General features: G+C 39.5%; 2 protein-coding genes and 1 long non-coding RNA gene across 4 annotated transcripts; 1 reads left to right on the top strand and 2 right to left on the bottom strand.

Moving 5' to 3' along the window:
* Positions 1 to 5,464: 5,464 nt before the first annotated feature.
* On the bottom strand, positions 5,465 to 23,610 carry LOC146545589 (uncharacterized). Its single transcript, XR_014880100.1, has 3 exons — positions 23,446 to 23,610; positions 10,953 to 11,085; positions 5,465 to 6,537 (listed from the first exon to the last, which is right to left on the bottom strand). It is a non-coding gene; the product is annotated as an uncharacterized LOC146545589 (long non-coding RNA).
* A 25-nt stretch (positions 23,611 to 23,635) lies between these two features.
* On the top strand, positions 23,636 to 35,448 carry PDHA1 (pyruvate dehydrogenase E1 subunit alpha 1). 2 transcript variants are annotated; one of them, XM_085211192.1, is made up of 12 exons: positions 23,636 to 23,849; positions 25,755 to 25,769; positions 27,080 to 27,148; positions 27,747 to 27,920; positions 28,626 to 28,752; positions 30,749 to 30,840; positions 31,197 to 31,289; positions 31,907 to 32,062; positions 32,260 to 32,331; positions 33,256 to 33,323; positions 34,171 to 34,279; positions 35,007 to 35,448. In XM_085211192.1, the coding sequence occupies exons 1-12, from the start codon at positions 23,781 to 23,783 to the stop codon at positions 35,175 to 35,177; spliced, it is 1,215 nt and encodes a 404-aa protein (XP_085067318.1). In that variant the 5' UTR covers positions 23,636 to 23,780; the 3' UTR covers positions 35,178 to 35,448. The 2 variants fall into 2 exon arrangements, with proteins under 2 accessions (XP_085067318.1, XP_085067323.1); XM_085211197.1 differs by lacking the exon at positions 25,755 to 25,769.
* MAP3K15 (mitogen-activated protein kinase kinase kinase 15) lies at positions 35,204 to 113,618 on the bottom strand. Its single transcript, XM_085211183.1, is given in 30 exon segments — positions 35,204 to 36,184; positions 36,186 to 36,255; positions 37,846 to 37,922; positions 38,038 to 38,135; positions 38,316 to 38,428; positions 39,266 to 39,476; positions 40,307 to 40,412; positions 40,938 to 41,123; positions 42,560 to 42,734; positions 43,436 to 43,613; positions 45,765 to 45,948; positions 48,396 to 48,553; positions 52,038 to 52,143; positions 52,424 to 52,554; positions 54,324 to 54,451; positions 55,115 to 55,248; positions 58,697 to 58,784; positions 60,331 to 60,426; positions 62,798 to 62,847; positions 63,842 to 63,949; positions 64,371 to 64,521; positions 65,126 to 65,285; positions 66,239 to 66,351; positions 67,124 to 67,294; positions 76,196 to 76,302; positions 79,712 to 79,880; positions 82,245 to 82,438; positions 90,583 to 90,606; positions 93,881 to 94,020; positions 112,922 to 113,618. Coding segments are annotated over 30 exon segments (3,996 nt in total). The 5' UTR covers positions 113,241 to 113,618; the 3' UTR covers positions 35,204 to 36,133.
* Between the last annotated feature and the right edge of the window lie 2,052 nt (positions 113,619 to 115,670).

Below are 115,670 nucleotides of genomic sequence, written 5' to 3'. Positions count from 1 at the left end.
AATTAACCTGAGTACAATCCACACTGACACAGTGCTGCCTCTGAGGCTGGCTGGACTTGAAAATGTCCAATGTCTGTGTTCTTTTACATAGTTTATATGGATCTGTGTGTAGATATTTTCAAATGCAGTCAAGATTTTGACCCAGTGCCAGCATTACTTAACCAGTGGACTGGGAGACAGAGAAGGAAGGCTCCCATCAGGTTGGGGTAGGTGTAGCCTGGGATACCAGATGAAGGCAAGTACTTGCAGCTGTGTGCAATCACTAAAGAAGTAATGGCTGCCTTTAGGCTAGTAAGTTTTTTCCTTCCTTTAATCCTATATTGCTCTTAGAGCATTCAGGAGAAATGATGCTGGCCAGTGCGTTCCTGTGGGTTATACCTTCCTTGTCTGTTAAGTTGTGTATATGTAAGAGCACAGCTAAAGGAAAAATAGGTATGGTACCCCTGAAAGAGAAATTCAAATATTTTATATAGTGAACGTGATCTGACAGATTTCACTAGTGAACAGAATTTTCAGTAACAGGTAAGCTTCCAATTAAGTATAATTCAAGTCTCTTATTTATTAAACAGCATGTGGTTTTTACAATAATGGTTTTTGTCCTAAAATATCTTACAGTTTGCTTTCAGAAAAAGAACAAAATCTGTGAATATTTTGCTTCCCTACAGAATTAAGGAACTAGCAAAGATTGAAACAGAAATGTCTGTGGGAATGCAGAATGATATACTACAAAATTCCTAGTCCAGGGTATTACCAACTCTCACAATTATTTAATATCTGAAAGCCCAATACTTGGCATCTTTTAGATTTGAATTTTAAAATAAAATAATAAAGTAGTTGGAAGAGAAGATGAATAGAAATTGTTGTAATGGAATTTGCTGTTTACAGAGAAATATTTGCCTAACTACCTGAACAAACAGCTTGGAAGTACCAGTATATCCAACAGTGAGTACTGAATAAAGAGCATATTCATGAATAATATGTTTGAGAAATTGACAGGCTCATTAAGTCAATAGATTGCATGAGAGAAACTGTCATAATGGATTCCAGTGGTTTCTACAACAACAGAAACTGGAATCATAATTCACGCACATAAAACATTTCACACATTTCTTATGGAAGGTTAATGGTTGTCATGCATGTAAAATGCATACCACATAGTCAGATACCTCCATCTCATGCATCTTTCTCCTCCAACAAATACGCATACTGTCTTTGTATCTCATCATTACAGATTATGTTTTTCAATTGCAGATGTCTGGTTTGTAAACAGAGCACTGTATTATGTTAGAAAACTGAAATTTACAGACACACCTTTCAGAGCATTGATAAACAGGGAACAAAGTATAATTGGAGTTTGACTACATGATACCTGGCCGTCAATTTTTTAGAAGCCAGCAGTGAAAAACTTGTCTGAGTTCGGAGAACTTCTGCTGAGGATGAGATACAAAACAAAGTAATTTAGCACATGGTATAACAAAGGGCCAGCACTGTATCTTCAGAGGCCACTATCTGACAGATGAGGAACAGTCAGTGATAGCTAGATTTTCGTTTATGAGTATTGTGCTCATAATTACTCATGGCTGCAATATTAAAGCATCCACAACTCTGTTTTAAGCAGGGGGGAAGGGAAGGGGGGAGGAGAAATCACTGTGTACATTCATATTTGTATCTGTGTATGTGTATACTTGGTTTCATATTAACAGAAACATAGTGAACAACTTAGGGTATGTTCAAAAAAAAAAAATAGTGGATTCAGGCAAAGAAGCTCAGGATACTGATGCTTATTCAGCACTAAATTACTGAGTGGTACCAAGAAAGCATATACTAGCAGCTGTGGAAAACTAGAAATGAGAATCAAAATGGTGAATGGCTCTGACAGGGTGCACTTCACGTACATATGTCAAATGTGCCAAAAACCACCAATTTTACATTCATTTAGTGTTCAATTTACAGTCCAGACTTTGTAATTGATAAAAGAATCCCTAAAGCTATGGGTTGCAGAGACAGTCCTGTACAATGTTTGATGGGAAGGAGGATAAGGTTTGAGTTCTTTGCTAAGTTCTTTATCATATAACACTGTAGGAGAATGGATACAGGATGCCATCTACCCAGTATTTAACAAGAAACTGGATCAGTCGGTAAAAAAACAGCACTTGTAACACTCTCTACGTTTCAGATTTTAGAGCAGATTTTCCAGAATAACCCTGGAAACTGATAGTGAGCTTGTTTCTATCAGAGTAAGCTGGATTGTCAAGAAGAATCATCTTTCAGGCATCCTCAGTGTTATAGCAGGAAGTTGCCTTGAGAACTTAAATTCAAAAGTAGAAAGAAAAGATTTTAAAAAGTTACCTAAACCCTGCTGGAAATGTTAACAGAGCTCTAGCTGACTTCACTACGTATTCAACACAAAGTTATTTGTCCCTTAGCGGTACTAAATCTTTTAATAGAACTTTTTTGGGCTTAGAGCAGTCCAGGAAAATTCCAGACTTCTCTTTTGCAAAGAAAGCCAAGAAGAAAAAGAATCCGTAAAGCAGAAGTATGTTAGTAGGCAAAGCCTGAAGCATTCAGGTGCAAGGGAAGGTTGGGCTGATTTTCTCAGTTCTACGCGGATGCCTCTGGCCAGCGTTTATCTGAAGATTATACTGGCTATTCTCAATTTTGAGGTTTGCCTAATATTCATTTGAGCACCATCCAGGAAGAATGCAAAGGCCGCACTACTTTTCTAGAGCACGTACAGGAAAAGGAAAATATTGAAAAGGATACAGTTATTTTGTTCTAGCTATGAATTATGTGAAGTATTACACATCTGTATTTTTGGTTTAAATGTTTATCTTTTTGTAGAGTAGAGGCAGAGATCAAATACTATTCAAATAATAAAAAGATGTACACAAAATCTGATTCTTAAGTATCAAAACTTTTCTTTCAATTCTCCATAAGAGTCTTCACTTCCATAATTGATTTCACATGAAAAGTCCTGCTTGGAAGTAGAACCACAGTATCATAGAATAACCTGAGTTGGAAGGGACCCACAAGGATCATGGAGTCCAACCCCTGGCTCCACGCAGCACCACCCAAAATCAAACCCTATGTCTGACAGCGTTGAACTCCGGTACTCAGGGCCGTGCCCACAGCCCTGTGAATGCTGTTCCACGCCCACCGCCCTGTGGTGCAGACCCTTTCCCTGACCCCCAGCTGCCCCTCCCCTGACACAGCTCCATGCTGTTCCTTCGGGCCCTGTTGCTGTCACACAGAGCAGAGCTCAATGCTGCCCTCCACTCCCTGTGAGGAGCTGCAGCCGCCATCAGGCCTCCCTCAGCTCCTCTGCGCTGAGCAAACACGGGGCTCTCAGCTGCTCTTCATATGTCTTGTCCTCTGTATCCTATTGTGGTGCCCCAAAGTGCACACAGAGCTCAAGTTGCTCTTGTAATCATTCAAGTAAATTTTTACAAAGAGAGGTGTGTTTATTGGTTGCTGTCATGAAAATAATATCTCCAGTCCACTAGATAATATTTTGCCTTCATGAGTCTGCAGACTCTGAAAAATGTACCTGCATTACAAAGATGACCGCAAGGGAAATAGCTAATGGAAGCTTTTATCATGTTATTATCTCAAACCCTCAACGTTTACTACATCATTTCCATTACATCAGTTTTCATCATTGGGATGCACTAAAAAGAGTGTGGCCAGCAGGTTGAGGGAGGTGATCCTCCTGCTGTAATCTGCCCTCATGAAGCGACATGCGCAGTGCTGTGTCCAGTTCTGGGCTCCTCTATTGAAGAAAGACAGAACTTTTGAAGAGAGCCCAGCAGAGGGCCACAGAGATGATGAGGGGCCTGAAGCATCTCCTGTATGAAGAAAGGCTAGGAGACCTGGGGCTGTTCAGCCTGGAGAAGAGAAGGCTGAGAGGGGATATTATCCATGCTTATAAATATCTGAAGGGTAGAAGACAAGAGGATGAGGCTGGGCTCTTTTCAGTGGTGTGCAGCAAAAGGATAAGGGGCAAAGGACAAAAACTGCAGCACAGGAAATGCCATACAAATGCGAGGAAGAACAGCTTTACTGTGAATATGACACATGAGCCATGGATGAAAATGTCTGCCCAGAGAAGTGGAGTCTCCTTCTCTGGAGATACTGAAGATCCATATGGACACCTTCCTATGCAACCCGCTGTAGGGAACCTGCTTTAGCTGGGGGTTGGCTGGTTGAACTCCAGAGGTCCCTTCCAGCCCCTACAATTCCGTAATTCTGTGAATCAGGCAGAAAATGTGATTAGTGACTTTAGATTAATTGGCTACAAAAACATTCAGACCTTTCATTTTCTTTTGCATTCTTTTCCTCATTTCAAGTGTTTAAAAACTATCTGACATATATATAGTTAGCCAGGCATGTGTTCTGAGAATTTAGATGGAAAATTGGAGAATTCAGTGTCTTTGATAAAGACATGGGTACAGTTTGCCCTAGTATCCATAGACATTATGAACAATCTTGTGTTCAGTTGTGATTGCAGATTCATTAATGGCTTTGTTTTGGATTACATGCATTTGGTGGTTTGCTTACATACAATGTAGCTTCTAACTTCACAATCAAGTCCTGAGAAAGCAGATTATTTTAACCCCCTTTCAGACAGCCTCCAAAACACTACTGAGTGCCTTTGCTAGTAAGGCCAGTAGAAAACATTTTCAAAATCTTGGTCACAATGGAGTTTTTATCTTTTTCACTCTTTTCTTATAATTTTATTTTCATTAGTTATATATCATTATACAGGAGCTGCTCTGAAAGTAACCCTCCTATTTTTTCATGTTGGCCCATGAAGTTAGAGGCAGGTACTGGTGGTATGGCAGTAGAGGTTGAACTTTCCGTCCAGTATCCTTTACATTTTGTTGCCACATGACAGATGGCAGCAAAGGAGCAGTCTGACACAATAGTGTCTAACATGGAAATGTGTATGAAGTACAGGAGTGTAAATGAATTCCTCCATGTGGAAAAAATGGCACCCACTGATATTCGTCAATGCTTGTTGAACATTTAATGTGAACAAACAGTGGATGTGAGCACAGTAAGGTGGTGTGTTTCAGCAGTGATAACAGCAACAGTAGGTCACCACTGTTGGGGCAGATTGTTACGAGTGTGGCGTGCAGGCTTTTGCTCATTGCTAGTGAAAATGTACAGCTCATGGGGTGACTGCATTGAAAAATAGTGCTTTGTAGATAAGAATTTGCTCTATCTAGTAGTATTATTGTGTTCTTTGTATCTGTTGCAGTTTCTGTGGAAATAAATAGAAGGCATTACTTTTGGAGCAACCCACATATTAGTTATACATAAGATTTTTTAGCCTATGTTTTCCTACATCAAAAGATGTTGGACTATAAAGCTCTGCTATTCAGTTGCTTAAATTCCTCCTCTTTCTGGTTCTGACTAGCTTCTTTTGTCTGCTGGAAGAATACAGAAATAAGTGAATCTTCATCTGCAGGTGACATTTATTTTTTCTTCCATGTCCTCAGATTTTAAGATATGTAATCAATCACTGGAGGAAGGTGTAGCAGTTACAATAGCAATAGGTGTAGCAATACAAAGTTAGACCTAGCTGGCCATAGTGAAAGCAGAGAAAGGTGTGGGGTAAAAGAAGCAGCATGTTGCCAAAAAAAAAAAAAGTCTATCAGCTTGTAGGCACAGAGCCTGGCAGTGACGTAGAAGAGGCTGGAGCCTCCCACAGAGTAATGTAGGATCTTCCAGGCTGGGATGGACTGTGAAAGAAAAGAGATGGAGCAGGTGGCTTCACTCAAAAGAAGGGAAGGGGTGGCAATAACATTTTGTTTGTGCTCTTTTGCCTTTAGTTTTAATTAAGCTGTTCTACTCAAACAAATACTACACACACTCAGGGAGGACAGTCTGGTTAGTCTGAAAGAGGAGTGAATATGTTGACAAAGTTATTAACTGGATACTCAGACCGGTTTCACTCAATTCAATCTTAGTAAGTATGGAAACTTTTCAAAATCTGCTACATCTTCTGCATATCCCTTTTCCATCTCACATTCTGCTGGACTTCTTTGCTCTGTCAGATCCCTTTCCTCTGAGGTGGCTTTTGTCTTCTTTTCCTCATTTCTTCTGACTTCTTCACATGGCAATCTTCCTACTTCTCTGGCTTTCATTCATAGATTTCAGATCCTTATTTTGAAGGCATGATAACATAAATAACTTGGAAGACATGAGAGAAATCAAGACATGAGCTTTAGAAGAGAGCTGTCAGAGCCTCCTCCCATTAATTCTTTTGACACAGCAGGATGTTTTGTCTGGTGGTTTGGTAGGAACTCAAGATTTTTACCATACTGGTCCTTTCTGACCTACAATCTGTACTTCCCTGGATCTTGCTTGGATTAGGTTTCCTACAAAGAGTTTTTATTTTTTTTTTATTTTTTGTTTATCCCTTTCCTGCCGTTGCTGAGAGAGAGAGCTTACCTTTCCAAATTAGTGCAGGAATTCCATAGCAGCAGTTAAACTGTTGTGGTGATTTCTTTTTTTCTATTTGGAGTGACAGTCCTAAAAAATTAATATTCATTATTTAATTTCAAACCCACAGCATTAAATTCACTTTGATATTAGGCAGGGAGAGTCTGCCCAACTGTAAATACATGTGAAATACTGACAGTTATTCCATTACAGCACACACTGGTTATTACATTAAATGCTTAATAAAGCTACATTAAAAGGCTAGTGAGAGTGAGATAGAAACTTCCCACAGAAAAGAAATATTGAGTAATTATTTCTGTTGTGTCTTTAATTCCTTTTGTCTAGACATCAGAACAGCCTTTGTGCTTTTCCTGCCAACATTAATAAAGTCTCTTGAGAACACATAGTAAATTAACTAATATAGCAATAGAAGTAATGGGATGAGAATTACAGAACTATAATAATAACACAGCTTAAATTAATGAAATATGCCCACACATGCAAACCTATACCTACATGCAGCTGTATGTATGTGTAACTTCTGTGCCAAGCTCTCCAATCACATAATACCATAGCAAGTCTAGTTTTTTTAAAATAGATTTGTATCTAGATCCATCTCAGATGGACCTGATTATTAGATCATTAATAACCTGTATGTATGAGTATACCTTGTGCATGGATGCTCAACGCCACATCTTTGTGTATATGCAGGCATGCCTGCATGCTCCACCACAGCCATGCTTCTCTGAGGCAAGTATGACTTGTACCCTCTGACCTCAGCTGCAGCCCCTACAAATCATGAAGTGATTGAATATTTGAGGGCTGCTCCAAAAGTAATACCTCCTATTTTGTTCTGTTGACTCATGATGTCAGCGGCAGATGTTGGTGGTATGGCAAAGAGGTTGAACTTTCCTGCCCATATTCCATTTCATGTTGTTGCCATGTGCCAGATGTCAGCAGAGGGGCAGTTTGACACGATGGCATGTAACATGGAAATGTAAATGAAGCAAAGAAGTGGAATTTAATTCCTCCGTGCAGAAAAATGGCACCCATTGACATTTATCAATGCTTGCTGAACATTTATGGTGACCAACCAGTGGATGTGAGCATAGTGAGGGGTGGGTGGTGCATTCTAGCAGTCATGAGAGCAACAGTGGGTCACCTCTGCTGGTACAGATTGTTACAAGTGTGGCATGCAGGCTCTTGTTCACTGCTGGTAAAAATGTTCACAGTGGTAAAAATGGACAGCTCATAGTGGTGACTGTGTTGAAAAATAGTGCTCTGTAGACAAAAATTTTCTCTATCAAATAGTATTATTGTGCTCTCTGTTGTAGTTTCTACAAAAATAAATAGGAGGCATTACTTTTGAAGCAAAGTCTCTGCCCCTCTTAAAACAATGTAATATTACATTTCTCATACCTTATTTTCCAAATACTCCCACTGGCTGTTATAGTTATTTCAGGATTATACTGCTGTCAACACTGGGTGAGCATTACCCACACCGACAAGCTTAGTCTCTGCACCTCTCTTCTCCGACAGCCAGTCAGTGGAACTTCACCAAGATTAACCACAGCTCAATTTGTTATTAGGGAACAGTTGAGCCCACTCTTAGAAGACAACAGAACAGGAAAGTTTTACAATTTTAAGTGTGCATGCAGTCGTTAAACTGCTCTGACCAGTTCTGAAGGAGTTGGTGATTTTTTCTGTTTGTTGGCCACTGTCTCCAGAGCAACTAACTGGTTCTACATGCAGCTGCAGCAAGCCAGCAAGGCGGTAATGGAATACATTCCTTAGTGTGAGTCAATGCCTCTGCTGAGGAGGAAGCATGCTGCACTGGAAATAGACTCTGAAATGGTGTGTTCTGCTCAGAGACTGGAAATAAGGAATTGTCTGGAATCAGATTCCTTCCTCCTCTGTAAAAAGTTCTTCAGTCGTGCTGTGCTGCGGTGGATCGGTGGTCCTGCTGTTCTGCCTTGTGCCGAGATCTACCTCCTCAGCCCCAGCATTGGCTGGCAGTCACTTCCTTCTAGAGCAGCCTTCAGGATGGTGGCTTTCACACCGTGTCCCACAGACCCCTGGGGATTTGCTGAAAGCCCCCAAAAGGGCTTCAGAATGGGATGACAAAAACCAAGCAGTATAATTTAAATGTAGGATCCAGGAATCTGCATTTCCCTTGGAAAACTGATGACCATCAACAACTCGAAAAAAGTTGAAATTGATTTATATACACAATGGAGTGATACCACTGTGTGAAGTGAGACTTATTCTGCCCTCATAAAACCAGCATCAGCCTGGAGAAACTGACTGCACTGGGAACATCCCCTGGGCAGATGTAGAAGGCAGAAACCCTGTCCAAAATGATCTGGCTTGTGTTGTTTGATAAGCTTTAGGCATTGATGAGTAAAGGATCGAAAATATTTTGTCATGTGGGTGCTGGTGGTGGGGAATTAGGACACATTCTTGAGACAGTATAAAGGCAAATTTGAGGAAAAGTCAAATAAAGTTGCGTTCCGAACAGCAATTTGCAGTAATGATTTAAATTAAGTAAATGATTAACACAGTGCTTTTATTTAGATACAGTTGCTGCTACTAGTCTGTGGAATAAGCTGCATGAATTTTAGATTTATATTTTAAAGCAGCATTGCAATGCCTGAATTAATAATTCAGAAACCAGAGGTAACTGTAGGGCAAATTATTTTTGCACCAGTGTAATTCTCCATGCAGTCAGAGCTGCTGTGGATGAATGTGCTGCAAACAGAATGAGAGCTCGCTTTGCGTTGCAGATATTATGTCATCTACTTTAAAAATAAATCTACGGTTCCAGCCACAGATTGGTAACCTCAAATGTAACATTTCAAATTTGTCTTAATAAATCCAATGCATTAATAATATTCAAAATTTTAATAAAGATGTTGTCTTCAAATTGCTGTTTGGAATGTGATTTAATGTTACTTTCCCTCTGAATTTCCTCTAAGACATTTATAATGAATTTCTTAAAACTGAGCCACAATTTCCTCAAAATAAAACCAGATGACAAAGTACATTTGCTTCCTTAGCAGTCAGACTTAGAGAAGGCTTACTGAAAGGCTTATGAAAGATATCAGAGTTAGAAATAGATTGGTCAATAAACATATTAATTTTATTCTCAGCTTAAAGTAACTCATTGATCTCATTTTCTGATAAAAAATAATCATTCTCACATGTGAGTTTATAAATCTCGACAGCTGGGCAGCTTATTTTTATCCAACCCCTAATGGGCAAATTGCAACCACAGTCATCTCATGAGCGTTTCCAAGTGGACTTGAAGGGACCACCCTAACTAACTGTGATTCATTGATTCTCTTGAGTAAAACACTTTTTTCAGAAAGGAAATGAAATAATGGCTTTGTCTTCTCTGTGAGACCATGTATAAGGGTAAAGATGAGAAGAAAGTAATTTGCAGTTTATCTCTCATTTTAATAAATGTTAATAATGTTATTGAAATCTGCAAGGATGTCCATGTCAACAGCAGAATTTGGCCAATAAGATCTTGTAAAGTTGTTATACTTTCAACATGATTTCTTGCATAATATCATTCAAGGAATGTCATGGAGGACCTCATATACTACAGCTAATAACTTGTGTTTGTCTCTGGAAAGCAGCCTGGGCAGTTCCAGTTTGAGGATGGAGAACCATGCTGCTCTTGGTGCACTTATTTGGACATAATTTGTATTCTGGTGCAATTATTGACTCTGTTAAAGACGTGCTTTTTCTTCGTTGTAATAATGTTGCCCAGATTTTCTGACCATTGGTTCTTGTTATGTTTTTCTCTACTGGATTGCCCATGATAGAATTATCAAGCATGATACTTTAAGTATCAAATGCTTATTTTGTGTGTATAAATAGGTCATGCCCCTAATAACTGTAAAGCATCATAACCATTATAATTTGTTTTTCACTTTCCTTTCTATCTCTATAGGCAGTACACAGTTCTCCTGTATCACTACTATGAACAAAGATAAAATCATTTTCCTGATTCTTCATGCTAGTTCCCATTTTATACAAGCATGGACTATAGTAAGTATTCCTGGCACTAATTGCATCCGTATGCCCACAGCAATGAATAAAACTTTTTCCAAACTTTTAACATTATTGCTCCAAAGAGCAGAATGTGCAGGAGAAACAATTTTGCTCTCATAAAAACAAAGCAATAACAACAACAGAACCCAAATGCCCTACATTTCCAGAAGGCTTGAGCGCAGGCAGCAGGACTGCTACCCAGCCAGATGCTTCCTGTTCTGGTACATGGAATTATTATGCCCAAAGTATGGGTATTTGCACTGAGGTTTCTGCCATCCCAATCCACAGTTTTCTTGAGGTCCTTCTGGACCTTCTGAACACTTCTGGACACTTCTATCAGACACCCCAGTTCGGTGTCAGCTGTAATTTCTTGAGAATTGTAACTGATGGAAATTTTGAACATAGATCCCCATACTGACCTCTGCTTACTGGTGAAGTATACTCACCAGCCAAGGATTGAACTGCCGCTCTGAGCCTGATAGTTCAGTCCATGCTTCCAAATCATTCAGTCTTTCATCATTATGGTTTTCTGTCCCATTCATCAATTGGCACATTTTCCTCTGCTTCCAGAAGGGAGGGCTGAGGGAGGTAGTGTCAAAAGCCATAATGAGGTCAAGTTATGTTACAACTGACACTCCCCATTATCCCACAGAGGCAGTCATTTCTCTGCAGAAGTCAAGAACTTTGATTATGCATGATTTCTCCTTTTGAATGCATTGACTGCTCCTGATACCTGTCCGTGCTTGAGAGAGCCTGATACCTTCACGTGTTCCTGATACCGTCCCATGCTTAGGAGAGCCAAGAGGTCATGTTCCATGGGACAGAGCTGAGACTGACAGCCCTGTAGTTCCACGAGTCATCCTACTTGCCTCTTTAAATTAGAGATGTAATGTCAGTCTTTTCCCTGTAGTCAGGAGCATTCCTAGTTGTCAGTATCTCACAAATGATAAACAGCAGTCTCACACATCCATCAGCTCCTCCAGCACCTTCAGATGAATCCCATCTGACTCTTTGGATTTAAATGCATCCACCTTCTCTTACTATCTCGCTTTTTACTTCTGGTTCCTCCTCTTCCCAAAAGAGTGGAAGACTGGGTGGAGGCTTTGCTTGTGAAGCAAAAAAGGAATTGAGTACTTGAGCCTTTTTTACTCTGTCCATCAGGAGGCTGTGTCCCCCACGCATTAAAGGATGCATGTTCCTCCTGAACCTCCTCTTACAACTACTGTTCCTGTCACTCTTAAAATGTCACACTGCTCTTAGCTCCAGCTGGGCTTTGGCTTCCCTGATATATTTGATCTTTCTTATTTCTTGTGCCCATGGAGAACTTAGATAATTTATTAATGGTGGTATTAATATCACCACCATAAATCAGTTATGTCCTTCGGGGCCAAGTAAGCAATTCTTTAAAAACAGCAAACAATAAAATTAATAAATGGTTTAAAACTGTAATTAAGATCATTTTAGACTGCTGAAATAGATAATTTTAGTACTTATGGGCCAAAATAGTTCCCGCTAACATTTACATATGCAGATATATTGAAATAACATACATAAAACTAAATGGGGTAGATGAAGGAAGTTGCTGGGTCTTCAAAAAAATGAAGATATTAGCCTCCATTTTTACATATCCTTTGCATCTAAGCCACAGGACTGAAGAGTATTCCTTCTTTCTTGGCTATATAAATATTTACTGATACAGTGAATGTGTGACATCTTCTACACTGTAAAGTTGTGCTTTAAACGTGATATCTTAGCAGTTACAAAACTGTCCTTGAAGATGGAAGACTTGTGTCAAACTTCTATTCCAAGTCTTGTAACTAGAGTATGAATCAAGGTCTGCACATCTTGGATATATGCTTTAATCATTCTCTGGTGAAGTCTGAGGGCAGTACCACCATAACATTAGCAGTAGTTCTGACCTTATTTTTCAAATTTATTTGAATTAAAAAGTGGCTAAAAGATATAGACCCAAAACTTAAGAATTTCCAAATATGAGATATTCACAAAGTTCTGCTGAATATAGCCTGGGGTGATGGTGAGTCCATTCTGTACCAGTATCTTAATTAGACCATATGGCACATGAAAGCTCCCTCTAATCCAATTTGTAAATTACACAATGGAGGAAATTTAACCAATTTAGGATTTCCTTTCATCCTGCCTCTCTCTTCCCCATGCAATCAAAAGACACATGCTTGAATCTACTAAAATGAGCAGAATCATAATGTTCCTTGTTGTAAAGATAAGATTCTGTAAAAGTATTTGCAGGACTGGGACTAATTTGGCTGTCAAGCTACAGAACTTCACTCTGATTTCCATTACAGGCTGGAAATGCAAAGACTTTTAGGAAAAGTGTAATCTTCAGGTAAAAAAGGCTGTCGGATTGGGAAATTGTTAATAAGACATAACCCCCTCTCTTATTTATTATACCTCCATGACTGGAATGACTTTATTTTGCAAAGCACCAGCCTAAAAAACCAAGTCCAGATTCCAAAAAGCTACTAAAGTTACTATAATCACAGCAATCTCGCTTATTTCAGAGAAGGAAGACCTGCATGTTGGACAGCATGCTCCAAGAATCTCTCCTGCAGTGTGCAAAATGAGAGTAATAGCTGGAAGGCAAGTGTAAACTCTTGCCCTTGACTGCTTGGAGAAGAGACTGTTTGGGAAGCAATATACACAAGTCCAGGGAACTAAGGATAGCATAGCAAAGTCTTTCCAGAGATCTCTTTTACATTGGTGGCTGGAGGTGGAGGATAGTTGCAATAATATCTTTAATCATAATAAAAAAGAACAAGATTTCCGTATGTCTAGCAACTATGCCAAACTCCTCCGTAAACTCCTCCTATGTAGCATTTGGCAGTCTTAGAGTGACAGGAAAGCAAAATTTCCTTTCTTTTTTAGTATACTTCTAAAAAATCTACTAATGGTATCTGATTTATTTCAGTACTATTCAGAACAAACTAAAAAAAAATAAATCTGAAATACACTGGGATTGTGTATAAAGGACTGCTGTGGGTTTTCCTTTTAACAGGATCTGTGAATGAGGAAAAGTGCTATTTCAGGAACAGCTGGAGGAGGCAAAAGATGGCATCACAGAATTCTTAGATTCTTTTTGTGGTTCTATTTCTCCCTAAATAAAAAGAAGAAAAAAAGACAGTAAAAAATACGTAACATCTCATACTTCAGTGAATACAAATGTACCAAGGAAACCTTCGTACTTTGCTCCAAACATGCCTCTAAGATGCAGAGCAAGCATGCATTGCTTTGAAGTTGTAACACTGATGCTGAGGTATTTGTTTTCATGGTTGAGAGCCCTTTAACGTTTTCTGTTTTATCTACTTAGTACAAACTAATGTTTAACTCATATCTTTCTTTTCTATCATGACTAAGTTACATGTGGTTCATCTCACCTACACACAACTGTTTCTACTTAGGTTTGTATTCTAAGATGTTCATCATTTATGTTTCTACCCTATTTTAGTGTAAAGTGAGCTATTATGTAGGTTTGTTTAGCTCTCTTCAAAACTATAAGGGCTAAATAATGAGCACAGACGATATGCCTCAATTCCAGATAAATGAAACTATGTAAGATAATAGAATCATAGAATCCTTAGAGTTGGAAAGGACCTTTAAAGGCCATCTAGTCCAACTCCCCTGCAATGAACAGGGATACCACAGCTATGTCAGGATGCCCAGGGCCTGATCCAGCCTCGCCTTGAAAGTCTCTAGGGACAGGGCATCAACCACATCACTAGATAACCTGTTTCAGTGCCTCACCACCCTCACTGTAAAAGACTTTTCCCTTATATCTAACCCAAATCTACTCTCCGTACGCATTAAGCCATTTCCCCTTGTTCTATCACCACAGACAGTGCAAAAGAGTCTTTCTCCTTCTTTCCTGTAGTTCCCCTTTAGGTACTGAAAGGCTGCTTCAGATCACCCCTGAACCTTCTCTTTTTTTGCCATGACAGATGCATATCACAAACCTGCTCTCTCTGTGCCTTTGCTGTGACTTTATGCTCTATGTGGTCCCATCCCTGTTCTCACTTCCTTTTCCTGATATTGTGTGTTCTGGAGATTTTTCAAGATCCTATGAGAACAAGAAGATTCACTGCTTTTCTTATATATAAGTATCTCACTGAAAATAATATTTGTACATGAAAGAAGAGGATTCAGTCCTTTGTTTTCAGAATTAATGTCCTTGTAACAACAGCTTGAGAAGAAGTCAGAAACCCTCATTTTGATGCCAGATTCCTTGTGTTTGTAAGATACAGAATATATTCCTAGACTTGTCACTTGCTGTGACTTTTTTTATGCTCAATGATAGTCATAGAATCATAGAATCACAAAATCATAGAATGGCCTGGGTTGAAGAGGACCACAATGATCATCGAGTTTCAATCTCCCTGCTATGTGCAGGGTTGCCAACCACCAGACCAGGCTGCCCAGAGCCACATCCAGCCTGGCATTGAATGCCTCCAGGGATGGGGCATCCACAACCTCCTTGGGCAACCTGTTCCAGAGCATCACCACCCTCTGAGTGAAAAACTTCCTCCTAATAGCTAACCTAAATCTCCTTTGTCTTAGTTTAAATCCATTCCCTCTTGTTCTATCACTATCCACGCATGTTAATCTTGTTAATGAAAATCTATCCTTTAAAGAAAAATGTAGTTTTTCAGCTACGGAGGATATTTGCCTTTAGAAATAGAGACCTGGTAAGAAATCATAGCAGAGAGTAAATATCTAGACCAGAGAAGGCAGCTGGCACTTTGGGGGATCACTTTGCTTGACCTCTAATGGGTCAGACATCCTATTGTGACTGCAGATGCTTGGATCCTTTCTTTGATGAGCATAATCTCATCTAAGTGACTTCAGAGAGCAGCACAAATGGACAGCAGACATGCTCCAAACTGGCATATGTCCCACTAAACTTCAGTACCCCTGATCTAAGCAGTAATGAATCTCTCAGGGGTGAGAGGGACAGTGTCTCACCCTGGCTTTTGTTACACTCTATTTAAAAATAAAAAATCAAGCCTTTAATAGAAAATGCCATAGTAACAGCCTCAAGCACTCTTTCAGTGTCACTGTGGGGCTCACACTAATTCTAACAAATTAACAAGAAAATTAATGACACTTAGGAGGACTGGACTGCAGCTTTGGTGCCCAGCCTTCACGCTGATCCAAGGCATCCTGTGCTCTGCAAAATGTTTTGTCTTCCTAATGTTATGTCTTTTGAACCATGGTCAGTTTGCAACAGAGGCATGGCTGAATCAAAACCACAAGCGGTGGGAGAACTGAAGAAGTTATTCCTATCCACTGTCCAGGGAAAGTCAATTTGAGGCAAATTGTTGTACATTTTATTCCGTTCCCTTCCTGAAGTAACTGAATGTCCTTTGATGTACAGCTAATAAGCATCCTCCAGACTTTGTGAGTCTTCATAAAAGTGTCAGTTCTATATAGGCCAAGACAAACACGAGATTAAGGCAAAACAGAATGAAAATCAGCTAAATGGAATACTGAAGCACCACCACTTTTAATTTCCACTTCTGACCTTTCTTCTGCTATGGAAATAACTGTGCTGGACAAACGAGGGAGCTCTTCAGCTTACCAAACGTATGTGTACAGAAAGCTTGGAAAGATAACAGGAAAACTCACACTGGCTCAGATTTCCTTTGCTTCTGTTTTCTGATCTGTTCTTTTGGCTAAACTTTTCCTAGATGAGCCATAAAAAATCCTCACTGGAAATCTACAGCATTTACATTGGTTGGAGTGAGCCAGCTGGATCACTCGTCAGACACTTCTCCAGCCACTCAGAAGTGTTCTGTCACAATGTCTACTTGTCCATCTTCTCTCATTAGCTTCTCAAATGGTTGGTGTTCACACAGTCATGACACCATGTACCAAATTTGTACATTAGCTATTTCATTCTCCATTTTAGCAGGGTTCCCAAGGAAAAAAAAAAAAAACAAAAAAACAGCAGGTTAAAATAATATTCGTAAATTATGTATCTTCTGCTTTCATGGCTGTTTCTGACAGATAACCGTGATTACCATCAATGAACTTTCTCTATTAGAATTCTCTCAGGATGATTCTTAGTACTGGAAATTGATGTGTGGTCTTAATGTGTGCTGAAATGGGCTTACCCAACCATTTTTTTGAACATTAATCACAAGATTCTGTCAAAGCATTGATTGTGTTTTATATCTGAAAAGTGGACTATATGTTGCAATTAGAATAGCTTAAGATGCTTTCAGAAGTTAAATTCTGTGGGGGAAAAAACAACCATAAAATGTACGTGAAAAACAAGCAAGATACATCCATCAATCTTTACAATCTTAAAAATGTGTATCTCAGTTTTGCAGAGTCTTTGTGGAAATTCACTTAACCAGCTGCTCTGTCTGCTCTAACCGAAAAAATGATGAAAAATTAATGGAAGAAATAATGAACCCATTTCACAGCAGAACAAGAAAAATTGTTCTTGGCCCTGCTGAAAATTACTGTTTGCCTGCTGTAGTAAATACAACACAAGAACTCTCCTTGCCTGTGCTCACTCTGCCCCGCTCAGCCAGTGCCTTCTCTCACCAAAATGTACTTGCTTCAGGTAAATGAGCTAGCAAAATTGCACAAGTTTTTTTTTTATTTGGCTAACATGTAAATCAAGTGGACTCACTGCAGTCTAGCTACTGAAGGACCTGGGGGAACGATTCTTGTCCTTTGAATAGGAGGCAGATGCTGGGGAAAAAAAGAGCAAATAGACATGGCTTCATGTGGTAGAAAGATCTAAGGAATAGTTGTTGTATAAAGCACCTGGGATTCTAAAGCAGCTGAAGTCATTCAGACTAGAATAAATAAATACTGTCTTCTTTGCCAGACTGTAAGATTAGCAAACACTTAAAAACAGTTTGTCCATATTCAAGCATGAATACTCCCTCATGTTTGCTTGCAGTTTAGGAACAGCTGAAGTTAATTATGCCTTCTAGACTTTTAGCATAGGACTTTCACAGGTTTTTACAACCTTTTAATGATTTATCTGCACTTTGTCAGTGTTACAGGCTGTGTGGCTGCAAATAGTGTTATGGTATGTGTGGCTGCAAACACACGTGTATGTACTTGAAAGCTGACATGCAGTGGGTTTGACTGCAAACATACAGCAATTAATGGGAAGCTTTTCATCGATTTTGGCTGAGTTTGGAGAAGACCTGTAATGTGAGAACCAATATGACAAATTTTGTTCTCATCAAGATGGCAGATGCCCACGTAATCCTCCCTAGATCCCACCAGCTGCTTTCCAGGTATTCCACTCTTTCTCCTTCTCCTGTAGCTTTACAGTGAAAATTATGGCAAACAAATTGATGTTTGCAGCACCCCGTATCTGTTCAAGCAAAGACTTCTATGGCTTGTAAACACAAGTGAAACACACTGAGGAGAGAAACAGCTGGAATAAAAAGCTGCCTTTGTGCAGGACCAACCACAAGCATAAGCAAAGCTGGGATTTGCCCAGGACAGCTGACTACCAAAGGCAACATAATTCTTAAGCCCTACCACTTACTTCCCAGGTGCAGGACCCTGGAAGGCCATCTGGGTGCTGCTGCTGGCAGCAGAGCCCACAGGACAGCAGTGCTCCTCAGGCAAGACACGATGTCTACACTCCTACCTCCAGCCAGGCCACATTAGCCACAAACCCAACTTCACTCAGCTCTCTGTCCCTTCCTGCTCCTAGCCCAGGACACTTCTCTAAATTGTGTTGAGACAACTCAGTCGTGTTAAAACTGCAGAGAAGCTTCGAGCTAGCTCTGTGTTTGGACACTTGTTCAGGGCTGCGCTGGCTGGCTGCACCATCATGCCAGATGGCAGCTCGAGCAAAATCTAAAATCCAATAGTAAAGACAAAATATTTTTAGTTTTCAGGCCTGCACTGTATGGAAGAACCCATTTAATACTATGAGAAATAACAAGATTGGTGACACTTAATTCAGCTTAAATCTGAACTTAATTTTAACACGTAGCAACAAAGTAATAACTCAGAATTTGGCCTACTCATGCAGAAAATCACATGCAGATTACCAGAATAGATTCAGCAGCTTGGTGAAAGACAAAGTTCCCTTAACAAATTACTGTATTCAAATGCTTTCTAACCACCCTCAAGAAAATCTGTACTTTTACTTCATTCACTCCCCACTTCCCTTTCAATTTCTACATGCTTGGAGCAGTCTTAATTGCATAACGGAGGATAATTTTGAATGCCTTTAGTCATGATGAATTAAAAAAAAAAAAAAAAAAAAAGAATTTCTGAACATGTGAGATTAGAGAGAACGGGCTTTATCCCTGAGTCTTCCCCAAAAGGTGTATGTTCTTATCAAAGCTCAGGAAGCCAAATTAAAGAAAATCCTTAATTCTGTTACTTCTTTGATCTGATTTCATAAGTGAAGCATTTTCTCGTATGATTATACGTGTGTGCAGGTTTTCAGTAGATGGATCCCAATGCATGCATGCTAAAACAAGTGGCACTGTATCATTACTCAGCCAGAGTAAGAGAAGGATGAATCAGAATTAACTGGGTGTTGCCAGATACAACAGGCTTTGTGCAAACTGTCTTCAGATCGTACCAGTCTGATAACAAACGTTTTTATGGTAGCTGACCCTTACTGTATACTACAGAAGCAACTTGGATTTTGTAGGCATTTAGAAAACTCTGCAACCAGTACAGCCGTGTTTCTTTGTTGTGAGGAGGGTTGTATAAATTTGGCTCCGCTCCAGTTTAGGAGCTTCGTTAAAACTGAACAAACACCAGAATTTTAAACCAGGGAGTCCTTCCCCTGAGGAAGACTAGGCAGTGGAAACAGACTCAGGGTATTAAAACACCACTTCTTGTGCTCTGGGAGAGGAAGCAAACAGCCCGGATGCAACTGGGGAGAAGTACTAAGCTGTCACGCCCTTTCTAATGAACAAAGCTTATTTTCAGTTTGTTCCATTAATATTACCCTAGCATTACTTACTCAAGTAACTAAGCAACCTTCAGCGGCTTACTGCTGAAACGGTTGGAGTCGCTGTTGCGGTGCTCTGAATGTTTTTGTTAGCTACTGGATGTAGGAAACAGGGAGCCGGGTTGTCCTGTACCCTATACTGCAGTGCCACCTTATGGCACTCGTTCTACAAATGCCTTCATTTTTTTCCCTTACGTTCTTCCATCATGTTTTAATCAAATTAGAAGCTACAGTGCAGATAGGCCAGTGAGGCAGAAAGATTTGGGGAGCTGCAGCTTGACTGACAAAGTCACTTCCTTATGCCATGACAGATAACAAACCTGGAAAAAATATTATCTAATTAATGTGGCTATCTTAAAAATTAACAGCAGGTAGACCATTCATGACTGATGCTTATTTCCCAGAAATGTCCAGTGGCAAGAAGCCCAGGCCTAGTTCCTCACTGCCCTTTTGCTAGACTGCATATTCCAGCCAACTTGTTTGATTTGGACATCAATTCTCATCCTCTTCACAGCGTTTTCCTTCTGTATAACAATTGAAGAACCAATTCTTCTCAAAATTTAGTTCAGAATGATGCAATATCTATTCTTTAATGAAGCCTGTCATCATTGATGTGATCTTCTTTTTCATGCCACTGATCATTTTCGTTCTTCTCATCCAGGTTTTCTCCAGTGAGCTCATATCTTTGTATTCACAATTTTGCTGGTAAAAGATTCTGACAATACCTGTACTATTCTGATAATACCTATACTATTCTGACAATGACTGTACTATTCAATTTTCTTGCTGTTAGCAGGGATAAAGAAATAACAATGCTCCCATTTAATTCTGGGGGGGAATAACATTGAGAGAGGTTTAAACTTCGCAGGAAGAAAGTCCTAGATTTTTGTTTTGGAAGCATTCACATCCCTGAAGGTGCTCCAGGCCAGGTTGGATGGGGCCCTGGACAGCCTGAGCTGGTGGTGGGCAGTCCTGCCCATGGCAGGGGTTGAGATGGGTGGGCATTGAGATCCCTTCCTCACTCTATGATTCTGTGATATATTCACCTTAGACACGTATGATTTTAAAATGAAGAATGGACATAGTATTTTGACAGTTTTCAAATTGACCAAGGTTATGTTCAAATAATTCTATAGTAGTTGGGCATACCCATTAGCATAAAATATCATCTTCTTTTCTCCCAGGAGTTTACTACGTAAATGAAGACAACCTTTTCTACAGCAGTGCTTCTCAGTATATTTTAAGAGTGATTAATTTGGGGATTAAAAAGAATACATAAAATAATAGGAAGCATGGAGAGGAATGGCATGAAAGGATAAATAACTCAAAGAAGAGAAATATATTTTCCTAATAATAATGCAGTGAAGCATTCAGAACGGCAAACAGAAACCATAGTTTATTAATCCATTTTTCTGTCACTGCCAGAAGCAAAACATCTGGAAGACCCATGAAAACTACTGCTCTTCCAAACTCCAGCAACTCCAAATAAAACAAATCATCTAAAGGATTTTGATGATGTAATTAATTTCTCTAATTTCCTCATCAGATTGCACATGTTTCAGTATTAAAAGTTGGGAGAAGTGTTGCTGTCTAATGCTGGAATTACTAGAAAGCATAGAGCAGAAAGGGAATTAATCAAGAGAAGTGGGAGTCAAAACAGCAAAAAAAAGAGAGAGGTTTTTTTGGTAAGGCATGCAGAGGGGCAACGTGGACCTGAGAAAAGGAAGAGAGGAACAGCAACAATAGAAATGTTGGGCAGGAGCATCAAATGAGATGGAGGAGGGTATGAAGAAAAGTGGAAGGATAAAAAAAACAAAACACAAATGAAAACTTAGAAGAAGGAATAATAACTGAAGAAGGATGGTTCCTGCTAAGCAATTTTAAACAATTACAATTAAACTAGAGGATGCAAATGGAGTGAAAGCTGCCCATTCAGATTCTGAAGAGAGAAAATGAACAAAGACTACATCTGTTCTGTTTGATGGCTTCATTCTTCAGTTTGTTCACAGGTCCTGGTCCTCAGTCGCTCACATTTCAATACGTTCCTCCATTTGTGTGCTCTTTTGGAGCTACCTGGCCACTTTCCCCTGGGGAGAAGCCAGGGCACAGCTCTGGTGCCTGCTCCCCATGAGCAGCATGGATAAGACTGTGCTGCCTTCTTTCCCAGTTTGTGCTGGAAGGGACCTTTGAAGGTCATCTAGTCCAACTCCCCTTCAATGAACAGGGATATCTACAGCTAGAAAACTACTAAATAAACACAAAGAATCATTACTATAAAAACCACTATACGGTGGTGCCACAGTGGAGATCTGGGCAAGCATTGCAGTGCAGATGTCTGCCCAGAGGACAGTAGCCTGAAGTAGCCTCAATGCAGTAGCCATGCTGGCAGCCATGGGTCACTCCCCTATTGTGCTTTCTTCCGTTAGCTGGATCTCTGGTGGCATATGAAGAATAAAAACCAGGCAGCGAACCTCAGACTCATTTAATGAAGCAGAGATTACTGCTGGATTTAGTTACATAGTGAGCTGGGATAAGGCCCAAGTGCTGTATGCTCCCCCAAATCTCTAACGTGACAGCAGACATTTGTAACAGCAGCTGCAATCCAGAAGAATGATAACATTTCAGGATCACACCCAGAATGATAGAAAAGACTGAGTTTTGGCCTCCTGTCACACAACACACCCTCAGTGTGGTAACAGTAGAGTCACACATGGCAAAATGCTCCATTATGAAATATTACATAATCATCTTCATCAAATAAATTTTCTGTTGGCATTCTCTGCTTATGATTTTATGTTTTCCTTTTCATTGTTTACCTCCTTCATGAATTCGCTTTATCCATTGCTTTTTGGGGAGGGGAGGATTTAATTATTTCAGGATGCTGTAATAGTTTTTAATGAAGAAAACATGCAAATGTTGATGAAATAGCATGAAAGGTAAAAATGTCACAAGAACATAATAAATGCTTTCCTGTTTTTCCAGGGGAGACAAAAATGGCTCCTTTCCCCTCAAAAATAACCACTTTTTATGATAATTAGAAATGTTGATAACACACCAGTCTGTAAGTGCGTAAGTATAAAAACTGCTCCACTTTTTATTTCATGTGAATAGGTGGATAACACTGGACTTGGAATAAGCTTGACAGCATTCTTTTTTAATAATAATAATGTGGGATTTTTTTTGTTGATCAGGACCATGCCTATAGTTAACAACTGTTCACAGGTCTCCTGAAACCTTTACTTCATAGGGTTGCCTCTTGAAGTTGTAGTATGTGAGATAATTACATGCTTTAAATCTTGCACACAGAGACCAGTACGTTTGGCTCTTTTTAGCTGAAGTAGATGACCCTCATCTAAGGAACAATAAAACCACAGACGGAAGTTGTGAGTCCTTGTTTGATCATGTACGGCAGGGATGTGGCACATCCCTCCTGTTATGAGCAGGAGCTGGTTTTCCAAATAAAGTGCTGAAGAAATATGCATCAGTAGGGGTACAAGCTGGGTATGAAGCGGATTGCTTACACAGAGGTATTGCTGCCTAGAATCATAGAATGGCCTGGGTTGAAGAGGACCTCAAAGATCATCGAGTTTCAACCCCCCTGCTATGTGCCAGGCTGCCCAGAGCCACATCCAGCCTGGCCTTGAATGCCTCCAGGGATGGGGCATCCACAACCTCCTTGGGCAACCTGTTCCAGTGTGTCATCACCCTCTGAGTGAAAAACTTCCTCCTAATATCTAACCTAAATCTCCCCCGTCTCAGTTTAAGACCATTCCCCCTTGTCCTATCACTATCCACGCATGTAAATAGTCGTACCCTCTCCTGTTTATATGCTCCCTTCAAATATAGGAAGGCCGCAATGAGGTCTCCCTAAAATCTACTCTTCTCCAAGCTAAACAATCCCAGTTCCCTCAACCTTTCCTCACAGGAGAAGTGCTCCAGCCCTCTAATCATCTTACTGGTACCAGAAGAAAGGCATGGCTCTCGCTGTTGGGGATCTGGGCCACGTCTAACAGCACACCCCAGACCTGCCCGCAGGAGCTGCGCCAAGCAGGAAGATACCGCCTCCATCCCGACGGCACCGCCCGCAGCCCCCCGAGCATGCGCATGGCGGAGGCGGAACGCAGAGTAAGGCGTCGGTCGGCCCGGCGCTGGGAGTGTACGTCAGCCGGTTCCGTCACTTTGGTTGGCCATAGAGCGGGCGGTGCGGTTGGCAGCAGGGGCGGGTTCGGCGGGCGGTTGAAGGAGACTCGAGGACGGGACCCCCTCCAGAGTCGTCGCCCCTCCCCGCTCCATGCGCAAGATGCTGCTGGCCGCGCTCTCCCGCGTGCTGCAGGGTCCGGCCGCCGCCGCCGGCAGGACGGTGAGAGGGACCGGCAGCTGCCGGGGTTGGGAGGGGGTTGGGGACGGCGGGCGCGGCGGGTGAGGGGGTGCCGCGCCGCCTCAGTGAGAGGGCGGGGGCGGCCGTTAGCAGAGCAGCCGTTGGGCCGCACGGGGCACGCGCGGTGCTGCCGCGCTTCGGCGGCAGCCCAGGTGTAAAGGTTTAACGGCATCACGGAGCCGGAAGGTGGGAGGTGCCCGTGGAGGTCACCCAGCCCAAGCCCGTGCTGAAGGGGGGCTTTCCTGCCTTTCCCGAGCCGGGCGGGAATATCTCCAGAGGAGGAGTCTCCACCGCCTCTCTGAGCAGCCTGCACCAGGGCTCCGTCACCCTCACAGCAGAGAACGTCGCGTGGTGCCGGTGCCAAAAATCATACTTAGAGAGTTATCTCTGTTTGTTTTTCTTCTCGTGCTATTTTAAATGCTGTGTTTAAAAAAAAAAAAAAAAAAAAAGTCGCTGCGTGCGGGAGCACGCTGTAAATACCCAGCCCTTGGTGTGCCTGCTGCTGGATACAGGAAGTGCACAACGAGTGCTGCAGCCCACGCCTGGCACGGCTGTGCCTTCTCATGGCTTTAGATGTGGGAACAATGTGCGGGTATCCATGTTATTTATCGTGTTTAAAACACATCGTTCCATTTCTGAAACCCTTTTCCAGGCTTTTTGCCTTAACTTTATTTTTATATTGGTACATTCTGACAGTCAACACAATCAGAGTAAACTTGGTCATCTTATTTCCCTCTACATTCATCTGACTTGTTTTGAAGTGAATCACAGAATCATTAAGGCTGGAAAAGACTTCTAAAATCACCTAGTCCAACCCCCAACCCATCACACCATGCCCACTGACCACATTCCTCAGTGCCACATCCACATGGTTCTTGAACACCTCCAGGGACAGTGGCTGCACCACCTCCCTGGGCAGCCTGTGCCACTGCCTTTCAAAGAAGAAATCTTTCCTTGTATCCAACCCAGGCCTCCCCTGCAACAAGTGTTTTGCCTTAGCTCACTCAAACAATAGTCATTTAATCTTTTCCTGAGTATTCTTTCAAGTTGTGGAATTTTAAAAATTACCTCAATGTTTAATGTGTTGTGTTTTCTCTCTCATGTGAAACATCTTTAGAATTTTCCCTTTTCATTCTCGTTATTCCATTGTAATGACTCTGAATGCAAGGAAAAAAACATGCCAGCTGAAAAAAAAATATGAACACGAGAAGAATGGGAGTTTTCTGACAATGTTAAAAAGTATCTTTTGTAAGCTGAAGGCCAGTTGTCTTTCTGTCCTTGAGAGCAAACCTGTTGCCCTACTTCAATGCTGGGGTAGCTCTCCTGCCTAGCAGTCATTTGTTGTGAAACAGCTGTAGCTGGCTGGCTTTGTGCAGATGGCCTCAGAGAGCAGGGTCACCAGGAGACCTTGCTGTGTGTATTGGAACTACATGGAATATAGATCTAAAAGCAAGAGAAAATGTCTGTATTAAAATTTTCTGGTTTGGGTGCCAAAAATGTGTTCCTCCATGTACTTGGCCTGCTCCTGATATACAGTGTTTTCCAGAAGTTCAAACCAGCTCCATTTTGGAAATCTTAGTATTTGGCTTTTGGGATCCTAGTGACTGCCAATTATTAACTATTCCTGTGCATTTGCAAATCACCAAATAAACTGAAGCAGTTTTAACCCATAAGGCATTATTACTATTCTGATCATTTTGTAAAGCATAAAGATGGGTTTCCATGACTCAAAGCTTGCCTAAAGGGAAACTACTTTTCTCACAGCGTTCTAGTTAGCTAATAATTTGCTGATTCTCCTCCCCCAATTGTTTGTTGCAGTTACTTACGCTTCTTTTTTTTCTTTCTTTGTTTTTTTTTTTTTCTTCCTTCCAAATGCTGCTAACCTAGGGAGCTGTTAGTGAGGTAAGATCTGAACCAGTTTTGTCAAGGATTTTCATATTTGTTTCTTCTGTTGTGTACTGGCCATGTATTTAAGAACTTCTGTAGAGATTCTCCAGCAGTGCTTCTATTCAGGTCTGGAGCTTGGACCAGGCTGACCTGCAGAAATCCTTTCCAACCTCAGCCATTTGCTGGTTCTGTGAATCCCAGACTCCTGACTGACTTCCAGCTCTAGAACTAAAATAGCTTTTTATCACTGGTAATACTGTTGCATCGTGGTAAAGAGCGTAGAAACCTGGTTTAAATTAAGAACTCCAAATATTTAATCTGATAATATGGGGGCTTGTGAGGTCATGACAGCCAAACTAAATGGCCAACAGGAGATAACCAACAAGCATTGAGAAATTTCTCCTGGCATTTGTCCCAGTGTTACGTGTGTCAATCAATAGCTTTGTTGGAGACAGCACTGGGTAGTCTCAGAGTTTAAAAAGAGCTAACTTTGAGCGTATGCAAGTTCCATGGTTGAACAAACTTCTGAAATGTATGTGTGACAATTAGCAGTACAACTTTGCTGCTGAAAATCAAGTGCATTCCTCACACTGTGGCCACAAGGCATGCGTGGACAGGCAATTACTACGTACTGAAGTTATCTAAGAATACCACTTGTTGGTTAATAGACTGCACATTTTTTTAGACAGAACAGTAACGTATCTTCAAACATCTTGTCTCTCTCCTACTATGTCAGCTCTGTAGTTCTGTATTTCATGCACCCTTGGGTAGCTGTGCTACCTGCTTAAATAATACTCTCTGTCTTTATTATCATTGCCTGCATCCTTCCATCTTCCCTTAAAAGGAAAGAGAATAGTTCACATTCCAGAAGTCTGCTGTGTTGGGTTGTGTTTTTTCTCCCAGGGAAGTTTTTTGTTCTGTCAAGGTGAAATTGCAGTCAGTGCAAAGAGCCATCTTAATTGGCTGTGTCACTGCTCGTGTAAGGGATCTGTCAGGTGAAAGAAAAAATATATATACTTTTTGTGATGTTAATCCTTTTTATAGTCTTCTGAAGTTTACTTGTTTTATTTAGTTAATCAAGGGTATTAAAAAATTAAAATTCTGTTCTCTTTTTCTAATCTTAATTTAAATACTGGGTTTTAAAGGAGTTCTAGTGCATGCGTTCAAAATCCAAGTTCTCTGATATTTTAAGGATATGCCACTGGAAAGTTTCAGTCACAAAGTATTTCAGTGTCAGCGTACCGTTAGAAATGATTTGAGACTTTATCTATTACTGCATGGTAATTATATGTCAGTATTGCTCACATTTTGGTTTTCTTTTTAAGGCCTCTCGAGTGATGGTAGCATCACGTAACTATGCCGACTTTGCAAATGAAGCTACGTTTGAAATTAAGGTAAAGAAGCTGAATGCTTCATACTCGTATTCTGTGGAAGCAGCGCTGTAGATCCTGACATGATAGAGCTCACCCCTTACCATTTCAGTTACAAAAGTGTGCTACGTGGATTTTCAGAACCAAACCCCTTGCTATCTGCTCTGATTTCTACATGGAGTTGGAAATAGTGTGCTTGGATACATGTAGTCACGTCACTGTGTTAATTCAAACTGAAGTCACGTGCAGGTGTGTTGTATCAAATCCCTAAGGAATTTGAAACAGTAGATTTGCTGTGGAGAGAGTTGCTCTAATAGAAGATGCCATGTAGGCTATGAAGCAGTATTGTGGCCATCTAGTGCACTGGCAGAGCAATGTGTTTGGTTCGTTCCACTGAATGTGTAAGACTTAGTTTTTTGGTAGAAGTACTTAAAATCAGCCCTTCTTGCAATTTGGCGTAGCTCACGGTTTGAGAGAGAAGCTGTGTTGTACGTGTTGGGGTTTGCTTTTTTAGAAAGACACTACTACCTGAATTTGAAACTGACGTGTCATTTAAAAAAAAGTGCTGTTGATAAACAGGATGGATGAGTGTCAAGAAGTAACTACTTGTTCAACTTGACAGCCGTGTGACCTCCATCGCCTGGAAGAAGGCCCTCCTACCACTGCAGTGCTGACACGAGAGGAAGGGCTCCATTACTACAAGACAATGCAGACCATACGGCGCATGGAGCTGAAGTCTGACCAGCTTTACAAGCAGAAAATTATTCGTGGCTTCTGTCACTTATATGATGGTCAGGTGAGACTCTTATTTTCCCCTTATAGACTCATTTTTATTCTGTCTTGCCCTATTTAATTTAGGGTTTTGAAATAGATGAGGTAGTAAATCTAGAACTCAGTATCTATGCACGATGTCTGAAATCATAGCAGGTCTGCAATTTGGGTCATTATTTCCTTACAAGCAATGTCTGAGCACACAAAGGGATTCCTGATTTCTTGGGACAGCAATAGGAAGAGAGAGAAGGCAAGGTGCAGCTGCAGTTCATCTGAACGTGAGGCATAAGCTATTGTAGCATACTCAATTAAGTGCATTTGGAAGCTCACATCCTCATTATCAAGCCCCACAGATAAGTTTTCTTCCGGCGTCTCACAGATTGTACATCCACTAAAAAGCTACAGTCAGAAGAAGGAACTTAATGAAATTAGTGAACTGAACTGTAGTTACTTAGATACTTCAGAGATGAGCATAGAAGAAATCTGCAGGTCTTTTTACCTTCTCATTTTTCCTTCTTCCCTAATTTTCTTGGTTGCACACAGGACAGGTTGGATATAGAGCCCAGCCTATTCCTCCTTGGGATTTAAGGCACTCTGGTGTTATCTGTGCTTTTCCTGTTTCCTGCTTTATTTCTTGTATGGGGGACCACAGACAGACCGTGCCACACTGCAGCCTGTGGAAATGGTGTGCTTCCTCTTCATTGCTGAACTTGCTTTCCATTGGTGACAGGAGGCTTGCTGCGTAGGGCTTGAAGTTGCCATAAAGCCTACAGACCACGTGATAACAGCATACAGAGCTCACGGATTTACTTATGCCCGAGGCGTCCCCGTTCGAGAAATTCTCGCTGAACTTACAGGTTTGTGCTCAATAAAATGAAGGTTCGTGTGCTACTGTACTAGCCTCAGGTTATTTTTACTAAAGTTCAAAACGATGTTAATGCACAAAGCATACCAGGGATCCAGAAGTGATGTTGTAACACGGCAGAATAAACATTGTTTATGATCTGTGTTCTGTAATAAAAAGCAGCTGCATCATTAAAGTAAAAAGGTTTAAGAGCTGCTGCTTCTTGTAGCTCAAAACGTGATTTAGGTAGAATGTATGTAATTTAAATTACTGCTGAATCTGAACGTATTGTATTTACATTTATATTTTAAAAAAGGGAGTGGAGAAAAAATACAGGGAGAAATAAACCTGTTGACTGTAGTTTGGTTCTGGAGTGGTAGAAAGACAAACTATGCTGAGAATGCCTTTAGTACCTAAAAATGAAACATAGGAACCGAGATAATTTTGCCAGAGTACATTACGTCAATCCTGTCTAATTTTCTGAGAGTATCAGGACTAAGGCTGGATGTGGCTCTGGGCAGCCTGGTCTGGTGGTTGGCGACCCTGCAAATATGCAGAGGGGTTGAAACTGGATGATCATTGTAGTCCTTTTTAACCCAAGCCATTCTATGATTCTGTGATAATGGACAGAGGAAAAAACATGTAGATATCAGTTTAATTAGTTGTTATTAATTTTTTTGATGCTATTAGCTGTGACCCTGCATAAGAAATAACTAAATTGCAATTTAACTGGAATGTAACTAGAAAACCATAATTAATGTAATTGCCAAAATTGTTGTCAAACAAAAGGATGTATTCTGCAAAAAGTTAAAGCAGCTTTTTGCTGCCAGCATAGTTCCATTCCTAATTAGGGGAATGGTGTGGAGGAAATGTGTATATTGACTGGAAGATAGCATAGTATGTGTTGGGGGTGAGCTGTGCGCTCGTAGATTAGTGATTCTGAAAAATGAGAGAAATGGCCTGAGAAATAGGGAGTAAGCTAAGTGAAATACCAATTGGTTGAGCATTGCTTGAGCAGGAAAAGAGCTAGGGGCTTGAGAGATTGTTTTTTGACACCTCAACATAGTTGAAATGTATTGTGATTGTATGAGCACAATCCCAGTGCCTAGCATCTGTAGGATTTCTGCTATAGCAGAGAACAGTATTGTTATGGTTCTTGGTAACTGGTTAGGCAGCTAACAAATGCAAATGCTCAAATACAGATTCACACTGCACTGGAGTAGGGGATGGGCATTTCTCAAACTTTCTAGTTGGGAGGTTTAACTTGGGGGAGTGGAATGGATGGAGCAGATCAAATAATAGCTTGACTCTGTGGGCAGGAGGAGGTACATATGTTAGGAAGGAAAAGGCTGGTTTTTATCCGCAAACAACAGCTGGAACGATGCTGGGCTAGGTACTGAAGGTTTATCTGGAGGCAGGGAGTTGTGGGTTTTGTTGAGGTATTTTGTTTGATTCTTTGTCCTATCTGTAACTTCTACTTCTGGCTGTTTTTTTTGCCCAGGGGAGGACAAGTGTAGATTACTGCAATTAACTTGGAACAGTGTTCATATTTTTCTTGCAGAAGCTAAAGTAAAAGGACTGTAGGTACTTCTTGCACTTCTTGTTAAAATACCGTGGATTAGATTCATGAGAAATGTAAACCATACTGGCTATTTCAAATAGACAACCACCTGAGATGAGTGTCCTGAAAAATATAAAAGCACTCTATAGTAAAGTAGGGACTAAAATTAATGAATAAATCTTATTCTATACTTCTCAAGTGATGTTTTCATTAGCATTCTTCCCCTTGGCTTCTTTTATTTGATTGGTGATACATTTAACTATATAAGTTCTGTGTGGGGAGGCCATTATGTCTGATGTATGAGAATCAGCATCTTAACTCTCCTGAGATTTATCTCATGACAACAGTAACATTGCCTCAGTATTATTACCTTTAGGAATTGAATTAGCTGTTACCATTTGTATAGCATTTTTCTTCTGAAAAAAGAAATCCCTTGTTCATGTTTCAGGTCGAAAAGGAGGATGTGTGAAGGGAAAAGGAGGATCAATGCATATGTATACCAAAAACTTTTATGGTGGTAATGGTATTGTCGGTGCTCAGGTATATACGTGACTTCTGCTTTAAAACACAAGTTGAATTTGGCTGGTGTCCCATCCTCGCATTGCTTCTCAATTTTCAAAATGTGAACTTGTATGCAGCTACTATTGCTTTGTGGCTGCTAAATCTATTGTTATTCTGGCTTGCTGACAGCTTTGCATTTTGCATCAAGCCAAGAATATGGTTACTATTTATATTTTGGCTGCTAGACAGATTGTCACCATTTCCATTTCTTACTACTCTTTTATCAGTTGAGCACATCCTTGATATCGGAAGTGTCTTCACACTTCACAAGCAACCTGTCTCCAACATTCTCTAAATGTTGTTCTAAAATTCTGGTTTGTCCTGTACTGTGATAGGTTCCTCTTGGAGCTGGGATTGCGCTTGCCTGCAAATACTTTGGTAAAAATGAGGTCTGCCTGACTTTATATGGGGATGGTGCAGCCAACCAGGTAAACAAACTGACTAAGGTAGTTCTGTAAGGAGAAATGTGACTGCAGGCAATCGGTTTTCCTTCTGTGAACTGAGAGCTTCGCCTTTCTGCTGGGTAGAGGAGCACCTTCCCCTGTCTGTCTCGTGTCTGCAACCCAGACAGCATCTGGCTTTGAATCTGTTGTAATGATGGTTTGAAAAAATGAGTCTGCTGATACCAGTGCATCTTACTGAACTACTTACTTTGAGACAATTATCTTCATTTACTGGCAGAGAAGTAAAGCCAGGTGGAAAAAAGTGATTTAGAGTGCACTGTTGATTTTTACCTTCCCACTTTCAAAACACGTGGCATTCAAGGGTACCTTCCAACTCAAATCATTCTGTGTTTTGTGCTACTCTAACGCAGAGACTGAAATGGGTTTAAAACTTAAGAAATTCTATGAACTATGAGTGGAGATAAAAGTTACCTTTATAATATAACTTCTCTTTTATTGCTGCTGAGCTGCAGAAGGGGCTAGTTTGAGATCACTTCTGGTATCAAAAGTTTTGCTAGCTGCAGCTGAATGATTTTTCAGTAGAGCCTAATGCTTGAAATGGGAGCTCCCTGTCCGGACAGAACTTGCTCCTTTTCTTTCAGGGCCAGATATTTGAAACATACAATATGGCAGCCTTGTGGAAGTTGCCTTGTATTTTCATCTGTGAGAACAATCGGTATGGAATGGGAACCTCAGTTGAAAGAGCTGCAGCCAGTACTGACTACTACAAAAGAGGAGACTTCATCCCAGGGCTTAGAGTGAGTACAGCTCCAGCATGCTTTGAGGCATGTGTGTGCAATACATACATGCCTGTGTATTTTTATTTATAAATATATTTATAAATATTTTTTAAAATAGGAAATTTAAGATTGAGTTCCTATTGCATTACTGATATGAAAGTACTGAATTTGAAAGTTTGTTTTCCGGTCTCTTTTTGACTTGTGCTGTGCATCAGGTGGATGGCATGGATGTTCTCTGTGTTCGAGAAGCAGCCAAGTTTGCAGCCGAGTACTGCAGAGCTGGAAAAGTAAGTTGGTAGCCATTCCTTTACCATAGGTGAAACTTTCAGCAATAATTGATGCATAAAACGTTCCTCAACTTAACCTAGCTTTCTGTAGTTAGCGTAGAATTGTTTGGTTGACCTTATTTCCTTTCTCCACAGTAAGGAGTCTGCTAGTAATTAAGTAAGTCGTTCTTTAATTTTGTTAGAGTTGTTAACACGCAGTTGGTATTTAATCAAGCTTTGAGAAAAAAAACAATCTTGAGACCTTGTTAACTTCTTTCTCCTTCCTAGCAACCTACTTAAACTCTGTTGTGAAAAATGTTTTGACTGTTAGGCAGCTTTGTTCTTTATGAAGAAATTTAGAAGGGGGAGGGGCACAAAAAATAATTCTACATTTGCAACAAAAGAAAAGTGAAGTAATTTTTTTGTGAGACTAGATAAGTGGCAACGAGAGAGATTTTTATGTACCTGCCTAGAAATATGTACAAAACTGTATGGAACCTTAAGGGTTTTTCAGCATCAGTGCCTGTTACCCAAGAATAAAACTGTTTTGACATATCTGACGTTATGTGAAATGATGTTTGTGCTTGGAATGCACAGAAGGAAGTTTGCACAGAAGAACAAGCTGCTGGGAGTTAGAGTCTTGAAGTGAAATTATAAGCAATTTGAAATACTCTGGGTAACGGTGGAAAGGCATTGGAAGGGACCAAATTGCTTAATAATGCTCAATAAGGACGTGAAAGTAAATGCTAGTAGTTATCAACATGCTTTTTCATTTAAGAGGAGTTTTGTTTTGCTGCTTGTGATAATGATATGTGAATTGATTAAACTGAGAAAGTTGAATTAAAAACATTTGTCACTTGTACAATTCGCCTGTAGCAAATACTGCTATAACACAAATCGATTGCTCAAGGTGATAATGCTCTTTGTATGTTCTTTCTTTTTAAGGGTCCTATTGTGATGGAGTTGCAGACATACCGTTATCATGGCCACAGTATGAGTGATCCTGGCATAAGGTACCATGGAAACCCTGTAATAGAATTCACTGAAAACAATTAAGTATTGATGGTCAAAATCTCGACACTGTGTGAAATGCATGAAGGTTATGATAAAATCACTGTGACAAGTCTGACCACTCAGCCTTTGTTTTATTTTCAGTATTAAGAAATGGAGTTTTCAGAACAAGCAATATCTGCTCAATTTGTGTACCTTTTATTAATGAGTTCAGCATTCTGCGTGACTTTGTGGCGTATTCTAAGAAAGCTTTGACTGAAAAGCAGTGCACTTTTCCAGGGTTTTTAGAGTATATAAAAATCCTATCAGCTAAAAGTACAGCTCGAGTGTCCAGTCAAATGGAACGCTTCTTAAAAAGCACAAGCATACAGGTGCCAAAAAGCTTTGGGCATTGAACCATCCAACAAATTCAAACTGATCTACATGTAGTAGTCATATACCTTAACGCTTCGTTGGAAACTTGTAGTGAATTGGAAGTTTTGATTGAGTTCGTTAAACGTATCCCTCTGTAAGTCCTGTGACCCAATCTAATAGCACAGGGCAAGTCATATAGCCCCCACTGCTCTTTCCCTTAGTAGAGATAGGGAGAGAGAAATACAGCTTCACAGTAGCCATCTCAGCTACAGCAGCTTTCCTTCCTTGTCCGCATCGTATTTAAGTCTGGATCTATTTCAGTTTCCACTTTCAAATCTAAGAAGTCTTCTGGATGTAGCCATGCTGTACTTTGGATAATGAATGCTGCTGTATTTTCATTGCATTCCTGACACCTTTTCTCTAAAAATGAGCTGCATCATCATTTTGATACAAGAGAATTATTGAAGTTCATCTCTTTGCTTGTGTTCCTCCTAGCTATCGTACTAGAGAGGAAATTCAAGAAGTGAGAAGCAAAAGTGATCCCATTACTTTGCTGAAGGACAGAATGATCAACAATAACCTTGCTAGCGTTGAAGAATTAAAGGTATGGTTTTTAGTAGATGTTTAAGCAAGCTCTTTTGCTTTCATATACTACTTATTTCCTACTTATTCACTTGTCCTTTGAGCTTTTTTATTAGAATGTAACTTTTTGGTGATAATAAAACTTTGTTGCACACTAGCTAATGCAGTTGTGCTCTGTAGAAACTGCTTTTTGCTTTTGGGTGCTGAGTGTAACTCAATGCAAGGTTCTGTGAATGTTAGTATTTCAAATACATCTCTTGTCATGCTGGCGTCTAAGAAAACAAAATTGTCCACATGAGCTAGAAAGCAGGTAAAGGCTCTGAACTTTGAGTCTTGCACTGGCAATGGTCAGTGGTAGTGAAGAATCCTAGTGAAGGAGCCAGAAGCTCTCTAAGCAAATGGTGTAAGTATCCTGATTGTTCTGCTATTGAGATCTCCTTACACCTTGTAAAGGTCCATGAATTGGAAGTGCGGGGTTTATGCCTTACCTGCAGGATTGCGGTCACATTTCTCTGTATACTTGCGTTGCTTTGCAGAAAGAGAATGCAAAAAAGAAAATGCTCAGTGTGGTCTTGTTCCTCTGGGATAATTGTACTGTTCTTTGCTTTAGAAGGGAGGAAACTTACAGTTTTCTAATTTTTTACAGACAGCTTTAATACTAGGTCTGATCGGTGTTTCATCATCACTTTTAAATTCAAAGTGTTGATGCTTTTTCTGAGTTGCCTTCTAATTAGCATTTCTTTATTTAGGAAATCGATGTGGCAGTGAGAAAAGAGATAGAGGAAGCTGCTCAGTTTGCTACCACTGACCCAGAGCCCCCACTGGAAGAACTCGGTAACCACATTTACTTCAATGAGCCGCCCTTTGAAGTGCGTGGCCCCAACCAGTGGATAAAGTATAAGTCTCTCAGCCATTCATAAGAATAAGTGAGTGCATTTACAAGAACTGTAATGACTCAGAAACCTTAATCTTTATTTAACACCTCCTCTTTCAAAAGAAGGTGTTGAGTAAGGCAGTCTCATCACAGTACAGATTGTCTTAAACATGCCTGAATGTTGTTTCAGAAGGAGCTAAACTATGAGAAAGCAGCAGTTTATTTAAATTGCTATATATTTGCTTCACAGGTTTTCTTTGGATTGCTGTATTTGTCATGTACAGTGTAAAAATAAAAATAAATAAACTTTAACAACATTTAATCTGTTTTTTTTTTTTTTTTTTTAAAGCAGTTGATAAAGAAACAAAGACCTTTTAGGTTTGCCACATTTTTACTGCAGCCAAATTACAAAATCAAAACATCATGCAGGCTTTGCTTAGTTGCTCACTGAGAGTAGCTTTCATACACAAAGCTATGTACAGTTGTAGAGAAAGAAGTGACATACTCTACAGCTTAACCCCTTCCTGCTTAAACCATCAGCAAGCACACCTGTCACACATTCTAAGTTCAGTGTGCACAATGCTAAAGCCAATTCAGGTGTGTGGTACAGTCTTCATTCTGCCCCTCCCAGCTCCCTGTATTCCCCTCAGCCACTCCCCTATTAGGACAGTACAAGAAGCTAAAAAACCAAAATGTCCTCAGATCTATACAGCACTGCTCAGATACAACTAAAACATTGGTCTATTAGCAACGTTGTTTTTCTCCTAGAGCCAAACCATAGCATCAATACCGGACACTATGAAGAAAATTAACTCTGTTTCAGCTAAGGCTTTATATTTACAGTGATAGGGCATTTGTCTTCTGTGCTACTCTTCCATAAGCTGTTACTACTTACTGTGTATTATGCTGATGGTCAAATGAGCTATATAATTGTGCAAAACCTGCAAAGCAGGGAGACTACGTACATATATACATCCAATAATTTAGGAATGTATCTATCTTTCATTTGCTTACTCCCGTTACACATTCTGTTTCCAAAGAGCTATCCTTCTGCCTCCATGGACTTATCAGGCATTTGTCGGTGGGTTAATATCGCATTCCAAATTCTGCAGAGAAGTCCGCCACTGTCTCAAGAAGAATAGAGAACAATTAGGGACAGCAGTAACTGGTTAGGGAAAAACCACCATCTCCATTACTTGAAAGTGTGCAAGAGGTAAACTCTAAAGTGGCTGGAAAGCTGTCTAATGGGAAGGGACCTTGGTGTACTGATGGACAGTCGGCTGAATATGAGCCAGCAGTGTGCCCAGGTGGCCAAGAAGGCCAACAGCATTCTGGCTTGTATCAGGAATGGAGTGGTGAGCAGGACTAGGGAAGTCATCCTGTCCCTGTACTCGGCCCTGGTGAGGCCTCACCTCAAGTACTGTGTTTGGTTTTGGGCATCTCAGTACAGAAAGGACACGGAGGTGCTGGAGCAGGTCCAAAGAAGGGCAACAAGGCTTGTGAAAGGCTTGGAGAATATGCCCTATGAGGAGTGACTGAAGGAACTAGGGCTGTTTAGTCTGGGGAAAAGGAGGCTGAAGAGAGACCTTATTGCTCTCTTCCAATAACTGAAAGGTGCTTACAGCGAGTGTGGGGTTGGTCTCTTCTCACTGGTGACAGGACAAGGGGAAATGGCCTTAACTTGCAGCAGGATAAGTTTAGGTTGGATATCAGGAAAAACTTCTTTACAGAAAGGGTTGTTAAGCACTGGAATAGGCTCCCTAGAGAGGAGGTGGGGCCAGGATGTGTTTAAAAACTATTTGGATGTGGTGCTCAGGGACATGCTTTATAGAATAGAATCATAGAATCACAAGGTTGGAAATGACCTGTAAGATCATCTATTCCAACCATCTTCTCACTACCACTGCTACCACAAGCATTAACCCATTTCTCGTAGCTCCTCATCCAGACGCCTCTTGAACACTGCCAGGGACGGCGACTCCATGACCTCTCTGGGCAGCCATTCCAGTGCCTGACCGTTCTCTGAGAGAAAAAGTTTTTCCTCGTGCCTAACCTAAGCCTCCTCTGGCACAACTTGTGGCCGTTTCCCCAGGTCCTGTTTGTTGCCCAGGAGGAAGAGACCAAACCCCTCCTCCCCACAACCTCCTTTCGGGAAGTTGTAGAGTGCAATGAGGTCTCCCCTTGGCCTCCTCTTCTCCAGACTAAAATTTGGACTAAAAATCCAGTCTAGAATTTAGTGGAGGGTTGTTAGAGTTAGGGTAGTATGATTGGATTTGATCTTTAAGGTGTTTTCCAAACTGAGCAATTCTATGATTCTATGATTTACCAATTACGCTAGCATAAAGAAAACCCCGAACACTATAGCTGTTCAAGCTTAGGGCCAAACAATTTCTTCCATGTCAGCCAGAGATTAATAGAATGACAATGAAACGGGGAGGAAAAATAAGTAAATTCCTCGTGCCTATATATAACTATAACTATAACTATATATATATATATATATATAGTTCTCAGTCATGGTAAATACAAAAAGTTTGAGGGCATGTTGTAACTCACTGTATAGTTTGTGTTATGTTGTTACAGTGTGGCAGTGTTCATACATTAACAGAAGACCAGAGTAAATTAATAGGCCTATAAGAATATCATAACATCTACCCCACCCCCTTTTCTTATTAATTAAGCTCTCAGCAGTGACCTAAGATGTAGTTCCTTACCGCAGTTGAAGGCATCGCAAATCATCCTTAGTGATGTCATTAAGGACAGTACTCAGTGTATAATCCTCTTCAGCAAACTGAAAGGGAAATTTGCTCATAAGTAAGTATTCCTCCTTTGAAACTCAACTGCTAACAAGGGCTGCCTTTTTTTTTTTTTTTTTTAAAAAAAAAGGTATAAATATATATATTTACCCTTCTAATGGTATCTGGGTCTGCCCCTTGTTGTTTCAGCCAGTTTGTGAGCTCTGGGTCTGCATTCTCTTTTAAAGTTGATGAAGGCCACTGCCAGTCTTTAACAGAAAATAATAATAATAATAATAATAATATGTCATTACACCTCAAAACTAGGACAAAAGTGGTGGTTTTGAGACTATTTAAACTTAAAATAGAAGATCCAAGCCACCCTTTAACCAATCCCATGAACTTGGACATACATACTGTCAAAGTACCCACTCAGTATCTTCTTATACCTCTGGGTTTAAATCTTAATTGAAGCAAGTGCAATTCCTGCGTTTTTTGCTCCAAAGATTGTTGTAAGAGTGTCTGATACTCCTTCTCCTTCTGAATGAGTTTTTCCAAAAGCCTGTTAGCATACAAGAGAGATAAACAGCCACCATACTGAGAATAAATCTAACTGAAAAAAAAAAAACCATATTTTTTAACAACTGCCATGGGACTTGACACAAGGGATACTTGATGCTCTTAAGTAACATATCTTATGACAGATTCCTTTTTTGTTGCCTGAGTCTCAGCTTGGTGGTAGCACGTTAAGGCCCTCATCTTTGCAGCAGAATTTAGTAAATATGTTGTAAATTCTTTTCCTGGTGTTCAGCAGTTTCCCTGGGTAGAGTTTCTATCTTTCTTTATAATTTACTGCAAGGCAGTGTAATGCTGTGGTGATTTACTTTGCATCCAGATGCATCAGCAGCAACATACAAATATAACTCATGAAAAATAGGAAAGGAGCTTTGATGAGCTCTGCGTACACTCATTAATGAGCCTGCCACATCTGATGAGCTATTCTGGCCATCCCCTGCAGGAGGAAGAAGGAACATTGTCCTTCTGGTATCTACTGCTCCATTTTCATAAAACTTGCAAGAACATCTCTGATGGTGCCACTAGGTGAGGTGGCATCTAAGGCAGTAGGAAAGAAACAAACGGTGTTACACAGGCATCGTTACTTAACAGTAGAAATCCACCAGGACACTGCAACATAAAAATTATTGGCACAGAAATGAAAGTTGTACTGAAAGCTGTTGAGTTGTCATACTGGTGCTGCCAGCGCACTCTGAATCCCTTTGCTGGCAGGCGTGCTTTGTCACCAGCTAAGTACATGTCACTGCAGGAAGCATGTCTGCAAGCTTTTTAAAGGCCCTAGGAATAAACGCATAGTGTTTGTGCACGGTTGTGTACGGGTTACCTTATGGTCTCTTGTTTGAGTCTGCCCAATTCCAGGCAAAGCTGCTGCTGAGCCTCGTGTGACACCTCGGAGCTGAGGGTGCTAACTCCTGACGTGACAGCAGCATCCTCTGTCCCATTTTGTTCAGAGGGACGGAAACTCTCTTCCACTTCATCACAATCTTTGTCGCCACCTTCAGTTTCTGATGCTGGCTCAAAGTGAGCTCGAAGTTCTGATAAAACAAAACATCATAAGGTTTTATTTGGATTGGTTTATCTCCATAGGGTAGTGCATTTTGCTCTTTGTTACTGCAGGTGAAGGAACCTCAGCTGAGGCTGAGGCCTTGTTTCATGATGCACAGAGGAGTAGGGAAAGCCTTATTAGCTGGACCATGGATGTTACAACATCAGTGCTAAAAGGAGTGCCACAGCACATTTGGACTGAAAGGGCTCACTGTCAGTAAGTTCAGAACATTCTCATACTGGAAATGGTGTTCGGCACTTCAGAGTTACAAAACTACTCAGAGTCCCAGCTAAGCCTTACTCCTGGACAGGTCGCCATTTTTTAACCTCCTCCCTTTTGGTGATGGTGGTGCTTGTTCCTACTACCTACCCATCTATAGACCAAGACTGTATTTCTCCTGATGTAAACGCACTGTCACTGCATCAGTTCCAGAGCTGAGCAGTCATTTGCCAGAACACATAACCAGGCCAGACAAGCAGCATTAGCCATTTGGATATTATCTAAATGTTGTATAGAGTCATTTTCTTTCCAACTACAAATGGTCCAGATTGGACTAAGCTTAATCATTTATTTTTTTTTTAAACAGGACCAGACTGGTGATGTAGAACCACTGGTACGCATTGTGTGCTTTGGTACTGCAACTGTGGCATTAATCCTCACAATCAACGCTTCTTTCTGGTGATCCCATACCTTTGATGTAGTAGCACAGGGAATGTGGGTAATGACATGCTGATGGAGTACACTGAAATCTATTCCATTCGCTACACAAATGCACAATCAGCTTTTCCTTTTAGTTTGTTAGCAACTGGATTGTTTTACCTGGAATAAGAATGGTGACTGCTGCTTGGACTGCACGGCGAATTATATTGTCCATTGCAAACATCCAGTGGGGCCTTATTAAATGATTTCTTAACACTTTGTTAACCTGCAGATATATGGGCAAATAAAAGTAAGTTAAGTTGCAACAAACAATATTTACTTGCATCTTAGGAAACAAAATCTTGTTTTTCAATATTAAGGTGAAGCTTTCAGTGTAAAAATCACCAAAACCATCCCACTTTTGAAAGGCTAAACAACCAGTTTGACAGTTTTAATCTAGATCTCTCAAACCAGACCGTGACATTCACGTCCCTGTATTGTACAATGGGAGGTGAATAGAAAACAAACGCAGGATGCAGAACAAGCTTTAGAGCTTGCTGGTAGCCCATAGGCAGCCCTTCAGGCCTGCTCAGCTTCATGGCCAGGCTGGGAGCACCCATGTCACTGAGGCTGAGGCTACAACCCGTTAGGGCTTCAGCTCCATGTGCCCCTCTGCAGCTTTTCTGATGGCTGTTCAGCAAGAATGGAAACAGGGGGTGAGGTGAGGAAGAGTGGGGAGGCTACAAACCCCTGCGCTGAGAGGTCTGTTCAGGAAGAATTCCTCCCCTTCTGAGCCAGGCAAGGAACTCACCGCATCCTGAAATCCAAACAGCACCAGATGAATCTGATTGATAGAAGTGCTGTCAAAGTCCAGATCCATTTTCAATTTGGATATGGTAGAAGCCATCACTCTGTGCTCAGGAGAGTGTATGAAGTCCCTTAAAATCCCAATAATTTGCTTGATGTGGGCCATTGAAAGCTGCAGTTCTTCAGAGCTCTGGAGAAAAGATAATGAATGTCTATCAAGTAAATCCCAATGTCATTAAGTATTTAATTAGTAGTATTAGTATCTAGGTTACAACGTATAACTTTGCACATGTATGTTTCACACCTAAGCACAGATACCACAGAACTTTTGATTCTGCAAAGTCTTTATTTTCTCCCTTTGTCTATGTTTTTTTTTAATCAATAATTCCTATGTTCCAAACATGAATTGCACCTACTGCTATCGTGGCTGTCACAAAGAAGTGTGGTTCAAGATAATATTTACACATTTGTCCAACGTACTGTAGAGGGCAGCTTTCCTCCATAAAAGCAGCACAGTGAGTTGGTAAGAGACCCAAATGTTTGTAGATGTGTCCCTACAATAAGCTAACTCTGCACTTCCAAGTAATTGTGTAGACGTTATATAATCATTATGTTTACGCACCTATTCTAAGTCAGAAAAAGCTCTACGATTACACAGCAACAGCTCTCAAATGTTCATTCTCTGATTTGCAGCCTATACCCCCTACAGTTAAAGCCATTTCAGTACATGTAAGAACAGTCACCTGTGTAATTAAAAGGAAAAGGGCAAGTATTACAGAAATAATGGAAAGATGATTAAAGCAATGCTACAGAACAGCTGGGGACTGAGGTAGGATGTGCTTTACTAAATAATCCTTCTTTATCCTGGAAAATATTTAAAACTGCTGTTACTTCTGACTGAGATGTCACATACGCATTTTAGACTCTGTTAAGGCCGTGAACTATTTCATAATTTTGTCCTTAAAAAAAAAACACACAAGAAGAAGAAAAAGAAAAAGAGGAAAAAAAGAAAAAAAGAAAAAAAAACAAAAAAAGGAAAAAGAAAAAAAACAAAAAAAAAGAAAAGAAACAAAAGAAAAAAAAACAAGAAAAAAAACAAAAAAAAAGCAAAAAAGAAAAAAAAGAAAAAAAAGAAAAAAGAAAAAAAAAAGAAAAAAGAAAAAAAAGAAAAAAAAAAAAAAAAAAAAAAAAAAAAAAAAAAAAAAAAAAAAAAAAAAAAGAAAAAAAAAGAAAAAAGAAAAAAAAAGAAAAAAGAAAAAAAAAGAAAAAAGAGAAAAGAAAAATCACCAAAACTACATCTCACCAATCTCAGTCCTCTAACAACCAACCACTGCCCAAAGAGCAGGAACCCAGAAGCAGACAAAAGGTGATGTCTGGTACCCATTCAGACTACAGCAAAAGTTAAACACAGTTAAAGGTATTCAGAAGGAACAGCTCAACCACATGAAGTTTACACGCCATCAAATGCAAGTGTCACTGTATTTCTGGGCTACAGAAATGTAAAGTCCTATCAATTTACCGCTACTGGCATCTTCATTTATTAGTTTTCAGGAAAGGAGTGATGCTGGCTACTTGGCTTGTCATTTTCCTTTTGAAGCAGGAAAAGAAGAGCTGAAATGAAATTACCTGTGCAATACAGTCCTGCAAATTTGAAGCAACTTTATTCTGTTCTTCCTTGAGAATTTTATATAGAATTGCCCGGCGTTCGCTGTCCTTCCGTAGCAGGAACAAACCAGAATCCTTATCCTCACTGGAAGGAGAGAAACTTCTGTCTTCCAGGGCCAGACCCTCATCAGGCACGCTGCATCAGCAACAGGACCACAAATAAGAGACCTCAGAATTGCCCACATGGCAGCACTGTCAGTAATGAGCAGGGGTAATTGGTAGGTGCAAAAGTGAGTTAAACTATAGCAGGACATTGATCATACCGCTAAACACCAATTCTGAGAGAAAAGAGGATTCATATCCTCAGCTGATGAAAACCTCAGTGGTGGCACAACACTGATGTCACCCTGCTGAGAAATGACACCATCATCAGTCAGCACTAGCTCAGTTTTGGGGAGGAAAGCTGAGAATTTTGGGCTGAGGTTGCTGTTTATGTTTTCTGGTCCCATACTGTAGCACACTCATTTCAAAGTATTGGTTTGTGCTCTCTGATCAGCAAAGCTGTCTGCTACCCCTTTCTCATGTTCTCTTGAGAGTATTTGGAAGGGGGCAGCTCATCCACTGCTGAATCACTCAATGGGAGACCGACATTTATTCACTGAGGAAAAAAAGGTACGCAAATACATGGAATCTTTAAAGAGAAAGAATAAAAAACTGTTCATTAGTTAAATATAAGTAATGCTTAAATTAACTGGTATCTTGCCTGCAAACTCCCTCACAGTTTAACACACCCGCTTAACTAGTCATCACGTGAAATAAATGCCCCCAAATAGAATAAAACATGAATTAAATCCACATAGCCCTCACAAGTGTCAAATGAAAAGCAACTGTTTTTACCTCAATAAATGGGCAATGGGATGCCTTGTCTGAATCTCTGAAATGGATCTCTTCGGCCTTTCGAAAAACACGTCATGCTGTACATCGGAGTCTGGAGAAACAGAGCCATGCTCACTGCTGCTGCTGCCAGCCTGTTCTCCGTGGATTGACAGTGGGAGGGATGTGTTCCGATTGTAATCTGTGAGCAGACATCACAGAACATGGAGCACACAGAGGCAGGAAGAGCAACGTGCTTAAAAGAAGAAAAAGGAATGCCATTTTGGTACTCTTACTTGCATGCAGATGCACACCTCCTGTGTTGCTGTTCTCACAAAGGGCTACCAGTGGCAAACAGCTGTTTGAGGAGTCTGTCTTGGATGCACACGGCAATCACCAGCATAGCTGGATCCCAGCAGGGAGCACCCCCCCAGCCCAGCCCCTCCTGCCTCACTGGGACATTTCTGTGGCACTGAAGGACGTGGTGGGCATAATGGTGATGGGTTTGTGGTTGGACTACATGATCTTAGAGGTCTTTTCCAACCTTAATGATACTGTGACTCCATTTCTCTGCTCCCACTCCAACACCTGCAGCATCAGCCTCATCTGCATCTCCCTCTGCCCTCCCTCCTCTCTAACGTCCAGCCTAAAGGAAAGCTCTTGTCCCATTCCAATTCTTCTTGAAAGACAAAAAAAAGTAACCTATGAAGAGCTTGCTGTAATCCTGATTGCCATTGTGCAGCTGTGTGATAGGAAAGTCAAGGAAGAAGTCCTGCCTCTCAGAGTCTGCACACGCATGAAGCTAAAATATCACAAAAGTTTTGATGTTTGTCACTGATGAATGGTGAAGGGAAGCAATGAGGTAGTGGGGGAGGAAGGGAGCTGGAAGTTAAAAGTTCTTCAGACAGCTCTGATATTCTCCATAGTGCATGACAGATGTTCAAATGGCTGAGGTCAAACAGTCACAGAGATGAAACAAGATATGTCAAACTGTAAGAATGAGCTCAAGGCTTCTCAGCAGCACAGAAAATTGAAAGTTGCTGTCCCAGGGGTACAAGGATGAGATCTGATGTGAGCTACTTTTATTATCAGAAAGGAAAAAAAAGACAGAGATAGGATGGAAAGATGTGGGAAAAGATAGGAAATGGGTACTGAGGGAAATGGCGAGAAGAGGAACCGTTGCAGCTGCAGGGCCATGGCCTGCTTCATGTCTCCAGATCCCTATAGAGATGGCTGTTGCAGACAACACAGTTCTCTCTGGCTCGAGGGCAGCCATGCACACATTCAGTTGCAGCTGCTGCCTTTCCTCCTCTCAAGCAGGATGCAGTGTTTGTATCATTTATCTGCTGTGCTCATGGCCATGGTCAACACAGAGCTTGCTTCCTGCTGCTCCCAGTGCTCTCTTGCAGCAGCAGCTCCTTGGGTTATCCCAAAGAGCCCTACCATCAGAGCCCAGCTCTCCACTAACCCATTATGGCTTCAGGGACTGCAATTCTCTTCTCCCACTGCCTCTCAGGACAGAGACGCCCACTTCCTTTCTGAAAACAGCTCAGCTAGATGTTAATAAATAAATTAATTTCTAGTTCTCCCTCACGCCCCCTTTAGAATTCCATTCCTCTTCTTTCAAAAGTTCTCTGCCACAGGGAAAAAAGATAAAAAAGAGAAGCAATTCAGTTTGCACTGGAAACATGAGCATGTCTATGCGCAGACACAAGAAGTAAGATCACTGGATTTTCTTATTTTTTAAAATGGACAGTTGCTTCAAACACTGATTTATTTGGTAAGTCTATACTTACAGTTGCTTATCTTATCACTGAGAATGCGGCTGTTATACTGGGGAAGCAGGGGCAAACACGCTAGGTGGATAAAACTAAATAACCCCCAACACAGCTCCTTCAGCAAACAGAGCCAAATTTTCAAGTTCTGTATCAAGTTGGACAATGCTGACCAAATGTCGACAGAAACACCCGACAGATCCATTTCCAGGTGCCAAGGACCAGCTCCATGAAGCCCAGATCTCTGAGCTGTACTGAACTATGAACCTAAAATGCAGAACGGCTTTGGAGTCTTTACAGAACAACATTTTTCTATAACTTAAATTTCCTATAAATTGGTAATTTATTTGTGAGAGAAGGTAGAATTTGGTTGGGAGGTAATTACGCAGTACACAAAATAAGCAAGACATCATATTTTGAGGAAATTGTTAAATTTAAACATGTCTAATTACAAATAACATGTACTTTCGGCTGTTGAATTCCTGCTGATTTCTTGGCACAAGTAAAAGAAAGTACTTAATGACTCCAATCTTTTACGTAACCCTTACTAATGATGTTGACCCAGATTTGGCTGATACCTGAAGGCTTGAATGCGATTCTGCTTTTCTTGCCCTTGTTGACTTGTTTCAGGAAAGAATCTCTGAGCAAATCAGATGCTGTAGCACGCTTACAAGGATCAGGTTCAAAACAGAGCAAAATAAAGGCTTTTGCTTCAGCAGACAGCGATTCTGGAATTTCAGGATGAATCTTAAACATCCCAACCTGCAAGTAAAACACAAACACAAATTATTTTAACAAAGTGGCAAGGAGAGCACGGGCCAAAGTTTTCTTAGCTTGACCCAGCACACTCTCACAGATGATACCTTCAAAGTGGAAAAGCAGCAAGCTAGGTGCCAACACAAAGCAGTGAAGTGACAGTAAGGCTCTGATCCTGTTTTACTGCACTGCAAATGTGGTTTGAATACCCACTGTGCTACACAAATATCAAGGTATAAATGTGTACAAACACGTACCTTCAGACAGTCTCAAGATCTGGACATCATCCATTCCAAGAGCTTCAAATGCTGTTTCTCACACTACCACAAATCCCTCCTGGGGTAGTGCACCCCATGTCTCTCAGCAGCTGACAATCCTGCAGCACATCAGTGCTCAGGATCAGGAATGACTTCCTCCTCCAATACGACTGCCTCACTGCCTGGGGCCTGCACCTGTCCTGCTCCTACTGCTGCCAAATTTCCTTGCACCAATGCTCACAATGACCTTGACTTTGTCACTACTCCCAGCACTCAGGTCAGATGTCTTCCATAGCCTTTCAGTGTTAGGGAACTGAAAACTGATGGCCAAAGGTTTATCGAGATGATCCCCCCAGAATTTAAGTAATGACAAATACACTACTTCAAGTTGCTCCCTTGTGATTTCTCAAGCTAATTCACTGCCCTCTTACTCTCTAATGCTGATCTGGCATTAAATGGCTTGACGTCAGAGCTGTGTAATGCGTGTCTGTCTTGTAGACTCAGCACCACTATACACAACACGCTCTGGTGACCAAGCAGAAAGACAGTGACCACAAGGGATGATGGCAGTCCAGCAGCTAAGCAGGTGCCAGCAGCTTGATAAAATGAGTAGTTATTTAAATAATCTCATTATAGAGCTGCATTAATATACTTTGGCACCATTACACACTTAACAGCAGCAATAAGCCTTCAAAAAAGCTGAAGCTAGAAGTGCTGAGCAGTGGTGCCTGTGTTTGAATGACAGTGCAGAAGATAAAATGCTAATAATGCATTATGCCTTCCAAATCAGAACGCTGAACACGTCCAAACCTCAGCACTGAACAAAAATTGAAGGCAACTTTATTTTAATGTATGCAACTTGTTAACCTCTGCAATTACATTGATGTATTTAATAAATAAATCAAAATGTAATCACAATGTACTTATGTTGTCTCCCATTGGCAAGATACAATATCAGAACACCCACCTTTTCTGTTGAAGCATTTCTATCTGATTTCTAACCCTGGACAGTTCTTTATCAATGGGCAATACCATGTCACCAATCACTTTTGCTTTGGGCAGAGAGAAGACAGCCAACGGCTCACTGGGCTGTGACCACTCCTCTCAGCATGCCCAACTCATGGTCAGCCCACTCCTTGGAGTGCTCTTGGAGACAGGCTCACCCAGCTGGCCTAACTGGGACAGTGTCACAAGCTGATGGCACCACAGTGCAGGGTTATACCCTTCAACACTAAACAAAAGCCAGGACAGTCCATAGTACAGTTGAAACAATATCAAAAACCATAGCCACCCTTTTCTTTGCCTTTTAGCTGTGGGGCATGGGACAACTCACAGGCCTAGTATGAAGCACAATGAATTGCAGTCCAGTTTACTACATGTACTGACAGTTATTTTTTTATTTTGATATGGCTGCAGTAAGAATTACACCAATGTTCACATTGTGACTTCCAACAACATACCAGAAGAAGCCATTTAACAGTATTCATTTTAGAGTTTTTCAAGCACATTTATTAACAAAACTTTCTGGAGCATTTTCAAGTGTTTATTCATGTAGGCATCAAACCACAGAATCATTAAGTTTTGAAAAAACCTCTAACATCAAGTCCAACCATCAACCCATCACTATCATACAGATATGTTTAAAAAAAAATAATTAAGTAGTAGAGACAACAATTCACCAAGGAGGTAGCTTTGATTTGAGAGGATTTAGGATGCAGGAGTCCCTCAGTACATACCAGAAGCTCTGGACTCCCTTTTCTACAATACTTTCTTATTATCTTGCAAAGACTGAGCCTTTGAAAGAGAAGGCAAACACATCCTCTTGGAGGAAGGCTTAAAAAAAAAAAATAAGACTTAAAGGAGCAAAATTAGCTGTCATCTTTGGAGACTCTGGTTGCCAATAGGGAAATCAAGAACAGGAGAGAATACAGAAGGCAGAGCATACATGTTATCATACATTTTAACTCATTTCTGAGGTTGCTGCTCTGAGTCATGATCTATTACCAGCACAAAAATAAATTACTGCTCACTAGAGCAGAAGAGTACTTCAGTCAGAATTTAGAATACAGGTAGGACTGTGGCTTTGCACAAAATAATCCATATAACAAAAAGTTACTATCAACTGAATTCATATTTTAAAAATTAAATTAGAATTTGAAAATTTATCAAGTAGATAGTAAAAATCCATGTACTTACTTTAAACATTGCTGCTTGAGGCTCTCCTAGCTCATGAAATGGAGGCTTGCCTGTTGCCATTTCAATCATGGTACAGCCTAGCGACCAGATATCAGCTGGTGCACCATATCCTCGTGGTCCCTTGTCAATGATTTCTGGAGCCATGTACTGCAACGTGCCTGGCCAGGACAAAAAAGACTGCCAAGTTTTATGCATATTCTTCATTTTTACTAAAGAGAATAAACACACCACTAAACAATCCAAAAATTGACAAACGCAGCCCGTACAGCTGAAAGATTTGATTTCCAATACTGGCAGTGAGTAGACAGAAAGTTATGTTTCAGGATCTTTCCTATAAACTTTTTCATCTTTCTTATACAAGGCTTTAAACTGCTAAAAATATACTCAACAATCAAAATGTTTCCCTAGAACATGAAGTCACGTGAAATTTTTTTGCAGGCACTAAATTATAAAGATTATGCAGACAGGAGGTCATGAAAAACAGCAGTAACAGATATTGTTCATGAGAACAATTTTTCATATGTTTACTTGAATAATGAGAACATGGGCGCAGGACAGCATCTGTAACAAAGAAGTGAGCAGTTCAAGGAGAGGCCAAAATGCCTCTGCTGATAAAGACAGAAGATCTGAAGATGGGATTCTAAGGGGTAAGATATCTGCCAGTAGTGAGAAGAAGGCTAGAAGAAAGAAGCTCATGGGGAAAAAAGTGCAGTTCTAGACTGTGAAGTAGAAGTGGAGTGCTGAGAGTGCAAAGCAAAATGGTTTGATGGGTAAAGGTGTTACAAATAAGGAAGTGAGAGAACCAAGCAAGCAGAAGGGGCAAGCATACTTGTTTTTCACAACTTATTTTTGTCAGTCCTTCACCATTAGCAGACTAAGATTCATTGTAATACACAAACTAAATGATAGATATTTTTAGCATAATAACTATTAGAAATTTTTTCTTTAATAGTTTTTTTCATACTGGCAGTTCTCAAATCTCTATTTCAATGTAGGAGCAAACTGTTTTTCATTTCAGATTGTTTGTTCCTGGGAACACTTCTCCATAACATTAAGCAAGATTTAATAAGATTAAACCTTCAAGAATCAGCCAACAAGGACTTAACAGTAGCTTAAAAAAGAAATCCAACATCTGCAAGAAATACCTGTAATGGTGATGAGAAGGTGTGAAAATCACACCTTGTGTACATGTTTACACATGTGTAAATAAGATAAAATCCCAATTAAAAAAAACTCTATGAACAATGTGTCAAAGCCATTGTCCTGCTCAGGTATTTTGTTGTTGTTGTTGCTTCTTTTTTCTTTTTTTTTTTTGGAAACAGAATAATCTAGCAAGCAGATGAAGGTGGTGTTTTTGTTTTGTTTTTGTTTTGTTTTAAACAAAGAATAAAGTCCTGTAAAAATAATGGAGTTGTGACAGTGCCACCAAGGAATAGCCAAAAAAAAGTATTGGTTTTGCACACTACAGTGACTGGGAATTTCAAAAAGTTAGTTTATACAAGTGGTTTGGTAAATGTAAGTTGATAAAGAATTTTCTTTTTCTTTTTAATCTGAAGTTTTACATAAAGGAAATTGAGACTGCAATCAAGATAAAATTATTACATTGTGACTACAAAACTCAAGGAGCTCATCATAAGTTGTAATTCAGTGAAGTCTTCTTGATGTGTTTGGAATTTCTGACAACCAGGGTTACCAGAAAGATGAAAAGAAAAACCTACTAAAACTTTTGAAGTTAGACATGTCGACAAAATAAGATCCTGCAGTTGGCTGTTAACAGATAAAACTGGATGCCCCTGAAGTTTGCATGTAGACAGTCTGAGTGTAATAACTAGCTATAAAACTGAGAAAGAAAAAATACAGTAAAAAACTACTGTACAAAAATGAAACAAGGATGGTCAACCTGGAATCACTGGTCTCCAATCATATACTCAGACAACTGACAAGAGGGCTTTACAAGAACTCAGTCCACATCAGCAAAGATATTCTCTGTGTTTCAACCACTACAGTACCTTTTTCCACACACACTTCTACCAGGTCTTTTACAGTATCTGTAAATCATTTTTCTGCTTAAGAATGCAATGAAACTACACTGTGGTAAAGCTATGAAGAATAAAATAGAGAATATCTGGTGAAGATAAAGGCATTGGATATTAGTACGTTCATTAAACTACTGTGGAACTACAGTTCAAGCCACAGCTTTGCCCTCAGGCTGTCTTGAATGGATGGATATAATGTTTAAACCACTAGAAGCCTGACCCTTGAATCACCTGACTGTATTGCATAACGCCTAAAATCTGCAGTTTATGTACTGAGTTAAGAAGCAAAACAAATAGCAAGAGAATTGTTAAGCCCTTCCAGGCAACAGCTTCCTTCCTGCTGATTTTAAATCCAAACTGAGAACTTAAGTAAAACATTTCTAGTCATGGTAAATTATACCTCTAAGGCACAAGCAGGACAGCAAACATACAAGAGAACAAAGAAGTGGAGCACAAGGAAAAATTTACCTTTTTTATTACTGTATGGGGACATTTCTTCAGATACTATTTCTCCATAAACAATCCCTAATAACAATTCATCTAACAACAATGACAAGGATAGATGTTGATGACAAAAACTGAAAATATTCTTTCCTAGATATCTGTATGCATTTGAAGAGCATTCATCCAGCTACTTAAGGAAGATAACTCATTAAGATTTGTTGAGTACTTTGGAAAACACAGTGAAACTCATTAAAGGAATGCTTCGGAAGGCAGCATGCAACCAGCTCTGTTCAGACATACTTTCATTTACACGCTTACCTGCTGCAATCAAAGAGATTTTTTCTTGGAGTGCTTCATTATAAGCATTAAAATGTTGCACTTATGATTCCAAGTTGCACAAAAAACCACATATTTTGTTCCCTTTAAAAGACTCCTAATATAACTGGATTCTAATTAAAATCATTAAAGATTTGCAGAAAACAGATTCATTTCAAATGCCTGCACCTGCTGGGATGTTGATCTCAGGAGGCAATCAACAAAAGCTCTGTTCAGATTTGGATGGAAATTTGAGGTCAAATTTCCAATTCACAATCTCTCCTAATAACTTACACTTCTAAACAGTTTGTTTTTTTTTACTTATCACGTCAGAATCTTCATGATTTTGTAGTCACGGCTTCCTTTCTAAGAAAGGAGGAAATGTAGAGTCATCACCAGATCATGGGAAACCTTTAAACATAGGTTAGGTCTTCCGTGTTCCACATGACTGATGATTATGGACCCTTTTCCATACTTAAATTGCAGGCCAATGTGAGACTTGCAATCCGTGCTATCAGCCTATGCATATGGTCAAACAACAAATAAAAACATACCTGTTTTTTCCATTGATAAAATAATAATTATGCCACCATATTGCCATTTTACTGTCTGAAGTTTCAGCTGTTGTTCATTAAATGTTTTCCCCAAATGCTGCAAATTTTTACTACTTTGTGCCACAAAGGAACTTATAACACAGTTTTGCACAGAATAAAAGAAACCTAATCCTGTTTTCACCACCAATCCAAAGAGCCTCTTGGATCTAACCCTATCATGGGTCTAGCCCTAGATGACCACGAAAAATCTATATTAACAGTACCCTTAAAAATGTCTGTTCAATTGGTCTTACCCGTAAACGTTTCAGCACACGGATTGATTCCTGCCAGCCTTTTGGAAGTACCAAAATCAGATATCTTCACGACGCCACTATAGGTGTTCACCAACACATTATCCCCCTTAGGTTTGATGAAAGAGAGAAGGCATGAGATGGAAAGGAGAAAACAGGTAAGTGCAGATGCCAAATCCCACCCTCAATACTCTTACAAGTTTGTGGTCATCTTTGTAACATACATTTCTACAAATGAATTTTCCAGAAGCATCAAGAGATTGTTGTATTCCTTCCTTTATTTTTAAGCTTCCATGAAATTCTATTAAAAATTCAGGTTAGAGTAAAACTAACTGAAGTAAATAAAATGAAAAGCAAATGACACAAGACACACTAGAGGAAAAATTTACCTTTATATCTCTGTGTACAATCTGGTTCTCATGGAGATACTTAAGGCCTTCCAGAATCTGCTTGGTGTAAAATTTAATTGTGGGTTCTTTCATTGGACCCCACTTAGACCTCAGGAGAGCTGAGAGGCTGCCTATGTGATTTAAGAAGAAAGCACATCAAGGTAACAAAATCCCAAGATTAATATTAAATATTTAAGGCCAGATTAATCTTTTGCACAATATCCTAACACAGGAGAAATGCAGCATTTACAATCAAACCAAATTATTCCTAGTTCAGTCAAAGCAACTCATTTCTCCCTGCTCCTGACTGGCCATTTCTTATTTGCCAGCTCTGCTTCCGTCTCTGTGACAGGAACAAATGTTATAATAGGGCTATATACATCTCCCTCACTTCAGTCTAACAACTGTGAAGATAACGACTAGCAACCATTTAACCCTTCATGAAATAATGACCATAACAGATGACACTGTATTATGTAATATGTTATACTTTGTGAACCAGATGCACAAGCAAATAAGCTGATTTACTTCAGAGAAAAAAGGAGAAAGAAAAAAAAACACAGGAAACAAAAAACTATTTCCTTGCAAATGTGGGACTAAGTCCTGGAAATTCCAAAGGAAAAGATGATGGAGCAATCTTAAAGAAACAAACTAATGAATGTTCAGAGAAAGAGGTTAGTCATCTACAATTTCCCTATCTTCAGTAGGTTGAGTCTTTTATTAAATTACACAAATACTCTAGACACGAGCCAAAATAAAGACAGTCTATCTTTTTCTGTTCATAATAAAAAAGGTGCAGTCATTCTGTTTAATGCCAGACAAATTCAGTTAAAGGGATTTGTAGCCTACATCAACAGCTTTCTAAAACAAAGTTCGGTCAAAGAATCTTGCATAATCTGAACAGCTGGTTTCTTTTTAACACTGGTTGCAGAGTTAAAAAATAACAGAATTGGTTCAATACGCTGGCATTAACAACTAATCACAGCACACTCCACTGTGCAAATATGAATAGGGGAAAAAAAAACAGGTAAACAGCAGCAGCTGACGCTTTTAACAAGTGTAGGAAAACAAGTGGAAGTGTTGATTTAATTTCATTACATTAGCACATATCATTGCCTCAGCTAAAAAGAGAAAAACAACAACAACAAAAAAGTAAAAATCAAAGCTCTTTGATCAGAAGGTTACCAGAATTCAAAATAAAAATCTTCCCAATGTTTAATGCCCCAGATACATTTATTTAATCTGTGAACGTTTGTGTCTGGATCTTCCATAGAAAACCTGATTTTTCTTCTTTCTGTTTTAGTTTCGCAAGTTACAAAACTGACAACACTCATCCTGACTTCTATTGACATATACAAAAGGGAGATGGGAGTGTAACCTAGAGTAGGTGAAGAGAGGGACTTAAATATAGAAAAAGTTACAGGAACAAAACTGTAATTTATGAGCAACAGAAGCAGACCCCTTCCATCTTTGATTTGTCAAGGAAAAGCACTGTTTGAAAGTAGCAGGTACCAACTAATATTCAGTTTGCTCAACCTGTATTACTATGCAACAGAAGCTATCTTAAAAGCTCCAGTTATTTAGTTGCTCAGGCTAAAATGAAATCAGAGCTCTATCTCTACTGATTTATAGCATGTGAGGACTTGACACCAAACATTACATAGTTTTTCCCTGGTTTTCTCTACGTTTATAATTATTACAGGAGAGGAAGAGCAGACTGGGAGCTGTATACTTCAAATCATCTTCACACACAAAGAACGCCACCGTTAATGAATGTCTCAACAGAAAAGCCAAATACAGTGCACAAACACATTAAGTGCCCATTCATTGGCTTTCATGAAGTTCAGGCTCCCAACTGCTTTTAGTTTCTTTGAGAGATTAAGTTCAGAATATTACAAACCTCCTGGCACCTGCTCCATAAAAATCTTAATGTATCCATCCTCTGAAATGGATCCAAGATATTGGACAACATTCCGATGCTTTAAATATTTATGCAGTGCTATCTCTTCATGAAGAGGCTGAGAATATCTATTAAAAACAAAACACACAAAAAACCAAGGAGCAGCGCATGGTGGGGGAAAAGGCTTTAGGCTATGTTTAAATGATATTTTGCAAACAGAATGGATTATAGTGATATTGATCCAACTCTCAGTAAACATCTTGCCCGTGACTTTCAAAATGGAGAGTGACTGGCTGCCTGCTGGGAAAAAGCAAAGGTAGATCTCAGAAGTACTAAGGAGGAGAAACATGCCCTCAAATAACATATTTACACATTTACACATCTGCTTTGTTCTGCGTAGTACCTTCACTTTGAAAACTCCTTTTATCCTTTCTCTCCTCCTTCAAAGGAATATAGATGAGGTACAACTGCAACTTTAAAAACAAATTACTTTTTCTAGGATTTAAGATAGATATATTGTCAAATGGTATCATTTTTATAAAGTTTATACATACACATATATATACACATATACACGTAAATACATAGGCATACACATTCCCAAATAATTAAAAGTCCTCATTCTCCAAAGGCTGCTGAGGAATACTAGGAGGAAACAATAACTGAATGTGAGTGTACTGGGACATTATAAACCAACCACATAGAAATACTTGCTGAAAAGAGCCAAGTTTTCATCAAACAACTGCAGTTCTCTCAGCAGTACGTACACACAACAATAAGCTTGCTCTTACCTGCTGTCTCTCTCAGGTATTTCTTTGATGGCTATTCGCACCTGGTTGCTAAGGTCTCTTCCAGCATACACTATCCCATAAGTACCTTTTCCTAGAACTACTCTGTCACCCTTCTCATCATAATCATATTCGTACTGCAAACAGATAAGACAAACAAAGCAGTGCATGAATTGTGATCAATAGCATTTCAGATTACAGAGAGGTTTAACAGCAGTTCTGCACTACACTGAATTAGTACAGTGCAGAGTAGCTACTGCACAGGAGATGGTATCTACCCAGCAGCCTCATGCATTACGCAACTTTCAAAATGTCCACATTTTTTCTTTACGAAACATCTTCCCCAACCAACTTTCAAATGCATTCATCCAAAAAAAAAAAAAAAAAAAAAGGAACACAATAGTAAATTAAGCTCAGTGAAACAGTGCTATCAAAAGACAGTTCAGATGTCATGATTGAGATTTGCTGACAGAGCCTTCATATTGTAAACATATGGTCCATGTGTACGAAACCTAAGATTTCATAAGTAAAATTGGCAGTCTCCATATATCAGTTCAGATGAACAATTTTCTAATACCTTGAGCTTAGCCACAGCAAAATTCACTTCTGACACTCCTCATTACTAGTTCATCCTCCGCAAGGATTATTAAAAATAAATAAAATGTTGTATTCACTGTTATTGAAACATAGGTGGTAGTATGGCCCACTATGTAAGTCACTGCTGGTTCAAACTTCACCAAAGCTACACTAATTTACACTGCCTTGTGGCCTTGTCTCTTGTTGTGGTCTAATTAATGAACTCCTACAAAAAGGCCAGTGGAAAAGCCTGTTGATGAGTGACGTTTAATCAAAGAAAACTCAGATACTAAATTAATCCTAGTTTCTTATGGAGATTGGGTTAAACAGAGCACTTTTGATTCCAATTCCAATTTTAAAAGAAGTTGATAAAGGCTATTAAAAAAGCACTTTTGCAAATATATAAGAAAGGAACTGCTAAATTTCATAGATTCAGATATAATCAGGATTTGCACAGACCTCTCTCTGTATCTTCTCAAGTCACAGATTTCCCATATAGGAAAACTGCATAATGTCCTCTGCTGCTCCATATGAGTTCCCTATTTATGTGTTTATTTATTTATTTATTTAAAGCCACAACTACTGGTGCTTTTATTCATAACTATTACTTCTATTTCATCTATTACCTCATACAGAATATAGACTTGAGATCCATTACCTTGAAATGAAGGAATCACCCTTTTTACTGTGCAGGTGACGGAGCACTGGCCAAGCAGCCCAGAGGCTGTGCAGTCTCCTCCTTGGAGATCTCCAAGAGCCACCTGGTCATGGGCCTGGCATTCTGCTCTGAGTGTGCTATTGGAGCAGGGCCTGATGGACACAGAGTTGTGTGCCAGCATCAGACATCCTATGAAATGTCTTCTGACTTTTCTTTGTAGTTCTGGTATTGCGCTGTCCATGTGTCGTGGAAACTCCCTCTCTCCTCTCAGAAAAGATGAGATGTTTCCTGTCACTATATGGAAGGTGTTAAAGAAAAACTGTCTGTCGTTTATCTTAACAGCATATTCTTCTCAGTGGAGCGAAACTTGAGTTAGCTTAGCTTAAGCACAGTTTCATTTTCCATGTTTCAGCACTTTACAATTACAACATAATCTTGTTATATGATAGGCACAACTGACCTAAAATACCATATGTAAAACTTGTCAAGTTCTTCGCTAGTAACACATCCAGCTTTCAAAGCTATCATATGACATCAAACTGAAAGAATACAGCAGCCACGTTGCGGAATTTAAGATTGACAGCAATCCCATCTGCAACAGTCTAGTCCGAAGGCAGCTCTATAATCACTGCATTCTCCAGTTTGCGTCCCATCAAACATGAGAATTGATGAGATTTATAGTTCACTGCTAGTCAGTAGACATTTTAAGACACCATATATGTTTAATGCTACTTTCCAACAAGCACAAAGAAAAATTGAATCAATCACTGCTCATTGCCATAGATCTGAACATGTGATCTTCTGCATGTGCAATTCAGCCATGATGTAGGAGTAAACAAGTCTTACAGTTGACCTTCTGTACAAATGTGGGTCAGGAATGTCTGACCTCCAATATATCCTATGTAGAGCACAGTAGGAACATTAAAAATGATAGGAACTTCTTCAATATCAATATCCAGAAACAAATATTCTAAGGCAGAAAGAACTGCCAAACACACTCTCCTTTCAAGTCTGTTAGTTGCAGAGATCTAAACAGTAGCTGCTTTCAAGCAACACTGCAATTCAAAATATACGTCATCTCAGAATAATATTATCACAGGGATTCTAACTCAAATGACCATTTTTCCCCCAAATTACGCTCAAGGCTATTTTTCCCCTTTCCCATGTGTTAATATTTGCTTTATTAATTGTAAGAATTTCTGATTTCTCTATGCTTTTCAAGTTCATCAAACAGATATAAAGGTGCTTTTTCCACATGGTCTCATTCAAAAAGATCTCAGATTGCAGGAAGGCATTAAGCCTCTTACTTAGATTAAGCAAATTTATCTTTCCCTTAGTATCTCAAATTCTTTTTTTAATTTCCTCACCTAAGACAGTAAGTACAAGGTGATAATTCTGAAAACATCAGGATATATACTCATAGAATGATGTAGCTTAAAAAATCTAACAGTAATTTGGTCATTTCTTCATACTCCATTGACTGATGCAGGATTGTTTTCCATTGTGCATTCCTTTTTTAAAAGACAAACTACAGTGAACTCACTTCCTGTGAGGGATTATTACACATCTAAATAGACGGATGTTTTGAGTTTTTCCTGCCATAAGCTAAGTTCATAAATATGCAATGTAAAACTGGCAGCTATAGATTATACACTTTCTTTGCCAAAGCAGACCCTGATCCTATAATAAATGCCAAGACTACATATGCATGTATTAAACTGGGCTTAACAGGTGTTCTTATCATGTCCTTTTCACTTGAGGAAAAAATTCTGTCATCAATATGTGCAAATTTTAGTGCAAAAATTCTTCTTCCCCACAGTATGAAATTACTTGCAACAGTACAGTAAAGGGTCATCTATTCCTTTTGTCCTCTTCTGACACCTCAATTACTACAAAGGTTCACTGTTGTTGCCTTTAATTTTAAGTACAATGGAACTGGTAGAATAAGACAGCAGAAAGATATCCAAATCAAACAGACCACGATTGGGTTTTTACACTCAGTTACAACAACCGTATCTTTTCTTTACCCTCTTGAGCCAGCTGGTATCAGATGATTCTTATCTGTAGATTGTTTGCAGTGTAAATATAAAATCAGTAACGCAATTCTTCAGGGATTTATACAGTTTACAGTACTAGCAGGATCATTTCATTTAAAATGAGTAGTTTGGGTTTTTTGTTTTTTGTTTTTTTTTCCCCCCCCAAATGAATGTAGTTCTGGTCACAAATACAAGCTGAAACTTCACATATAATTAAGTAATTAAAAATTTTATTTATTGTTTTTCCAGTGTACTGACAGCAAGGAAAACGGAGAAAATGATTCAGGGTTCTTTGATCTTTTAACACTGACATACCTCCAATGTTTCTCCATCTATTTCTCCTTCTAGCTCCAAAGTACTGCCAACTGCATCAGACAAAATTTCTTTCACCAACCCACAGAATCTAAGAAAGCAATAAATAGCAGAAGATCAAAAAAAAAAAAAAAAAAAATAGCCCTTCAGCAAGAAATTAAGTACATTCTTTCCAGGATGGGCTTTGCTTCCAAGCAAACAAATGGAGTAGCACAATCAGACACAGGTTTCCTTCATTATTTATTTTTGCCATACTTACCCTATTTTGAAGGAGGAAGAACATAAATACACTTTGAAAACCCTAACAATTTATAAAATTATTTTTATTTGCTCCTGCAAAAATAAATACTTGTTTGTAATTGTATATTGAAATCTTGGTAGATCCAACACAAATATTTTTGCTGCAAAGTTTGATGTTAGGTGCTTATTAAGTCCTTATATTTACAAATGTAATTAGAGAAAAAATTGAGACATTCAACATGTATTGATTTTCAGAGGTTCAGTCCTGTGGCACAAGTTTGTAACATCACGTTTGGTGGTTCTTTTGCTGTGCAGTAATAGGAATTCTATTATTTTCAGTTTAAGTTAAATGTTCCCACAGACTTTGGTTGCAAGTGTCATTCCTCACTATTTATGAAAATCCAAAGTTGTCATTTCTATTTGGGCATCCAGAAAGACAACAAAATAGAAAATGTACCGTATTCTTGAAAAAAAGGATTTTAACCAATTTCACCTAATCCTTTGAGATGGAGAACATTAAGCACAAGACCAAGTTTTCCTGTAGACTTCTGTGTGAGCCACATTTTTTTTCCTTCTCAAAATTCCATAATAAGTGGTTACAAATTATTAACAGTGATTATAAAATATTTACAACATCTCTTTCATTGACTAACAGGGACTTTCTTCTGGAACAGACTCCTGTTGTGCATTAAAAAAATCATTCTTAAAGAAAAGCTATATTTCTTTATTACAGAAACTGCAATGCCAAATTAATGCTTCACAGGTAACCATTTTGATGCTTCATTTCTTCTAAGCTTTGCACTCCACAGAACAAATGTCAGTATCTGTCCCCAGAAAGAATCTGGTCTATATTTATGTCTGAAACTTAGTCAGTAGGTTTACTGTTAAGAGATAACAATCGTTATCACAGAATATCTGAATACAATTGTCCTTGCTCATTGCAGGGGAGTTGGACTAGACCCCCTTTAAGGGTCCTTTCTCAAACCATTCTGTGGCTAACCGTAACAGGTATCTTGACACAATGCAAGTCAGAATTTTCAATGCATCCAGTTGCTCTTATGTAAATCAAACTGTACAGGTATGCAAGGGAATCTAAATCATTATTGTACCATGCATGACAAGGCCAAGAGACAGAAAAAGTAGTAGTTATACATTCGAATAAGCTACTTAAACTGACCAGAATCAGTCAACACGTATGATGGGACTTTGCTCTCATCACCTTAAATACCACTTAAAATATACTTAAAATTTAGCTCGTTGCTTCTCAATCAAGTAAAAAGAAACAAAGAAGGTAAGAGAAAAAAAATCTCCGGCAAAATTGTTAGCTTTCAATTTTTACTAAATTAATTACATTTGGGACATATTTTGCATGTAGTACCCACAGAAAATGAACTCACCTACTACACTGGTTTTCTGTAGAAAAGTAGATTTGAAAATCATCAGAGTTATCATGCACGTAAAGAAAACAACATCGTTCATCAAACTTGGAAATACTGTAAAAAGAAACATTGAGAAAAGATTTTGGACATAACTATTAGAAGAAGCAGAAAAAAGAGGAGGTAATTTTAAATTGAATTGAAATCTCTAACAAATATGTTCTTCTTAGAAGCTATAAGCAATTATATTAATCTTCACTACATCTAGAAGCTTTGAGTTTATTTATATCCTTGAGACTAAAAACCTACCCCCAGTTTGATTAATGTCTAAGCTACTGCTTATTTTGGTAAGATGCTGACTTATATCAAGTGCTTTAAGCTTTGTTGCCCTTCTTCCCTTCCATCTTCACATAGTTCTATCAGATTTCAGGGTATTTCTTGATACCACTATGGAAGTGAATTGTTTTGAAAACAATATAGATATCGTGAAAGTCTTTCTTTTAAGCTTGACCCAGTATTTCATATTTTTATACTTCCATTACACTCATAATAAAGCTGAGCAGTGAGATACAGTGAGCAGATCCTTCACAGTATATATTTTTATGGCTTTAATACTAATAAACAAGTTTTAGGATGACCAATATTTACTCCAAACTGCAGCAATGATTCTGAAAAAGTGATTATTTATTGCATATTGTGTCTTTCCAGTGTTACAAATAGCTCATCTAAATGCATTGAAGCTAAAAGCGAAGAGGCCATTAAGCAGAATGGAAATACGAAAGTAAACCCAGGAATGAACCTCTTATCATTCCAAACACTTCAGTAGCATTCTACATAAGTGTTAAGCTATAATTGTTAAGGGACAGACATTATTTTTATGCATTAAATGAAGAAGATAATTTTTGTTATTGTCTGGTTGCTCTAGTCAAACTCTTTCAGATCATACTTTGCCTCCACTGAGCCGATTAGTTAAATTATAGTAACAGTGCAGAACATTATAAAACCAGCTTTCTGCAGCACCATTTAGGGTTGTACTGACAGATATTCCAAAATATTAAAATTCTGCCAGAAGATTTTTTTTTTCCAGAAATATCTGAAAATATGCTTTGCCATTCTATATCTTGGTTCTGATGTAGCAACTCCTAGTCTAGCAAAACAGGCAAACATATACCTGGCACAAGAACTATGTGGCAAAACAAGATGATCATTCCCCAAGCAAATGTGAGACAGACAATAGAGTAACTAAACACTGTATTATAAATTGTGTTATACTTGTGGCATAAAAGTCATTTCAAAAGTATTACAATCTGAAGCTGTTATATACCTAGAAAACATTCAGTTCCTCTAAATATAAATGGACTGTTTCCTTTGTAATTCCCAGAGTGATTAAGAATCATAGCAAATGAATATCTTGTCTCCATTTAATCAGAAGTTATCTTTCTCAGTCATGACTGATTTGTGTGATGTGTTGACCATAGGTGATTAATGTGTTTTAGAAATGGTTTGCTTAGTCACACCCAGTCAGCTCCACAGGCTTTGTTCGGTAATGATCACATTCAGTTATACTGCATTGGAGTAACAAAAAAAAAAAAAAACAAACATATTGGATTCATCAAAATTGCTCTTGGAAGCAAATTCCAAACATATGAGAGGATCTAAGTTCAAACTCACAATTACAGACTTTCATAGCAATTACCATTCACCTTATTCAGGATTTTACTTCTATTTCACTGGGCTTATTTACTTAAAAAAAAAAAATCTTTCAAGTTCATAGATGACAAAATTGGGACATAACATTCAAAGGTTTATAGTGATAACTGTGGTCCTGAAAACCTCTGCACTGAGAACTGCAGAACACATTAGGTAAGTAAAGTTTGTCAAGCACTTAAGCTTATACATTATATAAGCGGTCCCAGGAAAGAGCCACTTACATCTCTAAAAAGGCCCAATCTACCAATGCAGTAACTCACAAACTGAGATAAAAAGCAAAGACTCATCTCATGTTGCTTGCACTTATGTTTGCTCCAGTTCTAAATTACAGTCTGCAAAACACAGACAGAGAGCAAGAATGTCATAGAGGCCACCAGGATGTAAATGTAGGCTTCATTTTGCTTTCTCTCCTGGCTACCCATCTCTTGCCTTTCTAGCAGCAAAACATCCCAACTTTGAAAATACATAGAAGTTTAGCACAAGTTTAGAAAAGCATCTATACGATTGAAAACAGGATAATCTACAGGAGAATACATAAACAAATCTTAGGTGTGTATTTCTATGTGAAATATACAGCTCTGCCCATGCACGAAAAGGAAAATTTTTCCCTTTTGACATTTCAAGCCAAGTTGGACAGAAGCAGCTTTTATGACAGGCAATGCACTGGAGAGATTAAAGGCAGAATCCAGACTTCCCACTCAAGGGAAATATGAAGCATTCATTTAAAAAAAAAAAAAAACAAAAAAAAACACAACACCACTTTTTCAGACATACCAACCTTATTCCCCTTATGGAAGAAGCTGCAAAGTTCCATTCATGAATCTGTTTCTGTGAAAAACAGAACTATATCAGATTAATACAGACACTGTTTAACCTTACTATCAGAAACAAAGTTACAGCATGGTAAGCAAAATAAAGTTTTTCTAAAATCTCTTTTCCATTACTTCCTCCTTCCTTCCCCCCCCACCTTATCCTCCAACTTTCCTTTGAGAATTGTTGCTGTTTTACTCACTTGAGGAAAAACGAATGCAAACATTGCAGGATGGAAGAAAAGGGAATATTTCCTCAAATAAAATTAAATTAAAAAAACTAATTACAATTTACCAAACACTGTATTTTGACTCAAACAATCAATTTTTCATATAAAACAAAGAAAATTATGCCCTGTTTTAGCCAGGCTAGAAAGGAAAGAAAACTTCATTTTTCTTCCTAAAGAAGCATTGGGTTAACAAGATTAGCTCAGGGAGCACAACAAAAGAAGGACTTCTGTGCCTTGGAATGTAGTCCCCCCTCCCTTTTGTAGCTGAGTTGTATTTCACATCACTAAATATACACCAAGAACTTGTTCCATAAAGGAGTGGTGCATCAGGCATATTCACTCCAAGCAGTGAAATAGCACACATACTGGAAAAAAAACTTCAAAGATCCAGGTGACTATGTAGCCTTGCTCTAACATACATCTTTTCCACACTTTGCCTCTCTTTTAGTCTCCACCTACATAATCCCAACAGGAAACTTTGTTCAAACACATCCCAGTGTGAAATTAAAGTTATTTCTTTCTCAAAAGATTATACTGTCTATATGCCTTCCCTAATCTCTTGAACTTCATCCATCCATATTTCTTTCCTAATTTCCAGTACCTTATCTAACAGTTTTCATTGTAAAAAGTCAATTTTTGCATCTTCACAAGACTGGCATCAAGGCTTGTGCTTTGCATAAATGTAGTAAACTTTAAATGATCACAAAGTGCTCCAAATCAACATGTGAAAAAGTGAGTTTAAGTGAATCAGAATACATGAGATGCATCTGCTGACAGTTTTACCATTTCAGTAGGAGAGACATGCCACAAAGAAAGAGATCTCTCATCTTCTTCACTGTTGATTGAAACATATGCAGGCTGGTAGACTTTAGTTGGTTCTATCACCAAAACCTAAGAGAGAGTATTTTTCCTTAATAAAACAGCAGGTAGTATACGACAACATCTTTAGTAAACACTAATGCTCTGGAATAGGCAATAGGTAATCACAAAGTAAGGCCTAAAAAGTTTCCAGGGGAGAAAGAAGGGCAAGACAAGGCAGAAAGATGCCGCATTCCTATGGCCAACCAAATTATATGATAATGGTTTCTACTACAAGTCTTAGAAGTATTTCTTTACTTTTTAATTAATTTTAGGGCAGTGGGTCAAATGTTTTTTAAGAAGTATAGGTTTGCAGAATACAGAGGTTTGGTTCATGCAATGAAAATAACAGGCAGTTAAACATGTAAGTATTGTGCTTACAGTCTTCTAATTCTGGTGATATCTAATCCAGAAATATAAGAAAAACAAAACTTATTTGGACATAACATCTTACTGGAAATCTCAGTCCATTAGTTGTTTCTTTCGTTGCCTCAAAAATTATATCTAGCCAGAAAGTCAATCTTTCTTGTTTAGGAGAATGTTCTATGGTGAATTTCTTGAAACGCTGAATTAACATCAGATTCTGAACTAATGATTTCAAGTACCTAGAACACATTGAATTAGTGAGTCAACAGAGAGAAAATAGAATTTAACCAGATTCTAAAAGCACTTAACTGACTCAGACATCCAGAAAAGTAACTGCAAATATAATGCGAAGCAAAATCAAATGTACATTAAAAGCTACCATGATGGAAATGATCAATTTTTGTGCATTTCTTATGTATTGTAAACCTTAGTCACAAACTCACTTGGACATTCATAAACATCTTATTGCAAAAGGGTGTAGTCACACGTATAGTTAAGTGACAGTTGGACAGGATATTATGAGGTAGAAAATGGCAGCTGGATAGAGCAGCAGCTATCTAAAGTCTGAAAAGAACTGTTTCACAAGGAATTGTCACTGATTTCTAAGTTCTAATAAACCTTTCTGCAATTAGACTTACAGTCAACAACAATGGTGAGTTACTTCCTTACCATTTCCTTCCCTTGCCCTTTCTTTCCCAGAATGAAAGAACAGAGTATAACATTAGTGTTACAAACAATCTATGATGGAAAAATCCAGTTAAATTAATCAAGAGTCTACAGGATTGTTTTACTTTGTGCATTTCCCAGAATTGGGTACTTGTGCTACAGCTTTCTACTACATACCATACTGGAGGTTTCAGCTTAAATAGCTTCTCTGCTGCTTGAACTGCTTTACTAACATCATTAGCCAACATGCTCACACTGAAGAACTGTCCCACGTCCCAGTAATTGTTCATTTTTTCTAGGCTCCCCTTTCTTCCCAATAAACTGTTTAACCGTACACCTGTAAAATTTCAATTAAAACATTTTTCTATCAGTAAAACACATTAATATATTAATAAGACTATCAATAGAAGTCCAATAAGATATCATTCAGCATTAGTGAAAAATAAAGAAGAGCAAGTGTTCTTCAGAAAAATATAAAGAGTGCTTAATACAGAGGCTAGGGCTGAAAACAACATCCCCAATTTGGTTGAAACAGCCAGAACTCCTATCACATAGGATGCTGAGAAAAAAAAATCTTGTGCTATTTGCCTCTTGATTCTTAGCGTAAGCTTTGTACCTCTGTTTCCTTGAGATCTGCATCGACTGCAAATCCACCCAAGAGGAAAGAAATGGGAATGGTTAAAAGCCTTTTGCATTCTTCACCTTTGAGGTTAGAGTATGAATTTCAGACAGGATCTGATTCCAAATATAGTTATCTACTATTAAGCTTCTAAGAACTGTATATCTGTTTCTATCTCATAATTTTTTTTTTTGTAGACTTGTAACAGTGGGTTTTAGCTAGGGCCTACATGGAAGTTGTGTACAGAATTAGTTACTGTCCTGATAGATCTTTCCATGTGATCTCTCAGTTAGGGACAACAAAAATCCTGAAGATTCTTCCCTGACATCCCCAAGGGAAGATGAACCACATGGTGTGACTTAGTCGGCTATACAATGGGATAATCTCTGTGGTGCGGGAGAGGCAGTTCATGGTTAGTGCTGGTCAGTCCTTGTTCCTCTCCTTCACCTGGAGCCCTCTAGGTGGACCTAGTTACTAGAAAGTTGCACCAAGGCAACAAAATGAGAAGTGGTACTTCAAAACGCCCATGTTTTAGGCTGCCACTGGGGACACGTCTCTAAAAAGCTTGAACAATGATTTTCTATCCACACAGCCCACCTGAATAGACATTCTGTTTTCTTCGCAGGGAGGAGGCAAAAAACATGTCCATGGCTCTATGAGTGGATGCTTACCTATCTTTCTCAGTTCCATTGAGCTTTCAAACTGCTGTCCTTCAACAAGTAGTAAAACCGCAAGGTTAATTCCTGAATACAGTGTTGACTGGAGTTCAAATCCTTTGCGGTACCTGCAGAGAAAAGTCAGGAGCTCACATCTCACTGAATAATAAATACCGCATAGTTTTGGTAGCCATTTTAAGCTATTAATTTACTGGAAGGACTACACAGCTAGTTAGTGCCTCTGATACATTGCAAAGAGCACTTGGAACAAAGGAACTCTTTGTCTTACAGTGAGAAACAAAAACCTGTTTAGTTGTATGTCCTGCTACTTTCTGTAGTTTTGTGAAAATAAAACTTAAACCAGTTACTGCTAAACTCTTACATGTAATAGAACATGATTTTATTGTATTATTCATATGAGAAAAGCAATGAAAGTATTAGTCTTCAGTGCAAGTTTTACAAACTGTCTCCAAGTGCTTTGTTCTAAAGCTTCACACTCATTAGAATTTGCTGAGATATTGAGATAATGCAGTTATCAATACTGTTCCTTAAATACCGTAGATGCAGCAAAGTACATCTTTCTATGCCCTAAAGCTCCAAAGTGGGCACCATCCTTGCACAGGACGAATATATGTCCCATGAGCATACTTGCTTTTTATTTTGGCCCTGAAGCAAATTTTTTTGAAAAGAGTTAGGTGAATCATCCTATAGTCATTGTACAGAATCAAGAAAACGTATCCAGATACCTGGTGCTCAGTAAATCACTTACTGAAATCAAAACATTAAAAAAGTGGAAACAAGAAGAAATTTTTGAACTTCTACATCGTACAGCTCTGCTTTTCATAACTGTAAAAGCCTGAAGAAGTTTTTAAAGAAAGACTTTGGGCTTTCTTCAGTTACCATTCAATGGCATGATCTCGACTGTTGACATCTTTACAGTCAGAGTCAAGAAACATATCCTTGTATATTCTTCCACACAAGCAAAACATATCTGGAGCAGGGTGATCACACGTCTGCAGGACCTGAAGCATGACTTGCAGTGCCTTCTCCCTGTCACCTGCATTATTTCTTCTGAAATATATAATAAAAAAAAAAAAAAGAAAAATTAATGGCTTCAGATCTCAAACAGTAACCACAAGATAGTGGAACAGTGTTTTCGTCTGCCTATCTTGTAACTCATCCATCATTACTACGTACAGACTTCATTTATGTTTGAAATTGGTTGGTTGATAAAAAACAAATGTATTCCCATATCACAGACCACTACTTCTAGCTCATCTAACTACTGATTTAAGCCCAGAATTCCTCAGTGAAAGAAAATCTTCATCCCACACAATTCCTCCTTGTGTAAGCAGACAGATTCTGCAGATACTCCAGTGAGAAACAAATGCCTGTCTGGTGATCATTCCTGAAAATACTCATATAAAGCTGACCACCTACGGCAGCCTGGCTGACAGCTCATTCAGCTGCTGTCATGATTTTTATTGTTGAATCCAGAGGCTCCAGAGCCAGTACTTGACAATACTGACTGAGTACAGGAGAAGTCAGGTCAATTCTACTTCAGCCAAAAGAGTGATCGAGCTCAATATGGTGACTTTTAACTACAAGAAAAATAGAAGTTTAAAAATGACCTGTACTTCTTATATTCTTCATACTGGAGAAAAATTTGGAAAAAAAACGTTATCATAAACCTTTTTTTTGTCAAATATGCATCAATTGTATCAGTAAGAAAAAAATAATCAGTGATTAAATATAATTTCAGTTCTTTATTGTCATTAAACTGGACATGCCATTTATTGTCTCTCTTTGCTTTATATTTTTCAGTTTAGAACTCACTATTTACTTAGAACAAACAAAAATATTTATCTTCAAGAATAAAGCAAACAGCTTTTTTTCCCTCTTTTTAATCATTCAGAAGACTTAAAACATTTACCAATTTATTTTCAGAACTATTTCCAACTTTCTGATCCTTACCCAGATATCCAAGAACAGGCTCAAAAGTACCATGACTACTTTGTCAGAAATACCATCAATAACAGTTTCTGGTAAATTTAGCATATGTGCGCCCTGGAAGGATTAATATTTTTTGTAAACTGGCTCAGCTCCTTAGGTAACCAGCTAATACATTAAAATCAATAAATCACACTGCAGCAAGAACAACAATAGCAAAAAAATATATATATCCCTCAGGCTTCTATGCACATTAGGCAATGGAGAATATCTAATAACAGATATGTCTGTGCAACAATTACCTAGCTCTAATGCCAGTGGCACTGTATAATCAATGAAAATGCAGATGTTATAATTAAGAAAGTTAGGCTAAACAGGTTATCACAAGATAAGAAGAATGGATGGAAAACTCACCCCTATCCTGGAAGAGAAGTGATCTCCAAAAGAGATCCTTCTGCACTGGCAGTCAGCTCTTAAATGGATCTAGGAGAGGTGGAGACAGGCTCCACCCCTTCCAGTAGCACAGGTGAATTGCCTTCACCTGTGCTCCCAGGGCTGATTCATTGCTTGCCTCAGCTGGTCAATCAGAGGTTCAAGCCATGATTCAGCAGTTCCCATAGAGGCATACAGTGAACTTTCAAAGCAAGTACTTGCGTATTTTTAAGATATTTTTACTCCAGATTGACTGTTGCTCTGAAAGTAACACTGGTCATCTCTAATGAGCACTCAAGGAGAAAATTTATATCTTTATTCAGTTTCATGGGAAATAAAAAGAAATTTAAAAGTGTGAGGGTAAATCTATGGTACTGGTCAACGTGCTTTAACCAAACCTGTTCTGAACTAACCAGAGACTCTGAGCCAAGTTTCAGTGTTGTTAATGTGAACAAAGAGAATCACAGAATCATTAAGATTGGAAAAGACCTCTAACACTATATCTAGTCCAACCACCAACCCATCACCACCACTTCCACTAACCATGCCCCTCAGTGCTGCATCCACACAGTTCTTGAACACCTTCAGGGATGGTGACTTCTGGGTAGCCTGTGCCAATGACCCACCATTCTATTGGAGAAGAAATTTTCCCTAATATCCAACCTGAACCTCCACTGGTGCAACTTGAGGCCATTTCCTCTCATCCTATCACTGCTACCTGGGAGAAGAGGCCACCTTGCCACAACCTCCTCCGAAGAGTTGTGGAGGTTTTAAATTACGTTCAAAAATTTCTGGAGAACAGGTACTGAAAGACTACATACAGTGACGGCATAAGTCTTGTTTCCTCAGATGTACCAAAACCAACTCCTTAAGTGGAGGCTACGTAAAGTGACTGTACTCATTTATTTCATAATATTCTCTCAAACTATATTTTGTAGGGATTTTAAACTTGGCTATTTTAGAAGTAACATAGAGGACAAAGAGAAAGAGACAACATCTTGTACATATGAAAAAAGAATGACAAAAAAAAAAAAAAGACAAAAAACAGATGTGAAAGAAGAAAGTTGGGTAAACAGAACTAAACTAGGCCCTAAGCTGTAAGTCCAGCAGCTCCCAGTAAGCAAATGTGTAACATAGTCACAGAATTCAGCATGTGTTCAATCTTACAGTGAAATGGCAAGAAAAAAAAATGACTACTTCCAACACACCTCTGTCTTGTGTAAAAACAGGTTAAATGTCAATGATAGCATTAACATGTGTTATATATTGATTGAAACAGACTCACTTTAAAGAAAAAAATACAGTGCATAAAGCAAGACTGCTTAAAATAGAAAAGTGCAAAGGTTAACTCTTCTGGATATCAAAGGATGAACCTATACTCATGAAAAAAAAAATACTCGGAGCATTTCAAAACAACAAGAACTAAAGGAACAGTGTATTAAAGCACTCAAAACAAAAGTGAAGGTTTCTGTCTCCGGGCAGGAAATGTGTGATTTATTCAGTTCATAGAAGGTTAAGAAACAATTCTCCATTAAAAATATATCGTTCAGTGCTAAAATTTTCTTAAACGACTATATATTAACCTAACACAAGTTATTATTAAACAAAATCGTTTAGATACCTTTGTATAAATGGTATTTTTCACAGTAGCATAATTTGATAATTCTGCAGTATAAACCAGTATATCAATTACAATAATATGCAAATTTAGGAAAAGTTATTACCTTCTAAAGCAATTCCAAAAAGAGAAGACTAACTGAGAAAGAAACAAACAGAATTGGAAAAACTCATACTTCAAGCTACAAGCAACTTCTCTTGTCAACATGAAAATACACTGTTTGCTAATGTACAGTACCTGTTGCACTGGACCATGATGTATTTTCACTTGTTCCATATCCCACGCTTTGGGATCTGCATGTCTGACAGTTTAGAATTTGTTTTAAGGTGCCCTAAAAACAGACCTGTGATGCTTTGAAGGCCTGTTTGGCCTTGCAGTACAATGCCATAAAAGAGATTACCATATACCCTCAAGGCACTGACTTCTATTTTTCTTACCCACTATTAATGACATGAGCTTCCCCATGCTCCCCAGCCCCCACTTAGAGCCATAGCAGAGTGAATCACACAAAGGTGGGTTGGAAGGGACCTGTGGATGTCAGCCATTGGAATCTCTTGCTCCGAGCAGAACCATCGCCCAAAAATTAATTTTGTCTGAAAACGTGCAAGGATGGAAATATCACAGCCTCTCCAAGCAGGGAAAGCTGAAGTTCTGAATGTTATGATGGGCAGTCATGGATAGAAAGCAGAAAATGTTATCTTTATTGCAGTAAATTGGTGCATTAAGTGAGACTGATTCTGTAAAGCAAATCTCCTGAACATGAATTACAGATAGGACCATTCACTGCATTTTATTGCTCCTTGGTTACAGGCTAGCTTGCACTGAAATATGTACATTCTTAATGGTATGACACATTCTAATCATTTTAGAGAATAAATACTAATTTGAAATAGGTACTTTTCACTGGCAGTCTTCAACATAAAATTTGTTAGCCTTTTCATGGCTGGGATATGATGCGACTTAAACAACTCTGCATGTACATACAGTGAAAACATGAGTTGGTCTTCTTGATTGCTTTGGTTGTTTGGGGTTGAGCAATTCCTAAAATTATCTATTCTGAGAATTCTTTCAAAATTAAGTTTGCCCTTCCAACATAGTTTAATCATAAATGAGTTAGGAAATGGATTAATACTGCAATTTATTCAGACACTACCTTAAAACAGAACACATACCATGGGAGAGCTGTTAACGATACCATTTATTTTTTTTCTTTATTAGCACATCTTAGTTTTCTCAGTACAAACTTTGCTTTGCTAAAACTAGCACAGAAAATAAATAAAGCATAATCAGGCTAAATTATAGAATCATAGAATATTCCAAGATGGAAAGGACCTGCAAGGATCCTTCTAACTCCTGAAAACATGATAAATGCAAGAGCCACTGCCAGTTGGGAAATAACTTGGAGTTACTTCAAAATACTTACAACTCCCCATATTCAATAAAACACTATCACAATACCACCAGACGCACATAAATAAAAGCTAGGAATTAAGAGGACATGAGTATTTGAAAAAGAAAATAAAGTTGTAGGATTAGAAAGAAACACAAAGTAGGGAAAGAATAATTATCAATGGTATGGAAGAGTTTCTATATGCAATGGGGCACATCCCTCTTCTCTCCTTGCCTCTTCTTAGCTGTTGATATTTAAGGGATCTAAGATACAAAGTTTCAGATTAAAACTTGACAAACAGTGAATGGCACTAGAAATACTCCCTCTGGAAATCAGTCCTGCCCCATTTCTCGTCTCCAAGATTCTCTAGGCCTCTTCCTTATGAAGCTCAAAAATAATTTGTTGGGGTTTACTTTGGTTTGTTCAAGTTTTCTCTGAGTCTCGACTAAGGAAGAAAGGTTACAAAAGCAGCAATAGACCAGCATTTACAGAAAAGAGAATCTCTTTGCAAAGCTATCCTCCTTTTCCATTCTCAAATTTACTTGATAAACATAAAATTTACTGCTCTGTCTCAGGAAGTCCCTGAGCCATAAGCTGGTGGGTGCAGTCCTCTTTCATAAAAAGACACTGAGTGGCTTAAGAATGTCTCAGTGACTTCAATGCAGATGAGCTGAATTGCTCCTAACTGTGTAGAAATCTACACAATGATTTTAAAAAAGTCATAATTTTTGAGAATTGAAATAATTGATTTGATTAGAATTATTTCTACATAAACTCTCACCCGAAAAAAAAAAAAAACCTAATTAATTAATTAGAGAGTAAAGACTCACTTCATTGAGAATGCAGTTCAACTGAAGAACCTTCAATATTCACGATAGTGGATGAGGAAACAACCCCAAATTGGTTGCTGAGACTAGAACTAAATTTGCAGGCCTCTAGATAGCTATGACAGTGGAAAAAACCTAGCTGCTTTTTTCCTTGTGCATGCTTTGGATGTTCCGTGCAAACCACTTATACAAAATGAGGAACCTCATGATGTGATTTTTCTATATAAAGGTAATCAGAAAACAGAACATTTCAAACAACCCAGTGCTTTTCAATGGGAATAATTTACTTTGGCTACCATTATTCACAATTACTAACGATTTTCTACTTGCACCCTGTTACTCTCTTCCCTTGCTAATTGCTTTTTATGTGTGTATTACAGATGTTACTTGTAAAAATATGCATGCTGAGTTTAATAACAGTGACTGCAATGTCCTCATCTTTAACAATTAACGATATAATTGCCTGGGAAAGAAACTGAAGTCTTCACATCTCTGACTTTATGCCTGGCCTGAGTTTTGCCTTACAGTAGCCAGAATCTACTCTGTTTTGAAAAAAAATATTGGCATAACCTTTGGCCTCTTTGCAAGCTTCCAGAATTTGAAATTGACTTTACAACTGGTAGGTTGTTTTGCTAAGTAAGGCCAAAGTATTTATTCAAATGTAAGTAAGGCCGTCCAAAGGAGGGTGACAGAGATGATGAGGGGCCAGGAGCACCTCTGTCATGAGGAAAAGCTGAGAGAGTTGGGGCTTTTCAGTTTGGACAAGACTGAGAGGGGATCTTATCAGTGCTTTAATGAGGGAGTCAAGTGCATGGGGCCACGCACTCTTCCGTGGTGCCCAGTGACAGAACAAGGGGCAATAGGCACAAAGTGGAACATGGGAAGTTCCATCTGAACATGAGGAAGAACTTCTCTACTGTGAGAGTGACAGAGCACTGGAACAGACTGCCCAGAGAAGCTGTGGAGTCTCCTTCTCTGGAGATATTCAAAATCCAGCTTTGACACTTTCCTGCATAGTCTGCTGTAGGGATACTGCTTAAGCAGGGAGTTAGACTAGATGATCTCCAGAGGTCCCTTCCAGACCCTATGATTCTGTGATGTACTTTGTTCCTGCTAGGCTCAGTTAGTGATACTGTGCAACATTTACCATTCTATTGATTTTAGCACTCCAAACAGTTTGAGTAAAAACACAGTTCTGTATTTTTATGACTAGATTCTGATAAACCTTCATTAAAATAATTGTTAAAACTGACAAAAAGAAAAAAGGTGGTTCAAAGTCCCATGGAAGATGCTAAAAGCAACACTCTAGGGGTCATTTTTTACTTAAATGAACTTGTTCTGAGTGTTCCAGTCCTAAACTCTGGACTTTGGCCCAGCATTTTGTTCCAAGGCACAACAATTTCCGTAGAGGTTGAATTCTGCATTCTTATTGATGAAAAATTGGTCTTTCATTTCTTAAAAAAATTCTATAGCAATGTTTAGATTGTTCCCAGAACATAGGTGAAGTCATGCTGGTTAAGGCTAATGCTGAATTTAATGAAATCAGCCAATGGAGAGAGCAGGTGCATGAGCAAATCCATTTTGTCTTTTACAAGGGGTCTATTGCTACTTTCAAAACAACACTGAAGATTTAATGGCATGAAGACCATGTACTACTCAATATACAAAGAATTTTAAGATAAAGAGGGTAAAGGACTGTACTTTTTTTATTACTAGTTTTATTATGTACAGGTAAATGGCAAAGTTTTAAAAACTGTTGTCCAATCAAATCAGGTTTTCCTAAGGACAAGACATGACCCAGACTGCAACGGCTTGAGTCAAAATATGCCAAATTCTCTTTGTTGAAACAACTTCTCAAGAAATCAGTAGGATAACTTAAGGAGATTTGAATTTTAGAAGCTTTCAAAGATCAAGCCTGCAATTTTTAAGGGTTGTGGGAAAAAAGGTGGAAAACCATACCATACCACTGGACAGTCAGGAAACAAACTACAACATGGTTTAAAATGCATATCATCACAAGAAGCAGTAAACCACTACTTTAAAATGCAAGCTTATATTGCACATAAAAATTTTACACCAAAAACTCATTTTCCCTTTTTTTTAAGCAACACAATTGATAAGCATATTTCAATAGATGGGATAAATACCAGACCAAACTACAAAATTCTCTGCCTTCACATGTTCAGAACTAAATTTTCTGAGAGATATGCCTTAGCAAAACAAGTTACAAGACTAGTAATAAAAGGCTCATCAGGTGAGATTTAGTAATTCATTATATGAAGAGCTGAGGAGAATCAGGACACTCAGCGTTCATTTCCATTCTTAGAAAACAAAAGCAAACACCACAACAACGTAAGTTAAATTATACATCAAAATTAATTATTTATCCTTCTCTTTCCTAAAAAGACTTTGTCATCATTCAAGTTTGTGTTACAGTTCCAAATATAATTTAAAAAATAGATGACTTTTTCCATGAGGAGTTTGGAAATTGGGAATAATTTGGGGATTAATTTCTTCACATAAAGGCACTTACCATTGCAATCAATTCATGTTTCAGAACTGTTTTGGTTTTTCTTTTTCTTCTTAAATTGAAAACATGTATTTTATACAGGATTTATGCCTTCAAAAAAATCTCTAATGGCAAGTTATCATAAAAGCACAGACATCAGAATTATGTGCATTGTCAATCATGCTGAATACACTGAGAATACTATTCAGTAATACTCAATACTTTATTCTTCCTGATATCTCTTCAGGCTACTTGCTACTGCATCACATTTAGATGATCACTAAGCTTATTAACAAACCACCAGATCTTTTTCACAAATCACTGTCTTCTATGAACTTTCCAACTGACATGTACTGCATTCTTTGTTCCTATACACACAACCTGTATATGGTTGCACGAGAATGAATTTCATCTGTAAGGAACACATTATATAAAACAGTAAGAAACTGTTTCTTGACACAGAACTGAGAAAGTGATATCTGATTCTTTTTTCTGAGCAGCAATTTTATATTTACTCCTAAGTTTGACAAAACTGTCAAATGGTGCCAGAGTTATTACCACTACCCATAAAATGTCACACACACAGACAAAAAAAAAAAAAAGAATCCTTTTTCTGGTAAGATTTTCCCATCAATGACTGCTTTTCTAGATCTGTTACTAAGTTCTTAAGACGCTTCATATGTCATCCAGATGCAGCACAGTACCAATTTTTAGTTTAAAGGCATATCTCAACTATAAATAACATGTGGATTTCATTTAAGCAGTTATTTCCATTAATGCATCTAATTTTGCTTGTATAAAATCTACTTTCTGATACAATCTTAATATATCTTTTTTAGAAACTGAGCAAATATTATACATATGAACTGTAGAAATCTGTAGCTATCTAGAAGAGTTCAACAATATATTTCTGTGCTTCCTAATCTAGAAAAGCTGAATCAGGAAACAGCCTGTATGTGCAGATTGCCTTTCAACCTTTCAAGGAAGCTGCTTCATGAGTACGTACTCATAGACCAAGTAACACTTGTTACATATCACTTACAACTCTACTATGCTGAACTTTGTGAGATGTTCAGAATCAGAGACTCAGAACAGCCTCAGCCTGATCAAAAAACCACTGGTATCAATGAAATCTTTCACCAGTGGCCTTTGGAACAGATCCTTATCGTCTGCACTACAGATTTAAATATAACCCCGTTTGAAAAAACAGGAATATAAAGAAACATCCTCAAACAACAATCCTTACCTGTTCAAAGCAAAAGCATAATGAAACTTAATGTTGTGTTGATCAGCCAAGTCACATGTAGGAAGCATTTCTAGTGTTTCTACCAGCTTCACCATAGCATCATAGTCCTGGCAGGAATAAAACAAAATAAAAAATGAAAAAAAAAAAAGACAAATACAGAAGCTTGAGATCACCTCTAGCAGAGGAAAGTATAGTAACTAGAATTTATCATGACAGCTAGACAGGTCATGACTGTTAGCATCAGGTGCAATGCTGGACCTTTTCCTCACCAACACGAGAAAACTGATTGTTGACATCAGGATTGGAGGTTGCCTAGGCTGTAGCGACCATGCAATGGTGCAGTTCAAACTCTTGAGCGATATTAGACAGGCAAAGAGTAAACTCAGGAAGCTTAGTTTTAGGAAAGCCTACTTCCAGCTCTTTGGAGAGTTAATAAAACTCCCTGGGAATCTGTCCTCGAAGACAAGAGAGCAGAGCAAAGCTGGCAGATCTTAAAGGAAGATCTTAGGGCACGTGCTCTCCATCCACAGGTGTATGAAGTCAAGAAAGGAAGGCAAGAGACGGATATGGCAGAAGCGGGACCAGCTGGTTAAACTGGAGAGCACGAAGAAAATGCAGTAGCAGTGGAAGCAGGGACTGTTAAATTGGAAGGAATATAGGGATGCTGCTAGGCTGTGTAAGGGTGAGGTCGAGAAAACCAAGGCCCAACTGGAACTGGGCTTGACAAGGGGCACAAAGAAGGATAAGAAAGGTTCTCTAGGTACCAGAAACTGAAAGTCAAATAGGGTGTACCCTCCCCACTGAGCAATACAAGAAGGTTCATTACAACAAACAAGGAGAAGGCTAAGATACCCAACAATATTTTTGTCTCAGTCTTCACTAGCAACTCCCTTACAGACAGCCCTTGAGTGGATGGTTCGTAAGGTGGGAACTAGGGAAGCACTGCTCCTCCTGATGTAAGCAAAGATCAAGTTCCTGACTCCAAAGGAACCTGAACAGCTGTAAGTCTATGGATCCCAAAGAAATGCATCCCAGAGTCCTGAGGAAATTAGCTGATGCAGTTGCCAAGCCATTGTCAATGATATTTGAAAAAAAGTCACGGCAGTCATATGAAGTCCCTGGTGACTGGAAAAAAGACAACGTCACACTTATTTCTAAGAAAGTTAGAAATGATGATCCAGGAAAGTACCAACCTGTCAGCCTCACCTCTGTGCTTGGGAAGATCATGGAGTTTCACGGAAGCTATGATAAAGCACATGAAAGACAGAGAGGAGAATGGGAGATCTAGCATGGCTTCACCAAGGGAATCTGCTGCTTGAAAAGCCTTACTGCTGTTATGATGGCATAATTGCATCAGTGGACAAGAGCCACTGATATCATCTATCTGGACACCAGTAAGGCCTTTGACATGGTACCCCACAACATCCTTTTCTCCAAATTGGAAGGACAGAGATTTGATGGGTGGACTGTTCAATCCACAAGGAACTGGTTGTGAGATTGTGTCCAGAGAGTGGTGGCCAATGGCTCAATGTCCAGTTAGAGAACAGTGACAAATGGTGTCCCTTAAAGGTCAGTACTGGAACCAGTTCTCTTTAACATCTTCATCAAAGACATTGATAGTGGGATTGAGTGTAACTTCAGTAAGTTTGCAGATGACAACAAGCTGTGTGATGCAGTTGGCACACCTGAGGTACAGGACGCTATTCAGAGAGATCTAGACAGGGTGAAACACTGGGCCCACGAGAACCTCATGAGGTTCCATAAAGCCAAGAGCAGGGTGTTGCACCTGGGCCATGGAAACCTCTGCTATCAGTACAAGGTGGGGGATGAAAGGATGGAGCACATCCTTGCAGAAAAGGACCTGAGGGTACTGGTGGATGGCAAGCTGGATTAGCCAGCAATTTGCCCTCATATCCCAGAAAGCCAACTATATCTTAGGCTGCATCCAAAGAAGCGGGGTCAGCAGGTCAAAAGAAGTAATCCTGCCCCTCTACTCTGCACTGGTGACACTTCACCTGGAGTACTGCATCCAGATGTGGAGTCCTCGGTACAGACCTGAAAACGGCCTTTCAGTATATAAAGGAGGGCTATAAGAAAGAAGGAGACAGACTCTGTAACAGGGTCTGTTGTAATAGGACAAGGGCACATGGTTTCAAACTAAAAGAGGGGTGGTTTAGATTGGATATAAGAAAGAATTTTTTTACAATGAGAGTGGAAAGGCACCAGCACAGATTGCCCAGAGAGGTAGTGGATGTGTGGAGACAGTAAGGTGAGGCTGGATGTGGCTCTGAGCACCATGATGTAGCTGTAGGTGTCTTGCTTACTGCAGGGGAATTAGACTAGATGGCCTTTAAAGGTCACTTCCAACTCAAAAGATTCTGTAATTGTATGACAGTGTCTCAGGTGACTTTTTTTTAGAAGTGGGACTTTGTCTATCCATGTCAATACTTATCTTTTCCTCCATTCAATGCCAATTCCTCCATTCAATCCAGAATACCCTTAGCCATTTACCAGCACTAGGAAGGAGAGGTGTTGAGTCTGGCTGTTTCAAGCCTTATTGAGTGCTTATGATGAATTACACTTCATCAAGTCACTGCAAAATTCTATTCTGCATAGCTTGTTTTGCAGAATTTCAGCTGGTTGTGCATTCATTTTACTTTTTCAGGAGGTTACCGACATACACACTGCTGAAGAGGCCAGTTCACTGAGATCACGGATGGTCTTACACTACTTAATCTGTATGTTCAATATATATTTGAATGTGATTACATTTCTCCAGGAAGACATTTCAAATGAGTGCAAATGCTCACCAGAGGTGACAAAAATGATAGTATAAGAAGCAGCAGGGGAATATAAATCTCAGAATGAAAAGTTGGGTGATGCAGAGTGATACAGTCACCCACTGCTCTCCTGTCTCATTTATACTTGCCAAATAACCAACTCAGCCCCTGAAGGAAAAAAAAAATATATCTGTTGAATGGTTGGAAGTACATTTTAAAAGTGATATCAAACACAGAGCCTGGTAGCTCAGAAATACAGTGTGTAAGCTGTGTTTAAACAAAATCAAGAAAAAAAAGTGTGCCTACTTCTTAAAAAGAAATCAGTGTTTCATTCAGTTATAGTTAACAACTTTGGACAGTTCTGGTCAATACACTGGTCAAAACAAATCAATTTTATTAGTTTCCAAACACAGTTGACTTTGAGGAGAGAGGAAGAAGGGGCAGGGAAGAAAAAAGCAAACATCCATCTTGCTTGGATGAGCTTTCATTATTTATATATTTTAAGGAGGTTAAAAATGACAGAAAATAAGCAAGAAAGTCTCCTAATCAGTGTCTCTTGTTCACAAGTAAAATAAATAAGAGTCTGCAACCCCCTATAGCTTAGTAGTCAAGTCATACTGTTAGTGCAAAAATTTAGGGTAAGCTTTGAATCACTCTTTAACAAACAAAGTCTCGAAAACAAGCAAGTTCCAAAATCCCATAGTAAAATCACCTTCTTTAGTCTTTAGAAACATACCTGTATATCTCGGTAAGAAAGAAGCAGGTTTATGACAATGTCAGAAGTCAGCACTTCAGTATTATCTATACGAAGCTTAATTCTAGCCAGCTCCTTAGCCAGTTCATCTCCTTGGTACTTCTCTCTAGCCTTCCTAATATCATTTAGCAGCGTTTCTTTATAATAGGCACTGAAGAAGTAGAAGACAGACATGGAAAGAAGACTGTTAGATATTTCTTAAGAAACAGAACCATTTAGCTTAGAAAACACCTTCAAGATCACCAAGTCCAATCACCAATGTGACCTACTAAGTCCTGTCACTAAACCATGCCCCTTGGTGCCACATGTCTCTTAAATACAGTGATAGGCACTCCACCATCACACTGAGCAGGGGAGGGCAACTATGAAACATAGCTGTATTTCTAATAAAAAGTATCATTTCCTCAGAGAGAAAACCACATCAAATGTTTCATCTAAACCTAAATTTTTCACCTGTTCATACACCCACCTTGCTCCACCTCAGTCTATTGGGCTATGTATCAATGCCAGGATTTTGAGATGATTTTTTTGCCACAGTAGAACTGGGGCCTTTTTTGGTCCATACTGACCATTACAGATACAGAACTTCGTATCTCTCTCCTTAAGACAGTATTTGGAGTGACATAGAATCATTGATCAAAAGATCATTGTGATGTAAAGAGGAGATATGGGATTTTATAACCAAAAGAGGTGAGAAACTTTCAAACAAAAACCAAAACAAGCCACCAAAAGCTAACCTAGTTGTAGTTTGTTTGATGAACACAATGCATCATGTGTATAAAAAAGAACATAATACTTAACATAAAATCCAACAGGAGGAGTTTCACAACTTATTTCAGTGCACATTGTAACACCAGAGATTTGGAAGATTACAAAACTGTATCCTGTTATTAATATGACAGTTATAAACCACCTGGACAGGCTACCTAGAACTAAGGGTATTTGGAGCAACTTATGAAGCTAACAGCTAGGAAGTTAGCAGGTGCCTGGCAGATACTCAAGTGCCTACAGTGGTGTTCTTTTGTTTACAAATTAGTATTGCAGACACTCAGCTTTGCTAAACACTAAGCCATACACATAGCAAAGAAAATCAAATGCTCTAATTGTCTTCTACAGAACGAACACAACTCTTATAACTGAAAGACAGCAAAGCCATCATTACTGAAAAGCTTTCAAAATACTGTCAAATGGAAGTCAGGCCTAATTCATCATGTAGTACCAATGTCAAGTTTGTACACTCTTCCAGGCTAATGAAAATTAGCCCCTCCTGTGTTAACCAAACCTAAGACAGATATTGTGGTGATCTTATTTGAAATATTTTTAAAAAGTATCCAAATGACTTAGGAATGGAAGCATCACTTAAGAATGATTTTACACATAATCTTTTCAAACACTCAAGCTTTTGGCAGAAATGTGAGGTCATCAAGCTACATCTTCCTCCTCACTGAGATCTACCACAACAGCATCTAATTCTGTATCAGTCCAAAAGCTCTTTACAGCCTGAAAACTGAAGAGAGAAAACTGGCTTGATTGCAGTGCTTTAATAAAATATTACCGTTATGCTGACAAGCAGCTGTACTGACATTCCACCCCTCTTCTTGACCCTTCCCTTAAAGTGGACCAGTGTTGCCTATCTGTAGCTTCCTCTCCAGCACTTCTTTGGAGAAGCAGGAGGCAGCTTTTTTTTTTTCAGACCAGCACTTTCCCAGACACTGCCCAGCAAGGTGCCAAAGAATGGCTAGGCCTGCTGTGGATGGAGGTGAAAGTGGTGAGGGTGTGTATGGGCAGGTATACCTACAGGTCCCAACAGTGGAAGAGGCAATGACGTAAGAGAAAACAAAACAATAACTGCAACCTCATGCTTCAGACACAGGGGAAATGATAACCTAGAAAGTCAGTCTCTCCCAGAAAAAAAAAAAAAAAAAAAAAAAAAAAAAAGAAGAAGACAAAAGTACAAGAGGGACCATTCAGAGGGAGACGCTTCCGTCTCCAGCCCAAGTCCTCAAAACTCTAAACAGTCCCCTATACAAGCAGCTGAACGGTATCATGTTTACCAGGTGATATCAGAAGGCTAATATTAAAACAAACAAGCAAACAACAAGCAAAAAAAAGGAAGAGTTACTTTCTATTGCTGCCATAGATATATATACACATCTCTTTAGTGACACGAAAAGATGATCTGTGGCTTTGAGTTCTATGAAAAGGCTGTGACTTTATCTCCTATTACAACCTCATATACTCTATGTCATACTTAAGCACTCTACTTACTGGTGGACTCACTTTGCTTACGGATATTTTAGAAAGTAACTATAAATCACTTTCTAGCATAACATGGTTAGTTAATTGCAACAGCTCCAGGACAGTGATCTGGAAAGCAGTAAAGATAGTAGCTTCTTTTAACACTACATTAAGTGCAGTGAAAAAAAATCAATGCTACTAGGAACTCTGTATCTTTTCCCACAACATTAAAAAGAGAATATCAGAGGTTCTGGAGGTAAATGAGTTACAAAATTACCACGATGTAACATGAACATCCTTGAGAAGGCTGATAAACCTGTCCACCAGAGGCACGCAGAGTGGCCCCAGGATATTGTCCCAGCTGGGCTGCATATACTCAGAAGCTCTTCTCTGGGCATCGCTTTCGCAGCAGAAGTAGTCTGCACAAGGGGTAACAATGTATGGAATGAAGTAATAATTTCCACTGGAAGCCTAAGAGAAAAACAAATGCAGTTTAGAAAACAATTTAAAGTGGAAATACATTTGTGTAAACACAGGAACTATTTACGGTCAGAAAAAAAACAGCTGGGTGTGCGTTGGCACCCAAGGAAGTTTTAGTGCAGTGTTTAACACAGAATTTGCAAGCATTAAAATCAATGAATGTTGTATGGAAGAGTTACAAATATTAGTAAGTAATGAAAGAGTCTGGACCTGTTCAGAAACAGTACAATAAAACTATTCACCCCAGGGATGGGGCAACCACAGCTTCTCTGCGCATCTGTGTCAGGGCTTCACTGCCCTCTGAAGAATTTCTTCCTAACATCTCACCTAAATCTCCCAAGACATTCTCCTTTGTCCTATCATTATCAAACTGGGTAAAAAGTCACTCCCTTTCCTGTTTATAAGCTACTTTCAAGTACTAGAAGGCCACAACGAGGTCTCCCTAGAGCCTCCTCTTCTCCATGCTGAACAAGCCCATCTGTCTCAGCCTTTCTTTGCAAGACAGGTGCTCCAAGCCTCTGATCATCAGAAGAGCCTCTACTGCATGCTGCCATTAAGCATCAAATATAAAATTAAAAAAAAAAAAAATCCACACCTTGAAATATCTAAAACTTTTAACACAAAAAATCCCAAAACAAAAATCCTTAATAGGCTATAGACAGTGTAAATGTGATCAAGGTCCTGAAGTGAAACAGGAAATGCCTTTCAGAAAATACAGTTAAGTTCAGATTCAATTCTTCAGCTCCTGAGCAGGACCCTAAAAACAGATAACTAAGACTAGAAAGACTGATATCCTCTTTCAAGCTACAACAGTTGTCCACTGCTAAAAGAAAAGTAAAAACTCAGCCAAACAATGCATTCAGAGTCATTAGATATGAGCCCCAAAGCATGGGACAGTATAACACAACTAATGCAGTCAGCTACCACTGATTATCTATCTGTTGTCACCTTGGGGATACAAAGATATCAAATGTGTACAAAAACATAAACTTTCATTTTACTTCAGATCATCTAAGACTGCAGTAAAGCAGCAGTCATTTAAAGTCACTGGGACACTGGGAGAATGCTGAGAGGACTAAAAGAATGGATATGAGGATGGCACATTTTATGTCCATTAAGAAACTACAAGACAAAAATTGTTCACAGAAAATAACAGAGTATTCAGCTACTGAAAATAGAGACAGCAAAAGCCTGTTGCTGATCTGGATTTGGAAGAATTTAGAACTTTAAATGATTTCTAATGGATAAAGATCAAGCAACATTCATTCTTCACAAACCTTGCAGTACTGTACCTCTGTTGTAATAATACCATTATCTGTTGCAATGTTACCTCTACTTTCTATGAAAAAAAAAAGTTGCAATTTAAGCAACCAGTATGTTAAATTGATTTAGTACAAGGTTTATTCAAATATGCAGTAAGTTATGTGCAGTGCAAAAGCTGCTTGAGTATTATTTCTATTTTTAAGCCCATAACAACAAATTAGGTCTTCCTACAATGGGTACAACAGCAACAATACAAGCTGAAAGCAAGATACAAGCTTGTGATGCAAAGAGAAGTGCAGTTATCTCCTGAAATAGCAAAGCAATTTTCAGAAAATATTAGATGGCATGGATGAAGCATTATATTTCTCAAGTTCATCTATTTGACTGAGGCTTTTGCCTCTTTCTGGATAGCAAAATCTGTGCATTTGAAAAGACATTTTCTCCACACCAGAAATATTTTTACATGCAGAAATCAGGAAAACTACACATATTTCAGTGTGTGACCTTGTTTGAAGAGCAACCACCAATGCTGTAGCTCCAAAAATTTTTTTGTCATTTTTGGGAGTTCAGTCAGATGTCAATGGATGTCTTTGGTACTGCATGCAAAGGAAAAGATATTCTGCCTCCTGGCAGAAATATCACTGAGTACAGCACCAAGGAAACAAAACACTGTATGCCCCATAGACACCACCTTCCAATTTGTGGCCATTCCACCTACAAATACATATAATCTAATTGTGATAAGTTTATATCTTTGTGGTTTATATAGGTCACACATTGGGTTGGTTTGTTCCAGAACTATTAGCCATTTTTATCATCTTATTTAGAGAAATTTTTAGGTTTAAGAAATGTAGAAGTATAAAAATAAGAGAAAGACAGACTGGAAAAAAAAAAAAAAAGAAGAAGAAAAAGGAAAAACTCTCAGCAAATAATGTATGCGCTAGCAGTGACACTTTTGTATTCAATCACAACAGTTCCAACCACCAGAAAAAGAGCCCAAAGTAGGAACATTAAAAAATTACAGAAAATAGCTGCAATCAAGTTGAGAAAGGGACCTGCTTCATAGAGGAAAAGGGTGGAAGGAATTAGGGACAGAGTCATGTCTTTACTGAAGTAGTCAGGCCCACAGAAGACATTTTAAGATCTTGGCATGATGGGCCAAATGTAGTGCTTTTTTCTTAAAATACTTCTCTAACTATTTTGTTAAGGCTGTTAAAAGTGAACGTTCCTTAATAATGGAAACAGTTGTGGGTTGTTGATTTTTAATCATCTTGCTACAGTTATTCTGGCCAAACTGCCACTTTGTGACAGAGATACCAAGCTAGAATTTAAGAGCTATTATTTTGAATGTGGAGTAAAATCTCTGCATCTTCAGAGAGGGAATTTTGCCTTCACAGCTAACAGCTCAGCTATTCCACTCCAGCCATGTAGTCCTTTTTGTCAATCACTCACGGAGCATTAAGAGTGCTCACCCTCACTTACCAAGCAGTTGGAAGAGCAACATGCCAGATGACAGAAAATGACTCAAAGAAGTCACATCCTTTGAGTATTCAGGGAGACTAATGGACTTTTATCTTAAGAATTCATCATAAGAATCCATTTGTACCTTAAGAATTTAAGTTTCCACAGTAGTAGATTTCTATGCCACCACATTCCTTTCTATTTTACAATATAGATTGACTCTAAAATATGATCAACTTTTTAGAACATCTCCTGTTCACAAGTTGAACATAAGCAGTGTCTTTATATAAATATTGCGTGAAAGATTATCGTAAAACAAACAATCCACACACAAGATCTAGGCTGCAAGTAACATGTACTCTGAGATTACTATTGGTGCAAAAGAAAGCATAATTTTTATAGCACCCTTACATAAAAATGCTAGAAACACAGTAAGAAGATGGCATGTTTATTAAGAGAAAACAGATTTAAAATGATACATACTTTGCCTATCAGGCTACCACTGTGGTACTCAGGAGGTACTTCAACCCGAAGAAAAGCTTTGTGGTTGGCAACCTACTCCAAGTTGAAATAAAACAACAAAGAGGAAAACACCACCATAAAACAGCATGAGAATCAAAACAACAGACATGACACATGAGTAGAGAAATGATTGAAGAAAGAAACACTGGAGAAGGAATACAGCTATTTATAGTAAATCCATTTTTACAAAAACAAAAAAAAAATAGCAGAACACATTGCGAGCAAGAATGTAGAATGTAAGGTTTCTTTATTTTTCTACACATCTCCTTGTATCACCATTAACTTGCTTTAAAAGTCTGACTTCTTGACAGTGGCAGATTCATTACCTGATTAGTTAACTATAAGCCAATTGCTACAAATGTGCCTCGCTTGAGACACTAACATTTCCAGAATGACTGTCATAAATTAATTTTAAAAGCCTTCGTTTTCATTATGCAAATAATAACTGTGTTATCTGTAATGATCAGAAATATTAAAAATATTTTGTACTATTTCTTCTCAAAAAGGAATAACAATTGACTCTAAGCTACTCTTCTCTCCTTCATTCTGTGCCCTTTTGAAACTCTTACTACTTCTGCTGCCTCCAATATTTTAGTAGTAAATTACTAGACAAACACCATACAATCTTTTATGATCTGCAAAAATTATTCAAAAAATATATAAAGCCATTCTATAATACTACTTCTTCATATTATCAAATTCATACAGGGTAATTATACATTATTCAATCCGTGGGACTGGACTAAAGTGGAGAATGAGTCCAAGTGTCAAAATCTTTTTATTTAGATTTCCTATATGTTCATTGACTTGAAGAACTAGATAGAGTAATTTAAACAGCTATTGAAGCTCTAAAGAGACTTGGGGCCAATCACAATAAAAAGTGATTTTTCAACATAAAAATTCCTTTGGCAAGAATAAATTTCAATCTTGTTTCCTTTGGATCAAGGAGAAATTTGCTAACAACTCCTCCATAGCCAAGGCATCACTATCCTCTATAATTTAAGAGGAAAAAAAAAAAAAAACATTGAAATCTCAAAATATTTCTTCAGCTACACAGACCTAAGTAATAATAAACTTTTTGATTTAATAGCTATCCTACTTCCCTTTAAATACCTTCTCTCTCTCCACCACCCTTCAAATTAACAGTTATTCAAACTCCGTCAGGTCTACTAACAACTTATCAAAAATTCTCTTTATATTCTGAACTTCCCTTATAATTTTTCCACAAGGGAAGTTCTGGCTTATATTCTCAGTGTCACATTCAAATAAGCTAAATGGATCAAAGCTTTCAATGCTAGAACAATTGTAAGAAGGTCTGAACATTCTGCTTCCTGACTCCAGCAGTTTTTAAAACGCTTCTTGTGGACTCCCTTCTTCTCTCCATCTTGGACATCTTTACACACTATTCCTTAAAATTCTGTAGAGGGAGACAAAATTTCCCTACCGAGAACAAAAACAAATCAAGGATATCAACAACATTTTGTACCAAAATATAATAACTTTCCCATGGATTTTGTGTAATGCTAAATTGGGGGAAGATTTTCTAAGCAATTTAGGCTTTTGAAAATCCTTGGAATTTTATTTCTTCCTGTAAACGTGTAGTAACATTAAAATCTAAAGAAACTCCAATGCACAAGCCAGTTTTCCAGAGAGAAATGCATTTTCCTGTACTCTACAATCTGGTAGTGCTCTCAGACCTTAACCTGTCCATAACAATATAGGAAACACATTGTTCTGTCCAAATGGACATCTGCTATCTGTTTTATCACTGATAATTTTGACAGAAGAAAGGGAGCTGTGCCTAAACTGTAAGTGAAATTAGCAGAATGTTGTCCTCCAAGGAGCTTTACGGAAGGAAAACTCATGGGGCACTGGCAATACTGACCTTGCATGTCATATAAGTGCAGTTCTGTTTTGGGAAATGAACTCCCACAGCCAATAATTCTTTTACAAATCTAAAATCTAAGTACACAATAAATTATTGATTCAGAACTTCCATTAATTGTTTGTGGGAGTCAAGTATATCTGAATCACATCCATCCCTGAGCATTTTTTATCCTGGAAATCTTTGTTCCTGTACAGTGGAAGGAAGCTATAATCCTAGTTTTCCTACTCCTACGCTCTTTTTTTCAGACATGAAGCTTTTAAATATCTCAAGCACACGCCACCACAGCATGCCACTGTATGATTTTCACTTTTAGATCAGCTGTGCTCAAGTCAACTTTCAAATCAATGCTGTAACTTTTTCTATGCATTGTTTTCAGCTTTATGTTCAGTTTTCTCACTTTTGCCTCCTTCCTGATGCAGAGTTAGCATAATATTTCCCTTGCAAGGAAAATATCAACTTTTTTCATGACTTACCTGCTCAAAAAAAAAAATCACCACTAAGGACACGCAACACATTCATCTTTTCTGCATCTTTAGTGGTTCCACATCCATTCTATGCTGTTATCTTTTGCGCTTTTGCACATGATTTGAGATTTGCAGGATAAATAGCAAAGGTGAGGGCAAGAAAACCTGAGAAAAAGGTCCTAACTGCAGAGCTGCATGCAGAAAGTTTCACTCTCGCTACTGCAAAAATGGTGCAATGTGTCTGGTAGCAATCTCAATTATCTTCTTTCCTTACATGAGCACAGACACAGAGTACTGCTGCAGCAAGAGGACTTCTCTTCAGAAAACCAGAAATGGTATTCCTCTGGCTACCTTTGGGCTGGAGGAAGGCTTAGCAGATGAAGTATCTATCCTTCTTCCAGCGTATCTCCACACTCCAGTGAAGAGTGCACTTAAGCTCTTTCTGCTACATCACAGCGGTGACAGAGGCATACCAATAGAAAGATCAGTTCAACCAGGAAATGTGAAAGGAAAATACAGACCCGTAGCAGAGTATATTAAGTGCTGTATGTAAAAGTTAGAAATGAAACTGCAGTGGTTACATGATTATTTACCTCACCAGATGTAGTAAATTCATGTCAATTCTGTAACTACATATGGAGCACAGCAACCCTAATTAGCAAAAAAGCCCTCCAAAAAAAACTGATACAGAACTTCCATTTGTTTGCAGGAGCCAATCTGAATGGCATTCCCCCTATTTTCCTATCCCAGAAATCCTCATTCCTGGACAGTGGAAAGAAACTACTTTCCCAGTTCTCCTATTCTTATAGGATATATTTTATTAAGTACTAAAGCAGTGGCACAACACTGGATTGCAGCAAACTACATGCCTCTCCAGACACATCATGTGGCTTGCAAGGAGGGGAACTGTCTATTTGAAGCCAATTCCAACTTAGAAAAAGATTGAGTTTGAACTTATTAATTATTTAGCTTGCTAATCAGTTTACTGCTATTTCAGAATAAAAAACTGATTAAAAAAAAATGCAACATGGGAGCATATTATAATAAATTTACTATTTAAGAGAATACAAATAACTTTGAGTAAGATGAAAGGTCCAGAATCCATACTTGATATTTTAAGTCAATTATTTCTTCTTCTGTATTTTACTCACAATGGTCTTTGTAATCTAAGCACTTGAAGGAAGTAGGCTACACAACTCCTCCCCTCCCACCTTTTTAGAGGAGTGATCAGGACACCGGTTTCAAGATCCCTCCCTGCCCTTTTTGCTAACCTGGTGTTTCCAGGTCTGATGCAGGAAACAATACCAAATCCACTTTTTCTTCTCTTCCACATGAAGCTGAAGGAGGTCCTAACTCCCTTGTGGGGAGAGAATCAGCCAAAAGACTGCAGGCTGCTAATCCATGGCACTAGGTTGCCACTTTTGCACCATCTCAGGAGTAACTACTAAATGGCTCTTGTCACAATTCTCCCTCTGGCTCTGGAGGTGAAAGCATACACTTGTGACATCCACCAGTTATAGCTTGAAAATGGAAGTACCATTATTCACAAGGAAACCTCAAGCTGCTCTGAGGGCTCTTTTCACAGCGCTGCAGACTAGGAAATGCAGTTCCAACTGCACAGTGAAACCTGATCAAAGATATCAAAGATCACCACAACAGACAGGAAAAGGACTTGGACTTACTCAACCTGATCTATCTTTAGCCTATATACTTGCTGCAGCCAAGTATAAACTGTAAGTCAAAATAAGCAGCTGTAACTAATAAATTATCTCTTTTAGTTCTCTTCTAAATGATCAGTTTAGCAAAATCAAAAGCCATTTTATTGTTTTAATCCTCCTTAGGATTACTTCAGAAAAGAATAAAAGTATATGGGAAATATATAAAGGTATAAGTTCAAGACTTTTTTGAATTCAACAGCCCTCAGTATAACAGTGTTTAATGAAAATAACCACTAATGGAAAGTATAAAAAAAATACATAACTGTGCAAGATTTTGTGGTATATTACAGTAAGCCTAAAATAACTACTGAATTGTATCTTTGTTGAGGTTTACTTACTTATTTGGTTTTCCTTGCATTAAAGTTAAAAATGTTTTTAACTGGGGAAGGTTTTGCATTCCTCAGCAAAACCTGTGAAATTGTGAAGAAGAGGATGGGTACATAGTAGTCAGATCTGCTTGATGTACAGCCTTAATAAGGTATCACACACACATACATATTTATACAAATGAGTGAAAGTGGTAGAGGTAGAAACAGGCTTTGAAATTCCAAGTCTACATTTTTATCTATGAACATACATATATAACATATCTGCTGGAACTTCTCTAGAAATTAAAAAGGAACTCCTAAAGAAAAGTAGTTTTTTTTAATCTATCTTTTCTTTTGAAAGGAAGTCAGTAAGATTCATTATTGTACGTAAGGAAAATGGATTCCCTAGTACCATAAAGAGCATATATACACTTGGTAACTTTGTTGTTAGAGTTGCTTCAACTGTAATATTCATTTTGTGTTTTAAAATGAATGTAGATTTAATACTTACTGTATTTTTCTGAGATACCATATCCTGGAAGAAAAAGAGAACAGAGATGGTCATTTTTACTGAGAATCATTATTACATCCAATAAAACTAAATGGTATACACACACACACACACACACACACACGTACAAATGTGTTCTTCAACGCATAATCTCCTTTTCCTGCCAACACCAAATTCCAAGTAAAGGACAATGTTAAAAAAAAAAAATCTCCATAGTTCAGTTTCAGAAAGAATTAATGATTCAGAGAATAGACCTTTTTAAATTAGTGCTCACAAGACAAAGAAGACTTGTACTTGCCAGTAACTGGAGTTTCTCAAGCGGGGCACTTCATAAGCCTACTGGACACTTGTGAATCAAAAGCATTCAAAGCTGGAGATTTTTTCTCTCAAAGAATATCCTTAAGATACCTAGGCTCCTTTCCTACCTGGATGGGCACAGCCCAAAACACTCCTGCACCCTAGTTCTTCAGACTCTGAAATCTAAAGAGAGAGATTGAAACCATGAGGAGGATGACAATTTAACGTAAACCAAACCTCAAAGATCTCCAGCTGGTGGTAAGTAACCTTCTCCTTCTTGTGGTGGCATGCATATCCAGTGAACACTGCTTGGTGAAATAAAGAGATCTCCAGATAAGCTACTTTACAAATGTTAGAGGCAGACTTTTTTCTAAGCAAGGTTACTGAAGTAATTTAACTGCATGTGCTCTGGCAATCTAAGATAATTCTTACTCAGCAACTTCACACATCCGACAGCCTCAAATCCACTTGCACAGAAATGATGGTGCTCATATATATATCATCAGACTGAGCATTACTAACAGTCTAAGAGATTTAGTTCCACAATGATGAACCTCTTGAAATCCAGCCTTTTTATTATGTGCTTAGAAATAGGTTGTTTTGGAAAGAACACTGAAGAAATTGAAGATACAACTCTTGGGAGAATTTCAAGGATGTGTTCTATGAAGTGAACTAAATAGTCAGGCTGCCTGAACTTCACAGCTACTCCAGCAGGAGTAACAGTAAGAATACTGCCTTCATAACAGCTAGGCTGAACACTCTTATTGAGGATGTAAAGCAACCCAAATCCAAGTAGAGTGATATATTCCTAAAAGCAAAGGGAAAAAAACTGGCTAAATTAGTCAGAAATAACAAACCACCAATAGATAGTCAACTATTCACATCAAGGTATCTATACCTAACAGAATTACTGATTAATGCAAACTCTTTAGGGCAATAAAATAGTTCAGAAAAAAAAAAAATATATATATGATTGAAGGCTTAGTCATCTGAAATAAACACCTGAAAGAAAAGCTAAAAGTAAACATGTCCACTTAGCTAAACAAATATCTCTAATAAAATTTTATCTTCTGTTGATAAAAACTTCTCTCTCTAAGGAAAAAAAATGAACTCTTCTGAAAACTATCTAGCACCTAAACCATGAAATACGTCAAGAGATCATGAAATGTTCTTCCCTGAAGGATCCCAAGAATAATCCCTATCTACCTTCTGAAGTATTCCTAAAACGAAAACTATATTTATATATTTGAATGGTATCCAACAGCAAACAGGAGGCTCGATTGCAAAAGAAGTATCAAGAACATCAGAATAGGACAGAACCATATCCCCAGTATCCTGCTAGAACTACGCTGGTGTTCAACCAGATGATCTCTTCAACCTATTTCCAACAACTCAAATCAATTAATCAAGTAATTTTGATCACATAGTAAGGTATGCCAGGGGACTGTTAACCAAAGCGATTATACAAACAGCTGTGAGATAAGAGATACAGCAGGGCTCAGTGTCACTAGCAGAGCTCCCATGAGAAGAAAAATTAAGAGAGAGAACAGTTTTTCCAGCCTTATGTGATCCAATCATACTCCAGTGTTGCGAGGTCCCCAGCCTTGTACTTGAGCTTCATACTCTTCAACAAAAAGACCCAGAACTGACACTGCAAAGATCTGCAAGCTCTGGCAGTGAACTGTCTGAAGACCTGGCCCACAGACAGACGTGAGTCTGAAGGTCATTCATCCCTCCAGTTATGGAGCACATGCTTGCAGAAGTGCTTGGCACAAAGTGCAGAAATCAAAGCCATTCACCTCACTAGGTGGAGATATGTAAAAGATGACTAGCTTGGGCTTCCCAAACTTAGGCACCTGCTGAGGAGAACCAAGATGATCAGAACACCTGAGATACAACATAACACAAGGACTTAAAAAAATGCATTAATAAAAAATAAAAACTGCAGTCAGGTATGTTGTCTCTGCAAGAGGAAAAGTTGTATGGCTGCCCTTAAGAAATTATTAAAGCAATGAAGGGGATGCAAGTATGCCTTGACACATATTTGTTGTATCTCTTTGAGCAAAGGGTGTGAGAGGCTCCATCTCTGAGGTCTCGTGACTCCAGATTACACAAAATGTGAATATATATGTGGAACACAATTGCAGGAAGGAGTATGGGATTCTAGATTCAGAGTAAAACTGAAGACACTGAAAGAAAAAGCAGCTGTGACAGGACCCAGCTTTTAATGCAATTAACATTCAACTAAATATTCTTATTTCACTGGGAAAGATTGGAGAATTCCAAGATAGATTTTTGGACATTAGTGGCATGAAAAAATGTTAAAACCAGAAGAGGCAATAAATCAAAAAAAGAGAAAAACAACCTCACACAGCATGAACAACGTTGTTCTCAGTGAAGGTAGCAAGAAAAAGGATGATATTATAAGAATCAGTAAGTGGTAGTATAAAAAAGTAATCTAAATGTGAGCCAAACCAAAGAAAACCTACGCTGTGAAAGAAATATGCCATTATAGGACTTGCAGCCAGAACAGCATTAAAAGACTTCAGTGTATAGCATGTTTCCCTCCTGTAATAGTGAACAACAGGCCTGTTATCTCTTCTTTCTTCAAAGAGAAATAAAAAGAAGATTCCTGTAATCTTAGCTTCTCAGAAACTAGGAGATACTAACTTCAGCGGAGAGAAGTATTTGAATGTTCAGAGTAGGTTGCAATACATTACTTCTTTGAGCATCACTATTGGAATTGAAAGCGCAGGTTTTGTACAAGTCAAACCATCTGAAGCAAACCCAGTACTGCAGTATGGATCTTTTCTTATAAACAAGCTTTTACTTTAACCACTGCTATTCTTGGTACTAGCTATTATTTTTAACAAGATTTTGCTAAATAGCCATTAGGAAATCACACTCAAGGAAAGTTTCAAAAAAAGCCACGAATGTTTGCGGAATCAGGTAGCTAAAGGTATTTCTGAAATGAAGCAAGATTTTGAAGAGAGAACCTTACTTTGAGAGACTGAGCAGTGTCATCATCAGTGCCATGGTAGAGTATAACATTATTTGCCATGTCAAAGCTTTCACGCACACCAAGGTGGTAGAACAGTGATGGTTGCTTGGAAATATCACTCATATCCACAACTGCAACATCTGAAATGAGAGAGGGAGGGGGGAAAGTGCTAAAAAAAAAAAAAAGTCTTAAAACCCATTTTATTATTACAAAGAATTTAAATGAATTCTGAAATCACACATACATTTGTAAGTACAAAATCAACATACTCAATTAAGGATCATTTTCTCATAGTACAAGTAAACATTACCATGCACTTGAAAGATACTACATCCAGAAAATGATCACAGTATTACCATAACTGTGAGGCATGGTCTATGAATTCACAGTTTTGAAATCACTGCATCATGTATACTGCAGATGAAGGAGTTCTACTTTTGCTCCCCAAGCCTGAGTACCGACTAAGATGGGAAATGTGGAATCTCCAGGTGAAATCTCTGAGGAGAATAAGGCAGATGAAAATTAAGAAAAACCACAAGACCATGTTTATTTTCACCGAATCTTGAAATACAGTAAATTCCTAAACAGTGGAAAAATAAATAAATTGTGAAATTGACTTTTAAAAGCTACACACATTATGCATTTTGAGGTGCAGGGCAGAGTGGAATACAGAACTCAACTACAAGCAGCTTGAGCAAGACTTCCAGTGCTCCTGGATAGCACTCAAGTCAGAAATGAAAGTAAGAAACTTTGCATCAGTGAAGATGACCGACACAGAAAGGTAAATAGAAATAACCTGCATTATGCAGAACAGCTGAGATACAGAATAAAGATTTGGAGCTCACTGTCTGTTTCTTATGTGAACCTAAAGACCAGCACAGACAGAAGAAGTAACTGGAATAGACACTTAAGCTGTTTTTCCCTTGATCCTTGGATATTCTGTGCTACCTAAGAAAGCTGTGGTCTAAAGCTTTTTGAATCTGTATCTACATGACTGTCTGCTTTCACTGCTGTGGGATAGACGGCTAAATGTACATCCAGAGTATTCATAAGACTAAAGCTTGGGTGTTCAAACCACAGGGCAGTCTGAGGTACAAAACAGATTCCAGAGTCCCAGTCCAGCAGGGCAGTAAATCCTGCACTTCTAATGCTGTTAACAGACAGCTCCTGTATCTACAGGGAATGACGGAGAAGAATGAAGCTACCAATAGACAAGAAACCCATGAGCAGGCCAGGCCTGTTGTGTGAAATCCAAACAAAGCAGTCTGTTCACCTGGGCTTCACTGAGGTTACCTACCAGAAGAATCAATGCCTCATATTCAGTATGCAAGTTCTTGGTAAATCCAGCAGTGAATATACATTCCTGTACAATTCCACCTGGGTATTTTAAAGGCTTTTCATTAACTTATTATTATTAACTTATTGTTATCCTTATAACAAAGCTGAGAAGGGATAGACGAGTGGACAGTGAGGTGGGTTGAGAACTGGCTGACTGGCAGAGCGCAGAGGGTCGTCGTTGGTGGTGCAGAGTCTGGCTGAAGACCTGTAACCAGTGGTGTCCCCCAGGGGTCTGTGCTGGGTCCGGTCTTGTTCAACATCTTCATCAGTGACCTTGATGAGGGGATAGTGGCCACCCTCAGCAAGTTTGCTGATGATACGAAGTTGGGAGGATTGGCTGACACGCCTGAAGGCTGTGCTGCCATTCAGTGAGACCTGGACAGGCTGGAGAGCTGGGCAGTAAGAAACCGGATGAGGTTCAACAAAAGCAAGTGTAGGGTCTTACACCTAGGGAGGAAGAATTGCATGCACCAATACAGGCTGGGGGATGAGCTGCTGGAGAGGAGCTCTGCAGAGAGGGACCTGGGCGTCCTGGTGGACGACAGGTTGGCCATGAGCCAGCAGTGTGCCCTCGTGGCCAAAAAGGCCAATGGCATTCTGGGGTACATTAAAAAGAGCGTGTCCAGCAGGTCGAGGGAGGTGATCCTCCCCCTCTACTCTGCCCTGGTAAGGCCTCATCTGGAGTACTGTGTCCAGTTCTTGGCTCCCCAGTACAAAAAAGACAGGGATCTCTTGGAAAGAGTCCAGCGGAGGGCCACAAAGATGGTGAAGGGCCTGGAGCATCTCCCCTAGAAGAAAGGCTAAGTGAACTTGGTCTGTTTAGCCTTGAGAAAAGACAACTGAGAGGGGACCTGATCCAGGTTTATAAATATCTGAGGTGTGGCGGCCATAGCGGTGAGGCCAGTCTCTTTTCAGTGGTACGTGGAGACAGGACGAGGGGAAACGGACATAAGCTGCAGCATAGGAAGTTTTTCACGAATGTGAAGCCTTCTTTTCTCAAGGCTAAACAGACAAAGTTCACTTAGCCTTTCTTCTAGGGGAGATGCTCCAGGCCCTTCACCATCTTTGTGGCCCTCCGCTGGACTCTTTCCAAGAACTTCTTCACGGTGAGGGTGACGGAGCACTGGAACAGGCTGCCCAGGGAGGTTGTGGAGTCTCCTTCTCTGGAGATATTCAAGACTCGCCCGGACACCTACCTGTGCGACCTGGTGTAGGGAACCTGCTTTGGCAGGGGGGTTAGACTCGATGATCTCTAGAGGTCCCTTCCAACCCTTACAATTCTGTGATTCTGTGATTCTGTGAACTTACTGAAGCATAAGGACAGGCTTTTGAGTCCACAGAAATGACCTGCCTAAAAACCGAAATACCTTTACTTGAAATATAATAATAATTAGTAAAATAAAATAAAATTATGGTAAAGTGAGAAAATTCTCCTATCCCTGAGCAACCTCAAATTCTACACCACCTACTGATCACCTTTCCATTCCTGCTCAATGAGCTTTCTACAGCAGAACTAATTCTTAGCATACCGCACGCTACAGGGTCATACAAACTGAGCAGGCTTGAAGCAGTAAATCCCAGCTTCATCAACACATCCAAATCCAGATTATCCTCACCTTCAACATTACAAAAATCAACTGAAAAAACATAAGTGATCTATAAAATAAACATTTATACAAAATAACAAGCAAACGTAGAATCACATCAACTCAAAGAAAAAAGATGAAGTCAAAGAGGTTGGACTGCTTTTAGTGCCTGTATAAACTAATTTTGTGGAACTGCGCTGTGGAATCAAAATCTCCTTCCAGGTGAGAAAATTTAGACAATGTGTTCACATAGCACACAGATATTGCATTTTCCAATATCATGTGAGCAATGACCCGTAACAGTTTATTGCAACAAGGCTACCTACAGCTCATAGCTGTGCAAGCCTACATCTGAAATTTGCCTTCTCTTGACTGCTGCTCGGTTACAATGTAAGTTGCATCAGAACCACATTAAATGGGCATAACCACAGTAATGTCCACATTAAAAAGGAGTACCACAATAAAAATTCAGCAGTTAACACTGATAAAAGATATAAGAGGATGAGTTTTTCTTGTTTATTCACATCTCATGAACACAAGTGTGAATAAGGTAAAATAAATAGAAGACTAGCAGGGAAGATGAAGGTGGTATCCCAAAAGCTACACGAACATGGAAAAAATAGCCTCAGGAAGATGACCGAATAGATCCAGTCTGACCGTGGGAACCAAGGGATGAAACAGAAGCAAACACCATCTGACTAAAGCAGAGCACCAGAAGTGCTGCTGGCAGCGGAGCAGAGCAGTGATAAGACCTTGTGTTCCCAGAGTGGTCTCCACTACCCCTCCAGCAGGAACAGCAGTGTGCTGGGAGCAGGAAGGAGAGAGTATGCACCTATCTACATAGCAGCTTTACTCGGGTGCTAGGGAAGCATATCTTGAGTCTGGTGAGGTCAGGAAATGAATGTGAGTGAGAACAAATGATGGACAATCAATGCTAATTAAAGAAGCAGCTCCCTGAGACACCTTCAGTGCACTGGGCACTGCAAGTACAGCGCTGAGAGTGACCATTCTCCAGCACTACCGTTTTCAGGGCTACATCTCTTTTCTTAGTGTAGTGAGCTTTGTAAATCAATTAGTGATTCACAAATACTTTTGTTTCAGTTCTTATGCTTCGCTTGCAATCGATGCTAAAATCTTTCATCTACAGTTCTTGAAACACAAATAAAGGATCCTGAAATACAAGGACATATATAGAATGGTTACAAAGAGAGAAGAATTTCCATACTTATAAGATCTGTGAGATACATAAAATTAATACTACAGCACAAGTACCTGCTTAACAAAGCAGGATTTATGAACAGAAACAAGTTGATCACGCTTCATCCTCTACTGCCATCTCTGTGTCAGAAAAGCCAATTCAACAAAACGCTTTCCAGGCTTCTCTTTCCAAATTTAGGTTCAGCTTCCTTCCTCACAGACAAGTGTCAATCAAGAATTAATGCTGACTTTTTGGATAGCCAGATTGTAGGTGGTAACAGTTGAAGTTCAGAGTAGAAGTCAGCAGCAGTCAGCTTGGAAGAAATAGTGGCACATGTAGTTGGAGGGAAACTGGTAATGAAATCAACCAGCACGACACACTCGCAATGCCTGAAAGCAGGTTAACATAAGCAGAAAACACAAAAACTGTATTTATTTTAGATATCTTGCTTAGTCACAACCAGAAATTTCTTGTTCTTGAGTTCATTTCTCACCTGCAACCTGTTATGCTTTGGAATTCAAATAGCCTCAGCACTACTAATTCTCACTCAGCAAAACCATCCCTTGGGATACAGTGAACACCAGACAACCACCCAAAATGCAGCATGGACAGATTAAAGGGCCAACATCCATCTCGAGCTTTCTGCACAAGCACCCTTTTCATCCAGAGTGATCCAGAACAGGGTTACATTCAGACCCAAACATTACAGCCACTAATCATGTCAGCACTGTGGTGTTACTTTACAGCAGTACTCAGATACCGCCTCTTTCATCTGTCCTCTGGTACAGAGGACACACATTAAAAATAGAAATAGAGCATATTTTTAGTGTTCCAGTGGTGTTTACTGCAATTCAGGAGAAACAAGTATTTAAAACTATTAATTTTTCTAAACCATGATGAAGTATTCATGATATTTATAACTGATACATACTCCTTATTGTCAAAAGAACTCATTCACCACAAAAATTAAAACACACACAAGAAACTACAATTCAGTTAAAAGCAGCAGAACAAACTACAGCAGGTAAGTAATACTGCCAGTTCTAGGGATTGATATAAAAAATAAATGCTCATTTACTTTTATGTCCTGGGGCTTCCTTATTAATTAGATACATCACCTCAATCTTGCAATCCCTCAGTAGCATATTAAGGATTTTGTTTGTTGTTAAATGGAAGGAAAGGTTCTTCCAAAGTCCTTGGAAATGAAAAGCAAAAGCTTTATGAAACATTATTAGATGTTTCCTAAATATAACTAAATTCACAGTAAAACTGTATGTTTCAAAGAAGGCAAAGCACTATTCTAAAATAGGAAAGCAGTTCTACTGATCCAGAAAAGCAAAACTTGTGCCCGAAGAATGTCTGTGCTTATATTTAACTGATCTTCCAAAAGTGTTTCTCAAACTGCCAGACAGAATACAACTGAGCAACTTCAAGAACTGGTGCACAAAGAAAATTAATATAGTTAATAGAACACATGGCAAATCCAAAAGTAGAATGCACTTATAAAGCTCTGCACAAGCATGAATATGAAAACATTGCCTGACTAGAAATAGCAAAACACCTGAAAAGAACCTGTCACTAAGAAGGGGTAGAAAAATTTATTTTTCTTCTTTTCCTAAAATGTTAACTGCATGAAAAGAACTAATCCTAGACAAAATTTTCTTGCATTATTGAACTGCAAAAGTTAGAAAATATGTAATTTACTCTAAACAGTGTATGCCTAAGCTTAGAAATTGCTCACTGTTTTCCATAACAAAGCTTTGTTCTCAGTCCTATTTTTTTTCCCAACTTTGCCAATTTGCTTGAGGTTGTGTGCTTGTGTGTGTTTCTGTTTTTTTTTCTTATAAACAATTTAATTAAAAACAATCCAGTCATTTATGAGATTATGTTGGGGAACTTGTTCTTTTGGCAGTACTAAGCATCCTCCCATGCCAAATTAAGAAGGCTTAGTGCTCCTGTGTACCAAAACAGAGTCTGAATAGTCAGGCTGCCTGGACATACTCATGCTAGTCTCAATTAATGTTATTTATTCCAAAACTGAGATTCAGTCACAAGACAGGTGTTTGGTCTCACACGAGGTCATCTTCACTCCCTTCATTGTCAATGCAGAGAGATAAAGCACTTTTAGAATACCATTTGTCTGATCCATCAGAAGTCTACCTAAGTCTGTCCCCTTCCTTCCTGTGGCTCCTCTTTAGGTGATCTGACAGCAGTCTTTCAGTATGTAAAGGGGAGCTAAAGGTAAGAAGGGAACAGACTCTTTAGCAGGGTCTGTGGTGATAGAAAAAGGGAAATGGTTTCAAGCTCAAAGAGGGTATATTGGGGTTAAATATAAAGAAAAAGTCCTTTACAGTAATGCTAGTGAAGCACTGGAACCAGTGCCCAGAGATGTGGTGGTGCCCTGTTCCTGGAGACTTTCAAGGCCAGGCTAGATAAGACCCTGGGCAACCTGATGTAGCTGTGGTGTCCCTGTTCATTGCAGGGCAGCTGGACTAGACGGTCTTCAGAGATCCCTTCCAACTCTAAGGATTCCATGATTATATGAAAAGAACTGTAGCTCAAAAGCGCACATTTCCCTCCACTAGCTGTGAAGGGAGTCAGAGATAATGGCATGTAAGGTGCTTTGTGCTATGAGGTTGTTCCATAGAGCCAAGCAGTCCTTCTCTGAAGTACCACATTCAACTTTTAATGCATTTCAATTAAAAATTATATAAACTCAGCAGGTATTTCACTGCAGATGTTCCCACCAGCTAATCAGTGAACTGGCCACTGGAGGAAAACTACAGTTCTTCATCATCAGCACTAGACCTGCAGTTACTCTGCCTCCGAAGGAGGAACAGAAAGACTGTCACAAATTAGACCCATAGCTAAGATTTCTCTGAACACCAAACTCTTGCTTGAATTTTCCAGAAATTGCATATTCCTGGCCTGTGGATGAAGTTTACACTCATTGAATCCTCACTAAACATTACTTTTCAAGACAAATTTAAGCATTACATTTCCTTGAAAGCCAATGGCATTCACTCTAAAACTAGTTTTACTAGTCTGTGTTTTATTCAGAGAGGTTGTGGATGCTCCACCCCTGAAGGAGTCCAAGACCAGGTTGGATGGGGCCCTGGACAATCTGGTCGAATACCAGATCTGGAGGTTGGTGGCAGGGGGGTTGGAACTTGATGATCCTTGGGGTCCTTTCCAACCCAAGCCATTGTATGATTTCATACTGTAGTTTCTGATGTTTTAAGAACAACACGGCCTCAAGTTTGAGGCAGGTAACACAGTGGTGTAAGAAATCACAGTTAAAATAAAAAGCGTGTGCACGCATTCACTGGAAAATTTACAGTACAGAAGGTCATCCTTCCTTGAGGAAGGGCTGCAAAAGTTCACCCACTCTGAGCCACAGATCTTTAGTTACCAGCCATAATCAAACCAAGTGAGTACTGACAAGGTCTTCATGCTGCCAATAAATGAACATTCTGAGGTGCACAAGAGATTACTATTTACACAATTTCCTTCAGGCTCCTGCGTTCGAAACTGAGGGAGAGACCTCATCACTTGGATCTTAGCTTTTGAGCAATTTAACAGCCCAAGCAGATGAATGCTTATGCCTACCTGTCACCCTTAGCTCTTTCACAAGACCCACAGTCTTTACTTTTCCTCCCTTTTCATTTCATCTTCCCCTTAGAGTTAAGATATTTCTGATTTGAAACTTAAATACAAATTGATAAATTCTGCCTTAGTGCCATCACAGCAGCAGTGAAGAAAAGCACTTCACTCCTTCCTCAGTAGCTGCAGAAGATCAGCAAGCACACCATGATGGAGGCTGATAGGGTTGCAGGAAGAGACAGGGCAGTATCAGGGCTTGAGCAGTTGAATGCTTCCCCGCACAACCAAATCCCATTCCTGTTTCTCTGTACTCCACAGCTGCTGAGTGATGCTAGCCTAAAGCAACAAAGTCAAGTCTCAGAGATGGACTCAGCAGCCATACAGTTATTAGTATTCTGAAATGGAGGGGGAAAAAAAAAAATCTCGAAATGCCCCACTGAAACAGAAAAACTGAAAAACAGAGCCCTCATTTTGAAGGTAGCTTGTAGCAAACCCGGTGCCTCTTGAGAAGAAAATTCCCTATATTTTGCCTCAAACATTCCCTTCTACCATTCAGCTTAGCCTAGGCACAAGTTACAGCTCAAAGTTTTGGATTTAACAACTGTAGTTGTCCATCTGCAAAGCAGCTAATCATCTCCAAAGCAATCAATATGCCTGAATCCTAATTTGAAACAGACAGCTATTTACACTTCCCACATGCTTGTTCAACCTTGATATCGAAATGTACACTAACGAAGCAGGATTCAAAAATTGTCAAAGTGTACTTAAAGAACATGTATCTGTTTCCCTTCTTGTTATTCACAGACATTAAGCAAATGAAACTTCCAGAAGTCACTTATTTCTCACTTTTCCCAAAGCCATGAGCAGTGACTGATGAAGGATTTCAAATCAACATATCCAGAACACTACAAAAATATTTATCCACCACAGATTACCTGAGAAAGAAACCAACTCAGTTTTTCCCTGCTTACATAGTCTTAGTGTATTAAAAGCTTTGAGATAGGTGCTAGACAGCCATAAGGAGCAGATCTCATATTGTACATACTTTTCACAGGCCCACGGAATGCCTCAAGTTGAAAGGGACTCACAAGTATCATGGAGTCCAACCGGTGGCTCCACACAGCACCACCCAAAATCAAACCCCATGTCTGACAGACAGTGTTGAACTCCGGCACTCGGGGCCGTGCCCACCGCCCTGTGGTGCAGCCCCTTTCCCTGACCCCCAGCTGCCCCTCCCCTGACACAGCTCCATGCTGTTCCTTCGGGCCCTGTCGCTGTCACACAGAGCAGAGCTCAGCGCTGCCCCTCCGCTCCCTGTGAGGAGCTGCAGGCACCATCGGGCTTCCCCTCAGCTCCTCTGCTCCGCGCTGAGCAAACACAGGGGCCTCAGCTGCTCATGTGTCTCATTCTGGACCCTTCACCATCTTTATAGCCCTCCTTTGGATGCTCTCTATATCCTTACATTGTGGTGCCCTAACCTCAGTGCGTAAGGTGAGGATAACATTATTTCCCAAATTTCCCTAGCAAGTCAAGGAGCCGACTACTTCTGCACAGTCAGCCATTTTGCTACCTTGTTTAGCAGAGAGAAACAGTGGAATAAATTAAAAACAGGCATTTCATGCTAGCACTAGCTGTGTGCCAAGCATCACATGAGATTGTTTCCACTGCAATATTTACTAGAGCTGAGCTTGCCAGTTGAGAGAGCATACAGAAAAAGGCACCCAGCCCTGAATCTAATTTGAACCTTGCCTGTAGTATGGAGGGAAAATAAGAAAGTTGAACTTGATGTAACTTCTCATTCACCTTGGCACTTCCTACACTGAGTCATGAGAGGCAATGGGGTCATGAGAGGTAATGAAAGGAATTGAAGTACAACTTAAAAAAAAAAAAAAAAAAAATTCTTTATGGGATTGCCTGACCTAAGTGCAATTAGGAAGAGTACGAAATTCAACAAGAAAGGCTTTCTCTTCCTTCTCAACAGCAAGGCCAAAGAGGTTCAAATAAGCTCCAGATCTTTGAGTACTTATCCAACCTAAATGACTTCAGTCACTCATCATTTAAGGTTGAATATCTTAGATGGGAAGCAGCACATACTTGCTCAATCTGCACATCCCGAGCACATCACACACTGGCCAACGACATATATCAAAAACATTTGAAAAAACAAAATTATGCTGCATTTTATCTTCTGTCCAAAGAAATGTTAGAGATAAGACTGATCAAAATACAAGGCTCTACCATGGAAAGAAATAGAAATATTTTGATACACCAAAGTTTATAGGTCTGTGTAAAGTCAATTTTTTTAAGAATGAAAAATTTAACATACAAAGATAAATGAGACTTACCTGCTCTAAATCTTATTTTCTTCCAAATCATTTATTTAAAAACAAAGATCAAGAAACATCTCCATCACTAGAGATCTGTACTTGTCCACACCAAATTGTGGCATCAGTCTCATAACTATATCACAGATTTCCTCTTTATAAAACGTCAGACTTTCATTTAGGGCCCACATGGAAGTACAATATTCATGAATAAATTGTTAATTGAAAACAGTCAGCATTGTTAAAGTGGAAATGCAAATAAAGTTTACATAAAACCACAGCATTCTCTGTGAGCCAAAAAGCTTCCACTCATGTACAGACAGAGTTCTTGATTCAGTATTCTGGATGTTAGGCAGATGTGGATCCAATCTGCTATTTTTACCTTGCCTGTAAACAGCACAAGCTTTATGTGCCTGCCTAAATGCTGCATGCATTACTGTAAAAATCCTTATCCACCACTGAATATTGTAATTTCAGAAATGTGCAATGCCCATTAAAAAATTAGAAAGCTCTATTTCCAGGTACTGATCAGTAAAATCTAGGATTTCAGTAGAAGGCCTCATTTCCAAAGCCGATTACCAACATTATGTACTTTAACTATCCTATAAATACAGTATAAGTTATTACTTCCAACTTGCAAATGGGGAACATGCATGAACACTGCCGTTCATTAACACAGCACACCCATACAAAATTTCCGTTTCAAAATAGAGCATAACTAAAAGATATATACATATAAAACATATAAACATAAATAAATAATGTAACTCCAAGCTAGTTATCACAGGATCTCTATCAGAGGAATATTAGTACTTCCATGCTGCAGTTCAGACACAGTTACATAAAACAGAGGTTTTATAACAAGCCTTTAAATGTGTTCTCCATCTTTTATTAGACTGTAGGATGGCTCATCTCAAAATATACATATACGTAAATTGTCATAAGATGAAGCCCAGCGTGTATGTTGACGATATCTCTGCTTAACAGAAGAAAAGTACCAAGAATTTAATAAAAACCCAAGACAATGGCTTTTTCATTGTAAATTCAATTGTCCAACTATTCTTAACTGCATTTTGATGATGATTTGTTAGACTGTTCTGTTTATCACACATCTGAATCTGCTATCAAATTTCTTAATTCAAATCAGCCAAGTAGATTTCATGAAGTCTCTGGCACTTCTTGCAAAAGCACGCTTTTCTTTGTATGTTGTAGAAGGACATCAGTTTCTACAGATGTGGGCATGATGAGTAAATAAAAATAAAAACTACTGGGAAAAAAAAAAAAGGCTGCAGATACTATGAAGGTCAGCATTTTCACATGCAAGTTTTTCTACTAAGTAAATTTCCCCTTTTAAAGATCTTTTAAAGATTTCTGAACTTAGTGTGTATTGTCCCCTTCTGTAGACTTGATGAGTGTTTCGTTGCAGTGCTAAGGCAGACTGCTTTACCCCAAGTTCATGCCAATTCCTCTTAGGATTGCTTTGTCACAGTTATCACGGTGTAGCAGAGTAGAGATCACAGATCAAGACTCGGCAGAAAAAAAGCCAAAGCCAAACAAACAAAAAAAACCTCACTAATATTTGTATTACTCACTCTGAAAATTAGTTTAAAACTTCAAACTGGCAGGAAAAGTCAACAGCAAGTAACTGTAAGAATCTGTAGTCTTGCGGCTTGAGCCATGGAGCAGGGAGAGCACTGGGTTTTGTACCAATGAAAAGTTTCAGCATTAACACTACAGCAGAACGATTTACTTCTGTGAGGCTAACTTATTCTGAACGGTAGAAAAGCAAGCATAGTTTATTATGGTACAGTGATCCATAATTTTAAGGGTCAGAATTCATGCTGTCTCCTCAGACCACAGCAATGCAGCTTTAGCTCCTGGCACACCTCCATAGTCACCCCAACCTCCAAGGAAAAAGTGAAGCTAGTTGCAGCATCTCTGAAAGACAACAGGCTAGGTGGAATCGTACATATTTGGCTCACCAGAAGCTGCCAGCTGAACCACACTGACCTCAGCAGAGACTAGAGCTATGCTGTTTACAGCAAGCCTGTGCTTGGAAGCAGGATAAAACAACAGCTGTGCTCCCTCTTGGCTCAGTCTCAAGCACACACACTGCAGTTCAAAGGTAGCATGAGGCTAAAGCAACTTCACACACTGAAGCATGAGGGAAAGAGCCTACCATGTTCACAAGTTTCACCAGCAAGCTGTACACCAACTTGAAGTCCTCCTAAAGAAGTGACCCTATACACCTGACTGCCTAATTCCAGCCATGTAAGATCACTGGAGCATGAAAGGAGGCAGCAGCCCAAGCAGACAGTGCTAGGGCTGCTCCTTTGCCTGTGCCAGAGCAGCAGCATGCCCCACAGGTTAGGTAGATGTGGATTTGCAGCCAGCACAGACAGCCAGTGAGTTAGAACTAGGGGCCACTGCTGGAGCAGAGTGCAAAAGAACCCCCAAAATCTGGAGTTCTTGCCCCAGTTCTGCACCAACTCATTAGAAGAGCCTTACCTCAAACTTCTACATCTGCAAAACAGGAACATCGATTACTTTTTAACTAGGGATACATAAATACCTGTGATTTGGTTAATAACCATGTGTAATGCAATAACCATGTGTAAAATGATAAAATGGAAGTGAGATATAACTATAAATAAAATAAAAGTAGGTAATGAAAGTATGACATGACAGAACACACAGAGCATAGGTGAGGTTGGAATAGATTGCTGAAGATCATCACAGAATCACAGAACGGCATAGGTTGGAAGGGACCTCAAGGATCATGAATCTCCAACTCCCCTGCCACATTCAGGACCACCAATCTCCCCATTTAATACTAGACCAGGCTGCCCAGGGCCCCATCCAACCTGACCTTGAACACCTCCAGGGACAGGGCATCCACAACCTCTCTGGGCAGCCTGTTCCAGCATCTCACCACTCTCTCCGTAAATAACTTCCCCCTGACATCCAACCTAAATCTTTCCTCCTTCAACTTAAAACTATTTCCCCTTGTCCTGCTGTTGTCTACCCTTTCTAAGAGTCTATTCCCCTCCTCTTTAGATACTGAAGGGCTGCAATGAGGTCACCCCGCAGCCTTCTTTTCTCCAGGCTGAACAAGCCCAGCTTCCTCAGCCAGTCTTTGTAGGGGAGGTGCTCCAGTCCCCTGATCATCTCTGGACTCTCTCCAACAGCTCTCTATCTTTCTTATATTGGGGGCTCCAGACCTAGACACAGTACTCCAGATGGGGCCTCACAAGAGCAGAGTAGAGAACAATCACCTCCCTGTCCCTGCTGGCCACTCCTGTTCTGATGGAGCCCAGGATACCATTTGCTTTCGAGCTGCAAGAGCACACTGCTGGCTCATGTTAAGTTATTCATCCACCAGGATCCCCATGTCCTTCTCTGCAGGGCTGCTCTCAAGGACCGCTCCTTCCAGTCTGTATGGATGCCTGGGATTTCTCTGGCCCAAGTGCAAAACCTTGTGCTTTGCTGTGTCAAACCTCATTAGGTTCACCTGGGCCCACCTTTCAAGCCTGTTGAGGTCCCTCTGAATGGCATCCCTTCCTTCCTGTGGTTGACTGTGTCAACCGCACCACTCAGCTTGGTGTCATCAGCAAACTTGCTGAGGGTGCACTCAATGCCGTCATCAATGTCATTGATAAAGATATTAAAGAGCACCAGTCCCAAGGAATCATCGAGTCCAACCTCCTGCTGAAGCAGGTTCCTTACAGCAGGATACACAGGAAAGCATCCAGACAGGTTCTGAATATCTCCAGATATTCTCTGGGTAGTCTGCTCCAAGGCTCTGTTGCCTTCACATGCCTTATGCTCATATGGAACATCCTATGTTCCAGTTTGTACCCAAAGCCCCTTCTTCTGTCACTGAGCATTGCTGAACAGAGCCTGGCCCCCAGCCACCTGACATCCACCCTGCAGATATTTACAGCACAGGAACATGAATGAACTCAACACAATCTACTTATGGTTACTTGCTTACGTGTTTCTAATATTGTCCAGCTGACATCAAGAGAGTTATTTCATAATCCTATAGGCAAGCTGAAGCAAAGTGAAGCCTTTCAAGCTACATGTTGAAAGAGCAATAACGCTGATATATAGCTATGTTTCACTGTTGACAGTGAAAATAATGTTGAGTGAAGGATACAAATCTCTGAATGCAAGTAAGCACTCCTGTAAGATGATTTCATACTAGAAGTTGAGCCCAATATCATTAAAGCAAAATACACATTTTGAATGTAAATGTTGCATCATAGCACCTAGGACGTATCAGAATGCAATAACATAAACACTTGATGGACTGCATCAAGCTTGCTACTGTCATTTAAAATTAACCTCACCTTCTTGGATATAAAAGGGCTGTAATGCTACTATATTACAGTCTTGCTGGCAAAATATTTTACTTTGGTGGCACAATTAAGTGCTTGGCTGAAGTCTCCCAGAGTTGTTCTGCATATGCAGTATCACACAGAGATAAAAGGTCAGGTCTTGACAGCTCTGCTGTTGTATTAAAGCAGCACAACACCCAACCCAGTCTGCCCCAGCCTCTTGGCTACCACCTTCCTGCTCTGAAGATGGTTTTACTGCTTCTCTTCACATTTCCATTTCACACCGTGCACATATCTCCTCAGATTTAAAAAGAAAATACACCCTCAGCTACCTGGCCAGTTGCAGAAGAAATGAAAAGAGAAATACTAAGTATTTCATGCTACCTCTGCCTTCTGAAGTAAGCATCAGACAGACAGACAACCTTTAATCCCTTCCCACTACTCACTGTCACACCAAAGAGCAAAGATAAACTGCAGCAGCAAGATTTGTTGACATTTATTTAAGGTTATTGCCCTCAGCTGTCATCCTCACCTTCCTTTTAGAGATCACAATTCCTGCAGCAGAGTCAGCAAGGCAAACATGTGCCTCCAGTTCAGCGACACTGGTTACGACACTGTGTATTAGCTTGAAGATAAATATTTACTTTATCCTGACATCCTTGCCTCCGACTGGCAAGGTCAGAGGTGGTAGGTGTTGAAGCATTCCTGCCAATTCTGCAGTGAGGATGCCAGCCTTCAGAGGGGAGAGGGCTTCAGGGCAGTAGCTGGCTATGGGTGACAATGTGGCTTTAGTCATTGCCAGTCAGAAAATCAGGACCCAGAACAGACAAGCTGCCTTTCCCTTTCATGGCTTGAAGAAAAATAGTTTCAGGGACAAGAAATGAGGGTAACATTAAGAGTGGTTCAACTATGATAGAGTGTAAGGAGGACCCACCTTTCAGGATCTGTCTGGAAGCCCTCTCCAGTCTAACGCTGGCTCTGAGAGAAGAGAGGCTGCTGGACAGGTGTCAGGATATCCAACAATGCATTTGGGGCTGCCTTACCATGCAGGATGCTGCTAAGAAAAGTTCATATGTAGCAAAACAACAGAAATGGACTTGAAAATATTCCATTACACCGATAAACTATCTGACATACTGCTTCCTGGATTGTTGCAGGAGTAACCTTTTTCTCAGGCAAATTCTGGCTTTATTCCTTAGTAGTTCAGTCTCTGCCTGGTCTGTCTTCCTTTCAGTCGACTTTCATGCTGCTGACTTCAATGACTGCCATCATCTCAAAACATCGTAGCCAAACAATCCAAGAAATATTCCAAGCTTCCCCCTGATTGCTTCTTTGTTCCATAGACACCACCACTCGCTTCTGTATCAGATAAATTACTTTGTTGATTGCTTGTTTCTAGAGCAATCTAAGCAAAGAGAGCTCCTCATCTTGTTAACAAGCCCTAATTTCACCATTTATCATAAGTTTGCTCTCACAGGGGCTGTAGAACTTATGAGTTCCCTTTTATCAAAGCACCATAGAAAGTTTGGTGATTTCTGAAGATGAGAGTCATTCTGCATTACCTGCTGGTCTGCAATAACATACCTAAGGCATAAATCACACTTCTCTTCATGATAAGATTTCAAATGGTGGGAAGTCAGTAATGAGTATGCTCAAGAAGAAAAGAAGGACATCATACTCTCATTATAGAATATAAGTGCTTTTGAGCACTCAGTGGCCTACTGAGAAATCATCTACCAGAAATTCTGCCTGCAGACAGGAAAAAGAGCTTCCTGTTGTTCTTTCTATTTGCACTCCATCCTTAAAGATTTCTGGTTTTGTCCTCAAAAAGGCACCAACTCCAATCATCATGGTATCATAGATTCATACTAAATAAAATACATCATCTCGCTTCAGGAAGGTGTCTTCTGACTAAAGTAAATGGCCACAACTTCAGGCAGAGTGGTAAAAGCAGGGTAGCAGATAGAGCTTCAATGAAAGATCCTACTGATACCATTCAGAATGTGAAGACATCATGCTCAGTCATTAAGTGTCAGTAGATACGTTCAGGATTCCAGCCACCAAACCAAAAGGCAAGGAAGCAACTTTCAGAAAAGCCCAACTATCATAACAGAGCAATAGGAACCGCTTCTTCAAGTTCTGCCCATGACGTACAGAAAGTAAACATGCACTGCACTACATCCCATCAGTACCACAATGGCATAACATCTCTCTGCACTTTGTTTTTAATAAACACACAATTTCTGAACACAAAGTTAACCACAACGACATTTATAATGGTCTTTGTTAAGAACTGAATAGATGCCAACAGCCCCAATCCAACACACATTCTACAAAATGAATATGACAGCAATAAATCATATATATGAAAAAAGAGAAATTAAAAATGACTGATTTTTCAGAGACTAAAGAAATGGTGGGATAGCTGAATGAGAATGTTATGAGTAGACAAACAATTACCAGCTTCAGCACTTTTGGATAATAGCCGATACATACTCAAAAATGTATTCGTTTTTATTTAAGGATGCCTGCATTTTTAGGGTTACACTGTAGTTGGTGGCAGTTAATCTGGGATTCTTGACAGCGAATAAATGCTAACATACCCGTAACATTCTGCATGGTTTTCCAAAAAAGTACATGGGGGCAAATAAACCCCTCTGCTTTTGGACAGCTTGCAGGGCTGGCTGAGAACAGTGACTCATGCTACGGGTTTCTCTTAATACAGCTAACAATATGACAAGATGCCTTGACCTAAAAGTTTGCTAAATTAGGGCATCGATTACAGAGTTGTCCCCCTGACTGGTCTTAAAACATCGCTACTGAAAAGGTATGAATGCAGGGCCTGTTTTGAACAGTCTCCTTTGGAACAGTTCTCACTTTAGATCTATTTAATTAATTTTTAATAGATGAAAAAATTAAATAGAAAAGTGATGTAAAACATTTGCCAAGTAAGTGCAGAGATAACAATGTCACAGTGGTATCCAGTGGTAAGGCAGTTCAGTATTACAAAGTTACATTAATCATGCATAAAGCAATCTCAGTTCTCCAAGATGCCCTGAATACCCAAGAAGTTGGCAAAGTTAGGCACAATCCCAGGCAAGAGACACCTTTTTAATAATGCAGGAACTTAAGAAAATGAATAACTGTCTCAAAATAAGCTCTCAGTGCAGTGCAGAGGAAGTATGTGCCTATACATAAATATGACTGTCAGAAAAAATTTGGCATTGATGAGGCCAACAGTATGGTATCATACTTCCCTTCAGGAGGAGAACACAAGGAAATACAGGGGAGATACAAAGAAGGCGCTGCTTGTGTTTGTGTCCTAAGAAACACAGAGAGTGCATCTGTTATGAATAGAGAACTCTTTTCAACCCTGCTAAGAGAGTCGTAACAGAATCCCATCTGAGAAGTTAGTAAGCAGCCAAAAAGATGTGTTGTTTCTCAATGTGGATGACTTACTGAAGCATGAAATGGACTCATCATATGAGCATTTAAAATGAGAACAAAGTCTTAAAAAGTCTCCCTTAACTTGACCCAAGAGCAAAACAAAGCATATTCTTGAGCAAGATGACATAAATGTGGACTTCAAGGTACTTTCCTCATCAGGGTCATTGGATTCCCCTAGTTTCCTGAAGTCTGCCCATAACGTTATGAGAAAAATCAGTCTGGAAGTTGTGCATGTGCTAATTTTAATTACTTTAAATAATATCTATTGACTTAGCGACTTCCTCTCTCTGCTTGCTCAGAAGGATATGACTCTTTCTCATGCTGCCCAACCATTCAAGTGGTTTGGCTGGAGAAGAGAGAGCAGGATCCTTTTGAACCAACAGAGACCTGTAATCAGCTGGAGCCTGGAGAGCAAGCAACACCAACAGGTCGACTTCTTTAGGGTGTGCTTCTATACTTCCTTAGAATCACAGAATCATTAAGGTTGGAACAAAACACTAAGATTACCTTGTCCAATCACCAACCCATCACACCATGCCCGCTGACCACATCCCTCAGTGCCACATTCACACGGTTCTCAAACACCTCCAGGGGTGGTGACTCCACCACCTCCCTGGGCAGCCTGTGCCACTGCCTCACCACTCCTTTTGGGAAGCGATGTTTCCTAATACCCAACCTGAACCCCCACAGCACAACTTGAGGCCATTCCCTCTCATTCTATTGCTGTTACTTGGGAGGCTGACTCCCACCTCACCACAACCTCCCTTATAACTATAAGGTAGTTATAGCGAGCAAAAAGGTCTCCCCTGAGCCTCCTCTTCTCCAGACTGAACAATCCCAGTTCCCTCAGCTGCTCCCCATATGCTCCAGACCCCTCACAGCTTCGTTGCCCTTCTCTGGACACGCTCCAGGGCCTCAATGTCTTTCTTGTATTGAGGGGTGCAAAAGCTAACACGGCACTCACCAGAGCTCAATACAGATCGCTCTCTCCTGCTGGCTGCATTGCTATTCAGAGCAACAAGTGGGAGCAGGAGGCACCTGGAGGACCAGCGGAGTGGCTGCTTCCAGCTCTGAGCTCCCAGCCAGACCGAGAGCTGGGCAAGGCTTGTTAGCAAGTTACACCAGCGAGAGTGCCGCTGTCCCGAGGCTCGGTGCGCGCTGTAGATGAGCCGCAGCAGCCCCCCCGCAGCCCCCCGCCGGCTCACCCGCGTCGTAGAAGGCGTCCAGCACCGCCGTCTCCCCGAAGTCCAACTCCCCAAAGTTGACCGTGCCGAGCTGCGCACCCTCCGCCTCGCATGCCCGCAACAGGCACTGCCTCGCCCCGGCTTCGGGGCTGCGCGCCCCGGCTCCCGCCTTGGGCGGGTCGTTCAGCACGTACACGGCCCGCAGACAGCGGGGCCGCGGGGCCGCCGGGCCGCCCTCCGCCGTCTCCCCGCCGCCCTCGGCCGGGCCGGGGGTCGGCGGCTCCGGCTCCGCGCCGGGGTGCGTGGGTTCCGCCGCCGCGCCGCCCCCGGGGCTCTCCATGTCGGCTGCCGACAGGTGCTCAGGCGGGGCCGCGCCCCATCGCCAGCCCGAGGGCGAACTCCGGCCGCTCCCGGCCGGGCGGCACCCTCGGGCGCCGAGGCGAAGGCCGAGCTCTGCGCCGCCCTCCCGGACGGGGCAGCCCTGTGGGCCGGCGGAAGCGCAGTCCTGGGCGTACCGCGTCCCGCCGCCACCAGAGCGGGAATGAGGGGAGGTGGCACCGTCGGGGCGACCGCTCCTCGCGCCTCGCTTTCCTTCCCCGCCCCTCGCGGGCCAATCCGCCTCCGCGCACCGCCCGCTCCCCGCGGTCACTGCTGTTAGTTGAAGTGGCGGCCCAGCTCGGCTGCGTTCGAAGGGGTTGAGCAGCGCCCTGTGCAATGCAAAGCCGGAGTCCTTCTGCTGCTGTCAGCCCAAATCTCCGGGCTGTTCCCGAAGCAGCAAAGACCACTGTTGCTGCTTGTTCTTCCCTCAGCCCAGTATTACACCCTTTCCCTAATAACCTTATCTTTCCACTTATCATTTAAATGATCTTGACCGTAGATAGACCAGCTATGCCAAAAGCCTGAGAAACAAAGCATTCTTCAGTTCCTCCTATTTCTTTAAAATCTCCCATGATCGTGGATTCACGATCCAGCTTCATGGCACCAGTGAAAAGAACCTGGCCCCATCCACTTGACAACTTCCCTGTAAGTATTTATAAGTACGGATAAGATCCCCTCTCAGCCTTCTCTTCTCCAGGCTGAACAGTCCCAGGTCTCAGCCTTTCCTCAAGCAGGAGATGCTTCATGCCCCCATCATCTCTTTAGCCCTCCTCCTGTCTTGCTCCAGAAGTTCTGTCTTTCTTGAACCAAGGAGCCAAGAACTGGACACAGCACTGCAGATGTGGCCTCACCAGGGCAGAGTAGAGGCAGAGGATCACCTCTCTCAACCTGCCGGCCACGCTTTTTTAATGCATCCCAGGGTACCATTGGCCTTCTTGGCCATGAGGGCACACTGCCGGCTCACAGTCACCCTACTGTCCACCAGGACAGCCAAGTCCTTCTCTCAGCTTTCTATCTTGGCTGTCTGAAGGGCACCATGGCATGCACTGAAATCAGGGCAACAGGGACCAAAGGAACTGTGGAAACCATGAGGCCTTGAGTGAATTTGGATTGGAAGTAGCAAGCCTGGCTGGAAAGCCTGTTCACCTCACTTTTCACTTAGGGCTACAAACAAGTTTTAAGAGAACAACATCTTTACTTTCTGATGCAGCCTTGCTCCCTACTGCTTTATGAGATTAATATTTTTACCATATGCCATAATACAATAAAAGCAACTTATTGCACACTATTTTCTTCTGTAGGTGTCTGGCACCATGGCCTTGTGACCGAAAGAGGTGTTCCAGTAGCCAGTTGTTCCGAGAGACACTTCAAGATGGGGATAGCACTGTGCAATGTGGCTCAACATGGATGCAGAAAAAACTCATAAGAAGCAAATCTGTCTCTCATTTTGGAGAGTTTGGAGTAAGTAAACTGTTGGATTTGCTGCAGAGGTTAAGATTCCTGTTTGTTTGTTTGTTTGTTTGTTTGTTTGTTTTTACAAAAGAACTAGTATGGGAAACTTTGGAGAAATTATCTACTTTGGCTGCTGGAATTCCTACCCCTTCCTGGAAGTTTTCCTCTCTAGGTATGAGTAAGCCTTTCTATTGGACACCTCTAGCTTTATTAGCCTTGAACCAGCAAGGCAACAATTTTCTGATATAACAGGAGGAAAATCTAAATCCATGAGTGGAAGTACCTCAGTGTGCATATGCAGCCCTCACCTGACAAATATTGCTAGCACACACTTCTATGGTCCTCCCCAGCACAAACCCTACTTTGTATTTTTTGCAATATAAGAAAGTTTAGCTGAAGAGCTGGTACTGGAATAAAAAATACAATAAAATTGTAAAATTCAAGGGATTATTTATACAGGAAATCTTACTCAAGTGTGTTCTTAGGCTCTCAACAGCTAACATGCAAAAACAAATTACAGTTGAATGGGTTCAGAACAATGGAGGCGTGCTGTGGTGCTCCCTGTAATCTTGAAAGTTGTTGAAGTGTTAATTTGAAACAAATATGTGGGCTGGAATTGCTTAGCGGGATGCTGCTGAGACATAATAAAAAAGCCTTTTCTGCCTTCTAGAGATTATCACAATCCTGTTTTCTTGTAGATGGAAGATGTGTCTTTGAGTTTCATTCTGCAGACATTAACATTCGGTATCATTTTGCATTCCATGCTGAGAGGTCTGTCTCTTCATCTTGGAACAGAGCAACAGTCTCTCTTCATAGATATTTAATGTACAATGAGACTTTTCCTCTTTTCTTGATTATATTCACTCTTCTTCCAAGCAATATCCTTACTGTTCCTCTGGCATTTTCCCTAACAAGCTGCCACATTCTGAAGATTCATTTT

This window comes from Meleagris gallopavo, chromosome 1 (assembly GCF_905368555.1).
Source record: "Meleagris gallopavo chromosome 1, MGAL_WU_HG_1.1, whole genome shotgun sequence".
NCBI classification, from domain to species: domain Eukaryota; kingdom Metazoa; phylum Chordata; class Aves; order Galliformes; family Phasianidae; genus Meleagris; species Meleagris gallopavo.
The sequence above is the reverse complement of the archived record's forward strand: the minus strand, read 5'-3'. Positions and strand labels throughout refer to the sequence as shown.

Excerpts from the sequence above, each read along its gene's own strand:
- PDHA1 (XM_085211192.1), top strand. The coding sequence starts at position 23,781 with ATGCGCAAGATGCTGCTGGCCGCGCTCTCCCGCGTGCTGCAGGGTCCG. Across the intron at positions 27,921-28,625 it reads GTCACTTATATGATGGTCAG|GAGGCTTGCTGCGTAGGGCT; the intron begins GTGAGACTCTTA and ends CATTGGTGACAG. Across the intron at positions 28,753-30,748 it reads AATTCTCGCTGAACTTACAG|GTCGAAAAGGAGGATGTGTG; the intron begins GTTTGTGCTCAA and ends TTCATGTTTCAG.